Source organism: Sinohyriopsis cumingii, chromosome 16, assembly GCF_028554795.1.
Source record: "Sinohyriopsis cumingii isolate HCF-2022 chromosome 16, ASM2855479v2, whole genome shotgun sequence".
In the NCBI taxonomy this organism is placed as follows: domain Eukaryota; kingdom Metazoa; phylum Mollusca; class Bivalvia; order Unionida; family Unionidae; genus Sinohyriopsis; species Sinohyriopsis cumingii.
Genome location: NC_142976.1, coordinates 80,392,745 through 80,536,923, shown reverse-complemented (window position 1 = coordinate 80,536,923; position 144,179 = coordinate 80,392,745). Strand labels below are relative to the sequence as shown.

At 35.5% G+C, this 144,179-nt stretch overlaps 1 protein-coding gene across 1 annotated transcript; it reads right to left on the bottom strand.

Moving 5' to 3' along the window:
- Nucleotides 1-52,405: 52,405 nt before the first annotated feature.
- Nucleotides 52,406-130,720, bottom strand: LOC149780880 (uncharacterized). Its single transcript, XM_089936432.1, has 5 exons — nucleotides 130,640-130,720; nucleotides 118,192-118,271; nucleotides 94,404-94,472; nucleotides 90,663-90,774; nucleotides 52,406-54,266 (listed from the first exon to the last, which is right to left on the bottom strand). Exon 5 carries the CDS (start codon nucleotides 54,242-54,244, stop codon nucleotides 53,741-53,743), a length of 504 nt encoding a protein of 167 aa, XP_089792558.1. The 5' UTR covers nucleotides 54,245-54,266; nucleotides 90,663-90,774; nucleotides 94,404-94,472; nucleotides 118,192-118,271; nucleotides 130,640-130,720; the 3' UTR covers nucleotides 52,406-53,740.
- Between the last annotated feature and the right edge of the window lie 13,459 nt (nucleotides 130,721-144,179).

Here is a 144,179-nt window from a genome sequence, read left to right as displayed (position 1 = left end):
TAAGGGCAAATAGGTATAAACCGATAAAAAGTTGAAATGTCTTTGCCAGAATGCTTCTAGCCAAGTTATGCTGAGACTGGTCCAGCTGTTTTAGAAACACTGAAAATAGCAATTGTTTACAGACACACAATGGACAAAACACTTATGGCCAGAAGAGCTAAAAAGTAATATGCCCTCAAAACAATTTCCTAATCTTTATCTTGTCAATATATGTGCCATTCATGACTATGAACAGGAAGTTGTTAAATTTATCTTACTGATTAAAGAGCTACTGTATCTCCATATTAAACATTAAAACTGCTGGTTGGCCATAACTTTGGGCAGAAATATGTATCAACACCTTTATAGAGGTTCAAGATAAAGCCATCTTCTTATTGAGTTATATTTGATTATGCCCAGGTCACATTCCTTTCTTTCCAAGACATGTGATTAGAGACTGTTGTGGATTAATGCATGGGTCAGATAAAACTCTAATCAAAATCTCACAAACAGTGCTGGTGTCACATGATCACAAGCCAATTAAGACTGGTTCTCAATTATATCAGCCAGGGCAAAAATTAAGTTTATGAGACAATATTTACAGGTGTACAGAGATGAGTTTAAAAATGAAATTTCTGTGCCGATTCAAGTGTTTGTTTTCAACTGCATGAGGGCCTAATAATTTCAACAATTACAGCCAATCATATCTTTGAGGGTAAATTTCAAATTTTATGACCTCTTCTAAGCAAGGTTAAATTCTTACTAAATGTCATATTTGTTGCAAAGATATAGACCAAGACTTCAATAGGTTTAATGGTTTTCTTCAATTCATTTGCTAAGTCAGGAAAAGTAAAGAAAACATAGAAAGATCTTGATTTCTTACCATAATTTACACATGATATAGACTTTACTGCATTATTGTGTATAATAATAATATACACAGCACTTCTTCATTATAAGGTGCATCATTATAATATGGTTTCTGTTATAAGGCAGGTGTGGTCAATTTAAAGACATTAAAAATTAATAGTTGAAACCCTTATTACTTTGTATATATATATATATATATATATATATATATATATATATATCTGGAAGCCCTTATTACTTTGTATATATATATATATATATATATATATATATATATATATATATATATATAATTTGCATTTATTTATTTATTTATTTATTTACTAATGCTTCTGGCAAGTTTAGAAGGTTCCTAATTAGATCTGCTTTGATTTTGCTTACACCTAAGATTATATAAAAAGTTTCATCTGTATAATCACCATTCCGGTGGCTTAGTGGTTAGAGTGTCCGCCTCAGATGTGGGAGGTCGTGGGTTTGATCCCCGGCCGAGTCATAGGAAAGACTTACAAAAATGGTACTAACAGCTGCCTCACTTGGCACTCAGCATTAAGAGGTTAGTGTTAGGACTAGTCAGCCTGGTGTCAGGATAATGTGACTGGGTGGGACATCATGCTACATGTCTGTGACATGATGCCCCAGTGCTAGACATCACTATAAACTGCCACACTGCAGACATCATAGCAATATGATTGAAAAATTGTTAAAGCTACCTTAAAAAATCCAAATATCACACACACTCATCTGTATAATCAAGCAGTCAAAAAAAACAGTTAATCAGTCCACTCTGCAGGTGAAGCCTAATCTTTGCTGTCACCTGTAGTGCTGATAGGAAGGGGATTAGCTGAGACAATGTACAAATAGGTTATATACACAACAACCAATTAACAATCCTGTAACTATGGCATACCTAGCAAAGCAGAGGATCTACCCCAGTTTGTTTTAAGTACCTGGCAAAATTAGAGTTGTGTCAAACACCTAAATCTAATAGTGCTTCATACAGGTAGCTTGAATAGATTTTAGAGTGAATATTGGAGTACCCGAAATAGATCTTGCAGAAAATACCTGAAATGAGTTTAATTAGTGATCATAAAACAAGCCAACTTTCTATAACCTGTGACTGAAGCTGATAGACCCAGTTTATCACAGGATGGACTCTGATTACAGTCACACTAGAACCTCAAATATCTGATTCAAGTTTACTTTACAGCATTAATGATAAAAATATTCAAACTTTCAATATATAATAATATATTTTACTCAATTGATCTCATGTTATTTTATTAAATAATTCATTTGTTTGTACACAATATAAAGAGAAATCATTGTTTTTAAAACAATTAGCCCCCCCCCCCTTTTTTTTTTAAATAAACACATTGAATACATTTTGCAGACTTTTCTTTCACTGGAATTTTTCTTTCCAATAACACTAATTTCTTTCAATTCTAATCAAAATGTTATTCAACTGTGCAAATTCATCACATATATGATTTATGTGCATTTTCAATACAGGTTGACATCTCTCTAAACTGAACTTGTCTGTGTCAAAATTGAAATTTACCATGCATGATAAACATGTGGAAAAAACCTTCAGTCAGATCTAGTATAGACTCTGAAAGATTTTAAAAAGTGCATGTCAAACAATGCACCTTCCTATTTTGCACCCCCTCCAGCATCCAGGACAAGGAAAAACCTCACCAGTTTTATCAGTGAATTGGTTTGCAAGTTCAGGAACAGTCTTTTAGATAGATTTTAGACTTTTTTACTAACAGTGCCAATTTTTTCTCATGCTTAGGGAAGATATCATGTCAGACTTTCATAAAATAATGTTTAATGCATCTTTTTTTAGCTGCAGTAATAACACTTTTGCCCAAAAATCTGTCATAAATTGGAGCACATAAAAATGTATGACAAACAATTCCTGATGTCAAAAGTGGAACTAGATGAACCCAACTGTTAAAGGCTAAGGCAAATTAATGAAGTTATTTTAAGTTTACATAAAAATAATGCATTTCTTTATTTTATCAAATGGAGTACATTCCTTCCAAAACAAACCATTAAACTAGGTTACATATGCAATATCTGCTTAGTTTGGTATCTCCCTTCTGTTTATGTAATGTGAAAATTAATTTCTGAATTAAGTTTTTAAGATTTTTTCCATAATTTTCACTCAATTGTTAAAAATGTTGGCCTGATTTTATTACAGGTGGAATCTATGTCAGACATAATAACAAAGCTGCTTCAGGAAACTGTTTTGTCTAATAAGTGAGTTTTTAATTTGGGATTCCATTAATACTAAAAGGAATCACTTGGTGTCTCAAAGGTGCCAAATACTGAAGTGTGTAGTGTAGTGTAGTGTAGTGTGGTACAGTGTAGTGTAGAGTTGTGTAGTACAGTGTAGTGGGCTCCAAGATTCACTTCCCTTTCCAATGGCAATCACTGCACACCCACACCTTTCATATAAACATTTACCATACATACTTTCTCTAAAAGAAGAAAGGCAAATACTATCAATTTGATGCAAGAACATTCAATGACATTGTCAAAATTTTTTTTTTAAGAAATCAAAATGTATTCTAAACCTTTATATAAACTAGGATTCTATGTAATTATCCAAGATGACCTCTCTTTCTCGGAGTCATGTTGCAATGTGCTCTTTTTTTCATTAGTTTAGAACATACACCATATATCCAGAGGAACAGGGAGACCTCAATGGGCTGGATTTTTATAGTGGACAACTACAAAAGAATTATTCTCATAAGTGAGCCATTTAATACACAAATTTTCATCATTTTAAATGTTTCCTCTTGGATAAATTATTCATAGAATGTATGCATGTTTTTGCTAGTCTTACCAAAGATGAATAGTAATTTTGCCAAATATAAATATTACAGTCTACAAGCTGCCCAGTAAAGCACCTTTGCCATCTGGCTATCCACTAGATTATTTTGTATATTGTCCCAATGCTGACCAGCACAGTGGACTATATTAAGTGTTCTACTGTATATTAGGGGACCAAAAAATAAATGCACACACCTGACTCCTATAGATTGTTTGTTGTGAATACTTACTCAAATTATTCTGATAAATGTCCTTAATGGAATTTAAAATAGATTAAAAACTCTTTGTAAAAATGTGTCTGATATTTGTAAAACAAAAATTAGATATTTACTGGAACACTTGCATTGCAAAAATTTCAATCATGGAGGTATAAAGTTCATCAATCTAATTAAAAAGATCTCCACTGTCCTACCTGACAATTTGTGAGTTACCGTTTAGTGGTCATGTTCTGGTGACCTTTAAATTAGCCTATGGAAATGCAGCATTCAGAAATCTGAGAGTGAATCAAATTATTAGGCACACATTGATGCTCTTCAGCCATACTGCTCAGCCTCCCTAATGTGAAGATATAAGACTTATCTGGTTAGCTAATAAGATTAGCGATTATAGTACATGTATCACTAGAACATGGCCCTTATGTGGTCATTGTCAGATCTTCTAGTAGGACAGTGAAGATCTGATTTTAATCAGACTGTGTAGTTCCAGCAATTTGTCATTCTTCCTTTTCTTATGTAAGTAGTTCTTGCAAGTAGCCTACAATCCCACAATGCCTAAATGGAAGTGGTTGGTTTTGAAACACTGATACTTTCAAAGTTTGAGGACACCTTACCTTTCACAAGGACATTTAATGTGCCTCATTATACACAGTCAGCTCCACCCCCATTTTCACATGTAAAAAAAGCAGCTTTTAATATGCTTCTCAAAATCCAACTCTAAATAATTTTCAAAACAGATTGAGGCCTCGACACTTGCTGTTGGTGCTTCTTTCGTAATGTCACAAGCTAATACTTTTTGTGTCCATATGAAGGCAGTCTCATCTAATGCAATGATGTAAGAATGGTTTTCATGTGTTAATAAAGAGGAATAAAATGATCAAATTTACAAAAGATATATTTTAGGATTGTGTATCAGTAAATCTGAATGAACCAAATGACCTAGCATACTATGAGCAGTTTAGAAAAAATCTGACCACAGATACATATAACTAGTGATGAACTGAATTATCTGTACCACAGTAAAATATTCATTTTTTTTTCAATTTCAAAAAGGGGCCCTGAGTGGCCAAGTGGTCTAAAGCGCTCTCCGTTACGGATCACTGCCATCTCACCTCTGTCTGCATGGGTTTGAGTATTGGATTCGGTTAATGTGGGTATGTGAGAAAGCTTGCCAGTAGCTTCTCATGGGTCGGTGGTTCTTTCCAGGGTTTTCCCGGGTTCTTCTTCCACTATTAATACTGGCCACCATGAATAGCCTATCGTGTGCTGAAAAATGGCATTAAACCCTACAACAACAACAACAACAATTTCAAAATAATGCCATTTTTTGCTTTCTTTTGTCCATTTTTGTAAAGTCATTTTTTCAATCTATAAGATATCTGGACTAATAACTTCCTCTTTTTCTTGCATGCCTAACATGGTGCTCTGGTGGTCAAGAAGGAAATGATCCAATTTAAAACTGAGAATTCATCCCTGTGTCAGTAGGATATACTGGATCAATGCATCTTGGAATCACTGCCAATGCAGAAATATTGACTTGTGCCAGCAGATATTCAGCATTAATGGATGGGAGTCTTGGGACAGGTAAATATAATGATTAGTTTTTATTTCTGGTGTCTGATATGCATGAAGAAAATAATAAACTACTGTATTATACACCACTGATGTTATTTTAAGTGAATATTTTCTGATTTCACCAACATGAAAAGTATATAGTGTCAAGCTTTCATATCATGTGGCAACTTCAGTCTTCAAAGTCCTTGCATAATGCATTATCATGATTTGTGTCTCTTACAGCATTGTTTATTCTTGCAAAATAATAAGAGTGAATTTTAGCTTATTCAGGATTTTTTTGTTCCTCTTTCTTCCAGACTCGATATTAGCAGTACAGTGTATTTCCATTGCCTTTTTTTAATCAACTTTGTCTACATGATCAAGAGGTGACTGTTATGTTTATTTTTTAAAAAATTAATTCCTTTTAGTGATCTGACAAAGTTCTTTGAAAATCTCTATTGAAAACATGAATGATAAAAAAATTAACAATATCTTAAACACAAAAGTTTAACATATTCATATAACTGTTGTAGATTCATGAAATAATACAATTAGCTAAATTGCTGGATAACGATCTGACCAGGTTGTTATTGTTTCATTTTGCTGCTGTTTTTGTGTTTATTTTACACAAATTGTAATTGCAACATGCAAATAATTCATTGTTAAGTTTGCAAGCTGGTTGTTTCCAGACATTTAAAAAAAAAAACAACATAATTTTGGAATTGCCTTATGGCAAAGTGCTTGATGTTTTATGACAGCAATCATAACAAATTAAAAGCACTGAACACTGAAAATGGCTTGAAAGAAATGCAGATTTTGTCAGGTGGTAATACCCAAATTATTCTACAATACTAACTAAAATCAGTAATGGCTTTAAAATCTGAAGGGCGTTTAGAAGGACAATATACAGTTCATAATTGCTGTACTCTAATTAGCCAACCAAAAATCAATATCAGAGCAACCCATCACAGACTCCAGAAAAATACACTGGTATTCATACTTAATCGGTTGAGTAGAAATTAGCACAATTACTGTAGTTCAGTATTACACACACACACACACAGAGGTATTAATTAAGTTCAGTGCAGTGGTGTCTTTGATTAAACACCAGGAGGTGTATACATTGGTGAAAGCTTCCTTCATTTAGCAGCACGAGTTATACATGTGGTGACATAAACAAGGTAATTTAATCAGCGATGAACTATACCCAGAACTGTGTGTGTGATTTGGACTTTTAACATAGCTTTAACAATTTTTCAGTCATATCGCTACAATGTCTGCAGTGTGGCAGTTTATAGTGATGTCTAGCACTGGGGCATCATGCAGCAAACATATAGCATGATGTACCACCCAGTCACATTATCCTGACACCAGGCCGACCAGTCCTAACACTAACCTCTTAATGCTGAGCACCAAGCGAGGCAGCTATTAGTACCAATTTTGCAAGTCTTTGGTATGTATGACTTGGCCGGGGATCGAACCCAGGACCTCCCACATCCGAGGTGGATGCTGTAACCAGTAGGGCACCAGAGCGGTACACCCAGTACTATTTTCAATTCTGTAATAATGGCAATCCTTTTTAATAAGTATTTAAAGTTTCAAGGTAGAAAACAAAATTACAGGTGACAGGTAGCAGTTTTAATGTAATAATGTGCAAATCTACAATATTAATTATTAATTTGGGCACAGCACTCTGGAAAGGCTTCATGCTTGTTAGTGTCAAGGAAACTTATATACATATTTGAAAAAAGAAATAGAAAACAGATCAAAATGAAATATTGTTATTGACTTTTCAAAGGATTTTAGATAAGTAAGTTTGTAACGATCACATCTATTCAGTAATGTAAGGAGTCCATTGGAAAGTCAGGAACTATAATGTTATGATCAACAGAACAAGTTAATCTGCAATTTGGAAAATAAATAAGATTATTCAAAGATTTACATTAATTATGGATGGTAGGTTGACAATGAGACAGAGCCAGTTTTAAGTTTGTCTGACACATGGTATTTTTTAAAACTTGTATGACCAAAGACAGAACCAGGGCTTTAACGCAAATGAATACATGAAAATGAGTTAGAAATTGGAAAAAGTACAGTCTATCATATAGTCTGTATACCTTACATAAAGTGTGTGCAGTTAAATATATTTTTATATTTTTACAACATGTTAATATATCACTTTATGTGATTATGATTGGTCCAAATAAGCCCACAAAATTCTTGCACAGTATTTTCTTTACTGATTGGCTGCAATTATGGACAATTTTTATTGACCCTGCTTTCTGGAACCTTTGTTTTTGCTAATACTATCAACATTTTGGCAGCCATTTTTTTAACTGAATGCCCAAAGAAAATTGGGAAAAAAGATAACATGGCAAAATTATCCCACATGTGCTCATTACACCACCTATTGCCTAACATGTGCTGACAAATGGTATTAAACCCCAAACAAAAACAACAATAAACAAAACTAAGGGTATTGGTAAATTGAGTGGTTTAAATGTTAACTATAGAAGCTCACCTCTATTAACACATTAACCCCTGGTGATGAGTGTTATGTGGCAGGAGGTAGTAGCCTACTGCAAGCTATGTAGTGTCAAGGTCATGTATGATCACTAAAGTGGGTGGTATTATAGAAAGGTAGACAGATGTCGCTCTACAATGATACCAAATAATCTGGAATTTCTAGTTGCACTACAAAATAAAGAGAGAAAAACCTCATTTTTTGGACCCAATTTTTTTGTACCTAAAATTTGTGTGTGGTCAGAATCCGATTTTGTGTTTGGATTTTAGACTTTTTGGTCTCAGGTTTATAGCAGACTGGTATGAACTGCAAAGAGACAGATGAACCTTTGCAAAAAGTAGGATAAGATGGGCATTTGGAATAAAGAGTGGTCTCAATACGATAAAAATGGGTCTGTCAAGCAAAAAAATAAAATAAAAATATTTAAAAATCATACTTTTACCCTTCTGCTCATGCGCGAGCCAAACAGCCAATGAAAAATGATGTTTCTAACACAACTAGGCAGTATGTTATTAGAAGATCACCTGGAAGTTGGTGTTTTAGGATGTATTCAGAAATAGCTTTCAAAATGTGTTTCCTACTCGAATTTCAGACGAAAATGACAAAAACCTCCAGGGGTAAATGTGTTAATGGGTGCATTTTGATGACGTCACCAAATCTGAATATTCCTTGCACATTTAATCACTTGTGCATCGACATTGCTCATAAGAACTTGGATACAAACCAGTCTCCCAAGTGACAGAATGTTTGGCCTATAAAACCATATTATTTTTACATGGTAAAATAAATAGCTCAAACAAGGTAATGTTTTTCATGTGATGCAATTCCAATTTTCTACTGTTCCAAAACAAATAATAGAAATATCTGGTCACAAAGACATTACATACAGTAAATATGGAATTTCTGCATCCATAGATGAATATCCAACAACTTCCAGAAGTGAAACTTACATACCTTACATGTCAACATTACACTGATCATCTAACTTAATAAATTGAACCATGTGATATCACATGAAACTTTGATGCACATTCTGTGTTAAAAAATGATGTTCTCTGAGCCAAATGTTCCATTTATTCAGAAGGACAGTTGCTCTTTGAAATATATATTGTAAAAGAATATCTGCTTTTAAAAAAAAAACCTGGTTATAAAACTGCACAAGAAATGGACGAGAGTTTGGAACTATTTTTATGCACAAGAAATGGACAAGAGTTCTGGACTATTTTTATGCACAAGAAATGGACAAGAGTTTGGGACTATTTTTATGCACAAGAAATGGACAAGAGTTTGGGACTATTTTTATGCACAAGAAATGGACAAGAGTTTGGGACTATTTTTATGCACAACAAATGAAGGGTGCTGTATCTGAGTAAGAATGAAAAAAAAATATCCTCTTCTTTCTGTCTATTTCCATTAAAATGAAAATACTCAAGGCTCACAAAAGTTGGATATTATTCAACTTGTTCCCTAAATTCAATATTAAATCATTACCCATTTGACATCCTCTATATAAAACACTTCCTAAGAGGTTCCATTCAATTGAACATGTTTATTAATGAAAGTACTGATATCCCAACAACATCAGTTTTTATGTATCCAATAAATAAATAAAACATCCAAATGAATAGTATGCTAGACTTTTAACTTAAATGTGTGTTCACAATCTGGATCACGAAAATCAGAAAGCATGATAGAATCTGTGTAAAAATGCATGCAAAATATAACTGATTAAAAAAAAAACAACCAAGAAAGTCTTGCATACAGTTATCTCTGTAACCATATTAGACTTACCATATATACCAGCTTATAAGTTGAGTCCTACTGCAAACAACAAAGAACCATTATGTGCCAGAAGATTATGGCCGATGTTGTTTATTCCACTTATTACTCTAAACTGTATCGACCCCAATTTGCTAGTGCATTATTTGACAGCAGATCTGGGTGTTTACAATGTGCAGTAGAACTTGACTTATAAGCAATTACATATGGTACACAAATTATGTGCATTTAAAAAAATTCTGCAATGAAAAATTAATATTAAAAGCCATATGATTTCATTCTAATCCTTTACCTTCTATGCTATACATCTTGTAATCTCCAACTAAAAATGTATGAAATAAAATAAGTTTAATGTAAAAGTGAATAAAAACCCAAGTGTACATCTATTCAAAAATGCATCTGACACATTCTGCCTGGTCAATTATTACTGTTTGCATTTCCTTTTTTCAGGTAAATTTGCAGTGATGATTTAAGTTTGTGGTTAAAAAAATCATACTTGTACATATATTTTACCCCACTTCATTGTAAATGGATTCCACATTTCTATGGTAACAAGTCTGAATTTTTAATGGCTTGATAAGCAGTAGATAATGTATTGAAAAATATCTACCCCAGATCTTCCATGACCTAACAGCTACACTGTCCTATCAATCATAATTAAATGCATCAAAGGTTAATGAAATTCTCCAAAAGATACATGCTACTTGTTGTAATATAATGCTAATGAAATCTACATAAAACCAGAAAACCCAATGCCATAGCCTAGAATCTAACCACATGATTTCACTGTAAATTGAGCATGGTAACCACATGGCTACAGATGACCTACACCTGGCCAGCTAATGACCTATGACCCCTTTAGTGCCACACATTTTTAGTCTCACTGGATAGACCCTGACAATATAGTTGTGTGGGATTAATGTAATTTGGGTTAAGTATCTGTACACAGAAGGAAAACAAATCAAAGAAGATGTCTTCCAAAGAACAATTCCAAGAACTTATTAATATTCAGTGGTTATAAAATAAAGGTTGTCGGAACAAACCGTTATTGGAGGAAAGTGTTTATTATAGAAAGCTAAAAAAATACCTTAGACAGGATCATATTTATTCAGTCTAGATTATAATACAACTTCGTACAAATTAAAATTCTGATGCACTATCAACTACAAAACAAACTATAGTAGAAGTAAAACTATCTACTTGCCAAAAGGTTACATTAAAACAATTAAAAAAATATTGTTTGTTCATTTAACTTTTTAGTGCAATAACTTTCATGCAGCTCCCATTTTTAAACAAATTCCAGGGCTAAAATAATTAAAGTTCTCTAAAGAATTTTGAAAATGGAGATATTGGGTCACATCTCCCCCAAACATTTGTGTACTTTCCAGTATATAGAAAACTTGTGACCAAATTTTTGAAAACTAAGTGTTCAGGGCAAGAAACTGCAGGTCATGGAAGCAGTGGGACTGTGATCTCTGAGATAGAAATTTAACATGTATGTATTCTGTCAGTGTGTTTTGATGTCTTGTGGATATTCACCAATGGTTGTTCAATTTTGACCCTTTTCATAGAAAACTGAGACAGTATGATGTGGATGTCAGCAGCATTATTTCATAGTTAAGGTTATTTGTTAAAGCTAATTTTAAAGTTTTTATAAAAGGCAAAATTCCACAAAAGAAACTCTCCAAATCAAGAGTCATTCAAATGGCTGACACTCTAATGACCTAAAAGAATTTCCAGGAATTCAAAAAGACCATTTTTTCTTCTTAATTGCTTGGTGTTGAACCATCTCTGATATCTGTTAGGGTTTCGAAGATTTTCAAATTAGACACTATGCTGGCCATGTTAGATGTAAGACTGGCACCATTTTCATTTAGGACCTGTACTAGAGATCATTAAAAGTCTTCTGGTGAAATCCTATGTGAATACAACCATATTTTCAAGGTTAGTTGTGATAACAAGATTTTCAAGATGGTCACCATCAGGTTAACATCATTTTGAATTAGACCCAACTAGACAACATAAGTGGCCTTCTAATGAAAACCATATGCTGATAAGACTTTCCCTCTAGGGCAACAGCATTAGCAAGATTTTCAAGATGGCTGCCACAGTGGTCATACTGGATGTCAGATTGGCACCATTTCCTTTAGGTCCAAGTTGACATCATAATATGAATAGTAGAGAAAACAAGATTTTCAAGAGCAGCCATATCAGCCACATTGGATGCATGAAACGCACCATTTTTATTAGCGACAAAACAAGACATCACATGAAGTCTTTTGGTGAAAACCCAAGGTCAATATCATAGTTCATCCAGGAGCAGTAATAACAAGATTTTCAAGAAGGCCAAATTGTAGGTCAGATTAGAACCATTTTCATTTGGACCGAATACCAGTAGACATCACAGGAAGTCTTCCACTGAAAACAGCATGCCAATATGGAAAGTAATTTCAAGGTGGCTTATATAACCATCCGTATATGAATAGCAATAACAAGATTTTCAAGATAGCTGATGTCCAAGTAGCACAATTTTCACTTAGGACCAATTAGACATCAAAGAACGTCTTCTGGTAAAATGTCAATATGACTTTTCTGTTCAGAAGGAGTAGCAATAACAAGGTTTTCAAAATAACTGTTGTTGTTGTTGTTATATGGTTTAATGCCATTTTCAGCACAAGATAGGCTATACATGGTGGCCAGTATAAATGGTGGAGGAAGAACCAGGGAGAACCCCAGAAAGAACCAGTGACCCATGAGAAGCCAAAATGACTGTAATGTTGGCCATCTGTCAGATATCAGATTGGTACTATTTTCATTCAGGATCAGGTATAAATCTTAAAAAGTCTTTTAGTGAAATGGTCATGTTGATATGACCATCAATTCAGATGGAATAGTAATAACAAGATTTTCAAGATGGCCACTTTGCCAGTCAAATTTGATGTCTGAGCAACACCATTTGCATTCACAATAGACTAGACCATGGAACAAATATGTGCTAAATGTTGCATGGCAATCCTCCAAGGAGGAGTAACAATAACAAGCTTGTGCCAATGGACAAAGAGATGATGGACCAAAGACAAAAGACAATAGACCATCCCATAAGCTCTTCAAGTGTATGACCATTGGTCAATTCCAGTAACTGATGTACCCTACATCTTTTGGCCTCATTAATGTCAAGTTATCTATATAATTTGTTTAAATTTTAGGATAAAAGTTAAGTGAGATATTGTGCAGAAATGAAAGTTGCTAAATCTGACCATTAAGGACTACAACTCTGTTAAACAATGCAGAATACCAGCAACCAAACTTTGCTAAGGCAGGGGTGCAACGATTGATTGATACATTGATGCATTAATACTTTTTCCATTTTGATACCCATATCAATACAAGAGGTGAAGAATCAATACAAAGTGACACTCACCCTATGCAACATACTTTAATCTTCAGCAGTTGTGAATAATTATTACTTGTGTGCCCCTTAATTATTTAAATAGAAAATTCATCAGAGGCCTGTATAGCAGGCACAAGCACTCTTTCTGTTAGTAGAGAAGAAAAACTGTTAACAACGCCCACTAACCTTCTGCAAATTAACTCAAGGTGACTAACCCATATTGTTTAAAATCTGTCTCCACCCCTACCAATTCCATGCTAATTATTTTATCTTGTCAGCATCTTCAGCCACTAATAACATATATCAATTTAACAAAGACATTCCAGAATAGTTACCCTTGTATTTATGCTACTAATCCTCTAATAGCAACTTTTATGTAAAATTTCTCTGTTGCTTCACATATTGTCTACTTGGATTGAATGTGAAACCTATACTTCCAGTGTCACGCAATGAAATATGTTACATTCAGTTTTGACTGGTGGTTATTGTTTGTTCAAGTCCAGGGTAATACAATAACTACCAATCAGAACTGTAGCTTATTCTCTGAGTGACACACCAGAAGTACTGGCATCCAAACTCAACCCAAATATATACAAAGAAACTTCGCACCAATGTGGCTATTAAATGCTCTCTATAGTACTTTACTTGTAAATGGGGAAACAAGTTTGGAATGACTTTTTTTTATAATGATGTAAGTAATCAGCAACTGACCATGATGATGGGATAAAAAAATTAGCACAGAATTCCCAAAGAGGACAATTCCAAACAGAATGAGTTATAGTCACCTTGTTAATTAGTTGAAGGGGAATAGGTGTTGTCAACAATTTCTTTCATCACTGATAGAAACGAGTGCCTTTGGCCACAGCAGTTGCTTTGCATCTGCAGGAAGTACAAAGTAATGAATCTGGTTGCTGTCATCTCCGATACTAGACTAAAACTTGTTCTGGATAAGATTTTTCTTGCATTATTTCTTCTGTTTTTAACACAACTCCACCATGCTTTCCAGCTTTATGTAAAGACATGCAGAATTTTAGAATACTAAATTTGGTTGAAATCTAATACATGTAACAACTAAGCGTGTTACTATGCAGAAGCTAAAGTGACTGGGTCTGACAATAAGGGGCCACAACCCCACTAAAAGATGATGCAGAAGGCTCGCAGACTAACTAACCTGATGCCTCATTAATATCAAAGCAGCACACCAAACTTGGTCACATGAAATAATAACCATGTACAGTGAAAAGTGGGTCTGACCATCAGGGGAGATAACTTGCTAAATAATGACATCAATGGTTTACAATCCAGCTAGCTAATATCTCAAATATAAGGCTGCTTAGCAAATAAGGTTTAAAACCAATAATAATTATGGGAGTTACCGTATGGAAATAAAAGTGGGAGGGTCTGAAAATCAGGGGCTATAACTCTGCTAAACAAAGATTTTGAAGACTGCCAATAAAACTCAGCTACGGTCTTTCATTATCAGACCACATACCAAATTTGGTTAAAATCCATTAATACTTAACATAGTTATTGTGCATAAACACAAGTGGGTGGATCTGAAAATCTGGGATTAGAGTTCTACTAAATGATGATAGACAATGCTGAAAGTTGAACACTGTCACTGTTTCATTAATATCAAACAGCATACCAAATTGGGCAGAATTCAATAAAGGGATTTATCCTGCAGAAAAGAAAGTGGGTCATTCTCAAAATTTGAGACTATAACTATGCCAAATAATGAACTTAACCATGTTCTAGTCAATATCAAGCTCCATCAGAAATGTGGATGAAATCCAATATTAATTAAGGCAGTCATTGTGTACATACACAAGATGGTAGGTATGATATTCCGTGGTTATAACTCCTCTAAAAAATAATGCAGAATGTTGATGAATGAACTTGGCCAAGGTCTCTTTGTTGTTGTTGTTCTTGGGTTTAATGCCATTTTTCAGCACAAGATAGGCTATACATGGCGGCAAGAACATTTGGTGGAGGAAGAACCCTGGAAAACTCAGGGAAGAACCACCGACCCAAGAGAAGCTACTAGCAGGCTTTCCCATGTACCCACGCTAGCCGAGCCTTGGACTCGAACCCACGCAGACAGAGGTGAGATGGCAGTGATCCTGAACGGTGAGCGCTTTAGACCACTCGGCCACTCGCCTAGGTCTCATAAATTTCTGGCTAAATATTAAAATCCAATAATAATGAAGGTCATTATGGAAGGAAAGATGGATTTAAATGACCAATTTATTGTCACTGCATAAGAACAAAAACTGGTCTTAAAAAAATAAGCTAAATAGATTGTCTCATTTAACTGTGGTTGTTTCCTGGAATCTGTGAGAGAGAGAAAAGTGTTATTACAGTCGCAATGACAATACACAGAGGCCAATGTCTGCTTCAATGTAATGTAAATGCACTTGTACTCATGGGGTACCACTTTCAGACAAGTTTATAGTTGCTACAACCAACTACCCTTGAATGTTTTGTTGTTGTTATGGAGTTTAACGCTATTTTTCTGCAGGAGAGAAGTTATACATGGCAGCCAGTATAAATGGTGGAGAAAGAACATGGGAAAACCCCCGAGAAGACCTAATGACCCACAGGAAACTACTGGCAAGCTTTCTTACATACCCATACTGGCCAAGCCTGAGACTTGAACCCACACAGACAGAGATGAGAAGGCAGTGATCCCTAATGGTGAGTGTTTTAGACTAATCAGCCACTCAGGGCCCCCAACCCTTGAATTTAAAGACCTAGCAAACAACTATCAGTTCATAAGGACAATTAGGGCCACACTCCCCCACCTCAGTGGCATATCCACAGCAGCAATTGGTTTGGTGTTCAGGGACTATTTTACAGCACAGCAACACAAGTAGGTTATTTAGTGCTATAGTAATTGGAGTCAAATGTCTTGCACAAGGTCACGCCACTGTGGCCAACCCAGGCTGATCTGATGGTAGGATGTGAACAAGCAACCTTTCAGTCACATGTACAGAGTGTTAATCATTGAGCCACTGTGGTTGCCACCTCCTTTAGCCACCTTTTATATCATGCAGAAGAATACATCTGGCCTGCAGGGAACATCCAAACTAGGGATGACGATATAATTTGATTTGAAATTGTGACTAAACAGTTCAAATTTAAATAGCTACAGTATTAGTTTCTTACCGATACATCCCAAAGTGTCCGAGTGGTCCAAGGCATTCTTCCTCAACCAAATATACTGGCTACCATGTATAGCCTATCATGTACTCTAAAATGGCCTTAAACTGCACAAAATCAAAGGAATTCTTGTTGACAGATGTATTCCAACAAACAACTACATTACATTAAGCAATTTTAGATAATATATAGCCATTCAAAAAATCTTTGAATAAAAAGAACAAAGAAATTGGATGGGAAAGGCAGCCAAGACTGTAATTAAAATTTAAAAATAAAGTTCTCCAACAGATGTGGATCAAAATAAATTTAATTTTGTGAGATATAGTTTACCTGATGATAAAATAGTGATAAAAATCTAATATTTTCTACCACTGTGCAGTAGTGTGTTTCACGTCTGTAATTAAGAGTTTTAATTCATTCCAACTTTATCTTAATACCTGTCATACGTGACAGGCCTAGCTTTTATCTTCATACCTGAGGATGTAAGAAATTTTCAAAAGCTAATTATTGACGATGTAGTTACCCCTCCGAAACGAAAAGCTTCTGATATGAAAACCATCATAATGATCTTCATGTACCCTTGCTGATAGATAATTATGATAAGGGTTGCTAACCAGAATTCCTTCACGGCAAAATGATAGTACAACCATCTCATTTGAACCCCATCATTCCCATAAACTAACCCCTGTGTCTGACAGTGATAGTATGCAAACAGTGACATTGATCTCAATCAAAAGTTCAAAGTTTACTTGTAAAATATCTAATTAAAGCTTTTTCTTCAGTTTGCACAAAGATTTATGAGAAAATAAAATATTCTGAGAAAAAAAAGTCATAAAAATTTCTTTTAGATTTGCTGCACATGTTAGTCAATGAAGATCAGTAACTAAATAAACTTAATTAGAAAATCTCCATGCCCAAGCATCTGCATGTAAGTGATGAAGTAAAACGACAGTGTTAAATCCTCTATGCATGGTGAAAACACCAAATACAGACAAATCTACAAATTCAAAAAAAAAATTTTTTTTGGGGGGGGGAACCATGGTACTACCAAAATCATGTTTGTTCTACTTATAAATCCTACCAAACTGCATAAACCCTGATCTGCCAATGCATTATGTGATGGCAGATCTGGGTCTATGCAATTTACAGTTGAACTCGACTTACAAGCAAGTACATATATACGTGGTACCATTCAGCCAGATCTTAATTCTATTATATGAACACAATGTTACTGCAGCCCATTTCTCATTTTCAATATGTGTACAAATGTGTACAAGTGAATTATTGTGTCACACTCTCATGAATTCAATGTATAGAATAATTACCCCCACCTCAACATAATGAACTGAATACTGTGTACATACATATCTAACTCAGTCAGTGTACTTGAGACAAGAGCATCATTTAATAAGGTCACAATAATGAAATTTTAATATCAGATGCTTCAGATAAAAATTCATTACATAAATTAACTGAATAGAATATAATTAAATACACACTCCTACAGATATATTTTTTTAGGTCATGTCTGTGTATCCATCCATCCGTCACTGTTTCCCAAGTAACCTGAACTTCATCTACACTGATTGAAGGAGCATGATCACACCTGATGTGATGTTTTAGGAAGATGAATGGATGACAAGGAAGATTTAAAATTTTGTACGCATTCTCTGGGAAGAAGGCATGGGGGTCAGAGGTCACATTTCCATTACTAATATGGACTCTTCCATGTAACCTGAATGCCATTCACACAGATGTAGAGTGGGTGATCACATTTGGTATCATGTGCTTGTAGATGATGACTAGATGACAAGAAGGGTTACATACAAATCCTGTGTGTAGCAAGAGGTAGAGTAGATGAAGGGAAGGGGACAAAAGTATGAAGTGCAGATATTAATTGTGGCTTCCATATAGCTTTTAACATTAAAAAAATTGTCATGTGATAATAGAAACTTACATCTGCACTCAGTTCCAATTAAGTTTATAAATAATTTAAATGCCAAAAATGCTTGCAAGAGATAAAAAAGATATAATTTTCAGCACTCATGTAAGATAATCTTTATACTGGTACCAATATTTCATCTTGAACTGTTTGTTCTGCCAAAACTCTGATGCAGCAGCACAAAGGGGCTCTGGCTGGATGCTGAGTGGTCTAAGGTGCTTGCCTTTACAGATCACTGACATCTCTGTCCGTTTGGGATTGAGCCTCAGCTCAGTCAATGTGGTTATGTGACAACGCTTGCCAGTAGCTTCCTGTGGATTGTTGGTTCTTCCCATTTTTTTCCCCAGATTATTCCTAGCTTCCAATGGGTTGGTGGTTCTTGCTATTATTTTCCCAGGATCTTCCTCCACTAAATATACTGGCCACCATGTACAGCCACCCTAGCATGTGCTGAAAAATGGAGTTAAACCCACAAAACTGAACCTATAGCAGCATGAATCCACAATTTGTGATACATTCAGCCAGTGTCAAAGCCTATCTATAATGTCGTTTTACAATGTTCTCTGACAAGTGAAACCCGTCATGTACCACTGATGTCCTGTATACACAAAATTTATTAAGATTGTTACTCAATAAAGGTTCATGCAAAATTGTACCACTATCTGAATGAGCTAGGCCACCTGAAATGAGATATATTAAAAGCAAGGCTTTTGATAGTGAAGTATGTTGCACACAACACCACATTAATTGGGTATTTAATGATGTTAAGACACATTAGACTGAATCTCATTAACCAACACAACACCACATTAATTGGGTATTTAATGATGTTAAGACACATTAGACTGAATCTCATTAACCAACACAACACCACATTAATTGGGTATTTAATGATGTTAAGACATACTAGAGCTGAATCTCATTAACCAACACAAAACCACATTAATTGGGTATTTAATGATGTTAAGACACACTAGAGCTGAATCTCATTAACCAACTATCGCTTGAAATAAGGAATGATACAGCTAAATTAGCAAATTTAACAAGTATGCTGCATAACATCATTATCCCATAATTTATGCAGTGCTCATTTCCTTCCCCATCCCAAGTTAAACAATCTAAGGATGGATACAAATTCCAAAACTGTTCTGCACATCTGTAGACCACACCTGATCATATCCCATATCTCTGTTTATAATGGTGCATGATGAGTTGTGCAACAAGTGCATGCATGGGCAGGATAACATGATCTCCACCTTCTCTTTGAATAATGAGATCCATGGCCCTACCGTCATTTTATGAAGTGTCTGCTTTGAGGGGCTTTATAGTGAGGGCAAATATGGACAAAGACCAAGTTAGCAGACTCTATGGATTAATGAAACTAGATCATGTGAAAAGACAACTTCATTCACTTTTCTTCCCTAATTTAAACTTCTCAAAGATTTTGCATGGCTATATTTTTATCATATACTGAAGGCTGGGAGTGTGAGACATTTCATGATGTCAAATACAGTCTAATGTCATTACTGTAACATTTTATCCTAGTATGGTCTACTACTGTCTTCATAAGTGAAAACAGTCTGGTAGAAATGAACTGAAATCAGTCTCATTTTCATGTGACAAACTAAACATGAAAATTGGAAACATTTCAAATTGACTGAACTTGCATGACCTATTGCAATGTGTATCTTATACGAATTTGACAAAATGTACAATTTGAAGCACAAGTGAAATATTTCTGTACATCTACTTAAAAATTTATTTGTACAAGAAGAAGACATTTTTATTTTTTTACCACATTTTGTGCACACATGAAGTGATGCTGGTGGGGTGGGGTAACTAAAAACATAACAGAGTGGTTGTATCTGACAGACTTCATAGTATAACATCTTTAAATAAATGATTTTAATGACTGAGTTTACTTCGTTGTAAGGATTCTGGATACATTAAAACTGGAATTCTTGAATGGCCTTGGCGAGTTTACACTATAGTACAGTAGCAGATGCTGTATCCAATTTTTGATTGTCACTTAAGATTGGTTTGCACTCAACATAAATCAACACCTGATTTATTCATCATTTTCAAACACAAGTGTGATAAGAATTAAAATTGATGTTATGGTCTATATTGCTTGTAAGCTGAGTCCAAATGCAAACAACAATCCTGATCTGCCGTCATACAATGCAATTGTGTGTGTGTGATTTGGATTTTTAACATGCCCTAAAAAAAAATTCGGTCATATCACTTTGATGTCTGCATTGTGGAGTCTCTAGTGATGTCTAGCACTGGGCATCATGCCGCCAACATGTAGCATGATGTCCCACCCAGTCACATTGTCCTGACACTAGGGTGGCTAGTTCTAACACTAACCTAACCTCTTATTGCTGAGCACCTAGCAAAGCAGCTATTAGTGATATTTTTATAAGTCTTTGGTATGACCTGACTGGGGTTCGAACCTGCGACCTCCTTTATCTGAAGCGGGCACTCTAACTACTATGTCACAAGAGCAGTCCCATCATACAATGCACCTGCAGATCAGGGTATATGTTGTTCTACTGATTACTCCAAAAAGTTGTACAGAACCTGATCAGATGATGCTATATGTGATGGCAGGTCTGGGTCTGTGTGCAGTTTGCAGCTGCACGTCTTATAAGTGAGGATATATCGTAAATAACTGTATTACAGTATTTATTCACAAGCTGTTATCTTCTAAAAAAGATATGTACCACTGTAACAGAGTATTACATGTATACAATATTGCATGGGTGACACATGGCAACAAGTCATGTAAATTCATTCACAGACAGTTTCCATGATTCATGTATAAAAAAAAACTAATTATTTTAAAAAAGGCAATATGTGAAGTCTACTTGTTGCTGTTTGGAGTACTATTTTTGCAAAGAGAGAAGGAACAAAAAGATGAAAAATTAAATAGTTCTAAATATGGAAATACTGATCTGAATAACACACATCTGGGCTGATGGAAAAAGAAAGCAGTTCCACTGTGGCAATAAAAGTGGTAATCACCACTGTTGTGACATAATTTTTCTCCCATTGATATGTATTTCAATAACTCTGCATAAAGTATACAATAAACTGTAATCTCTTATTCCTGGAAGTAAAAATATCACTTCTAATCAGAAATATGTGAAATCAACAGTGGTACAGTGTTCCCCCTTTGTAACAGTGTTCATTGTAGCCATGAAAATGATCTGTATTATAAAGAGGACATTATAATGAGGTATGTTCCAACAGGGCTGTGTCCTAAACATAAATTAAACCATACAAAAAATACAGTATTTAATACACTGAAACAGCATTATAATTGGTTCTCATAAGCCAGTGGTTCCCTACCCTTTTAAGGCTGTGACCCAAAAAAAGTTTTTATAAGCCTCACGATCCTGTTTCTACATTTTTATATGTTTTGCCACCTAACAAATGACTCTGGCAACCCTCCAGAATGTCCTCATGACCCTTGATTTGGTTCAAGATTTGGGATTTGAGGACCTCTGTCATAAGCTATGAATTAAAAATAAAGTGAACAAAAATCAAACAGCAATTATGAGAAAAAATTTGACAAATTTAGTGAGATACAAAACCATGCATATGCTACAAGATGGGCAACACTATAATGATGGGTGTTATAGAAAAACCACTGCATAAATAACACATTATCAAGATTTGAAAAAATACATCTTTAAAATCAGGTCATAAAAGTGACACTAATAAGGCCAACATCAAAGGTAAAATTATTGATAGCTTTGCAGATGGTCAGCACTTAACAAAGTACATGATTTTTTAATAACAAAGAGATTTACTCTTCTTAACACCTGGGTAGCTTAGGAATGACAGGGTTTATTAGAGGATTTCTAATAAGAATCTTTTCTTAAACTGTACCCATCAGGTGTTCAAAAGGGCTCTGATTTGTATGCCAGAGACATCGCTACTGAAACTTATTAGCATATTAACACTGTAACCACCCAGTGCTACACAAAATTACTTTGCATCTTAACCATTTCAAACAGGTTTTTAATTGCATGTCATTTCCTTCATTTAAATTTGATTATCGACCTATAACAATGGAAACAGTAATAAACTGGTGCATTTTTTTTATATTAAAAGAATCTTTCGAGTCCCACATTATTTTACATTAAACACAATGTCCTATGGTATTTAATTTGAAAAACAGGAAGGAAATAGTTCATCCATTAGCTGCTCTTTTTCATTTTTCACACGCCTGATGAACTTTTGGGCTTGTCCTTCAGACTATTCATCATTAACATTCCTTATCCATTCTATTTCCTCTCACAGTTAGCATCTAGGGACACCACCACAAGCTTAGAGATGCTAAATTAAGAACGTCCTTTATCTGTTAAGAAAGTGAAAAAAAATTTCACATATTTGGCAAGTAAATTTTAAAAAAATATCATTCATGTTCAAATAAATATTTTAACACACACACACACACACACACACACACAAAGTTTACTCATATTTACTGGTAATTCATGAAAACTGTATGATGTGAATACATGTTCTGCCTGGGACCTAGATAGGGTGGCCACTGGTGGAACTCGTGCATTCGGGACATTCCCCTGCCAATCCCATGCACACATGTAAAAATGGCCACATCAAGGCCAGGTGGAGTTTAGATTGCTAAGAGTGACATCATCTCAACTCAAGCTATGTAAAGGTATCATAAGGATGCTAACACAAGCGAAAATGGTAGTTTTGTTGAAAACTAAGTTTCATATAAAAGTTCCTTTTACGCACATCTGAATATAACCCACCTGGTTCAATCTTCTAGTAGCTCAAAGGGATAAAACTCTTTGTATCGTGATGAGCCATGTTATACTGCTGTTAAAGATATGAAGTGGTACCACTATGAATGACCATTACCAAACCTAAATGGTTGTACTGAACTGGTTTATCAAATGTACAACAATATCAAGAAAACAACATTGACAAATTTTGTAATTATTGCAATACCACAATTTGATACATATGCAGTTCTCTTAATACTGCAACCAAGATGGGCACGTGAGAAATCTTGCCAGTATCCTCCCGAGGGTTGGTAGTTCTTCCTCTACCAAATATATTCGTTGTAATGAATAACCTATCATGTGTTTAAAAATGGTGTTAACTCATTAGGCCCCACTGCTACCTTTAGGTGTGATGAAGTTGTACCCTACTTCCGAGCTTTATAACATCAAAGTCGTTTAGGATACACCAAAGTGTGTGGTATTACAGACAAGCAAACAGATGCAGTTCTACATTGACACCAAATAATCTGTAGTTTTTACTTGCATTACAAAATATAGAGAGAAAAATGTATATTTTGAGACCCAATTTTTTTTATACAAAAAATTCACCAGTTGATGCAACTGGATTTTCTGTTCCGATTTTAGACTTTCTGGCTTGAGACCTGAGACAGATGGACTGAACTGCACATGGACAGGAGAACCTTTGCAAAAAAAGTAGGATAACTTTGAGATCTAGGGTAAAATGTGCCCAGGACACAAAAATGATGGGTCCAATACGGAAATCCAACTCTGACCCTTCTTCAGATGTGCAAGCGAAACAGCCAGTAAAAAAATATTGTTTCTAACACAAAACAAGGCATCTGGTTAAATGAAAATCTCTTGCAATCAGATGTATCTGGATGTATTCAGAATTAACCACCAAAATGCATTTCCTACCCCATTTAAATTTTCTTTTACAAAAATCTCCGGGACTGTTTGAGTTGTGAGTGTATTTTTGATTTTTAATGTAGCTTTAACAAGTTTTCAGTCGTATCGCTACAAAGTGTGCAGTGTGGCATTTTATAGTGATGCATTGGGGCATCATGTCAGGGACATGTAGCATGATGTCCCACCCAGTCTCATTATCCTGACAACAGGCTGACCAGTCTTAACACTAACCTCTTAATGCTGAGCACCAAGCAAGGCAGTTGTTAGTACCATTTTGTTATAATTCTTTGGTATGATTCGGCTGGGATTTGAAGCCATGACCTCCTGCATCTGAGGCAGACGCTCTGATCACTAGGCCACTGGAGCAGTCGCTGAATGAGTTAAACCCCACCAAACCAAATCAAAAGCATCATAATACTGTTTGGTTCAAACACAGGTCTCATTATACCACAGTTTTATTAGATTAAATGGACTAAGGTTATGGACCCAACACTTACATTATGATGAGGGAGAACTGTACTAATTATGAAATGTGTTAAGATTTTAAGATCGACTAGTAGACTCTTAAAACTTCAACCTGATTATGCATTTTGGATTGAGCTGTATAGAAATATTATTGATTGGGAATTATTAGATGCTTTTACAAAAATTGAAAAGGGCATAAAAACTTGAACCATATTGCAGTATGAATGGCAAAACTTTATTTAACATTACAAACTTGTAGTGAAAGAACAAATAAGCAGAATTGTTGATATATGTGCTTGGATATATATATATATATATATATATATATATATATATATATATATATATATATATATATATATATATATATATATATAAGGATATCTAATACATTCGCTTTCTCCAATATTCTTTGTTAACCATCACTGCTTGATAAATGTCCCATAATTAAAAAGCAATTTCTTCTCAACACCTGTGTTCAACCCAAAGCATCTAGTCATAAATGCCATTTACACTGGGTGATATGTATACCTTATCTACCCGTGTATGTACACCCTGATTTAAACAGTACAGACCCAGATCTGTTGTCACATGATAGATCAGTAGATAATTAAAGGCTACTGAATGTATGCTATCTAATACCTAAAGTGAGTTGATTTGGCAGTGGCTGATGAACTTATATTTTGACTATACCAAAACAAGTCTACCCAAGGCACGGGACAGTACATGAACAGTAACATAATTGTTATATATCCAAACTGATAATTGGCATCAGTAGCCAGATCTTTTAACATAACTCAAGGGAAGAAATGACACATTATTAAAAATAAATATACTTGTTTTATTCTTTACTCTGCTTCATTTATAATTTAAATAATGAAACACATGTCAGGCAAGTTGAATGATGTCTTGTAAAACATTTAGGACAAGGCACTGCTCTATTAATGAAATACACTGCTTTACTATGACGTATATAGGTAAATATTGCTCACCTGCTTCTAATGTAAAGTCTGTGTGACAAAGTATACTTGCTTGCTACAATATTGCAGTTTCTATGGTACCATCTTGGTATTCTAGGTTTTCAGAATTTTTCTGCACAGTGCCACTTATCATGTGCTTATCGATCTACACTACATGTGTATAAGTAATTCGTTTTGCATCACCAGTTGATTTCATGAAACTGTTGTTGGTGAATATACTAATTTAAAATTGCATCCATGAAGATCGTTTCCAAACATGGCTGTACCCCATGCACTCAATCAATAGAATTTATTATCTTCTTAAAATTGACATCACTGTTAACAAATCGGTTAACCAGCTAAACGTCTGATAATGTCCAGTGATGTTATACAAGAATCTGACCACATGATTACTGTTTTCATAAAGAAGCAATAAATTGAATTTGTGGTAGCATTTAAGAGTCAAAATGTGAAGCACGTTGTTGTTTTCTGGTGGCTTTAGTAATTGAAAGGTGTTGACTTTAAAACTTTGTTGTACATAATTTATTACTTTTCGTTGGTACACCTGAGTTGTTTAAATGTTCTGTGGTCGACATGTACTTTCATGCTCATGATGAAGGGCACCATCTCACTGACAATCCCAGTGCCACTCTTCCATCATAGGTGGCTACAGATGCATAGTTTTTATCCTCTCAGAAAAGTTTCTATTGTTGGAAGGGCACAAGTCCAGAATGTGGGCCATGGAAGTAGCATCCATTATCAAGCTTTGTGCAGCATATACATCAAGTTCCCAGCATTAGGACAAGTATACACCATCATAAAAATATTTTTTCAGTATTACTGTGATACCAGAGTAACTCCCCTTGCATAATCTGTAATCTACATGGCACCTGTTTATCTATCGTTTCGGGCAATCATCTGATTTAAACTGTAAATTAAATGCATTTTAATACAGAGCAAAGAAAAACAAATCTTGAAGGTCAGTGTCTTTATTTACTTATTTGCAGATCAGTAACTTTAAGACCCATGATACCATAGCACTTCAGGCTATATATAATAATAATTCTTTTCTTCCTGTCTGCATGAAATCAGAACCAGAAATGCATTTTTTTTAAAAACTGAGCTGCAGCCATGTTAAGCAATGGCAGATTTGGGTCTATGGATGGTGTGGGCAAAATAATCATCTACAGGCCAGATCCCTGGTTTTATCCATCATAGGGTGTGGCATTAAAAGAAATCACTTATCCAGCTTTCACCTGGAAGAAGTTGCCCATGCCCGGCTTATGTTGTTCACAAGGAACCATAGAAGTTCAAATGGAAGACTGTTAAACTTGTAATAGAATGGTCACATGTTCAATATTTGCAGAGGTCAACCCATGGCAGCATGTCCTTGTAAAATGCACTTAGTTTCAATCATAGCCAATACAAGTTTTTTATTCAAACTTTCATTAAAATCCAACCAACCAACCAAACATCCTACTAACCACAGTGTTCACAGCTGAAGACACATCATGCACAAACAATTCATAGTCCTTAAAAAGAGGAGACTTTGGTGGTTTGGCATGACTATATTAATGTGACAGCAAAGTTTGGGCTACTAAAATGGAAAAGAAGTTTGTTTAAAACAGCATTTTCAATGCTAAGTGAATGTATCATGTTTCATTATGATTATCTGAGCTACTCCATGTCATTTTCATTATAAAAGAACATCCTAAAAAGAAAAGCTGTTTTTGTAATTCTTACATCTGGTGATCAAAATGAAGCCATACATATGAGAATGAAATTCATTAAAAAAATACATTGAAAACAAAAATATTTAAGTACTCTAATGTTCAAGTTCATACAACTAAGACAGGTCAATCCTTTGTTCATTAAGTATATGTAGATTATATTAAAAGGTAATTAAAACATGATATATTTTCATGAAGCTACTGTGTAGATGGCAGTGATAAGAGATATTTAGAGGCCGCTCCGGTGGCCTAATGGTTAGGGTGTCTGCCTCAGATGCGGGAGGTCATGGGTTCAAACCCTGGCTGAGTCATACCAAAGACTTATAAAAAATGGTATTAGTAGCTGCCTCACTTGGCACTCAGTTTCAAGAGGTTAGTGTTGGGACTAGTTGACCTGGTGTCAGGATAATGTGTCTGGGTGGGACATCATGCTAAATGTCTGCAGCATGATGCCCAAGTGCTAGACATCACTATAAGCTGCCACATTGCAGACAAAGCAGTATGACTGAAAAATTGTTAAACTACTTTAAAAATCCAACTGCAAGTAACATAGACCCTGATCTGCCATTACATAAGGCAGAGACATATAAGGGTTCAAGATGTTTGTTCTACTCATTACTCCTAGTAAAGTGCATAGACCCAGATCTGAAGAAGCATTATGTGACGGATGACATGAGTCTGTGCAGTTTGCATCTGAACTTAAATTATAAGCGAGTATATATCATATTTATAAACAAAAGAAATAAATTAAATTTTATTGAATCTTCTGTAGATGTACAAAGAAATTACACTTACAATCATGCTTTCTTTTTGCAGGAAGAAAATATCCAGAATATGTACAAATTTAACTTTTCCATCTTTTACCCTGCACCCCTCCCCACAGTCTTATTTCAACCAATGAAATAAAGTAGATGACACTATTCATATTATGGCTAATTACACATTTACAATTTCATTGTGCATACAAAAACATGTTATTGTCAAAATATCACAGCTGTCTACTTCTGCAAGGATTTTATATAGCAGAACATCTCAGTATAAAAAACCTTGGGATCAAATTAAATTCTGTTTTGGGGGATGATTATGTAATTCAGTTAATTTTATTGAAGGAAAGGAAACCTCAGGACAAGAAATTATTTCAGTTTCCTGGAGAAATAACTGAATTCAATGAAATTTTAAAAGCATTCTGCAATCTTAGACAGAACAGTGAGAAAAAAATATCATTAAATCATCACCAACTGATTACAATTTTTCTGTCAGTCAGCTTACAACGTACAATGTAATAGTTACAGCAGACAAGAAATGACTATTTAAGTGCACTAATGTGTTTAGTGTCGTCTTTCTATCTATTGAACAAGTGCAAGTCTCTGTGAGCTTCTGATACATGTGATCCACTGGAAAACATTATCTTATTGTCCTTTTGAAACCTAAACACCTTTGTGTGGACCTCTAACATAAAGGCAAGTTGGAGGTGGTAATACAAACAGTGTCAAATAGGTCTGATCGCAGACAACGATTACTTTTATCGATCCATGGAATCACATAAAAACTGTTGCATTACAGTACAGGAGTATTGAAGCAATTAAAGAAAACTTGTAACAGAAGAGTAAAGATAGGCCTAATGTAGAGAATGGTCACTAAAGATAATAAATATTTATATACAAACTTGTAATTGATTTTCACCAGGCAAGTTGTCTCATCCTCAAAATGCAACTTGAATTAAATTATACATTTTTAAACTGAATGTACAAAAAATATGAAAAATTGTATGTTGTATGTTACTCCAAAAAAATAATTAAATACTGAAATACATGTATGCAACTTTGATACATTATCTGACAGACTGGAAAACCAAATTCTTAATCAGTTAGGGCTAATGTCATAACTGTACAAATTCTATGACTGGCAGCAAGAAATAAGTTTAAAATCTGCTGGGCAAATATATAAATTGTTGATGTCTTAATTACCCACAATTGTTGTTTTTTTTCTCTCCATCTTTCCATGAAAAGACCCCTTAAGATACTTTGATTGAATTTATAAGGCTCTTTTCACTTACAAGGGGCCATGTCTGATATTTCATCCTATTCTATGAATGGATTACATCATTATTGTTACCAAAAGTTACATTCAGTTTTTTTAAATTACTGATCTGTATTCATACCATTAATTCTCATTGATAATGTATTTATTTTAATATGTTCTTATGCAATATAAAAATGTCCACATATAAGAATTTAAATAACGCAATGCCTAGAAATAACTCAATCATAGACGTTTCTCTTACACTGCTGCAAAATAAAAAAATAGAAATCTTATATTCATACTGGTCATTTTAAGGTCATTCTATTGATTATACATACTTTTTGTGTATTCTTTACACTTGATTGGCTAACTGAAGGAGTTGCTGTTGTGGCCCTAATACCATTTTTCAGCTCATGGCAGCCAGAATTACTGACGGGGGGAGAACCCAGGAAAGCCCCGGGGAAAAAGCACCAACCCACAGGAAACTAATGATGAACATCTCACACACCCATACTGGCCGAGCCCAAGACATGAACCTATGTGGACAGTGTTGAGATGTCAGTGATCTGTAGATGTGACCACCTTAGACCACTCAGCCACTTGGGGCCCATTAGCTTAACTATCTCTCCAAGTACTAGTGTTGGATCCTGTTGCCATGCCCTTTTTGTCAACATCGTTAATATTACAGTATTACAATATTTCTTATTAATTATGCAGAAGCAGCTCTGTTTATGAAAGTTGGGTTTAATCTATAGTTTAAATTTCTAAACGAGTAGAAACAAAATATACAGCAGAACTTCAAAAACTCAAAGCACTTCAGAATTCATATTGCTACAAGAATGTTTGATTGGAGTCCTTGAGATTGCTGGTAACATTAGGCTTTGCTTCATTACTCATTAAGTTACTCAAGATATGCCAAGTATGCAAGTACATGTAATTGATTTATTAAGTTTTCATGTACTCAATATGCATTTTTGTGCATGTGCTTATCTGATCTATTATTAACAAATTTGGGTTAAATTTTTTTTTAAAAGCTGGTTCAAATATTTTTATACGCTCACTTATCTGTACCTATTATCAGGATCTATACAGTATGAAATCACTGTACACCACAATATTTGCATCCACAGTTGACAAAATACATCATTTTAGTGAATATTAACTACAAAGAGATATACTATGCTTAAATCATTTGCGAAAGTAAGGAACCAGTACACCTATAAAATTTAATCTGCTGAAGTGACAAGGGGAGACAACTCAACAAAAGATAAGAGCTCTTCAGGTGGCACTTGGTACACAAGTAAAACATTTGACCTAATGTCCAGGCAGGCAAACTTCATGTACACAGTCATATCAGTCTTATCACCTACACCCATATAAATAGTTAAGTTGTAAATTTAATATGCTCCAGCTGTGCGAGAGAATGGCTTTACTCAATATTAAATGTAGATCAATATGTACTTGAGTGCCATCATGTCCTCTATTGGTCTATGTGGTATGTACAATTTTACTGAGGAAGGAAGCTTATTTAAAATATGTAGTGAATACTTTTGTGAGAAATTAAGACTACAAAACTAACCACAGGAAGAAATAGAAATACAGTGAAGCAATGTATATTCAGTCTTCATTTATCTTTATTATCATGACATATGAATGTCATTTTCTGGGAACAGATTAATTTTGCTTACTCTCTGAAGCCATTCTTTAATTCAAATTAATCATTAATCCCTAACAAAGCCATGGAATCAAAGCTTCTAGATGAATGGGATTCCAGACTACACTAATTGAGCCAAGTCGCTAAGAAATTACTTTGTCACATTTGCTGGGTGATGAAGAATGTTATTTTCATTCAAAACAGAAAGCAGCATTAAAATGTAAACAAAAACTAAAATGTTATTAGAGTTATGTTTCTTTCCTTTCCAAAGAATCACAAAACAGGTGTGATCTGGTCAGTTAATAAAATACCACTTCAACTAAATATTCCAGTCATTACATTCAAATGCATTTTGTTGCAGAAATGCAACAAAACTTGTTCTGATTTTTGTCATATGCTGCATCCAAGTTGTTGTCCAACTTAATTAAGATGGTACAGGTACATGACAACTTATAGTTAATGCACTGGGATTTTTAAAAGAAATGCAGGAAAATCATGGATATGTATAAAGAACTTAATTAATGAAGTGATACCTTCTGCTACATTTCAGAAGTGAGCTTGTCCCACAGTTTGTGAAAATTAATCATCCAAAGATCTAATATTTTACATCATATTCAATAACTGTCTTTTTTTCAGACCATTTAACTTTTATTACTGTTGAAAAGAATCTACAACTGAAACTTGGCACTGCTGAACATTAGGTCTATATTTATATATCATAGATGTGATACTAATTCTAATCTTCAAAAGTAGAAAATGCTTGATAATAATCCCATCCCAGGCTTACAAATTCAAAAATATTTTAATAACAGAATAATATATCAGTTTCAGACCACCACCAACATTTCAAAGAAATTTTTTGAGAAGGCTACAAGGGCTAATTATTGTAGAATAATATTACTAAAAATACAGTATCAAACTACTTCATTTAAAACAGGCATGCACATCTTCCTCTGGATGCAGGCCAGATAGTTATTTTTCAAACCACAACGTATGATGTAAATGTAATAAGATAAAAACATACTGCAGGCCAGTTGTGATCCAAGAGCCACAGTTTGCACATGCTATTTAAAAATACAATTAACACATTAACCCCTGGTGATGAGTTTAAGTGGCAGGAGGTAGTAGCCTACTGCCAAGCTCTGTAGCGTCAAGGTCATGTAAGATACACTAAAGTGGGTGGTATTATAGAAAGGTAGACAGATGTCGCTCTACAATGATACCAAATAATCTGGAATTTCTAGTTGCACTACAAAATACAGAGGGAAAAACCTCATTTTTTGCACCTGATTTTTTTCTACCCAAAATTCGCACGTGGTCAGAATCTGATTTTGTGTTTGGATTTGAGACTTTTTGGTCTCAGATCTAAGCCAAACCAGTATGAACTGCAAACAGACAGATCAACCTTTGGAAAAAGTAGGATAAGATGGGCATTTGGAATAAAGAGGGGTCTCGATACGAAAAAAATGGGTCCGTTAAGCAAAAAAAATAAAAATAAAAATAAATAAAAATTTTTTTTACTCATGCGCAAGCCAAATAGTCAATAAAAAACAATGTTTCTAACACAATTAGGCAGTATGTTATTGGAACATCACCTGGAAGTTGGTGTTTTCAGATGTATTCAGAAATAGCTTTCAAAATGTGTTTCCTACTCGAATTTCAGACGAAAACAACAAAAACCTCCTGGGGTTAATGTGTTAAAGAGCCGTTTCCAAAATTACTAACTTGTTCAAAGTGAATTAAACAAGTGTACCTTGAAATTTTACACTGAACCCATGTTTAATAGTCCTTTATGTGGACACTAGTAGGTGATGATTGACTCTGTAGACTAACGACCAACGGACATTGATGACCCTGAACTTTGGTCATGGTATGAAGTCTTGACCTAAATTTACTGTGCATTTTTATTTAACTTTGACCTTTAGACCCTATGATCAATTGGTTTTTATTCCTATTATGAGTGCAAACCATCCACAGAGTATGGCCAAGGAACTTGCTCTAGAAGAAAACAATTGCCCTGTCCTTTGATCTTTAGGCGCCCCCAATCAATAAGCCACTTTCATATCTCAAGTGCAAGTCCTCGAGGCAAAGTATGTGATTCGCAAATGATGTTATTATGCTAATACCATATTTCTTATCTCAATCAAGTGGCCTTAACCTTTCATATTTTCATATCTTCATCCCAAATTCAACCGACTTCTTTCTAACCCAAAGAGTAAGCATGCCATAGAATTTGGTGAAGGTACATGGTCAAGATCTGAAAGTTTCTGCGCAGAAAAACATTTTTCATTTTTTCATCCAGAAACCTTGACCTTTTACCTACTGGACCCAAAACTGATAAGTGTCTTCTTCATCTTAATTCAAGCCATCCAGAAAGTTTGAATAGGACTGCAATCATTCTACTTAAACCATTTTCTTGCCTGGTGTCCCTTTCACCTTGACCTCTTACCTTCCAGGTCTTCTTGGACTTCTTAAGTGCAAGCCATTTACAAAGATTGCTGGTCAAGGCTTGAGGTTCAGAACTAGGTAGTTTTGTGAAAATCAATTTTCCTTCTTTCAGTTTCAGTGACCCTTTCCCTGGACCATTTGACCCAGAATGAATAGGTCTTTTTCCTGTCTCAAATGTAAGCCATGTACAAAGTTTGTCAATTCAAGATATCATGCAATAATTATATTTCTTCTTTAAGATACTGACCTTGACTTTTGTCCCCAAAATGAATAGGTAATTTTCTTTTTTTAACTGTCAAATGGAAGTTATTTACAGAGTTTGGTTAAGATACCTGGCAAGTTCTTGTGTGGATACAGTCTTCCTTCTTTCACTCACAATGACATTTTTTCTTCTAGCCCCAAATCAATAAATTTCTTCCCTGCTCCAAATGTAAGTTATGTGCAATGTTTGGTAATGGTACATGGTAGAAAACATGAGTTACTGTGCAGAAGTGAAATAGGGAACAGACATACAGATGGATAGATGGATAAATGGTTAACAACACATCATATTCTCCACTTTTGTGCTTAAATATAAATAGATACTAAATACTTCACTGGCAAGTACTGAATGTATATCAGATAAACATGGTCTTTGATTAATTTTTAACATACAGCTATATCATTATTAGATTATGCATTCTGCTGTATCCGATTTTATTCAAGTCTAAGTCTCACACTGAATGACTTATCGTACAAAAGTAACCTTGACCTTCATGTTGAGGTTTGGCTGTGATATTTAACAAGGATGAAATTGCTGTTAAGCCCATTACATGATATTGTTTTTCAGTATGTACATAAGAAAACTGGAACCTGTAAAATCAACCACTTGCAGCTATTTGCAAACAAAGGCAATCAGCATTACGTTCCTTCAATTCAATTATACTTATTTAAAAAGCATCTGTTTATAAAAACTGTAGTTTTCATCTCAGATGTGTGAATAAGCTTGATACTCTATGTAATCACTTATACGTTGAATCCAACTGCAAATAACATAGATCCTGCTATGCCATTGCATAAAGTGCCTGCATATCATATTCAATAGTTTTTTTCTAGTGATTACTCAAAACAAATTAGAGATCCAAATCTGCCAGCACATTATGTGATAGCATATCTGAGTACATGCAGTTTGCAGTTGGCCTCAACCTATACACCAGTATATATGGTACTTCTGTCTTTTCTGCAACAATAAAAAAAAATTCCAACAAAACAATTCCTGAAAATATATAAATAAAAAACATTTTTTCAACAAACAGTTAAATGCCAATTAGTCTAGACTGCACAAATTACAGTTGAGTGCCAATTGTCCATACTACAATTCTGTACCATTTCTATCTCAAATGTAAATCCCCAAATGATTAAAATTATCTCAATGACCTATTTTCTGTACAATGACTTCAATAACTAGGCTTTTTATAGTAAAACTGAATTGGATTCCTGCATGCAAAACTCTGTCATGCTTAATAATACTGGGTTCAAACAGGACTGAGAAAAAATCCCATGTCTCCCATGCATGCAGGGCCGGCGCCAGACTATCTGGCGCCCTAGGCAAAGTTAGATTCTGGCACACACACACCCCTGGAAAATATCAATTTCAAAATTTATAAACAATAAAAATAATTAAATAATTTTCAACATTTCAGCACAGACCAAGGGTAAGTTTTAAAAAAAATTACCCCTCTGTGCTCAACTAAAACTGAAATTTATTTATTTATTTTTCAAAACTGTTGTTGATTTGGAGAAATGCGCCCCCTGCAAAATCAGCACCCTAGGCGGCTGCCTAGTTTGCCTATATGGTAGCGCTGGCCCTGCATGTATGCACACAGTAGCGAAATTTGCTTTTCATATACAATTTGTTTTCCTTGCCCATAATTTTATATACGACATATGAAGGAAACATTAAGGCGGTAGAAAATAAATTCTTACAAATCCTCCTTCTGGAAAACTGGAACATTTACAAGGACTTTTCACCTTCAAAATCTGACAAAGGGAATTACAATTTTAAAAGAATATTTATCCAAATCAATCAATAAAAAAATTACCTGTGTCTGAGATGCATAAAAGACATCCCCATTTAATCCTAAGAATGATCTGAGGAAAAATGGATGCACTCTAAGATCTGCACTTGCCAGTGTAGTTTTCCATCAGACAATGGAAACCAGTGCAGGCCTATAACACCTTATTTCAAGTCTCAAACTTCAATTAGATTGTCTTTTGCCTTGATTTAGAATAATTTAAATACTGTTTTTCAAGTTCCACTTTAAACTTGGAGACTTGTTTTACAATTATTGCTAATCTGGAATTTCAATCCAACACATAGCACTTCTAAATTAAAGACATTCATCACTGGCATGTTTACACCTTAAATCCATTAAAACTGTATCTCTGCAAATTTATCTTCATTTAGGATTTATCTGTTTAAAATTAAACAATTTAGATCTTTTGAGGTCGCGTCTTGGCTGATTTAACAATTTATCATCAATTATCGTGGCCTGTTAATGCTTGGTCTAAGTTGGTCGACAAGGGATGGTCTTATGCAGGCACTAACAAAACAGGCAGGAAATTAAACCTTTGATAAGCCTGGACAGCCTACTTTAGCTTGTTAATCCTCTAACTGATTGTAAGGTAAGAGCCCCATTAAGGTGTAAAATGGCCGCCAGTTTTATCTTAGTTTGACTACTGGGCTAGATTATAGTGGCTGTGATCCCACTGCTTCTATGGCTTACAATTTTTAACATTATTTCCTTATGACACATAAAGAGAATATTACACATTTCTAAAGAGAAAATATTATGCATTATATTTGTACAGTACTCTCTCATTACAATACTGTCAATGGGAGCCATATGATGAGACCAACATTTCAGTACTCCCTGATTATAACATTGTCAATCGAAGCCATACAGTATACTTCTGTATAATGAAACCACTGTTACAGTACTCCCTCATTATAATACTGTCAATAAGAGTCATATAGTATACCACTGTATAGTAAAACCAATGTTACAGTACTTCCTCATTATAATGCTGTCAATAGGAGTCATATAGTATACCACTGTATAGTAAAACCAATGCTACAGAACTCCCTCATTATAACAGTCAATATGAGTCATATAATATACCACTATCAAGTGAGATCAATGTTACAGTACTCCCTCATTATAATGATGTCAATAGGAACCATATAATATACAGTAAGTCCAACATTACAATACTCTCTCATTATAATGCTGTCTATGGAAGCAACCAAACCTTATAGTGAGCACTTTACATTAGTCCTTCTTTATAATGTTATCAGTGGCAGTCAGACTTTACAATGAGATTAACTTTACAGTATGCACTCATTATAATGCAGACATAATTTAATTTCCACTTTATGAAATTGGGTCCATGACCATACTTGGCTTATAACAGGAAAAATGTTACAGTGAGTGATATATTTCTTTATGTTAACCTTCCTTCTACATTAGCTGTACACAATTCAAGTGAAAATTGCAAAATAAATAATATTCAATTGACAGTAATATAAACAAGTGTACATAATGTGTCCTCCAGAAATAAAGATGGCAGCCAAGATAGACATCATACGGTGCTCTGATATGGCTATCATCCATAGTAGTTCTTATTCTGGATTTCTTTTTCAAGCTTTAATGCATCAACATACATATATGACCAATTTAATATAGACAACTATGATGTGAAAGAAAGATGGATAGTGCCAACTGAGTTAGGAAGAGCAATTACAAGATCTTGTACATCTGGTGACTATTAGGTACAAATGAAAAAACTAGAGTTGCAAGGAAAAGTTACACAAACATTCAGCGATTCAGCAGTTTTTTTTAAAGATCAACCATTTCATTTGTGGGTTTGGGAAGAACATTGGAATCTATCAATCACATTAGTGGTCAAATAAAATTATCTTGGCATAAATGAAAAGGTAAGAAAATTCCAAACTCTCCCCCCTCTGAGAAGGAAAAGTAGCCCATCCTGTAAGGAAATGGGGCCTAAACTGCACAGAGATAACACACTTTACATCCTTGCAGTTGGAGATGCACTCTCCATTATGGCACATGCATCGCATGACAGGTAAATCCAAGAATTCAGCTTTAGCCAGGTTCTTATGTTTTCTACCACACCCATACCCCACTTCTCTTTCAAACGACTACCTTCTGCCAAAATCTAAGCTGTTCAAACTACTTTGTACAGTATATACGCATCAGAACATGGGTACGTGTCTAAACATTTTTTTTTCATCTGTGTGCCCGATTTTGCTTTATTTCAGTATCCAGAGTGCCTGCTTGGTCTTGTTTCCATTAAATCTGTCTGATTTTTAAAAGTTTTTCTACAGATTATCATTAAAGCCATAAAATCATCAATCAGAAATAAGAGTACTGTTAAATGTACAATACAAACCTGCCCCAAGTTTAATTGTTCTCTATGCAGGCACTAATACAGGAGGGTTGGCTTTTGTGATTGTTGACCAACCAGTCTCAATGACCTTGAAATTTGGTCCAAGTATGCAGTCTTAAAGTAATACTATTATGCAGAACCTCCGACCTTCAGATCCCAAAATGTACAGGTTTCTCTATTATTCTAAGCACAAGTTGTCCGACCTTCAGATCCCAAAATGTACAGGTTTCTCTATTACTCTAAGCACAAGTTGTCCGACCTTCAGATCCCCAAATGGTTTCTCTATTATTCTAAGCACAAGTTGTCCGACCTTCAGATCCCAAAATGTACAGGTTTCTCTATTACTCTAAGTACAAGTTGTCCAACCTTCAGATCCCAAAATGTACAGGTTTCTCTATTACTCTAAGCACAAGCTGTCCGACCTTCAGATCCCAAAATGTACAGGTTTCTCTATTACTCTAAGCACAAGCTGTCTGACCTTCAGATCCCAAAATGTACAGGTTTCTCTATTACTCAAAGCACAAGCAAAGTAATACTGGATCAATACAAAAACTTCAAAAATGGGCAGCAAGAATTAGCCTAAATTTACCACTTGAAACATCATCCCAGATTCCATTCTTGAAATTGAAATGGCTGAAATCTGAATATAGATTAGACTACCAAAAGTCCATATTAATTTTGAAAGTCAAGAATGAACTTTGCCCATACTATTTGCATAGTACATTTCATTTGAAGTCAGAAGAACAACGCCAAGGACCTAAACTGAGACTAATGATCCTTACAAAATACCATTTCCAAAAAAAAAAAATACTTAAATTTGATTTGCTTTCTCTGGTTCTATTCTATGACCTCCCCAAAATCATTTGATCAGAAACAAACCTAAATCTGTTCAAAACAAAATCATGCGTCTATTATCTTGAAAGATAGTTTTCAATGTAAATATTGAAAAATATGCACTCCAATTTATTCTGTTAATGCATTTCAAAGACACTTCATGCTTTTATACTTAATGACTTTAATAATGCTTTACTACTTTTTACTGTTCTTGTACTTACAATACTTTGTTTATCATGAAGGCCTCAGGGAGTAATAGTATCTTATAACCCACTCTAAAAAAAATAACCCAGTATTTATTGTTATTATTATTATACAAAGTTATAATTATTTTATATACACACACAGACACGTGAAAGAAAAAATTATTTTTTACCTAAAATAAAAAGAAACTTCTGATATTCCAGTTTGAAAATTACTTTGTGACAATGTCAATGAAACAATATTTGAGAAAAAAATAGAAATAAATAAGTTCTACGTGACTGAAAAATTGTTAAAGCTACATTAAAATCCAAATCACACAAACACACACACAACAAACACACACAATTCTACAACCTGTATTTTGCTTATATACAGCTCTGCATAACAAGTGATAATAAATTCACCATAGTAAATGCTAAAAATGTACATGGTGACAACGATGATGATGATGTTTATAATGATGACAGTTACAATGATATTATTATTATTATTAAAAAAGGACCCTCATTATAAATTATAACTATCATCACTAGGAGCATCACGAAAAACAATAATGGTATAATTTGTAACTACCATAATCTTCATAATCACCATCACAGTTTTAGTCATTATTATTATTATCATTATTATTATTATCATTATTATTATTATCATTATTATTTTGTATCAAGAATAATAGGAAAAATTCAAAAAAAAAGAAAAAAGAATCATTTGGTGTCAATCACATCATAAAGGTATAAACTGATCTGATTAATTTTATTGGAATGATAGAGGGTAAGAATAAGTACACCAAAAGTGGTCTACCATACATAATTACAATATCAATTTCACAGTGTATACTTAGAATACTCCACAAAGCAATATCAATGATCCCAAATAAAACTGGCATTGATGTCCAGCTTGCTAAATAATCGAGTTATTGTGATAAATTCCTTAGCTGATGTTTTTTTAACAAAATAAAAGCAGCATGGATATATAAGCAATGAAACAATGGAATTTTCATATAGAGTCCCTTCTCTGACATCACTGCATCATGTGACCAGGTGCTTAATTAATGCTGGGCAAGTTGATTGACTACATAAAGTAAAGTCGCTATTTATCACATTTACACTGGATTCAGATGCAAGCAGGCATGAGAGGGGTTTTGAAATAAATAATTACATAACCTGTAATGTAATACATTATGATTTAAAAACATTCATAGAAGCCTTTTATAACAATGGTATATATATATATATATATATATATATATATATATATATATATATATATATATATATATATATATATATATATATATATATATATATATATATATCCTTTACAATTTCTTTGTTTAACCACTCTCGGGTGGCCTAGTGGTTAGAGCATCTGCCTCAGACGTGGGAGGTCATGGGTTCGATCCCTGGCCGAGTCATACCAAAGACTTATAAAAATGGTACTTAGCTGCCTCGCTTGGTGCTCAGCATTAAGAGGTTAGTGTTAGGACTGGTTGGCCTGGTGTCAGGGCAATGTGACTGGGTGGGACATTATGCTACATGTCTGCGGCATGATGCCCCAGCACTAGACATCACTATAAACTGCAACACTGCAGACATCGTATTGATATGACTGAAACATTGTTAAAGCTACATTAAAACTCCAAGTCACACACACTCACACAATTTGTTTACCTTCATTCATACAAAATCTCTATCCAAATACAACTCTTCTCAGCCAGGTGTTCTACTTTGTCTATTGGTCATTTCTTAAGCTACGTCTGAGTAAAACAATAATGGTATTGGCACTAGACAAAATGAAAGCAAAGGCATTGACTTTCCAGACTAGCCCAGATAAAAGAATATCATGCAATGGTCAACAACAATAGCTGATCACAACTGGGGATCAAGACTGGATTACAAAGACTTGTTAGCCAAGGGCATTTCATTCTAATTAAACAGAAGAACACAAGGGATAATTTCATCAGGTCTAATGACTGGCTTTTAACCAACAGATATGAACAATTTTACACCTCCATGCCAGGTACATGCAGAAGAAGTGGTTAACGTATATGCAGTGTTAAAACTAATATATTCTGCTCAGCCGATCTGGACTTCAAACTATAACTGGTTTTAGGTTTCTTATAATGACACTGCAAAGCAATCTAATATGAATCTAATCATACTTAATATGAATCTAATCGTACTTTCATTCAGTTAAATGATCTTACATAATCCCTACATATAGGCCTAAATTTTCAATTAATTCAACCACCCACCCCATTCCCATCCCATGCTTAAACACTACAGAATTCTAGATGAGTGCTAATCTTTTAATCTGAGTGAACAGGGTGCTACCCTTAAATGTAACTCTTTAATGTCACTTGAATCCAAGCCATCATTGCTCTATACCTTTTTGAATAATGTTACCTGAGGCACATATTTTCATAACCCTATTTTTTTTCTAATGTGTTAGTGATTTTGTCTAGTTTCAGATAACCAGGGTTAAGTCATAGTCATAATATTTTATGGTGGTTATTGGAGTTAATTTCTTTTTTGACTTTACAGTATAGTAGTAAAGTTACATGTTTAACTGGTGTTCATCTCATAGACAAATCACCATCATGGACAGCTTGGTTGATAAAACTTTTCTTTTACAACTTTATGCTCTCTCTCTCTCTCTTTCTCTCTTACTCTGCCACCACCACCAACAGTAATCTTGAGAAACTGGTGCAAGTTTTAAGTCTAAATTATTTTTAAAGTTCATATTGTTTGTCACTCAATCCTGTTGAACCATGTCATCTCATAGGACCACATGGCACTTATGGGGGAAATTAAATTTTGTACAGTCACTAGATGCTGTATGCAGTATTAGATACTTCTGAAGAATATTTCGAAATGAGTGATAAATAATAATGATGGATTTAGCAGATGAAAACACACATGGATAATTCTTCAAAGCATGCATCACTATTTGGTGAAATTTCAGGTATTGTCCATTAAATTAGTAAGTGTCCTCCAGGTTGAATCAAAACATGGCTAACAAGAAAGTAGCTATTTATTTGGAACATTTCATCCGAAGCAGTCAGAAGAAATATGTCATGATGTCCTGATAATCCACATCATAAATCAAGTGTCAGTCAACTCTTCTGCAACAGGAATATTGGTCAATATCTTGTATGATCTGGTTGATCTCAAACCAGATTGATAAAGAATTCCAAATGGGGGTAGGTGGAGTGGTGACTTCATATTTTTACATTTCTCTAGATTTATTTCCTTCATTTATTTTGACAGTATTAAGCATAAGGAGCAAATTTAAATGTTCAAAAAGACAACAACCTGACTTTAGAATAAGACAATTTTCTGACAAGATGACAGGTTATTTGAGAGGAGAAACAAATATACTCTACACAAACATCTTATTGTATTCCTTCCACTTTGACAGAAACTGAGGACAGAATGACTATTTATAAATAATTTCTACTCATAGCAGACAGAGGATCTGAGCAAGTCACAAAACTAACCTTTAATATATTGGTCTCTCCTTTAAACTTTTCTCTCGACTGTAACATGAAATCCAAAACAGGTATCCAACTAGGTATTAAGCACTCCTGTTTAGAAGTTCTCACAAGCCAACATGACAGTTTTCTTTCAATTTCTGCCCACAATCCTTTTCTAGTTATCTTTAATCATCAATAAAGATGATTTACTGGAGTGCTACCTGTCCCTCTCATTGCCTAATTTCCTTGTATCAAACATCTTTTCTTGCTTATTTCACACTACTAATTTCATGAACAAAGGACTTCTTGTATATTATCTGTGCTTCTAAATGTTCTCATTTTTTTAGTAATATATATATTTGATCAAAATAATCCTAATAATCATATAGTTTCCAACAATGTTATAGGCACCCATAACAGTCCTGGAACAACAAAGAAGTTAGTATCACAGTGGGGTATGGCCTGAGGGTCCATGACTGGCCATAGCAATTAGGTAAGAACTGATTCTATCAAAACCTTTAAATGGGTTCCAGCTACATGTATACAAAATTCTTTTGTCCAATACCTACCTGCCCTCAAAGACTGTTAATTATTTTCACCAATCCACTGATTAATTAAATGGTTGATTAATTTATGACCGAGTTTATCTACCAACCTACTCATTAAAAATCTTAGGAATTTTTTTATGCTAAATAATAAGCTAGCCATTAAAGACATTTGTCACAAGTTTCACATTTTCTCTTTCTTCTCATGTCATATAGTCAGGTGGTTCGAAGTACATACAACACTGCATTAAAAAAAATCCAGTTGCACCACTACATTAAAACAAGAGTCCCTCAATGGGACCAACACTCTTCTGTCCAATTTTCATAAATTCAGGACAAAACCATTTCTTCTTTTGACTGCTAAGTGTTGAGATCATCTCTGATCTTCTTGAGCAAAAGATTTTATTGAAAAATTAGCCACTGTGGAAGCCATATTGGCAGTAAGACCAGCAGTATTTTCATTTAAATACTGACCACAAGTAGTTTTCTGATGAAAACCCCTTGCTAATATGACTTTCCATTTTGGGGAGTAGCAGTGGTGGCCATATTGGAAGTCAGATTAGCACAATTTTGATTTAGAACCAACCAGACATTGTTAGAAGCCTTTTAGTTCAAACACCATGCTGATAAGACTATCCATTTTGGAGGAACAGCAATAACAAAATTTTCAATATAGATGCTATAGCTGATATACTGAATAACCAAGTAGTTTATGAGGGGGAAACATCTGGACTGCCAAATGTCAGATGATGGACAATAAATAACGGATGATGGACAACATGCCATCCCATAAGCTCTTTTGGTTTATGACCAGTAAAGCTAATTAACCAAAATGACAATGGCAAATTCATTTTAATTGTTCAATATATGGTATATTAAAATATTTCTTATGACTTAATTAAAAATGTATTAACATATTAGACAAGATTCCTTTTTTCTGCAACTCAATTTTATCTTGATAGTCTGGCCATGAAAGAGGATATCAGTATGTGCTGCATGAGCATTTATATCCATAAGTATGTGCTGCATGAACATCGATATTCATCAGTACAGGCTGCATGAGCATTGATAAACATCAGTACGGGCTGCATGAGCATTGATATCCATCAGTACATGCTGCATGAGTATTGATATCCATCAATATGTGCTGCATGAGCATTTATATCCATCAGTACGTGCTGCATGAGCATTTATATCCATCAGTACGGGCTGCATGAGCATTGATATCCATCAGTATGGGCTGCATGAGCATTGATATCCATCAGTACAGGCTGCATGAGCATTTATATCCATCAGTACGTGCTGCATGAGCAATGATATCCATCAGTATGTGCTGCATGAGCATTGATATCTATCAGTATGTGCTGCATGAGCATTGATATCCATCATTACGTGCTACATGAACATTGATATCCATCAGTACAGGCTGCATGAGCATTGATATCCAAGCCTTCTGTGACTGTCCATGTTTCATAGCTGTATCTGTGTACTGTGTCCACATTTCATGGAGTGGATGTTTCAGTACCATGGCTTCCTTCAGAGATAAAGAAGGTGTACTGATTTGTCTTTGGTGGATCTATGGTTTCATGACTACAGGCAAACATGGTCAAAGCACTGATAGAAATGGTTGGTGTAAACCACAGATAGTCACCAAGATCAGGGACATTCATAGCAGTTCATGGTCAACCATGGTTTAGCATAGTAAAATGGAGAAAAAAAAGACATTGGACTGATCCTGTATTCAGTCAAATTTAAGAGCACCAGTTTATGTGACTTTGCAGTATAAATATGAAATGATCTGAAATATGCAAGGGATCTGATTAGGAAGACTGCTGCATCACAAAACTCTTTCACAGTGAACACTTAATTTATACAAGTCCATCATGGCTCAGCGTTCATTATGTATAGGCAGCAAGTGACTCCCTTTTAGTCAAGGCCATCTTTTATATAATAAAGTAAAACTTTAACACTGAGCTCACCCTAAAATGAAATGCAAGACAGCTGCATCAAAAGATTATGGTCATACACATGGATGCCAATGTAATCAATAAAATGAGCTTCCACCATGGTGGGCTTGCCAGACAATTCTATAAATGAGCACGTGTCCTTTATAAAGGTGTCAATTCATGCAGGTATCAGTGTATTGGGTAAAAGATTATTACAACCATAAAGTCATGTATTGAAAGTTAAAGACATATAATCTTAAAATACTATACAGACTATGCAACAAGCAACAAACTATTACATTACAGCAAACAGAGTTCATGTCAAACAGCTAAAATGGCTCAAAGCACCCATCCAGATTAAGAAAAAATTCAGGTCAGTTCCAGTCTGGAACTTCTCTATGACATATGGTGGCAACAGCAGAATCACAGAGTTCAAGATATCTAAGGTGTGATAATCTTTCACTCTGAGATTCAAAAGGGTCATTACAGTTGATTGTGGCATGGGGATGTTCATCCAAAAGGCAGATACAGTGTATATAGTGTCATAGGTGCATCAAAAGGGCATTGGCTTAGATAGTCTTGGTGGTAAACACCCAGCTACTGTTCAGGAGATCCGAGTTCAGTCATGTGATCATAGTTGTTAATGAGTCATTATATATATATATATATATATATATATATATATATATATATATATATATATATATATATATATATATACCATATGCACTGTAGTAACTGTACAGTCATCCAAAAAACTCCAAAACCTAAGGCAGAATGGCTACACTATTAGCCTACAAATGTATTTGTCTAGCTTTCCTGGCTTCATTAACACTCTAAACTGATGCAATATTTAGCCGCTGCTTCAATCTCCATTTTATCAGTGTTGGTAATTTATCATTAACAGTCCAATAAATTCTCCATCAACAGATCCAAATCTAAAATATTGATTTCATATTATTGAAATTTTCATGTGGAATTAAACACATCCAACTGCAATGACATACAATGCATCCTCCTAAACAATAATATCTGCAGTTGCTATATTTTCAGACCCATCCTAAACTTCCAAGCAATGTCTAATGACGATTAATTCTTGGAAACATAAAGCAGTTACATCCAAACCTGAAATGGTTGGCCATTCAAACAACTTCCTCCCATTAACCCTCTTGTCTTTGTGTCTTTAAGGATGTTCCTTGTCTCCTAAATGCAAAAACTTGAGCAAACAATGATTTTGCAGAACACACTGTGAATGGTGCTAGGCAGGTGCCCCACACAAATCTATGTGTATCAATTACAATTTGCAGTTGCACAATATTATTGTTACATAGACTGATGTAAAAGTGACATGACTTTTAAACACTTCAATGCAAAATCTTCAACATGTTGACAACAGTATGCTTGCTGATAGAAAAGTGATATCTATGTCCCACCAGTTAGGGGCTGTAACAAAAATTTTCTAAATATGCATTATTTCATTCCTTTTCTTATATTTATCACAGGCAATACAAAAAAAAACAAAACTGATTCCTAATGATGGTAAACATACAAGTTTATAGACTCCATTAGAAGATGCTATAAATTTTGACTGTGTTGTCTGATTCATGTTGTTGCTGCTTACTGACATGAATTGTGACTGGTGGTGATAGCTGCATCAGCACAGCAAGTGTCAGTAGCCAATGCAATCTTCCTGTAACCTATTTATAACATCACTGCCAAAGGTGTTTAATGCATATGATCTTGTGAGCATGACTTCTAACTTGCTTTTTTTTATGTCTATGAGTGTGAAGAATCTCGATCAGCTTATGCTTATGAGTGTGTGTTACAGAAAGAAATGAGTGTGTGTTATGTGCATGTGTGTTACTGAATGGGAATGAGTGTGTGTGTGTGTGTGTGTGTGTGTGTGTGTGTGTGTGTGTGTGTGTGTGTGTGTGTGTGTACATGTGTGGTGTTACAGAAAGGGAATGAGTGTGTGTTATGTGCATGTGTGCTACAGAATGGGAATGAGTGTGTGTGTGTGTGTGTGTGTGTGTGCATGTGTGTTACAGAAAGGGAATGAGTGTGTGTGTGTGCATGTGTGTTACAGAAAGGGAATGAGGGTGTGTCCATGTGTGTTACAAAAAGGGATTGAGTGTGTGTTATGTGCATGTGTGTTACAGAAAGGGAATGAGTGTAAGTGTGTGTGTGCATGTGTGGTGTTAAAGAAAGGGAATGTGTGTGTGTTATGTGCATGTGTGCTACAGAATGGGAATGAGTGTGTGTGTGCATGTGCATGTGTATTACAGAAAGGGAATGAGTGTGTGTGTGCATGTGTGTTACAGAAAGGGAATGAGTGTGTGTGTGTGCATGTGTGTTATAGAAAGGGAATGAGTGTGTGTGCATGTGTGTTACAGAAAGAGAATGAGTGTGTGCATGCATGTTACTGAAAGAGAATGAGTGTGTGTATGTGTGCATGTGTGTTACAGAAAGAGAATGTTATTACTCTCCTAATTTTTCATCCACACCCTAAGAAAACGAATAAATGCAGCTTTTGACATATGCAATATCTGTAACATATTTAAAATTTCAGTATCTCTTAAGATAGGAACTACAATTCTCTGTCATAGCACTAATCAAATATGTCAATACAGTCATGTAGATGCCTTATCTAATCTGAAATTAAATATTAATTGTTTAAAAAAATTAATACTCGTAAATCGTGTCAAGAAAAATGGATGTCATATCTAATCATTACAGGTGTAAGGAATAGTATGATTTTTCCACTATATGGTACTTTCATTGTGACACTACAGTGTATGGCCCATACTTCAGACATGTAAGGCAAGTTTGTAGACATGCTCATAACATGACCTGCTACAAACACCTTGACTATGATATTATAAACAGATTATAAGAAAATTGCATTGGCTACTGGGATATGCTGTATGGCCTCTGGTTACCAGCTAGCAGGACAGGGCATCATCAGACACAATTCATAACAATAGGTGACAAGTGAGTAAATCAGACAATGCAGGTGGCCACACTGATCTAAATTTTGTAACACAAATAGACGTTTCTCTATTAATGGAATAGTACAAAGTGGTGTGAAATAGAGACAAGTGAATGAAACAAGAGTACCCTGAATGGCACATTATACATGTACCACATGCTTTTAAAAGTCTTCTTTGTAAATAACTGAAACTTTTGTGCAGAAACCATGTTTTTCCATTCAGTAAGAATGACCTTAACAATTGCCTTTTGACCCCAAAATCAATAGGTTTCTTCACTATCCTATGTGTAAGCCATCTCCAAAGTTTGGGTCAGGTCATAGATGTCTGACCCCAAAATCAATAGCCTTCTTCCATACCCTAAGTGCAAGCCATCTCCAAAGTTTGCGTCAGGTCAGAGATGTCTGACCCCAAAATCAATAGCCGTCTTCCATACCCTAAGTGCAAGCCATCTCCAAGGTTTAGGTCAGGTCGGAGATGTCTGACCTCAAAATCAATAGCTTTCTTCCATACCCTAAGTGCAAGCCATCCACAAAGTTTGGTTGTAGGATGTCATACAGAATAAATGTCATTGTGCAAAATGCAGTCTGTTTCTTTCAGTCAGTGACCCAGACATTTGACCTTTTGACTCCAAAATCAATAGGGTTTTTTCTTAATTACTTGTAAAACAAAGACAAAATTAGAAACACTATTGTTGTGCAGAAACCATTTGACTTCATTCAGTTGCAACATTTGGTAAACTGTTGATACTGGAGAACTCATGTTATTGTTCTGTCAACATCACTGACCTTGACCCTTTCACTATTAAACTAAAATCAAAAAGGTTCTTATTTACCCCCAGTAGAAGTCATCCTTAACAACTGATATATGTAGACATTGGGCAAGTGAAATTATTATGCAGAAACCAAATCTGAAACAGACAGATGGACAGACAAACAGCATTGTATTATAAGACACTCTGCCTTATGGTTGTCATGTAAGAAAAGTACTCACTGAACTTCATTCAAATATTACAACTGTTCTTAGAAAGATTAACAAAATTTATTGCATGACTTCATTTTGCAAAAAACAGTAACTTCAAAAAAGGGTGACATATATTGGGATACTAGCCCACTCTTCCTACTTTTACATCATTAGATAAAGTTATTTACCTTTATTAGAAATCTGTCTATAAACGTCCACAGAGTAATGCTTTGCATGTGATTAGACTTCAGAATAAAAGTATGGAATTTCTCTAACTTCTTCAAGCTTTGTGTGTGATGTTTGGCAGGAATCTTGGAGACTGAAATATAATTGCAGACACACATACACATTAAACTCGTACAAATGTAGTTAAAGAATCCATGAAAATATATAAATTTTATTACATTGTCTTTATGAAAGAGAAAAGACACAAGAGTTGAAAATATACTCAGAATATTAAATCATTCTATGGTCAAAAAAAGACGGGGGTAAGACACTGACCTGAAAAAGACAAATTTGACTTTGTTTTCTTTGCATATTTGGGCCAAATAACAGACAATAGAGCTACTATTTCAACTGAATCACTCCCTAGCACTGACCACATGTATGAAGGTGGTCATACTGGATTACATTGCTGGCCATACTGGATTACATTGGTGGCCATTTCAGATTACATTGCTGGCCATACTAGATTACATTTGTGGCCATACTGGATTGCATTGATAGCAATACCAAATTACATTGGTGGCCATTTCAGATTACATTTATAGTCATACTGGATTATATTTGTGGCCATACTGGATTGCATTGATATCCATACCAAATTAGATTAGTGGCCATACTGGATTATACTGGTGGCTGTACTGGATGGATTACATTGATGGCTATGTGGGATTTAAATTTGTGGCCATACTAGATTACATTTACTAATGGTCCTGCTGGATTACATTTGTGGTTATACTAGACTACATTTATAGCTGTACTAGGTTACATTTGTGACCATGCTGGACCACAATGATGGCCATACTGGATTATATTGGTAGCCATAGGTGATTACTTTGTGGCCCTACTGGATTACACTGGTGTCACAATGAATTACATTGATGACCATACTGTATTATATTGTTAGCATTACTGGATTACATTTGTGGCCTTACTGGATTAACTTTGTGGATATACTGGATAACACTGGCATTCATGCTGGACTGCATTGGCCATACTGGGTTAAACTGGTGTCCATACTGAATTACACTGGTGTTCGTACAGGATTACATTCGTAGCTATAGTGGATTACATTTATGGCCCTACTGGAGTACACTGGTGTCCATAATGAATTACCGTATATACTCGCATATAACCCCATTTGCGTATAAGCCGATCCCCAAACTGAACAGGTATAAAAAATGAAAAGTGCATAAGCCAACCTACAACTCTAAGACATCTCAAGATGCACAAGGTAAGTTCTAAATGCATTTATTAAGGCAGAGTTATATTTCAAAAAATTACATGTACACTTATCGAGGGTGACGTGCATGATTATTAAAAAGAAAAGGTACAAATTTGTTTGAAAAGTAATTTATATAATTTTCTGTTTTATTGTTTCTGCCTAATTTAGAATTGTGTATAATATGATTGAATGATGACAAGAATTTAGCAATCGCAAGTTGCTGTAACACTGTCTCTTTTGACTCGATTATTGTTTGTTTATGCATTATTGCATTGAACATTTATATCAGTGCACCGGTAATTATGTTTTTACTTTGCTTTGAAATTGCAAATACCTGACTCATTAAAATGTATTCCCAGTATGACAACACAATGAACAAACAATACGGTTTGATGCTAACACTGTAAAAGCTGAGTCATAGTTTGCTTTGATGTAAGCGACCTTACACCATACCTGTCAACTTTCATGCCAGGAGGAAAAAAACTCCTGAATTTTGGGGTCGCTCCATGCCTACCTCCCAATTTCATAATATCTTCTGATTTTTGCAAATAACTCTCGATTATTACATTATGTCTTCGATTTTCATTTCTTCTAAACAAAAGTCATACATATTCTGTTGTATCACCTGTGAATTATTGTTGTGACGAAATACTATAAAGAATTTGCTTCTTCATTAAATAGAATGTAAAGTTTAAACATAATTTTTGTAAATTAATGATTTTGTTTTACCTTTACAATAATACAAAAATAAAAAATAAACCAGAACAAAAAAGTAAACCACAACAATAAAATCGTCCACAATTAATTTCAATCCCAAGAATGATCACTATGAATGCTCTAACTCCATCTGCTATAGCGCCATTCCCATGAAAGAAACTTACACAAGTGAACAACTGGCATTTTTATACCCTATATACCAATAATAACTACCATTGTTAAATTAAAAGAAGGAATGAAAATACATACCATGCAGCAAATGAGTCCTCAAAAAACTAATTCAGAATACATATTTTATTATAAACAATACTAAATGCTTTACGCATTAACAATAAGGGAATAAGGTCGGATATAGAATGAGGGGAGAATAGTTGCCATATGTAAGGTACCATGAGGCTGGCTATTTTGATACCTTTAGTTCAACAAATTGAGAATCCTTTATTTGCCAATCAGTTGCTGGTGCTTGCGTAACACACAATAATGTATAACGTGGTTTTTTTTTAAAATTACAGCGGAGGGCCAATCAATTTCATAAAACAGTTGCATGGATACAGATTAACTTTTAATTAGTCACTCTGCAATCCTTGCTTGTTTATTTAAGACTAATCTGTAGCTACTGTGCAGTCTGACCACAGCTGACCAGAATATGAAAACATCCTGGGGGAAAATAGGGCACGTCAAAGTGAGAAACAGCGAGTTTTTTTTGCAAATTTCACACATACTGGACCAGGAAGATCGATCAATATTTAATGAAAACAAGGCTTTAAAAATGCCAAGAGAAACCTTCCGATTTTTGGTCCCAATCTCTACTTTTTTTTTATTCAGTCTCCCTACTTGGCATTTGAAAAGTTCATAGGTATGCCTATAAACCCAGCTTTATAAAAGTACGGTAATCGTGTGAATATTAAGGAATGAACAGCAATTACACATCAATGTACTTGTATAGTTACCGGTCAAAATTCCCTCTTATCACAAGCAAGTTTCAGGGTTTTAATGTTTATCTGGCCTGTACTTGTGTCGCAAAATGAAAGAAATTTGCCGACTATCAATTTAGGAGATAATGAAACATCAAGCTTTCCATTGTGTGCGGAAAGTTATGTTTGTTCAGCTAAAACACAAAACGAAAATTGATTGATGTTGATCTTAGTTGAACTATATGATAATTTTAGCCTTTATTATTACCACTCTTTGTGAACATGTACATTATGATGGTAATGTGCCTTGTACAATTAAACGTGCATACCTTTTTAAAAATTATTACCTCAGTTTGTAGGATAGCTTATATCACTGAAATTGAGAAACTCGTAAGTGCGTGATTCAACGTAAATGAAACAGTTACTAAGGACTAGCTGAAATGTTATCTGGAAGAATGCAATTTGGTCAGAACAATGAATAAAGCAAAATCTGCATCTAATATGTTTGGGAATAAGTAAGGATTTAAGTGACACTATGCATGCTTTGCACTGTGTAAGTACTGTATATTATAGTTCAGTATGGTCTTCCTGGTAAACTCAACCAGCCTGCGAATTATGAAGTCTGTATTTATCTTTATTTAACTTTGTGTTGGAGAAATCAGAAAATATGCACATGCAAAATAATAACAAAATCAATCATAGTACTTTAAAACAGTTTAATAATTGTTGTGTCACAGAAAGTTAGTCATTTTTTACATGCTTATGTCTTAGGACATGGAAAAAATTATTGTTTTTGCATGTCCCAAGATTTACAGCCATTACAGTAGTCAACAAAAAGACCTAAAAACTGTCAAGTTTAGACACTGGCCAGAAGATAACCCGACACCCCCCCCCCTTCTTCCAGGCCTTTATTTTTTCCTAAATTATTTGGCTTATACGTGAGCATATACAGTACACTGGTGGCCATATTGGATTACTTTGGCCATATTGGATTACATATGTAGCTATAGTGGATTACATTTGTGGCCTTACGGAGTACACTGGTGTCCATACTGAATTACACTGGTGGCCATATTGGATTATGTTTGTAGCTATAGTGGATTATATTTGTGGCCTTATTGGAGTATACTGGTGTCCATGCTGAATAACACTGGTGGCCATATTGGATTACATTTGTGACCATACTGGACTACACTGTTGTCCATACTGTATTTCATTGGAAGCCATATTGGATTACATTGGGGTCTCTATACTGGATTACACTGGAACCCATACTGCTTTATTCTGGAATCCATATTGGGTTAAAATGGAAGACATACTGTGTTACATTGGTTGCCTTATATGGATTACAGTTGACACATTAGACTATTAATTACACCTATGGTGTATTTTGTGACCAACATGTACAATTTTTAACAGCATTGCTTGCCCTGCTATAATCCACCAGTAAGACTGAAAGTGCCTCTGTCTCCTTTAATCAGTGTGTTATGTTTTTCTCCTCTTGATAAGAATGATAAAAAAACTACAGCAGAGATGGATAATGTTATCTTTTGCACAGTAAATGCCCCTTCCTTGAATTACAATTAATGTGAAGGTGGTAATTTGATAAAAGAATATAATCCCTGAAGTATACAAAATCCACAAGGTGTCATGCATATAGTCCTCAGGAAAGAATCACAGAATATTCCTTCAAGCGCATTGAGATTGAGTTCAAAGTCTGATTCCTGATTGATGTTCTAATTCAATATCAGAATAAAAAATGTGGACTATTATATGACCTGTCTATTGTGCAAAATCCATGCTGTCATCTAAATGTAAGTAAGTGTATGAAGCAAAAAACTCTGTACTGAGGAATGTAGAAAGCTGTGGCTAATAATCTACATGTATTTGATTCTCATGATGTGTTAGCCATTCATCAACAATTCAACCCTACCTCACTGAGCAATATTAGCATGAACAAGCACTTCAGTCGAGCCACTTCATTTAACCCAATTACCAAAAAAGGCTTCATTGTTGCTATTTCTATATGTAAGCCTAAAACAAAACCAAATTTGTCTTCTTCATGTGTAGCTCAACTGAACGCACAATCGCAACAGGCTGGTATACGGTAATGACAGGACCTTGTCCAGGATTTAATTTCACCACTGTCTGTTTCATAACTTCAACTGGATGCACAATAGCAACAGGCTGGTATACGGTAATGACATGACTTTGTCCAGGATTTAATTTCACCACTGTCTGTTTCATAACTTCAACTGGATGCACAATAGCAACAGGCTGGTATACGGTAATGACAGGACTTTGTCCAGGATTTAATTTCACCACTGTCTGTTTCACAACTTCAACTGAATGCACAACAGCAACAGGCTGGTATAAGGCAATGACAGAACCTTGTCCAGGATTTAATTTCACCACTGTCTGTTTCATAACTTCAACTGGATGCACAATAGCAATGGGCTGGTATACGGTAATGACAGGACCTTGTCCAGGATTTAATTTCACCACTGTCTGTTTCACAACTTCGAATGGATGCTTCATCCTAGTTGCGGAGTAGGATTCTCTGTAAATAAAGGCAGCAACTTTGGACCTTTCCAGTGGCCTAAGTGGTTAGAGCATCTGCTGCTTTGCTTGGCACTCAGTATTAAGAGGTTAGCTTTGCTTGGCACTCAGCACTGAGAGGTTAATGTTAGGACTGGTCACCTTGGTGTCAGGATAACATGACTGGGTGGGACATGATGCTACATATCTTTGGCATGATGCCCCAGTGTAAGACATCACTGTAAACAGCTAGATCAAAATAAAAAGAAGAAAAAATACACAGAACATGGCTGCACCTGCTTTACATGACTGACAGATCATGAACTTCTTGTTTTGTTTTGTTAGAAAGAGATATATGAAGAAGTGAGTTGAACATTCTCAAGCGAGTTGTTTTCTTGTGCAAATGCATTTTATACCATTTTTACTGACACCATTTCAAAGTCACATTCTGGCAAAGATGGTTGCTTGACATTCAGCATAACAGGATGCATCTCTGTGTATAATAAGTGTGGAGAACTTGTTTCAAAACTGATGCTCCTTCAAAGGTCAACCAATCCATTTCTTGCCATTCATGGTCTCCTTTCAGACACTGCTTGTGTGATACTTCTGCTCCACAAAAAGAGTCAGATGTGGTTTTTGTACTAGGATTGTGGTCTATGCTGCTTACAGCAGCAGTGTTTAAATTTGTCAACCTGGGTGGAAATCATGTCACATACACCTAATCTAATTCTGATAAAAAGTACAAAACATGATAGTATGAAAAGGAGAGACTAAGATAATACAATCATCTTCAAGATCTCTTCATACAGTTCAACCAAAAATACATGGTACTGGAGTCTTCAAACACTTATTCTGGCATACAGTGTTTGATATTAAGAAAGATCTCTTGTTTCATTCAGTGTATTGCATGCAATCATCTCTGTTAGAGCATTTTGTCTCATAGCTGGCTATGTCCCTTTTAACTAATGCCAAGAGAGATTCTAGAACAGATTGTTCCTGACACCCAAGAAGGTATGTGTAACTTGGACTTTTTTTACGCAGCTTTAACAATTTTTCAGCCATATCGCTACGATGTCTGCAGTGTGGCAGTTTATAGTGATGTCTAGCACTGGGGCATCATGCCGCAGACATGTAGCACGATGTCCCACCCAGTCACATTATCCTGACACCAGGCCGACCAGTCCTAACACTAACCTCTTAATGCTGAGCGCCAAGCGAGGCAGCTGTTAGTACCATTTTTGTAAGTCTCTGGTATGACTCGGCCAGGGATCGAACCCACGACCTACCGCATCCGAGGCGGATGCTCTAACCACTAGGCCACTGGAGCGGTTTACACCCAAGAAGGAAATGATCCATCAAACAAATTTTCCTGTCTCTCTCTCAAATAATTTTCTACATTCTATTTGAAAAAGCTTTTCATCTTCCTGGCATATCATATTGTTTCTCCAATCAATAGAGGGTGTTAATCCTTTTGGATTCACCTGACTTGGAAAGGTCAGCCAATCCAATGGTTTTGACATTTCTGCAAATTACTTGTATTATAATTGTAAAATGTAACTCGGGGTGGATAGGTGAGGAGTGAAATTAATTTCAATGTAAATTTTAACAGCTACAAGTGCAATGCTACCCTATTCAAAGTGGTGGAGGGTTCATGACTTCAACCCCCCCCCAAAAAAAAACTGCTTTAAGAAACTTGCACTTACACTCACTATAGGAGTGTTTCCTAATATAAGCTGGTAGATGTCCTGACAACATGCTGTGCTGTAGTGATTGGATCCAACAAGTAAATGCCTTTGCTCTTGTGTGCCAACTATCAAAGGTAAAAGAATGAAGAGGTAGAATGAGACCCTGGCAAGGCAGTTATCCTGACATCATCCAAAGGAGTGATTCAAGCAGGCCTAAGATGCAGCAATAACCTTAACCTTACTGGCTATAATGCTCATGAAAGATCCCTCTTAGTGAGGGAATGATAATCTCTCTTAATAGTAAGAACACTCATCTGGACATGGTGGCTACCTAAATCTCAGAGGAACCGTTAAGAGGGAGAATAAAGCAGTTTTAACACTTCCTTCTCTTTTTAGAGGCAGCAAAATAAAAACTGGACAAAACATCTCATCTTGATCATCCCCAGCACAGATCATACTCAGACTGGGGATCTCAATAGGAACAGAAGCTAATGAATGCAGCTGATTCTAAGAGAGAAACCTAGGCTGGCAAAGATGAGAAACTGAATCACAGTTACCCATGAACCCTGAAAAACCCTTTTCCTTCAACAAGGCATGAATTTTCTTCTCACCAAAGCAAAGGTGAGCAGGAAGACTTTGAAAGGTAGTGTCTCCAAGGAAGCTTCACCCAAAAGTTCATATAATGCCCAAAGAATACAAACGGTATCATCTTGGCATTCATAATTGAGATACTGATCTCTGATGGTGAAAGTAACTGATGACATCACAAAAATGAGAAAACAACACAGAGGGTGAAGCCACTAGTGAACCACACCCATCTCAAACTGGATTTGTCTATGTACAGAAAGGAGCATGGTTCTGGGTTGTGAATCAGTCTCCAGTAGAAACCAGTCCTGATCTAGGCACCAACTCAAGCGATGATAAAAACTGGATCCCAGAGGTATCTGAGTCCTTGTGCAGCCTTCAGTTTGCAAAGAGCATGAACTGGAGAGGATGCAAATGAAGTCTTCCTTTGGTAAGCAATTCTTCAGCATTCCTAGGAGACTGAGGTAAAGGTGAGCTGACAACAAAGCCTTAACTGAAAGACTCACTATGATAGACATAATCTGGTTGATCCTATTCACAAAAGTCCTGAGATAGGAAAAGATCTGACTTTTCTAAGTTGGAGATTAGACCCAGTTGAGTCATCATCAACCAAACATAAGGACAGGTCCTTCACAAGAATATCTATGATAATGTTGTGCATCAACCATTAATTAAAATAACGAAGGATGAGGACCCATTAAGACCTCAAGTGGGCCATTATTACTTCCATCACCCTGTTAAAAGTGCTTGGGTGGGGTCGGGTGGGGTGGAGGCAAGGCTGAATGGAAGAGCCCAAAACTTCAATACTTCCTGGGCTTCACAAAACCAGAGGAAATTCCTGCAGACTGGGAAGATGGGGATATGAAAGAATGCATCCTGAGGATCTAATGAGACACCCAGTCATTGGGCCTTATGGCACTTCTGACTAAGGAGGTTATCTGCACTTTTAAATATTCTCCTCAAAGAAATCTGTTCAAAGTGGATTATGAGTTCCATTATTTTACAACACCAAATATATCCAGAAATAGAAACTTCAACTTTGGTTGTTTTCCACTGCGTCATTCTAGAGAAAAGTGTACACCTCTTCCCCTAGACCCGTTTTGTCTGGCGAAAAGAAATAAATTGTATTAAAAGGGAACGTGTAGCCAAAATGAGGACAAAAGACAAAAATAAAGACGAATTTCATTGAGGGTCCTGACACATAATTATGAGCACGAGTTCAAGGGAAAAGAAGATGATATTCCACACACTGGATATGACTAAGACATCACACTAGGATCATACATTTTATTCTTGCCTGGATTTCCAATTATTAATTGAAAGAGGGAATACTGGACTGAGTACTTAACAGCCTGACAAAAGGGTAACACTGTATCAGTAGCAGAATATTTATTATTGCTATCAAACATACATTTAAGCAAGAGAAAAGATATAATAAACACAAAAAATCGTTGAACAATTTTTGACAGGAAAAAACCCACAGCAATGAAATAATATTATAATAAGAAGTACAATTTATAAGTATGCCAGCCCCACCCCCATTTACAGTGAGAAACAAATTTGAATCCAATTCAATAAAGATGAACCATTTCAAATAAAAGCTCATTGTTTTTCAATGTTTGCAATTTTATGCTTTCATTAATCACATGAGCCAAAATATAAAAGTAAATATTATTGTTAATGAGGAGATCTTGAGATAAGCTTGTTTCTTGCTGAATCATCTATATATCTTGTCTCATTTTATGTAACTTTCATGATGAGTTTTGTAGAAAAAAAGACTGTTTAAACCACTTATGCAAGGTTAAATCTTTGTAGCTGGCAATGATGTCTTATTGGTCAATCAGCCATTTAAAGCACTCCTTTATATCACCCCCTTTTTAACATGTAGTGAAGATATTGTACCAAATATGATCACTTGTAAATTTAACTACAAACAACATATACTCTGACCTGCCATCACATAATGCGCCAGGCAAATCTCAGTCTATGCTTTCGATTACACATAAGAAACTGCCTAGACCAATATTTGCCGGCATGTTATGCAACAAAAAACTGTTGTACAGTTAGCAGTCCGATTGAGCATTTTAGTGAGTACAAGTGGTTGTCGTTAAAGGTTATTGGGATTATTTTGACTCAAATGTACTTAAGCAGACACTTTCAAGGACTTCATAATTATGAAAAATATTACTTTCTGAGTATAGACTCAAATTAAATATGCTGCATGAAATTTTGATCACTTTTCCAAAGTTGAAACTCTTGTTTTATATGTATGATTGTATCCTATAGTAAATATGAAATATTTTGGGCATATAGAGAGGCTGATTTTTAAATGACACAATATCAGAAAATGTCACTCATTACCTAACCTAAGTGTAACAATTTTCACACTTTAGTCAATTTTTAAGTAATTCTCTCCTACTGGGCCACTATGCCATAGAACTGCACCCCTAATAACAGTAATAGGGCTTTTACGATTGACAAAGTACCATGATGGGTGGCAAAAGATATGGATCCAGAAAAGGGCAGTGACATAATAAAGCTGAAACTTTTTAAAAAATAGGCAAACTTTCAGATATCTTTCATGTTTCAGCCTATTTCAACCCAAATGAGAATTTGAAAATGTTTTTAATTTTGCAAAATCAGAACAAATATTGTACACATCAAGTCTCTGTATGACTGGTTGCCTGACTGTGTGACACGTTACATGAAAGACCCAATTATAACTAAACATTAGAACCAATACAGCAGTTACCTGGAATGGGTATTTCTTTTGGGTGGATGGGTAGTTAATCATCCATTGTTCTGGAAACTGCTAGAAATGACATAATCTCAGTCCACTTCAGATATCCTCATTACATGCTAGATTGTATAATGTTTAGCAATTACCCAGGTCAAGGAAAAAGTGTTAAATTAAAATAGGTTTCATCTATTGTCACTGCTGTCACTGGGAAATTACTTTGTAGTAATTAACAACAATCTGACAATAGCAAGAATTAATTGCATAATCATGGAATAGCTAAAAAAAGACAAGGTGTGGAACAACACAATTGAGCTTTATGTGAGACGGATGTCCAAGCTAAACTTAAACACCTATTCATTCCTCTTTTAAACACAATACCACCACCAGTGACCAATTTATCTGCATATATATAGTATTTTGGTCTGCTTCAGTTGTAAATAATACATAAACTGTACATGAAATGTGCAAACTACCCATTCTTGGTAAAAAGGGTGGCTAACCTGTTCAAAAATACAAATTCCATCAAGTATATCTTTCACATTGTTCTTTGAATCTGAAATTTCTGGATTGTCAGGACCAATTATTTTGGTGCAATAACATGCAATAGGCAACATTAGGAACCCCAATCATTTCTCTTACAGTTAAATGGGAGAGGTTTATCATGTGACAATGCTGGGGTTTGACTTGTAAAGGACTCAACATAGAAGTGATAGCTGTGAATGGGGATCTCTTTAAGCATGCTTGACTTCAACTCAAAACTGAAAAAAATCTTGTTAATTAAACATATATTAACTCCTAAGGAAAACAAAAATTGCTGGGACACTAGATATTATGTGACTATTACAAGGAGGGGGGTTGGGTGGGGGTGGCATCAGTTAATTAATCAATGAAAAGAAAAAATTCCCAGCAAAAACTGTATTGACATAGAAAAACATTCATATAAACCAAATAGACTCGCTTAGAAGTTGGGCCCAGATACAATATGCAATGACACATAATGCATCGGCAGATCTGGGTTTATACTGTCTGTTAGGAGTGATCAGTAGAATAAAAACACTGACTATGATCTGCTAGTGTATTATGCAACAGCAGATCAGGCTCTATACTGTTCGCAGTCTGACTCAATTTATGAACAAACATATAAGGAGCCTGTCATTATTGCAGAATTAACAGAAAATATCTTGACTGCTCTGATGGCCTAAATAGAGCATCCATCTCAGATGCAGGAGGATGCAGGTTTGATCCTCTGCCAAGTCACACCAAAGACAAATATCAATGGTAGTTGCAGCTGCCTCGCTTGACATTCATCGTTAATAGGTTAGTGTTAGGACTGGTTGGCCTGGTGTCAGGATAATGTGACTTGGACATGATGCTATAGGTCTGTGGCATGATGCCCCAGTGCTAGACATCACTATAAACTGCCACCACAGACATCGTAGTGATATGACTAAAATTGTTAAAGAAACATTACAAATCCAAATGACACACTTACAGAAAACATCTTATAAGAATGTTCTAATGGTATATCAATCAAACTGTATTACAAAACTTGGCTTGCACACACAGACATAAACACATACAAGCACAGACGAAAACATAAATTGGAACTATTACAAAACTGCACATGTTCAGGTATGATTTAAAGGACCAATTTATGCCAATTCTGATACATAGTATCCTTGTGAAATTAACTTTTTCCATAATACAGATATTGAAATCTGAATGCAGAAAATTTGAGAAAACTTGCAAATTACTTTAGCTAAACTTCTTTATAAGTACTGTGGTCAGACATTAATAGAAAAGTTATAAAGTATGATTTGTGAATGCGTTAGTTTTCCCCGAAAATGACTAAATAAGACAACTTACTAATTAAATTCTGGTCAAATAATTTTTTATATTTTTATTGTTTACAGTAACAAACTGGAAGTTTGCAATCTGACAAAAATCTAACTCCATCTCCACTGATATATTTATGGTATGCAAAAATATTTCAATGCCCACAAAAGGTATTTCTCCAAATAACTGACACATACAGCCACATCCAGTGTTGTCCTGTTATTTGTATTGAATGTACAGGTTTCTTAAAAGTGGAGACTCCTGAACAAGTAATTCCTATTTTAAATTCTGTAAAACTGTAACTATGGCATAACAATAAGCTTGAAGTTTAACCCTTCTGCATCTGTGTCACCAGGATATAACACATAATAAAGTATCTTGCATGATAACTTGTATCACATTCTGTTAGTTGACACAACGGATAAAGCATCATCTTCTAAACCTAAATCAATTATTCTCCCCCGCAATGACCTCTGGCTTTCCTCTACACCATTATCTTGGAATCTTCAACATCCAAAAGTTGATATGTTTGTGAAGTTTAAAGTAATATTTCATGGAAAAAGAGGAATATAATAATCATAAAAATATCTACTGGATTTGTCATTTTAATAAGGTAACCATGAACTGGAATCCTTTGGCACAATAATCCATTGGGCTATTATATTTTATTCTGAATTACTTCATAAGAACATGATGTGTTTTTCAAGAACACACTTTTCCATGGTATACAGACATAAAGGCAGCTAAACAAACAAACAATGTTTCGCTACAGTGAAAAGTGTGATAGGGGGCACAACTGTGTCTAAACGAAATAATGGCAAGAAAAAAGAACCCATAAATTGTCAGTCATGTCATGGTACATTAAGTCACTCTGCAATTACCACATATGCCTCAGTTATATGACTTGTAAAGTAAAATAAAATGTATGCCACTGAAAAAGCTACTTCATAAACATTTTATTCAAATTATTGTTAATGTAAGATCTGAGAAAATAGTATCTTCTGATCACTATGTATAGTAATACAAGAGTCCCTTGAAGGGACCCATGTTCTAATGTATGAAAAGAATTTCCAGTAATTCAACATAAAACCATTTCTTCTCTTCAACTGCTGAATGTTGAAACTATCTCATATTCTTGAGTAACAAGATTTTCATATCAGCCATATCTGATTTAAGATCAGCACTATGTTCATTTAGGACAAACTAGACACCCCATGTTAATTAATATTACCAGTTTCCATTCAGGAGAATGTGTGACAGAATTTTCAAAATGTTCTTTGTGAAAAACCATATTTGAGGTCAGATTAGTACCATTTTCATTCAGGACCAACTAGATATTATAACTGTTCGTCTGGTGAAACCCCCATTCTTGATATGTCTTTCCATTTATTAGGAGTAGCAATAACAAGACTTGTAAGATGGCTGCCACTGTGAGCATACTGGATGTCTGGTTGGTACGGTCTTTATTCAGGACTAATTAGACATCACAATAGGTGTTCTGTTGAAAATCTAATATTAATATGACTTTCCATCTAGTAGAAGTGACAATATTTTCAAGATGGCAGCTCAGGTGACCATACTGATCTCTGAGCAGCACCATTTTCATTTAGGAACAACTAGACCTTGTGATGAGTGTTTGTAAAGTTTCAAGGTAATCCTCCAAGTAGTTTAGAAGGAGTAGTGATGGCAAACTTGTGCCAAATGAGAGATGAATATTGGACAACAGATGACATCCCTTAAGCTCTTTTGGTTTATGACCAGTAGAGCTAAACACGATATTATTTCATAACTGTGATTCAATCATGAAGTGAGATATGTAGGCTCCCATTGTCTCTCAAATATGAGTGATGGTAACAATTACATTTATTGCGCATCATCTGATACACAACGGTAAAAATTTAAATCAGGAATATCTAAAACAAATTAATCACATTATATACCACCTTATACGTCATGACCAACTGCACAGAGTATAGACCCAGATCTGCCAGGGCATAATGTGCAGACAAACTGGAGTCTACCACATATACTTGCTTATGAGTCTAACTGCATTCTGCTCAGACCCAGATCTACCATCATATAATGCAATGGTAGATCTGGGTCTGTGCAGTTTCCTAGGAGTAATCAGAAGAACAAACAACACAGACCATGATCTGCAGATACATTATACTATGGCAGATCAGGATCATTGTTGTTTGGAATTGTATGTTGTATTTTCTACTGATTACTTCCAATAAACTGCAGATACCCAGATCCCATGGTGTATTATGTAATGGTGTAATCTTAATGTAAAGCCTGGTACCAATTATTTTTCAATCAATTAAGTCCTTCAAAGGTTAATGAGTAGAAACAAAATTGGAAAGCTAAGCCAAAACAAAAGCCAAGCAAAGCCAAACATGGACCATAACTCGAAAATTCTGCTGGAAAATGGAGATAATCAAAATTGACCAAGGTAATCTTAACATAAAGCCATACACCAAACCTGATTTCAATCCATGAAGTTCCTCAAAACATACTGTTCGGAATTGAGATTTGTGATGGCATGAGACAGGATGGATCAACATGGGCAACAATTTTGCCCCCTCCATAGACATAGTGGGAGCAGAACAAAATCAATGCAAGTTTTCATGTGTTTATTATTAATCATAAACTTGTGCTATTAGAACTGTTGGGTTAACCTAGCCCTTACAAAACTTGATAAAGTTTGAAAGACCTGCAATAAAATGCCCTCATTAGCATATCATACAGTAAATTAGATAAAATGAAGTCATATTAACATTACTTCAAAAGCAAAATTCACTTTTAGTAATAACAATAATATCATAAATCAATACTAAGAAGCACACAGTTTCAATATTAAAAACAGACACACAGTTTCAATACTAAAAACAGTCTAGCATTTAAACATAGAGAACTACATTTAAAGTCAGCTCATGTCTAATTTATCCATGTGGCCCCAGGTATACTTTACCGCAGCTGAAGTGCTTAATTGAACAGTGATCATGAGAGATATCTCACCTGGCTGAAATCCATGAAAGATATGGCCCACCTTTAATTACCAAACAGGTGAAACTCAGGTAGAAATTCCTGCATATCAAGTTGAAATGTCTCTCTTGCCCCTGGGTACATGTAAACACCACAATTTCCTGAGGGGTGAGGATGAACTGTCGTTCTTAGAGTTGTCACAGTTGCCCAACCTATGTTTCAATGTTGTTCCGTGTTAACTGGCTAACATCTCCAGCTATAATGAAATGATTAATTATACTGTAGTAAGAACTAGCCAGAGATAAACCCATCTAATACCTGGGCCCACAGATAAAACCTCCCCATTCAGAGGACAAACAATGCCAGATAATTACTGGCCAACCCGAACTGGGCAATCAAAGCACCCTGATAATAGACAAGTAAACACCTTTTGATTGGAGAGAGTTACAGTGAAAATGATGTGAAATTTCCTTATTTATTAAGGCTGCCTGGATCAGCATAATGAGATATTTATCAGATTTATTTAAATTAGACTTCTGCCAGGCAACCCCCCTGGTAATTATCTTTCTTATCAAACATTTACCTTTGAACTTTTTTGTTTTAACAGGACAACCAGAACTGCAGATAAGAATGAAGGTAACTCCAATTATAATTAATGTTTTCATTTTGTGATAAAAAAAACTCCAAGTAATTTCATAACATCAGCTGTATAAAATATGCATAAATTGTTTCTTCTTTTTCTGCCAAAAATGAACAAAACAAAATCTGCATGCATTAGTTGAGTTTATCAAAACAAATATTTGATTATTGATTGTATGCATGAATATGCAAATAAATGTATAAAACTTGAACAACAAAATAGGAAGATGCCCAAGGTACATAAAGTATGAAAGACAAGTAACTGGCAAAATGTATATATAAAAAAGATAAACAGGAGGCTTTTGGGGCCTGATTAAATCACTAGATGAGATTTTGGGGCCTGATTAAAACAACAGATGGGGTTTTGGGGCCTGATTAATTCAACAGATGGGTTTTTGGACCTGATTAAAACAACAGATGGGTTTTGGGGCCTGATTAAAACCATAGGTGGGGTTTTGGGCCGGATTAGAACAATACTTGGGTTTTAGGGTCTGATTAAAACAACAGATTGGTTGTGGGGCCTGATTTAAACAATCCAAAACAAACTATATACATCTGACCTCATTACTGAACAACAAAAGCATGCTCTATAGCCCTTGATAGTAGAAACTGAATATGGTCTCTCTTCAGAAAGGAAGAGAAAACATTCAATCAATGTGCTCAGAAAGGGGCAACTAGTACTATTATGTTCCCTACAGCAACAATTACAAATGATTCTCCACTTGACATTATAGACCTTGAAAACAGATCGTCTCCTGGATAAACTGATGCACTTGCAACTTTGTTAAACAAATTTGTCCTGCTAGAGAGATCATTGAGATGAGCGAAGTTTGAAGATGGAGAATCTGCAGATTGTTGTGGAGGAGACCTCATGTGCTGTGACAGAAGGTCTCTCCTCTTGAGTACTATCCTTGGCTGGTCTACCAGCAGGTTGAGAAGATTAATGAACCACAATCATTGGGGACATGGAGTGCCTACCAAAATGAGCTGAGCAGTGGAGATCCTTACTTTCTGAGGTACATGTGGAACATCTTGGAGGGTGGGTAGACATAAGTAAACAGGATCCCAATTCAGGCTTAAAGCATCCACTGCTCATTTTTTCTGGTCTAAGTCTGGGGAAATGCAAATGGGGAGCTTGTTGTTTAGCACTGTCACAAAAAGTCCACTTAAGGTCTGTCCCAAAGTCTGAACAGGAAATCTATATTGGTGCAGAGACCATTACACAAGGACTATCTTGCCCATCTTGGACAGAAGGGTTGCCAAAATATTATTGTGCCAGGAATGAGGGTAATCCATTCCAAGGCTGCTCAGTGAAGGAGATTTCAAACCTCCATGCAGACAGATGGCACATGTGTGCCTCCTTGTTGCTTGAGGTATGATATCATCGACATATTGCAGGGGGAGACCATCACACAATAACTTATTTTGTACATGCACCCCTGAAGGGATATAAACACTGCCCTCATTTCCAAATAGTTGATATTTAGAGCAGATTCTCACTGGGACCATTAACCCTGAAGAATTAGCCCCTCTGGTTCCAGATGAGAACCCCACCCAGAATCTTGCTCATCTTCAAACTCCCAGAACCTCCAACAGGGTCAGGATATTGACGATCCTGTCCACGGGACATGTACTTATCTTCTGTTCATTAGAAAATTAATTCAGGACAAAATCTGATTTCTCTATGTCTGGTACAAGATCAAGCCAAGTCACTACAGACAAAATGTGAGATAGGTCTAGTCTGAAGGACACTAACCAGCTGTCGTGGATCAACCAATCTTCAGAAGTTTGGAGGATAGGGATCCCCAGTGAACCTCAAATAGATGGCAGCTATTCTCATGACCCTGGTAAAAGCTCCAAGTGTGGAGGACTACGCAGAATGGCAGAGCATGAAACATCCTCATCCAAGCAAAGCCAGAGGTACTTCATGTGAGGAGGAATGAGATATGAAGTATGTGTAGAGAAGGTCAATGTACACTGCCCAGTAACAAGGTTTTGTTGCATTCCTGAATGTGTTTGTGGTCTTTGTACTGAAAGGTTTCTCTTTTAAAAGCTTGCTTAAGCAAGAAAGGTCAATAATTAAATAAAATTTTCCCAAATTGATTGGTATGAGGAAAATCCAGAAGTAAGGCTGGAGGCAGCAAACTGAACTCCCTCTCTACTGCACTCTTCTGGAGAAACATGTACTACTTTTAATCACAACAGATTCAACTGGTGGAAACACATTTCAACTGGCGGAAACATTTGAGTGTGTGTCTAATTTGGATTTTTAACGTAGCTTGAGCAATTTTTTAGCTACGATGTCTGCAGTGTGGCAGTTTATAGTGATGTCCAGCACTGAGGCATCATGCCGCAGACATGTAGCATGATGTCCCACCCAGTCACATTATCCTGACACCAGGCTGACCAGTCCTAATACTAACCTCTTAATGCTGAGCAGCAAGTGAGGCAGCTGTTAGTACCATTTTTATAAGTCTTTGGTAGAGGAAGATGTCAAAATTGAAGTTGGTATTGCCTTTTAATGACAGAGAGGACATACCCATCATTTGTGATATCTGATCAAAGCTCTGAAAAAAGATTTAGCCTGGCACCGACAGTAATCAATGGCAAAAGAAAACACTGCAGGAAAAAGAGTTGTTGTTGCTACATTTGTTTCAGCACATGGTAGGCTATACATGTCAGACAGCATAACTTGGAGGAATAACCCAGAAAAACCTCAGTAAGAACCACGAACCCAAGGGAAGCCAATGGCAAGATACAAACATTGGCCAAGCCTGAAACTCGAACCCACATGGACAGAGATGAGATAGCACCGATCTGTAAAGGTAAGCACTGTAGAGCACTCAGCCACTCAAAGCCCCACAGGAGAGAGAGAGAGTGAATCCCTAAGGCTACCTTTGCCCCTTTCCTTAGGAAAAGGGGAAGTGCCACCAAGCTTCCTTCCTGGTCCATTGCAGTATACCCTTCTAGTGCCTGACTCCCAAGGAGGAGCTCTGATTTGCAGTTGTTGTCCTGAGACAGTGAGGCTTTGAAGAACATTAATAAAAGACCCTGTGGTAAGTCTGGATGATATTGCTTTTTGGCTGGTTTCAATAGGCCAGGAATAGGTGTGAGCAACAGGTGTTGCTGGGCTCAGAAGTCACATAGTGGATGAGTCCTCCTATAAGGGTCTCTATACATCCAGAGCAGTAGATGTCAGAATATTCTTACTGTTTCCCAGCAAGACCTTGGATGTGTCCAAGACAACATATCTGTGGAGGCAGAGAAGCTCCCTTCATATAGCCAAGTTCATGGATAATGCATGAATTGATGTTCTAGCCACTACTTTTAACAAATGACAAAAGGCAGCTTGCAACAGATTCATTCTTCAGCAGGCTAAAAGAAGCTGCAGAAAAAAGTTGGCATGTGAGGCTGTATAGCGAGAGAATCAAGCCACAGATCAAACTGGCAAGGATAGGGATAACAAAGTACCTATGCAAGCAAGAAAAGAAATCTCAATCATAATCTATGTTACCTAAAACAACTGTGTGACTGGGGTCACCTAAAAGCAAGGTCATGAAAAATGTGAACAAAAAATGGCAATTACTCAAGAGAGAGCCAATTCTGAGCCAGGATAAAAACCGACCTGAGGGCATTTTCACACTGCAAAAATAATGCACATAATGAAAATGCTCAATTCATGATGTATGACTCAATGCTAAGGCAAACAAAAATGAAATGAGACCTAGTGCATATAGGCCTGTGTCATGGGCTAGGGTGTTAGGTCTTTCCAGAAATCACCCAATGGGAGGATCAATTCTCATATGGTCAAGGGTATTTTCTGGAAAAGAGTAAGCTATGCAACAGCAACAGGTTATGTATCACAGATATTAAAAAGACGAGCTGCATGGGCTAAACATTAATCATCTTAGCTTGGCTACCAGCTGCTACCAGGATGTTCGATGTCAAAGTTGCTCAAGACAGTCAGACTTGGAAAGTCCCTTTAAAGAATGTCCAGTTTTACTAACAGTGCTTACAAAGCATGCTGGATCTTTTTATATAAAACTGGAAAGCCTTGACAGCTGGGATACTCTCAATATAATATAAAAAATTTCATTGAGTATAATTTGTTCAGAAGTTGTTGAAAGTTTTTTAAAATCATTATTTCAGTGACAGCACTAATATCTGACAGCAGGTTTGGCATGAATGCATAACATTGATGCCTAGATGCCAACATTGGTGGAGTTGTGAGGATGATAAAATGAAAACTGAACAATACAGATGGCTGCACAATGGATGACAGGGGTTTACTCCTTCTTCAACAAAAGTCAGAAATGGATGAAACTTCAGATAAAGTTGAACAAACACAATCAGATATGTCTAGAAAGTTGCATTTATATGAGTGTGAGCAAAGAGCTTCTGTGATGTATGTTACAGCAACAAAGGTCACTTACTACCACAGAAAGTGAATTTATTTACTGCCATGGCAAGTGGAACTGACTCTTTGCCATCTGCTAATGTATATATGAGATGCTAAATATTGCCTTGTATTCCCAGAGATGCATATAATAGTTGCTAACTACACTCTCTCTGTCCCTGTTGACTCATGCATGCATTTCCGGCCAAGGATTTGGGAAACCCCTGAGATGCATATAAACATTTCACACTAAAGCTTTGCATTGGAACAAATTGCAAAGATCGGGGAATTTTTTAACAATATTTAGCCAATGAGAATAGTCCTTACACAAAATGATGAAAGTGTTCTATTTGTAGTTTTACAGCATATAAGTGGGAAGTTCAACTGAAAATGAGGTTAGTTGCAAAAGTGAAACAAAATGGCAACATTTATGTATTCAGATAATTTGGACTAAAATTTTGAAGGATTTGAAGGTGATGACATTGCAAATTACATTGAGTTTAATGATGATGAGATTCAAGTCAAAGGATCAGACATTAGTACAAGTCCTGTTTTGACACCTGATATTTCAGATATATCTGAATCTCAGGATGAAACACGTGACGATCTTGGATGGCTGGAACACACTGGCCAGTACATGTGGATGATTTTACAGCAGATTCAGGGCCAATATTTCACTTCAATGAAAATACAAGTGAGAAGAAATATTCCAGCCACTTATAGTTGAAATGAACAGATATGTCTAAAATATGTGAGAAGCCTGATCGATGGTGGTCACCTACTTTGGTTGCAGAAATGATGGAATTTCGGGGAGCACTTGGTAAGTGTTTAAAATTTTATTTTCTCATTAAATTATATAGTTTGTATGGGACAAGACTGAACTAGAAAATGTAGACAGTGTGTGAACACTAACTCAAGTAGCTCTCAAGACAGGTTGCCATTATGACGCTCTCGGGTTTAGCCTACAAAACAGCTGTTAGAAGACAGGCAGCTTAGCAAGTTTCATTGGGAGAGCACTTAGTACTTGCAGAAGATAAAGAGTTAAGTGCCTTGTTCAAAGACACACCACAGTAACCAACACAGGCTGATCCAATGGTAGGATTCAAACCTGCACCCTTATGGTCACCAATCCAGCATGCTATCTAGTAAATGTAAAATTTGTTTCCAGTTTATCCATAGGTTTCCCCGTCACATTATTAACAGAATGTTTTCAAGATATAAAAGAAAGAATCCAAATTTAATTATTCTCACTTTTCTGGAACTGATGAGGAATCCTGAATCTCACCATTTCTTTATGAAAGCTCTAATATAAAAGGATAACCCAGTCTCATTCAACATGAAGAATGATTAAAGCATGAAACTAAATTCCCATTCATTTAGAGGATTAATTCTTCTTGTTCTGAAATTTTACCGTACTTATCAAGGACTATTAATGCCCCTGCTTCCACAACCTTGTAGCATGCAACATATATAAGATAACTAGGGAATACACTAGAAACAGGATTTTGCGTAAAAGGGGTACAAAATTACATAATCTGGCAAATTTGCTTTAAATGAATCATAAAGTTCAAGCCATAGTATTTATTACACAATTTGCAACAGCTTAATTATTACTCGACAACTACAGTGTATTTCATTCCATTATAAACTCTTGATCAATACATGGTGAAATTTAGACTGCATGGGCCTGCACGGTAAAGTGATAAAACTCAATCAATTTTTATATGCTCTGTTACTTTAATCACATAATTAATAAGCTTTGGACTCAAAAGGCTTTGTTTTCTCCCGTCATTTTCTGATTGGGGATTTACTGCTTGAGAAGATTAACTTCAGTTCTTGGTCCAAGTTTTTGTAGATTAAGAAACTGTCAATTAAGTGGTGATTTAATGAGATATTTTTGCCCTGAAGACTTTGTTATAAAAATCAGGCTTCGATCTTATTGATTTATGAAAACAATGGCCAACTTGTATAAATCCTTTGCATACACTGAGCATGCCACAGCCGTGTTATTATGAGCTACAGAGTTCTAATAACTATATCTGACTAACAAGCAAAGTGATTCATTTTTCACCATTCCTTTTCATCTTGGTTCAAAAATGTAAAGTGAAAGATATGCATTATTTCCTATTAGAAAATATGACAATTCATGACAACAGAGCTTACATAACCTTTGAATTTGGATCCAATGATAACCTATGATGGCATTTCCAAGACCAATTTCTATCATATTTGACTAAGGAAGACATTATTTTAAGGTTAAAGTAGGGTAATCTCAAACATCAGGTAGGTATGGACATTTCATGTGTGACTGACAAATGCTTACTATTTCCTGTAACCCACATACCATAATGCAACTGATTATCAAGAATCTCAATAATATCCTCAAGGCCATATGAGCAATATGTCAGAACAGAGGTTTTTTTAAAATGCAGTTCAAGCTTGTCTAAATTTTCCATTCTCCAATCTTTCAGTGAAGTCTAAATTTGGGCAGGCTACTAAAAGATATATTTACATAACTATTTACAATACTAACTACACTTTAAACTCTTCAAGATTTGGCAAAGAATAATGAAATGTTTTATCAATATTGCTATAACTGTATTTAGGGTAATTCATATTATGGGGCAAATCATCTGACTCGATTAAAAAATTAGGGAAATTTTTTCAGAATACTGCTGAGACTGAATGAAGAAATTAAGGCCTGACAATGTCTAGTGAGTTTTTGAGCATTCGATTGAGTTTTCAACATGACTGAGATATTTATAAGCTCTTTTAATAGTCTGAACAATCCACCTTGAGATGGTGGCTGCGGAAATATTATAAGTACCTTTCAAAGTGAGAAAAATATGGTTATGACCCTTTGGTTTTTTTTCCTTTTGATATAGACAAAGAGAACCGTCCTCCGCACCTGGGACTGGGATTTCAACATGAACAAGAGCTGCTGAAGATAATAATAATAATAATAATGAGGACTTTGTATAGCGCCTAATCTTTAGAAGCTCTAAGCACTTTACAACATTAGACAACACCTGTAAGGTAAGAAACATAATAATATCATTACAAAAACAAACAAATGAAATTAGAAAAACATTAAAAAATAAAAAACATGCTGAGAATATTTCAGGTAGGAAACATTATTAGGTCTTTAAGTTTGTTCTTGCAGTCAAAATAAGTGAGTTTTGAGAGCTCTCTTGAATGTGATCACTGTGTCTTTGTGTCTAAGTTCAGTGGGCAATTCATTCCACGTTGCTGGGCCCTGGTATGCAAAAGAACGCTGTCCAAATGACATTTTTTTCATAGTGGGACTAATGAGTATACGATTGTCAGAAGAGGAGCATAAGTATCTTGCTGGTGTGTACACATGGGTGAGATCGGATAGGTATGTTGGACTAGAGTCCAACAGTGCAACGTAGCACAAAAAACAAATTTTGTATTTGATTCTGGATCAAATGGATAGCCAGTGTAGGGTACAAAGCAGTGAGGAGGTGTGCTCTGATCGTGGTACTCTAAGTATGATCCGAGCAGCTGTGTTTTGAACTTTTTGAAGTTTCTGGAGTAGATATTGAGATGAACCAGACATAATTGAGTTACAATAGTCCAGTCTTGAAAGTACTAACGAATACACAGGTGTTTTAGTGGCATCAGCTGAAAGATATTTGTGAACTGAGCTGATGCGTCTCAGCTCAAGATATGCAACCTTGCATATGTTCATGACATGTTGGTGCAATGTGAGAGTACTGTCCAGAGTAACACCTAGGTTTCGTACTGATTGTGTGAATTTAATGTTGGCATTGCTGATATTTATTGTTTGAGGTAAAGGATGTGAATGAGAAAGTCTTTTTGTTGTGATCAGAATGGCCTCAGTTTTATCATCATTCAGATAGCTGATTCTTCATCCAAAGGAAGAGAGACAGAATCATAGTTACCTCTGAAACATAAAGAACTATTTTCCATTGACAAAGCTTGAATTTCACTTTATCTCCTTTAGAGGAGAAAGACTTTTTAATGTTCTATAAGGAAGATTCACTCAAAGGTTTATAAGGAGGTTTCAATAGCCATTAAACACAAGAGGTTACGCCTTGGCATAAGGAAGGAAAAGACTCATCTCTGGAGCTGAAAGTACTTGATCATTACCAAAAGTCATGGGCCTGACTGTATAGTGGAGCCCATACAGAATTTAAGACTATTAGAAAGGGCTGCTCTATTGCTATTAATGGTGGATATATACTGAGTAATCCTTTTCTTCAAGGAAAATAAGAAGAAAAATCTGCAAATACAGTTAAGGTGGGAAGGCAGATATGATCCATGCATTTCTTACTGCACAAATCATAGAAAGGGCTCCACTTGTAATCCTATATCTTTGGTAGATTGTTCATCTGATTTTAATATGATCCAGATGTGATGGAGGAGGTTCTGAGGAGTTCTCAGCATTGGGGATCCTCTGTGCTGTGACAGTATATCTTTTACTGGTGGTAATTCCCTGGGATCATCAACCAAATGAATGAGGAGATCACTGTGAACCACAACTGCTGCAACCAAAGAGAAACTATCAGGATGAGCCATAACATGATATGTGGAAACCTGAGGGATTATTCTGAAAGGTATTTAGAAACTAATGAGAATGCATTTCGAAGATTCTGTTGAGAGGTACACAGACAGTTTCTTGGCAGGTGAGAAAATCCATCCCTACATAAACAAAATTCTAAGAAGGGACAAGATCCCAATTCTCTTGATTTTCCTGATTAGGGATTAAGCCTAGTCCTTGGAGATTAAGCCTAGTTGAGTCCTTTTCTTCCAAAAGACAGGCAGATACCTCAGAAGGGCATGTCCAAGGATGTTGTGCATCAACCAGTCAACTCTATGGACATTAAATGAGTCAGTATTACACCCATCACCATGGTAAAGGCTCTGGAGTGGAAGCTAGCCAAATGGAACAGCCCAACACTGTAAGCTCTATTGTACCAGACAAAACTGCAGCCATTTTATGTGGGCAATAAAGATGGAGATCTATGGAGATTGTCCAAGTGTTTGGCCAGGTAGCATTCCTGACTAAGGTGGTTGCATTCTTCTTGAACTGATTCCCCAAAATAAATTTATTTAAATGAAAAAGATGAGGTGAAATTTCCTTCTCTCTTTCAAACTAAGAAAATCCACAAATAAAGTCATTGAGTTCTTATGTCATCCTAATATGATCTTCAGATGAGTAATCACCTCTTCCCATGGTGGTACAAGCTGGAACTGATGAACAAATGGGGGGGGGGGTGTCCTTGAAAAAGGACTTGTAATAAAAGCCAGAAACACTCCTTTATTGTGGGAGAAATGCTAACATCATTTGAGAGGTCCTGCCAAATTGCAATTAAAAAAAGCTCTAGCATCTACTGGAATGTTATAAAGAGGATGACTCTGCAGGCGAGGGTGTGACTCTCAAGGGTAACTGCCTGCCTCCTTAGAAAAGAGGGAATGTTCCCTAATCTTCTTCCCCATGACCCTCTGGCCACCTCATCAGAGAATGACAAGCAAAAAGAATGTAAACTGACTTCTATGATAATTGCTTCCCTGTTAAAAATGCTTAGGATAGACAAGTATGGACCTTATGGATGGGAGCATTTCTTCACCAGTTCTGCGAGCAGCCTTCCTGAGGGTTTTGGTTTAATCAAATAGAACCTTTGATGAATCCAAGACTGCATCTCTGTGGAGGTGCAGAGGATCTGCAGAGACTGCCATATCCATCAACAGTCTGTGTCCCAATATCTCAACCATGACCTCAAATAGTCTCTGCATGGCAGATGGAGGCAAACATTCCTCCTTCAACAGACAGAAGAAGAAGCTGGAAAAAGATCATCATATAAGTCTATCATATCTAATGTCCATGTCTTCAGTTCCAAAGCCTTGAGGGCCCTGATAGGAAGATGAGCCCATGTACCCATTAAAATCTCTGCCTGAGAGGCACCAAAGTCCAAGGGGTGGTGGGTGGGGGTTAAGAGGCCAAGCATGTGAATGAACTTTACAGCTATTGGTCAAGACAAGGGGATAATGCATTAAATAGTGGTGAATCTGCATGTCCAACATTGGCTGTACATGGAAATACCTTTTGAAACAAGAGAGGATTCAAGTCTCTGATGATTCCAAAAGTTTGGAATAGACACCTGGAGGAAGCAGGCAGTAAACCTCATTTATCACCATATCAGAAGTAGTAAATGGAAATAAAGTAAGAACTGGGAAGAAAATAAATACACCACAAAAAAGGATACAATTGACAGTAGAATTGCCAAAAGACAACTTTAATGATGAAGTGTGTAGCACCCAAGAGGCAAATGCATAAATGCAAGAGTACAAGAACCATCTATCACATCTAGCAAAAAGCAACAATTCTAAAGCATTTATCCATCTACCATGGCCTGCCCAAAACAGTGTTTTTAAATTGTCTATCCATCTAGTATATCCACCCAAAAGCAATTCTAAGGTGTCTATCCATCTACCATCTCCCACCAATAAAAATTATTCTAAAATACCTATCCATCTATTTTGTCCAATCAAATGATTATAATGTCTATCTATCTGCCACGTCCAACCAATAACAGTTTTTAAAAATACCGTTAGAACATCTGACCCGGATGTGGGAGGTCATGGGTTTGATCTCGGGCCAAGTCGTACCAAAGACTTACAAAAATGGTACTTACAGCTGCCTCGCTGGGCATTCAGCATTAAGAAGTTGGTGTTAGGACTGGTCGGCCTGGTGTCAGGATAATGTGACTGGGTGGGACATCATGCTACATGTCTGTGGCATGATGCCCCAGTGCTAGACATCATTATAAACTGCCACATTGCAGACATCATAGTGATATGACTGAAAAATTGTTAAAGCTATGTTAAAAATCCAAATCACATCACAACTCCTAAAATACCTATCCATCTATTATGTCCAATCAAAAGCTGTGATCAAAATGTCTATCTACCATGCCTGCTAAAAGCAGTGATTCTGAAGTGCCTACCTATTCATGATGTCATGCCAAAAACAGTGATTCTAAAATACCTATATATCTACCATGTCCAATCAAAAGCTGTGATTAAAATGTGTATCCATCTACCATGTCCAGATAAAAGCAGTGATTCTGAAGTGCCTATCTGTTCACCATGTCATGCCAAAAACAGTGATTCTAAAATACCTATATATCTACCATATCATGCCAAAAACAGAGATTTTGAAGATGTCTTAGCAGAAGTAGGATACTTGAGATTTAAGTAACAACTGTCTTCATTCATTAAATACATTTTTGTCAATTTATTTTCTATAACGCAGTTCCCCATGACATTACATCACAAGGAGGGTCAAAATGTCCAAATGTCTAGTAGCATGTCATTTATGTTTATGTTTGCAGGTCAGTGCTGCTGAACCTGAATCTCACATAGCTAACAAGATCTCTGACATATGACTAAATGTTAAAAAATAACAAGTTTTTCTTGTGAAACCGAAATGTGGCTTTCACAAAAATTGGAAAAGTGATTTCATTGGCTGATACGATGATGTTATGTCTCACGTGGAAACAGGGAGCAGTGAAACATTTTACCAGACCCATATATGGTGAAGCTCTTACAAAGTTATGCAGGAGTTTGGCTAATGAGACTAGCTTACAGGTGTTATAATTTTGGACTCATCACAAGCCACAGGCTAAAATTAGCTACATTCTGTTTTTATTAAAGCTACTTGCAAGGTTTCCATCTTTTTTATGAATGGGTAAGCATATATCAGCTTAACCCAGTCTTGTAAGCCCAAATACAATTTTCTCCCAGTGTTGACCCAACATGAACTTTCATGCTCACTGAATGAGCTTAAAAAAGCTTCTCTTCCAAAGGACATTTACTTTTGTTGCTGTGCATGGGCTTGTTTCAGTGTGTTGTTGCTGTGCATGAGCTTGTTTCAGTGTGTTGCTGTGCATGGGCTTGTTTCAGTGTGTTGTTGCTGTGCATGAGCTTGTTTCAGTGTGTTGCTGTGCATGGGCTTGTTTCAGTGTGTTGCATTTTTGTCCATGAGAAAAGATGGCATCTTGTCACAGGCGGCCTCAGGAGAAAAAAAGAGTGTAGATTTGTTTGCCTTTAGCTTATGATGACGAAATTCTGGATGACATAAATCCTGAGGCATATTTTACAATATTAACCTTTGTCTAGGTGGTGGTTGTTGTTGTTGTTGTAGGGTTTAACGCCATTTTTCAGCACACGATAGGCTATACATGGCAGCCAGTATTAATGGTGGAGGAAGAACCCGGGAAAACCCCGGAAAGAACCACCGACCCACGAGAAGCTACTGGCAAGCTTTCTCACATACCCACATTGGCTGAATCCGAGACTCGAACCCACGCAGACAGAGGTGAGATGGCAGTGATCCATAATGGAGAGTGCTTTAGACTACTCAGCCACTACGTCTAGGTGGTGGTAATGGGAGACAAAAATATAAATTATTATATGTTCATCAAAGACAAATTAAGTCTCTCTTATTTTATATATATATATATATATATATATATATATATATATATATATATATATATATATATATATAACACATATCTTTGCCTTTAACTTTAAATGAAATGACCTATAAAAAAGAGCAACTTAGTATAAATAAATGGCAAAATTCCACAATAAGCTGAAAAATTGCATGGACAAATTTTGTCCCAAAATTCATAAATCACTAGCAAAGACATATAAATAAGGAGTGCACATCACTGGATAATACTTTTGTCTTAATCTTTATGGATACACACCTTATGTCCACATTATTCCTATTCTAATTGATCTGAGCATGGAAACAAAACCCAAGGCAAATGCTGCAAAACAGCATAATCTAATTGCAATATTACAGGCTGGTTTACAACCAAAGTCCTGGACAAATAATTGGTAACCCAGTCAGTCTCTCATTTTTACTTAACAACTGCGTGTCAGTGCAGGGAATTAATTTGTCTAATTGTGCTTTGATTCAATGCCTGACTTCCTGTTTTAAGCCAATTACAAAAACTAATTTTGAAAAATCATTAGTTTTTCTCCCTGTTTGACTTTTAATGACATTTATTTTCAGGAATATTTTCCCCCTTGTTGGCTGAAATACCTATCAGTACTGCTCATTAAAATCATTATTTAAGACAATCAAAAATGATTGATGCAATTTAGATACACATTTCCTGTCCTACGTAGTCTTATGACAAATTTACAGAGATGGCACAGCCCAATGATGCATGAGAAATGTCAAGCCTTATACAAAAATTATTACATAATAGAATACCCTATACACCTGTGTAAAATATACACTCAGCTACGAATATCACTAATCCATATCTGCTGGAACATAATCGCCTCAAGATCCAAATTGTTAACCTTAAACCAAATGTAGAACAAACAACATAACCCTGATCTGTAGGATGAATCATACAGCAGCAGACCAAGGTCTATGGTGTCTGCAGTTAGGTGCACATCGCACATAAGAAAAAACTGTATAGCATAGTTCCTAAATCATACAAAAGCTATTAAAAGAAGACAGAAATTTCCTTAAGACTTTTTAAAATCCTAATTTATTGCAAGAAGTTCTATTTGACAAATGTCTTTGAATAAATTCAAGGTGTATGTAAAACAATAGGAGCAATAACTATTCTCTGAGTGCAGCATTAATTAATGCTTATAAAAAGAATGATCTATTGTACTATGCATTTTCATGCTTTCACTGCAGCTGCAGAATTTCTCATGTGTGCATGTGCATGGGTGTTTGTTTGTGTGTATCAGACCTTCAAAAATGACAATTTTTGCTGGATATGTCCATCTGACAAAACGAAATGACCAGTTGCTAACACAGCATGTCATACATTTGTCACAAGAAGCCAATTACATACAATTATTCAGTCCTTATGTTTTCCTCAACATTTCAACATTTTGCTGTCCCAAATAATAAGAAAGAGCTGGTGTGAAAAGCCATCTCTTTCTTGATCAATGAACATCATTATATCTTACATCTCAGTGATTGCCCTGGGCTTTTAACTTTGGTAACAATAGCCCTTACATTATGTGGTGTGTGGCCATGTAAGACCTTGATACCACATTTGAATGAAAGAAAATTATTGTTGTTATTGTTACATTCTAACACTATTTTTCAAGACATGATAAGCTATACATGGGGGCCAGTATAACGGATGGAGGAAGAACCTAGGAAACCCCTTGGTAAGAATCACCACTGAACCCAAAGCTACTGGCAAGCTTTGTCACATACCCACACTGGCTGAGTCCAAGACTGGAACCCACGTGGACAGAGCTGAGATGGCAGTGCTTGGTAACAGTAAGAGCTTTTGAGTGTACTTGGTCCCCCCCACCAAAGCCCCAGGCAACTTTCAGAAGTTGAAAATTGCAAATACTTACGGCTACATGCTGGACAATGTGTGACAAATCATGTAGAGCCATATCATAAATTCACTCGGCCTAGCTTTAATAGCCAGGTGAGCTGAAATCTTTTGGACCAAAGAATGTATGGAAAGAATAAGAATTATGCTGTCTCCAATGAATATTGTGGTTTCATTAAAAAAGTCTCATTTAAACACATCCAAGTATCATTCATACAAGAAGACCAGATTTTGTTAAAGCTGCAAGCAATCAGCTGTGGGAGATAAAGAGTTTGGTGACTTGCGTATTGCAAAAATGGTCATGTGCATAATAGCATATTTTGAAGACTGTTTATGTTAATCATCTCTTTTATGAGCCATTGAAATTGGCTTCCACTCTCCTGAAATGGTCTGAATTGTAGAGTATATACTGTTATGCAGACTGATATACATTTGCATCTTGATCATATTGGAGATTATGTGAAATTCAAAATGGGCAACTATTTCTTACAAACTGAAGTAATACATTAAACGGTGTGTCCTTGCAAGTGTAATGCTGCCCAAAAATTAGGGCATACTTTTCTGTTTCACATTCTTCAGAACAAACAAAAAAAGAGCAAAACACAAATATGGTGAGCCAACAGAATTAAAAACATCCAGACTACTATTTTCTTCAGGTAAAAAACATAAAACCTACTTTAATTTTAACTGAATATAATGTGTATCCAATTAGAACCAATTAGCAAGAACTTTTAATTCCAGACTGACACCCAAATGTGCAGATACATTTAACTCGCACATTTTCTGTTGACAATTATCAGACATATTAAAGCTCAACAATTTGTATCTATATAATGGCCCCCTCAACTCTTCTCAAAAGATAGTTATCCCAAAATTTGGTTTTACCAAAGATATCCATTTGAAAGATTGTTAATTTTAGATAATTTATGAGTTATCAAAAGAGAAGTGCATAACAAAAAGAATGGACATAGTATTTAAGCTCAATTATATTTGAGGGGAATAAGCAATTATCAAATTAGAATGGATTCCAACATTTAATGATATCTGAGTAGTCTGTGGTAATTGTTCCTAAGTCATACATGTGAACAATATCATAATTTTTACATCTTAAAAAATAATCTTGTCTTGTCTTTTATCTTTGTACACTGTAAAATGGAATTTATTTTAATATAATCTGGATAATAAACAAGCTATTATTTAATATTTTTAAAATTGAGATAAGAGACTATATTTAGATATTTAATGTAGTCAGCAAAGATTTTTTATTTATCCAGGTCATTTACTTTTGGTCCTTCATAGAAACAAATGAAAAGAAAAATCAAAATGAACACTACTCAAAGAAACAGATGATCATCTGCAACATGTGCTACCTTCAAACTCAGTTTTAGTACCAGAATGTATAATGGCTCAAAGAAAGACTGAAAATTAAAAAATGTATATACTCTCTTCTAAGTATAATCCAACTGCAAACAGCACAGACCCCGATCTGTCATAACATAATACACCATCAGATCATGGTATGTGTTGTTTGTTCTACTGATTACCCATTAAAAAACAGCACAGACCCTGATCTGCCTGTGTATTACATGATGGCAGATATGGATCTGTGTAGTTTGTAGCTATAAGCAATTGTATACAGTATCATATTCAATATAATGCCCCTAAATGCCTTATGAAGTACTGTCTATATGCGCTTGTAAGTAGAGTCAAACAGCAAATATTAGAGACCGAGATCTGTCATCACATAATGCACCAGCAGATCTGGGTCTGCGCAGTTTGTTAAGAGTAATCAGTAGAATAAACAACATATACACTGGTCTGCAGGCTAATTATGCTATGGCAGATCAGGATCTTTGTTTGCAGTCTGACAACTTATACATGAGTATATATGATCCATATACCCTCTTTAATTAAACTCGATTAAAATATACATTACTTTGGCATATCATGTGAGAGGGAATCAGCCACTAAATCAGACTAAAACATGTTACTGTTCTGGGAACTTACTACAATGCAAACCTGGTGTCTACTCAATGTCAAAAACAGATAATGCAAGTCTTTTATTCAGCATGTCCATGATGCAGAAGAGATCTGTTTTACAGCATGGCAACACATGTGTGTGATTTGGATTTTTAATGTAGCTTTAAAAATTTTTAAGTCATATCGCTATGATGTCTGCAGTGTGTAATTTATAATGATGTCCAGCACTGAGGCATCATGTTCCACCCAGTCACATTATCCTGTCACCAGGCCAACAAGTCCTAACCTAACCTCTTAATGCTGAGCACCAAGCATGGCAGCTGCAGGTCCCATTTTTGTCTTTGGTATGACGCAGCTGGGGTTCAAATCGACAACCTCCTGCATCTGAGGCAGATGCTCTAACCATTTAGGCCACCGGATCAGGCCAAAGCAACACATGGAAGTTATATAGGACCAAGGAAACTGGAGCAAAGTGTGATGTCCAAGTATACAAGTACACATCATGCCAGCCAGCTTGGACTGATTCAATGGCAGGATTCAAAACTGCACCCTTTCGATCACAAGTCCATGGTGTCCTTTTGGAAGGAGAATGCAATCCCAAAGTGAAAGTGCACAACATACAAAGGGAGCTTCTTCTTCTAGCATGTACAGGAACATATTTTGACACTGATGGTGTGCTTATTACAATGTTTGACTTCACAAAATTTACCCAGAAATAATATTTTGGGGTTGATTACAGTATAAATATTACATCAATTATGGTAATTACAACAACCTTTAATATAGCAACAACAACAAACTAAACACCAAGACTGTATTTCTGGCTGGACAAATTGCAAAAAATCTGAAGAGCATCATTGCTTCACTTAATCTGGATAACTACATGGAATCATTTGTCATGAGGTTCTATATAGCAGGTCATTTTTACTCTGTGCTGTGACATTCGATTATTAACTTATCTTTAACAAGTTTTCAGTCGTACTGCTACAATGTCTGCAGTGTGGCAGTTTATAATGATGTCTAGCACTGGGGCATCATTTTGCAGACATGTAGCATCATGTCCCACCCAGTCACATTATCCTGACACCAGGCCATTTCCAGGTGAAATTTTTTTTTTCTTTCCAGGTGCATTTATGACCATACTGAACAGAATCTAAAAATATTGTGGCTCAGAAAAAATTCACTTAAAAAAAAATATTTCTATATTGAGACTCTACCAAAATATCTATAAAAAAACATGTACTAAACAAAAATGTATATCATTACTAACAAGTCTAATAATTGAAATTCATATCAATCTACATTTAAGTCATTTCATTTTATAGAATAAAAATGTTAACTTTACTTTGCTTTACTGCTAATGTTCATTTGATAAAAAGTAGTTTAGAAAAGGATTGTTTTAAATTTTGAAAAGAAACCCTTAAAATTAAATACCTTTATATGAAAAGAGGGACTGACTTTTTCTTACAAAACCATTTATGTGTATCTCATTAAAAAGTGACTTGTAACACATACTCATCCTTGTAATCATTTGATTCAACACACTAAACTTCTCGCAACAATATCTATGCTCTTACTAAAAGTGAGCAGAACTGGTTGCCTGCTTTATGTTTTGCAATAAATTTAGTTTCAGGGTAGCAGATGCACACAGATATTCTCACCTGAACCTTGCTTATGTCTGGTTAATGATCTCATCTAGAGTTAATTAAAATTAATCTTTTTTAATGTAATGTAGGACTGTACATTTAATTTTGCAGTTAATGTAAAGGACGCCAAAAATATGGGAGCCTGCATTGTAAAATTCACCACAATGGGAAGGTTCCTACTGACACTTAGATGCTTAACATTCTGTTCCCAGTATAAACTACCCAAATAATAAGAAAATATATATCACAATACATTTTCATTTAAGTTACATATCAAAAGGGGAACTGGAGAAGATAAGCTTTTCATTTTTCTCTTAACATTTCCCAAGATAACATATCACAGACGTGTTGGTAGAGTGTCATACTTGGTAGGTCTTAGAGAAGATGAAAGGATAACCAGCCTACATGACCACTCTGATCACATGAGCACTTGGATTGACTATATATGTTTAGAACGAGCAACTGAATGATCCATACAAAAACTGTTTCTAAACTGCCAGAATAACTTGCGATAAGTTCAATTATGATACAATTATGTATACTGTCTGTCATCAAGTGGCAGCTGAAAATTGCCCATTTTCATTGACTTTCATCAATATTTGCAAAATGTAAGGGCTTTTCCTGCCTGGGAAGAAAACTATATTCTTTCTTCTAACATTTCTCAGCGTCCCAGTAGTATGGGAACCCTGTTGAATGCTTTCTGCCAATTCTGATTGAAATCTGCAGACCATTTTTAAAAATTACTTGGCATATTTACTGGGGGATTAGCATCATTGTAAAAAGAATTTAAAGATCTTTATGCCTGGAAGCTTTATGTTAAACTTCGTAAAATTCTGTAAAGCAGCTTTTGATAAGAAGTCATTTAAAGGATTTTCTATTTTTAGTACCAGCAGCCATATTTGATCCAAGATCGGCATCACTGATAGAAAGTTGAAAGCACTCTGTACCATTGGTTAAATTCTGATCAGCAACACTTGTGACATCTATCATAATTTTCATAATGGTGTTTAATTGATGACTGACATCATTGGTGTAAACCTAAAAGCCCTCAATACCAGATATTTTCTGAACATTTTGGTAAAATTCTGTCTAGTGATTTCTGAAAAGAAGTATTTCAAGGTTTTCCTATTGTTAGCAATGGTGGCCCTATTTGATGGCAGAGAGGCAATCATTCGTAAAACATTAAGCCATCTTATATCTGATCCATTCCAGGATGCTCTGTCAACTTCTTTCAAGTTCTCTTGAGCAGTTATGAAGAAGAAGTCATTTAAAGTTTTTTTACTAATTGTAGTCAGACTGATGGCAGACAGAAATTATTTGTAAAAAAAAAAATGTATGCCATCTATGCCAGAATATTTTCTATCCACTGGGGTCAAATTGTTTTGAACAGTTTTTCAAAATAGTCACCTGAAGGTTTTTCTGTTTTAGTGATGGTAGTGACATAAATGATGGATTGGCATCCACTGAACTAATCCAAAAGGTCTAGAGGCCAGAATTCTCCCAGAAAAATCATGTGCAAATTGGCTAATTTGTCATTCATAAGGAGCTGTATGTACTGGCTGTGAAAGAATGATGCTTGATGGATGACAAATAAAGGAAAATACCATAAACTCACTTAGTTGTTGTTGTTGTTATAGGGTTTAACGCCATTTTTCAGCACAAGATAGGCTATACATGGCGGCCAGTATTAATGGTGGAGGAAGAACCGGAAAAACCCCGGAAAGAACCACCGACCCACATGGAGGAAGAAACAGGAAAACCCCGGAAAGAACCACCGACCCACAAGAAGCTACCGGCAAAACTCACTTAGTGACCTAAAGACAACTAGTACTAAATAAAATTATGCAAATTAATATTATCTCAGCAACATCTGACACAATTTCAGGTCAATTTCTTGGCAATAATATCATAGTGACCCTGACCTTTGACCTGTTGACATAAAAATAGATAGGTTTCTTCCATACTCAAGTGCAAGCCATCCACAAAGATTTCAATGAGTATGTGATGAAGAACTAATGCTAATGTGCAGAAATCAGTTTTCTTCAGTCACTATAAATTGTATCCTTGACCTCAAAATTAATGGGGTTTATACTTACCCCAATTTAACCTATCTGCAAAGCTTGATCCAAGTATGCAATGTGGAAATAATGTTATTGTGAAGAAAAAAAAAGTTTTATTCTTTTAGTCACAGTGACCTGTTTGACACAAAGACTGATAGGGTTATTCCTTACCTCAAGTGCAAGCCATCAACGTTTGGTAACTGTAAATGGTGGAAACTAGATTTATTGTGCCGAAACCATTGATTTCCCTTCAGCCATTGTGACCAAGACTTTGGACCGTTGGACCTCAAAATCAATAGGCTTCTTCTATAATCTAAGTGCAGGCCATCCAAAAAGGTTGGCAACTGAAGATAGTGGAGAACCCAAGTTAATGTATACACCAGTTTTCTTCTTACAGTGACCTTGACCTTTGAGGTTTTGACTATGTAAATGTTAGTTTTCCTTAGACCATTCACAAAGTTTGGTAGCTGTAGATGATGAACACAGCAAATTATGATGTAGAATCAAAATTAATTTTGGACTGATGGATGGATAACATTATATATGCTCTATGAAGCATTTTAATGCAATAGTATTGATAAATAAAGTATCAGTTTCAAGCAAGCAGCACAATAATGATGCAAAACTGGAGACATATCAGGAAGATTGATTGATATACACCTTCTCTCACTGACATGCCTAACACCTAAACAGTGTGAACACATCCAGAGTCACTTCCCCTACATCAGTGACCAAAGATCTACAGTAGTTACACAAACCAAAAGTGGAAAAGATTGTGATCTTTAAGTTGTGATAATAGTATCACTATCCATAGGACCATGTGCTGATAAACTTATCTTGATCAAGCAGTAGGGTCATTACAGGCTGGGCAACAATGCCTGGTGGCACCAGTTTTTGTTTGTGAATTTTCATGCTTGGTCAACCCAAAAGGTGTAATGTTTAATTTACCTGCATATTCCACATGGGATCTACTGTTTCTTGTTATGAAATATGTGTATTTATTGAAATGCTCACATTATCAATTTTAGATTTACAGATAAGTAGCATTCCACTGACTCCGATAATGGTTTAAAAACTTAAAAATGTTAGTGTTCTGGTGTTTTGTCCCAAAACTTCAATAGACTTACACTAGAATACATACGTTATACCTGGCAAGGGGAAAATACTTAATTGCTTCTCACTGATGGTAGATTATCATTATCAGCCAGGTGATTTTGAGGTCCTTAGGGGTAAAATCCAAAACATCTTTGCCTTTGCCAAGATGAATAAAATAAAAAGGCATCACATGTATTTATCTGCAGTGGTACTTGAATGATATTTGATTTTAAATTAAGTGGTGCAGGACAGATGTAAAATGATTGAAACACCTCAATCTGTAAAAGATTTTGAGAGCTGAAGTAGCTCATTTGGGATGGTGTTGAACACATAATCAAAAGTTCTGGGTTTGATATGTAACTCCGCCAGCCCTAGCTGGCTTCCACCATTGGTCCTTTAGAAAATGACTTAGCTTTGAAGACATTGCTAATACATTCTCAAAGTCTCATTTAAACCAACCCACCAACCATGAAAGGTATCTTGGTCAATGTAACGGAATATTATCACAGGGTAGGCTAGTACTTAATAAGCTGATTATCAGGGTTTGTGCCCATCATTCTATTTATACTTTTAGACAAAAACAGCCTAAATCCCAATCTACTGGTGCATTGTGAACTTGCATATCAGGGTCTGTGCAATTTACAGTTGGGTACATGTTATAAACAGCTAAGCAGTATTAGTCCTGCAGAATACCTTTGTTGGGCCTTCCATGTGTCAATATGGAGCCCTGTAAACAGCAAGCATGTCAAATTTAAGAAGATTTATGGCCAGTCTCTCCTAGAATGCAAGGAAGTATGTACTTTGTCTAAGACCAATTGGTCATAAAGTGATCATATTTCAAGCAAAGCAACAAGCTGGGGTGACTAATGAATTATGCTCTATACAAATGTATTTACTTGATGAAAATTAAAACCAGAAATGAAGCTGTCAAAAGACAGTAAAGTTCACCTGCACATACTTATTGAGATTCACATGTAATGTATTTGTCAATACTCCAGATAATCAATACTGTGTGATGATGATGACAAACTAAGTGGTTAATGTAGGTCACAATTTCTCATCTTTGATATGATGATACAGTACTTCGCAGGGTGTATCCTCATATCCATTTTGACTGTGCACAGAACTGGGTCAAAATAACTCACCAAAACATCAAAGGTGTACCCAATAAGTGTTAAAAATATGTCATCATAACCTAGTTTTGATATCATGGTGTTGTACTCCTCAGAATGCATGCACAGACTGTAATTTCTCACCCATGCGACAAAGAAATCTACATGATTTACTAATCATACTTTTCTTACCTTCGTCTGGTTGCCTCAGTCATGTTGTCTCAGTCATGTCGTCTCAGTCATGTCATCTCAGTCTCCACACATTATTAGCATATGTGTTTTGATTTTTAATGTAGCTTTAACAATTGCAGTCATATCGTTATGATGTCTGCAGTGGCAGCATATAGTGATGTCAGCACTGGGACATCATGCCGCAGACATACAGCACCATGTCCCATCCAGTTACATTATCCTGACACCAGGCTGACCAGCCCTAACACGACTCTCTAAATGCTGAGCATAAAGCAAGGCAGCTGCTAGTAGCATTTTTGTAAGTCTTTGGTATGACTCGGCCGGGGTTCAAACCCATGGCCTCCCACATCTGAGGCAGATGCTTTAACTACTCAGACCACCGGAGTAGTCTCCACATGCTAGGAACTAATTTTAAAAACAAAAAACCTGTGTTGTCTTCTGCTTTGCCTCACATAGTTGTTATACAATCAAACAACAACAATAAACATATATATATATATAAAAAAAAAGAACTTTACTCATAAAGCAACTTAAGGTCTCTTCAACTTTTGATAATACACCATAACAATTTTTTTTTGAAAGAGACAGGCACACACTTGCACATGAAGTCAAGCTACATGACATTATGCTCTAGTTCATTCCACACATCATCATGATTTTTTCCTATCAGCCTCATAAGGAGACAAATAATGTAACACCTTAACTGGGATTTCCTTGTCTCTGTACAAACCCCAACAGATTGTATTAATCTCAATAAATATACACATCAGATCCAACTCCAAAGTGTCTTTGTGGTCTGTCAAGATTACTAGGTAGAACAAGCAACAAAGACACTGATCTGCTAGTGCATTGTGCATTGGTAGATCAGAGTCTACAATATTTGCAGCTGGACAGGACTTAAAAGGTGAATATATATGGACAAAAGTTAGCATAGATTTTCCAGCGATTTTTAAAAAAGATTTTTCCCTTCTTGCAACTTAGTAAGGACGAGATTTTACCTATTTAATGTGGGGTTTATCTGAGAGCTATAACTATCATTAGATCTTTCAAAATAGGTTGCAACAAAGTTATGTGTGATAAATAACTTTTAATGAATAAATATAAAACTTAAGTTTCCTTCTGTTTATTACTGGTACAGTGGCTGAAATCATGTTATAACAATGGCACAACATTGTACATATTAGAACTACATAAAACAGCCAGGACATTATAAAAGAATCCTTAAAAACAGTATGTAACAGCCAGGGCATTACAAAATAATCCTGAAAAACAGCATGTAACAGCATGGGCATTACAAAAAAATACTGAAAACTACATGTAACAGCCAGGACATTTTACAAAAGAATCCTGAAAAACAGCATGTAACAGCCCGGGCATTACAAAAGAATCTTGAAAAACAGCATGTAACAGCCCAGGCATTAAAAAAGAATCCTGGTAAAACAGCATGCAACAGCCAGGACATCACAAAAGAATCCTGAAAAAACAGCATGCAACAGCCAGGGCATCACAAAAGAATCCTGAAAAACAGCTTGTAACAGCCATGGTATTTTTAAAAAATCCTGAAAAACAGCAAGGTAACAGCCAGGGCATTACAAAAGAATCCTAAAAAAAGCAGCATGTAACAGCCTGGATATTACAAAAGAATTATGGAGAAACAGCATGCAACAGCCAGGACATCACAAAAGAATCCTGGAAAAACAGCATGCAACAGCCAGGGTATCACAAAATAACCCTGGAAAAACAGCATGTAACAGCCATAGTATTACAAAAGAATCCTGAAAAACAGCAAGGTAACAGCCAGGGCATTACAAAAGAATCCTAAAAAAGCAGCATGTAACAGCCTGGATATTACAAAAGAATTATGGAAAAACAGCATGCAACAGCCAGGACATCACAAAAGAATCCTGGAAAAACAGCATGCAACAGCCAGGGTATCACAAAATAACCCTGGAAAAACAGAATGCAACAGCCAGGGTATCACAAAAGAATCCTGAAAAACAGCATGTAACAGCCATAGTATTACAAAAAATCCTGAAAAAAACAACATGTAACAGCCAGGGCATTACCAAAGAATCCTGAAAAGCAGCATGCAACAGCCAGGTCATTATAAAATATTCCTGAAAAACAGCATGTAACAGCGAGGCATTACAAAAGAAACCCCAAAACTGCATTTAACTGCCATTACAAATGGAAACTGCATGTCCACTATAGTACAACTTCTCCAAGTGAAATCAGTAAAGCCCTTTGAACAACTAGATAATGAATGGAGACATCTCAGTAATCAATACCAAAATGTCACTAAGTAAGCATCTGATTATGGCAGCTGGTCTATAAGTCAAGTGCTTACATAATCCGACTGAGCTTTTGTTAATATTGACAAATTGTATAGGTTTCATTAAGTTCATGGCGAATGAACTGCAAGAAAAGTCACTTAGTAACGACTTGATTATTAAGCAGTTTGTCTACAAAATCAATCGCTTAAACATATAATAATACTGAGTTTTGTTAATATCAATAAATATCACAGGTTTTATTAAGCTCACAGAAAGTAAATTTTACACAGGTAATAATTTTATGGTCAATAAAGTTTTACCATGTATTAGTATCAAATTAATGCTTTAATTTAAAAGGAATTTAATAAATGTATGCAAGATCTGGATGATATAAGCCCATATTTCAAGTCTGATCAAAATCAAATCAGAAATATGGCTTCTAGAGACATACCAAGCTCAGCCAATCAAATGCAAGATCATCTAATCAGCATGCATGTATTTTGTTCATTATCAAACTCATCCAAGATTTTTGTGATATAGGCATATGTTCCATGCATCATCAAAATCAGTTCAGAAATGCAGCCTCTAGAGTTGTAACAAGCTCAGATCTCTGATCACCTCATTGGTATGCATGGATCTTGCTCATTACTGAACTCATTCTCGACATTAAGAACATAAGCTGGGCATACAAGTTAAAAATTGAATCATAAATATGGCCTCCAAAGTGATAACAAATTAAACTATCCTCACTAATATGCATGGACCCCAGTAAGTAAAAAATCGGTTTTGTTTATGCCATATAAAATTGCTCCTACCTTTCTGTTCTCTAGACAATTGACAGTATACTACAGAAGAACAGCTAGCTTGCACAGTTGTAAGAGTCCAAAAATCCAGAGATTTAACATGTCCAGGATTCTCTTGAAACAACTGAAAACAAAAAAGAGCACAATGAGAAAGCACACAGACCAGCTGCAAGTTTACATCAGGGGCAAAGTACGGTAATAATTTATAAATGAGGAACCAATTTTGAGAAGGGAAGTAGTTTGACCTAATGCAAGTTAGTATACTCAGTAAATTACCATTAATTAAATTGTTCACAGGTGACTAATATTTTTGGCTCATTCTTATATCAACATATTGATCTACTGCCATATAATAGTGTCTAAGAAGACAACGATACTTTGGCACACTTGGATCCATCCACTTAAAATTAATTAGGGGTTTCTTGGTCATCATACTTCTCACCAATTATGACACTTTCTGTGTAGAGTAATTATATAATATACTGAACAAAGTACATAACTTATGTGTGCCATTTTTTGGTGTACATATGCCTTGTATATTTTAACTTACGGCAGCTTACACATATAAACTGTTTATAAATGTGAGCGATGATATCACTGACCCTAGTAAAACTTGTGTGATGTAATACATGTACATACAGGCTAAATCACATATTTTATTAACTTAACTTCAAATGTTGGGAGATGAACATGAAATTGCAAGTTCTAATGCCATGCAGCAGCAATTTCTGCTATTTTTAATTATTAAATGTTGGAAAATATTTATAGATTTATAAAAAATAAATTTTGTCTTCTATTCCCCAAGCATATCAACAACTGATACATCATGCAGCCATGTAGGAGATCATCTTTTATCTTAAAATAATAAAAGACCAAAAGAGAGTCAATGAAACCCATTTTTGTCAAGTTGTAATGATGATTAAAATATACTCTGTTACTTTGGATTCCTATCTGTCACACATTTACTGCTGTCATTGTCAAATTTCATACCAAATTTTCTGCAATTCTCGTATCCTCTCATTTCTGGCAACCATCAATGTATGTATGATGTCATCTGAATGCCTGCACAACAGTGGCTATATGGTGTCAATTAAATTAAAGTTCTAAAAATGTAACTATCAAGGATTGCAAAAAACATTAGGAAAATAAACCCATCCAGCTAAAGGTAAACATGAAATACTACAAAAATAAAAGGCAATGATGTCATAATTCTGTAGCACACACACACACACACATATATAATCATTTGTTTGGGAAGAAAACAAATTAAACTATATCAAAGAGACAAAAGATTTTACATCCTCTCTACTGCTGTTCTTGAATAAAATAAAGATTATTACAGCAAAGTATGGCTCCAAATGGGTCCCAAAGTTGACTCGAGTATTGAAAGTGTTTTGTTGGTTTTAATACATTGAGTTAAACTGAGAAAATGGGAGTAACGTGCTTTTCCCAAGAACACACAAAAGCAGTGTAAACAGGCTGCCCTGGTTGGGTATCAAATCTACAACCCTTGGATTATGAACCCAATGCTCTACGAACTGAACTACCGTGCCTCCCATCAAAGTGACAGACTTGACTCAGCTTGAGTAATCAAAATTGTAGCCTTCAACAGCACTATTTCTAGATAATTCAAATAATATGCATAAATCCCACCATTTTCAGGAATGTTCAAAGGTTTAAATACAAAATATTACAACATTTTTTGTTCCATAAATTATGTCTATAAAGTTATTATATGCACATTAATCTCTGCACTGCCATAAAATGATTAAGACTATGACTACAAGCCATTTTATTTGACCACTGCACTGTCATGGCCAGTCAGTATGATCATCGCCATTGGGTGGTGAAATGTAAGGAAACCAAGCAGAAATAATCAACTGATAAAAACTGAAGCATGCAACATCAGATATTTCAGGTACATATTAGTACAGCTTTTATTAGGTTATATCTAGAATAGCTTGCATACAATTTTTTTTTTAAAAAAGTGATTTTAATATAAACAAATACATGATACACCACCAAGTGGTTCCCATAAGGCAAATTTAAGTGCGAAGTAACAGGTCGTCAAAATTGTCAGTAAGAGTTGTCTGCTCTTTTTGTTCAGTACTAAAGTCCCAAATTCAAACTGAAGTCTAAGATATAACCAATTTGTACATTTGTAACCAAGTACACACTGGAGCATTATATCATAAATCAACATAGATACCTTATTTTAATATATGGTTTTTATGTTCCACAACATTTTCCAAAATTGTATTATACAACATTTACCAAATCATGGTTAACAACATTTTTTCAAACTTGGATTCACCATTGATTTATCCATATTTATACCAGTGTCACCATTAGCACTGAACTAATAAAAAGCTTATGTATGACTCAGTGAAAATGTTGATTTACCAATTTATCCACTGTTCACCATAAATACATACAATTTCATGGGTGTAGGTTTAGTGTTTTTTTGTCAATGACATCTTTTACACACATCAAACTTTAGCAAATCATTCTCGATCATATTATCATGTTGGAAACATCAGTGTTCCCAATAACTTTTCAAATAAAGGTACATGTGGAAGAATCCAAAAATGTGGGGATAGATGACAGGATCCAGGTATGAATTACCACCGATCTGAGGTTTTCTGGGCACACTATAAAACTCATGCCTTTGTCATATCACTGGGAATATGGTCATCTTACAACTGTCATTCCCAATATTCCTTGACAGCAAATGTTTCTAACAACTTCCAATAGTTCTAGTAGCAAACAGAAAAATTAAGTATGTGTCACAGATAATTTTAAGTCCTGCTCTAAGCAACCAAATTTGGCTCTTTATCTCTTGTGCAACTCTGTTGGCATCATGAAAATCAGTAGTTAATGTGCCAAGTTCATGAATATAACAGCACAGATTCAAATCCTACCATCCAAACAGCCTGTCAGCAGCTGTGGTTTGTCCATGGGCAAGGCACTTTTTCATAATTGCCTTGGCATGATGTAACCTGTAAGTGTTACTGTGTCATAAATCACGAAATCAAACCAACCCATGTTATATATAGTATGTCACTGCTTCAACCATTACAATGCAACCTCTGGTTCGTAAGACTGTCAAACATTGTCAGAAAATGGCAAAAACCAAATCGGGGTTGTCCTCATATTCAGCTCAAACCACTGTATGTTTTCAATCAATGAATTTCTTCAAAAGTTAGGATGGGAAATGAAAATTGCTAAATGTGACAGGACAGTTGGATATTCAATAATTGAAAATTTACCGAGGATGGAGTAAAGAACTAATAGCTGGGCTTGAAAATGTAATGCTAAATATTTGCTCATTCGGTTGATTTTTCAGTTAATTTGTGAGACATTATCATGAATCCCACAGAATGAGGTACAGATGCCTCACTAAGAAGCTGAACTACTTTCACATTGGCTAGTATCCTAGAACAGACTGATACAGAGGGTATAAAAATAATATTTCAGATTTACAGTCAAATCTGCCTTAAAGATCAACTCTATTAAAAACACACATCTTGAATAACTAATACTTTAAAGTCCCTTGTTATTGCAGAAATAAAATTTGATTAAATAACCACTTTGTTGTAGAAGGCCACTTTTCTCCCTGTTGTTCTCCATTAACCACCTCTTATGACATATGAGAGGGTGTATTATGCCTATCCTACATCCCCAAGTGTGCATCAACATACACAATGTGCATCAGTGCATCTCCTTGCTGTCAATAGTGGGCAAAATTATTACCAGAATTCTGCTGAATTGCCTTGTGCATCACACTGATCAAGGGCTCCTCTCTGACAGTCAGTGTAATTTCTGGAAAGGATAAGGAAACAAAAATATGTCTGCATCTTATCAACTCCAAGAAAATGCAAGGAACAGATCTACAACCTGTACACAACATTCATGAATCTGACAAAGTCTTTCACACTTTCAATCATGGCAGCCTGTGACAGCCTTATGTAGAGCCGCCTACCATCACAGTAAACAGATAAACCCTTATCTCAGATGTGTCAAGTGTAGTCATCATTAATGATCATAATTGCTAAGGCATGTGTGGCCTTTGGCAGGCTACATGCAAATGTGTGGGAGCTCAGAGTCATCAAACAAAACTGAAGATCTACAAAGTCATCATGTTGCTGACCCTGCTTTTGCATGCAAAAACTGAATGGGGTACAGATGTCTCACTAAGAAGCTGAACTACTTTCACATTGGCTGCCTGAGGAAATTGCCAAGATAAGATGGCAGGACAGGGTCCCAGACAATGAGGTTCTCACATTGATAGGCATTCCAAGCATCCACTCTGCTGGTGAAATCAGAGGCAATTTGAGCAAAATGGCTTGCCCAAAGACACACCACAGTTGCCGATCCAGGCTGAACCTGCACTCTTTGGTTATAAGTCATGCAACCACTGATCCAGTGTGTCTCCTTCTCCATTAACCACCTCGTATGACACATGAGAGTGTGTATTATGCCTATCCTACATCCGCCAAGTCTGCATCAACATACATAACGTGCATCAGTGCATCTCCTTGCTGTCAATAGTGGGCAAAATGAGCAGGCCATGCCACAAAGATGTAAGAAGAGCGACTACCAAATAAGATCTTCTTTGGCAAACTGACGAAGAGAAATCTGAAGGACAGAAAACAATCTCGGGGTGGTCAGAAGAAATGTTTTACGATGCCCCTAAGTCATCTCTTAACAACTTCAATAATGACCCAGAGTCTTTGGAAGATCTCACACATGACTGCTCCACCTGGTGCAGTCTCAACAATAATGGAGCTACAAACTTTGAACTGAGAAAAGTGCAGAAGCAGTGCGGAAGTGTGATCAGCATAAATCTCAGAACTGCATCATGTCCTCTTCTGACCAAGCAACCCCAAGTGGCATCTCCTATTCAGTGTGTCACAGACAATTCAGAGCACAAATTAGCATCCACAGCCACTCTGTACTCACAGACATCAAACTAGCTGGTGATGTCATGGTCATCTTCAAACTAAAAGGATGAACAACAACTGTGCACAACTGAGTGAGCTACCACTTCAGACTTCAAGAGTAAAATTTCAAGAATAGATTGAATTGTTTTAAAAATCTTATTTAATATTAATCCAATATATAATTTGAAGATTTAAAATCTGAATTAACATTATAAGGTAATTGGATGAAAATCCTTTAAGATCAGAAAAATATAAAACTGCAAAAGAGAATATAAAAATGCAGAAATTCTTTAGCAATGGCCTCATAAAAGATAATTTATATCCTTTGGTATTTTTGTATTAAGGCGTATTCAAATATTTTAGCTCTCTGCACATGAAAGCTGACACGGCTACTGCATCTAAGACAAACAATATGGTTCACTTAACAGCTGTGTCCATAGCAAATAACTGTCATGGAATCTGGCAAGGCTACTGCCACAACCATATTCAAAAAGACTGCAAAGTTAAACTTTACATGGAATCAGTATCTTTTTTAATTACAGCTTGCTGTGTGAGTAAAAAATAGCTGACCACTCACCCAGCATGCTTTAACTTAGAAAGATTTCAGAAACAAAATTACATTCTGAATTGAAGAAGCCAAATTTATTTCAGATCTTAAAATAAAATTGCTCAAATTTACAGAAACGTGAAAAATAAAAGGAATTTCATCAAATAAACTTTATCAAAATAATAAAGTAGTGCCCTACAATTTCATATCACTTTGATAACGATTATTGTGTCTTTTAAATTGTTCAAGCATTTTAATAATTTACAAGAGGGAAAATTGCAAAGATTGAATAGAATGTCATATCAATATGACATCCTTTATTTTAATATATATGATAAAAGAAGATGATTGTAATTGACCTATTTAAAGTACTTTAAACTTGTATGAAAAATACTGCTTACAACAATGAAAAGTTGGAGTTCACTTTAATTCTTTCCATTTATATTTAAACAATTTTATCTTATGTTACACAAAACAACCACTATTGTGCTGATGTGCCATTAAACCTTAATAATCCATACGTATCAAAAGTCACTGTAAGTAACAATATCCTAATGTTTTCACCTCCTGTATGACAAATACCCAATTGGGAATGGTTTAAACCCAAATCTACTGATAAATGATTACCAGATCAGGTTCTACCCTGCTTGGGAGATGCAGTTGCTCATTTTCATAATCAAGTGGTCAAAGGTCTGATACCAACCTAGGTCAGCCCAGGTCAGCTGTCTATGTGTATTCTTGGAAAAGGCACATACCCCTCCATTTTCTCTACATTATATAACCAGCAGAGTGTCAAACAGAAAGTATAGTTATAACCAACAAAAATAAAACAAATCTATCATTTATTAGAACTGTAGGTACAATAAACAGCACAGATCCTGATCTCACAACAAAACACAGTGTTCTTCACTATAACACTGTTCATGGGAGTCATAAAAGTGTACAGTGATAAGGAGATGCCACCTTACACTGAGTGCATTATATGGAAATTATATTTCAACAAGTATAATGGAATCTAGGACCATATCTGTGTTATATCAGAGGCCATGTTCAGTGGTGCAACAAGAAATTCTGGGTCACCGCCAAACTTAATTTTGGGGCACTCCTCCAACCCCCCAACCCTGATTTAAGGGGTTTACCTGGATGGTTACTTTGCCACTGATCATGTTATATTGAAGTGTATTATAGTGAGGGTGCACTGTATATGAACATATCTGGTGGTGATACATATTAGGCTGAGATGCTTTTCAAAAGAGTTAAATTCTTATATCTTGACATTTCTAAGTATTTACAAGAACTGATAAGGTGGACTGCATCCTCATCACAATGCAAGATATATAACTACTTGTACAGTACAGAAAAAATATACGTGTTAAAAGGAATGAACGAAAAAAAGCAAATTAGTGACAAGGATACAGAAAGATACACAAGTATGATGATTATTTGTTATTTGTGCCTTGGATGAGAAAAGGTATCAGGATGGTTTCAATTTGGAAAAAAATGTATACAGATTTTCCAAAAACAGTGCACATACTGTACACATGATAAGCAAAAGGTCTTTCATTTTTAAGAGATAAATAATGAAACAAGTCAATGATATGTTACAATGCAATTCAACAAAGACAAAAAGCTCCCCATAAAGAGCCCCTCTGTGAAATTGATCTAAAATTATCATTCTGACTTGTCAATGATACTGAGGAATCACATGAGTTTACTAATTGGAAAATGGTGTGAAGAATGAATTTCCTACACATTTCCAAAGACATACTTTCTGCATGAATTCAGATGGGTGTAGTTAATATGTTGTTAGACAAATGAAATAAGCTTCCATGCATTTTTTTTTAAGAGTTAATTTCTGTTTAAATAATGGAACTTTAAAAAAATCCTTACCTTACATCAGAAAACTCCAGCAGTGTTCAATAGATGTATTCATTTCAATGTAAGTTCAAGTTACAAAAGGTAGAATAAAGTCAATTTCTGAATTTTCATTGAAAAAAAAATAATCAGCAATTATGTGTCTTCCGTTCTAGTGAGCAGTGAAGATGGTACGATCTTATTGTATGACTGGATCGCCTGGCTAATGAACAAGCTTGTATATGCTGCTGCCTGTTAATATCCACAGCTTTTATTAATATCTGGCTGTGAGTGATAGAGGGGACAATTAGATGACATGGGAATTTTGCATTATTGGGTCAGCCTTCTAAAAATGCTGTGTATACTATTAGAAGAATTCCATGCAATAGTGTTTCCAGCATTTACCAATGCTGTGTGGAACTGAAACTAGGTCAAAACACCCTAGTTTAAAAATTTGGAGTTATTTATTATCCAGTCAGCCATGTTAATCTGCTATGCATGCAAAAGCAAGAATTATGAATTATATGAAACTGTGTTAAAAAAATTTCAACATATTAATCAAAGGTCACAATGCTCAATTTTTTTACAGTGTCGATCAAAGATCAATCAAAGGACAAAGGTATTTTGCATCACTGTGCTAGCCTAATAAAGCACTCCTGTGGGTTGTGGCCAGTAACAACCAAGAACTTAAAGACCCCAAAATGATTTATCTGTTGAAACAACAGGGCAATGATCTCCATCTACATAAAAGAAATCACATTTTAAGGACTTTGCATGCATAACCTGTATCTTCAATTTTATATACATTTAACAGAAATTTAACATTTTTATGTTTAATATTTTATCTTGTACTTCATGTTTACATTCATTTAGAATGATTTATATTCTTAAATTATTTGCAATACATTTTAGCTTTAACTGACACCCATGACTACAAATGCATTCATATACTAAGTAAACCCTAACCATAAACATAAAAAAGGTTATATAATGTTGAAGTGACTGAAGTCATGTGCTTTGCCCAAGGACACAACATGGAACTTACCTAGGCTGACTTAATAACAAGATTCAAACCTGCAACATTTAATCACAAGCCCAGTGAGTTAACCAATGATCCATCATGGCTCCCAACTGGAGTAAAGTGCCTTTCTAAGGTCATAACACAGTAGACAACCCAGGCTGATCTGATGGTAGGATTCAAACCTACATTCTTCTGGTCACAAGTCCAGCACATAAACCACTCAGTTATCATGATTCCTTGGCTTAAAGGACTTAACAGATATTTTATAGATAAATTAAAACAACATTCACTGGTTGGATAAAGTAAGTGGTCACTATATGCAGGTGATGACAAAGCCTGGTTTGACTATACATTTGGTTCCACTCATATAAGGACCCTCTCAATACAAGTCACTCCCCGATGTGAGGCCACTCACTCACAGCATCCAAGATAGTTAATTTTGTGGTTTCTTATATGGCCTTCTTTAGAAGTAAAGAAAGGGTTATCTCATATGAGTGGGGAACACTGTAATACAGCCAAGTTCAATAGTGAAGTCTATTGTGTTCCCATAGATATGTTAAAATCATGGGCACATGCATTTATATTAAAAATTACTTATGTATTATTCCTGGATTCTAAGCATATTAATTAGCGTGCAACGATACTCAAAACTGCATGGAAAACCCTCCCACCAGATTGCAAACTATGGAAATAAAATAACTAATAAGTAACTTTTTACTGCTTTGTCTATCTCTTCAGTTGATGTATTACATATCATAACCATCCATGTACAATGCATTAAATACACTGTAATGTGCACACTGTATCCACTGTAGTATATAACCATCAATGTATAATGCACTATACACACCATAATGTGCACATTACATACACTGTAATATATAATCATCAATGTATAATGTACTATATGCACCATAATATGTACACTATATACACTGTAATATATAATCATCAATCTACAATGTACTATATACACCATAATGTGCACATTACATACACTGTAATATATAATCATCACTGTACAATGCACTATACACACCATAATGTGTACACTGTATACATTGTAATATATAATCATCAATCTACAATGTACTATATACACCATAATGTGCACATTACATACACTGTAATATATAATCATCACTGTACAATGCACTATATACACCATAATGTGTACACTGTATACACTGTAATATTTAATCATCACTGTACAATGCACTATACACACCATAAAACAATGTGTACACTATATACACTATAAAATATAATCATCAATCTACAATGTACTATATACACAATAATGTGCACATTACATACTGTAATATATAATCATCAATGTACAATGCACTATACACACAATAATGTGCACATTATAAACCCTGTAATATATAATCATCAATGTATAATGTGCTATATACAATGTTATGTGCACACTATATACACTGTAATATATAATCATCAATGTACGATGCACTATATCATCCATGCATAATGCACTATATACACTAAGATGTACACAAAATTGGGACAAATAATCTCTGATATGCCATCACACAATGTGCTAGCAGATCAGGGCCGACATAGTTTGCTCACAATTAGAATATGGTAGCTCAATGAGTAACATGCAGGACTCATGACCTAAAGGGTGAAAATTCACATTCATATCAAATCAGCCTGTGTTGGCTACCATGGCATGTCATTGGGCAAGGCACTTAATTCCAAATGCTCCATCACTAAATAATCTGCACTATAAAACACAAACTAAGACAATAATTCAAAATCAGAGACTGATTGAATGAAAAAGCATAGACCCTGTTCTGGGACTATAATGCCTGCAGTCTGATTTACATTATATATTGAATAAACAAGGTGTATATCTTATTGATCTATCTCTCTTTCTCTACAATATCCATCATATTATCTTGACTATTCATAACGAACATCGATAACACAACAGATTTTTGAATTCCAATACTTTTAATAAGTCATAGAACATCAGGTGAAATAAAAATCAATGTTGCACATGGATCCCAAGGGCAGATGACCCATCAAATTCGGGTGGACATACACTCACAACATTTTAGAGGGCCAAAAGAAAATAAGAGTACATGTACATATTGCAGTAACAGTGCTATAAAAATGAGACAATCTTATTTTATTCAACGTTTGTCACCTCAACATCGTTGTCTGCATTGTACAACTGGACACAGTAAAATCATGCACTCAGATAGCTCCTGAAAATATTAACATGCTGGAATATCTGATCAACCTGAGATTAACTACGCTATGGAATGTTCCGTTCTGGATCTTGTTCTCTTTGAACTTCATTACATTCCAGCAGTTATAATAATATATACCACATTTTCTAATTTACTTTTCTTTCCAAAGAAATAAATCATTTAATGAAATAATAAATTGTTTCATTGCATAAATTTGAGGTTTTTTAAAAATTATTTCAACTCAAAATAAATAAATATGTCAAACTGCAGGTGTGACTTGAACCTTGAAAATATGTTGTGAAACACTACAATGCAGCATTTTAAATGCTTGAATCATCATATACATTGTTCTAAAATAGATACTCTTTGCCATTTTGCAGCTTTTATCAACTTTCAAGAATTTGGCCATTGCTAGTGCCAACAGAGACATGGATGGACATATTGTTCTGATGAAAAAGGGTGCCCAGGGGGAACAGTGAATCAAGATTTATTGGGCACTGGACACAACCCATGAGCAAGCTCTCAATGTGAAGCACTAGCTCTGGAAATGGAGATCAGTCTGAATTTTAAAAAAAAACTGTAGGTTGCACTATAATGCTTACCAAAGAATTATTCTAAAACAAATTTCACCTACAATTATTCCCTATAGCTATAATCAATCATCAAAAGCTTTACACATATTCAAATTCAACAAAACATGATTCAATTCCATTGATATGTATGTGTGTGTTTTTATTTTTAACATAGCTTTAACAATTTTCCAGTCATGTCGCTACGATGTCTGCAGTGTAGCAGTTTATAGTGATGCTGAGCACTGGGGCATCATGTTGCAGACATGTAGCAAGATGTCCCACCCAGACACATTATCCTGACACCAGGCTGACCAGTCCTAACACTAACCTCTTCATCTTGAGTGCCAAGCAATGCAGCTGTTAGTACCATTTTTCTAAGTCTTTGGTATGACTCAGCTGGGGATCGAACCCTTGACTACCTGCATCCGAGGCAGATGTTCTAACGACTAGGCCACCAGAGCGGTCCATTGATAAGTGTGAGAATTTCTGATGCAATAGTTTACAGATACAAGGAGCAATAATATGAAGCCATTAAATTAAGAATTTATTTTTCTTCAGTTAGTCAAATATAAGTATAAAATGCAGTCTTCCAGCGAGATGTATGTCATTTTATTCATTAAAACTGTTATAGACATGGTCAATTAAAATACAGTACCACTCAGCCATTTTCATCAAACCCAAAAATATATTTGGGCAATGCATGTCTGCTTATTCAGAACTATTAGTAGCAAAGATAACTCTACAATACCTCCTGCTATGGTAAATAAATTGACCACTCCTTTTGCGGAAAGCAATGTTACTTCTGGCAAATATTTTACATCGATTTGATGCAAATTACTGAACTGAACACTCTCAGAATTTCTTTCTGGTTTACAGAAAGGGATGAACAATGTTCCAATTGACATATAGTCTATAAACCATCACAAACAATGAACTGCAAATATAGATCACAACTTGTGAGCTAGAGATAAAAAAAAATAGTCTACCATATGTACTCATTTATAAGTAGAGACCAAATACAAACTGTACCATTACATAATGCACTGGCAAACCTGTTTCTTAAGAATAATCAGTAAAACAAACATAAACCCTGATTTGCCTGCACATTATGCACTAACATATCAAGGTCCATATATATATAGAGAGAGAGAGAGAGAGAGAGAGAGAGAGAGAGAGAGAGCAAAACAACAAGAACAAAAAGCAGCAAAGAAAAGAAAGAAAGGTAACCTAATTGTTTATGATTAGATCTGCCTTAAGCTTGTTTGATATATATTTTGCAATTATTGGAACATGACTGTCATTTTCTTTGTTCGTGTTGCAATATGATGAAAAATGTCTAAACAACAATGCATGTCTTGTTATTAACTCAGTGTATTTTACCTCCCCATACACATTTACCCAATATTTAAAAAAATTCCAACCAAAAGGATGCTTAGTACAGAGTGGTTGCAATGAATATATATCGTGTAACTTCTATAAATAGATCTATTCCACCAATGATAGTGGCAAAATGAATGTACATTTTTGTCATAAAAGTTCTCACAATAATTACCTTACGATACTTTTTCTTTCTTGCATTCATTCTTTGTTGACTCTTGTAGTTATAACTTTAGTGTTGAGTGCTGTCAACAATATTTCTTACACTACCAAAATGTGAATCTCATGGTTCTTACTACAAAGTAAGGACATGAAGGGGTTAAAACAAATTCTAATGATGTAATATTTAACTGACGATGCTGCATACCTGGTACTTTTCCTGGTGGAAAATACCTCGACCATATGATGAGAATTTATCCTCCCAGAGCTGTGAACCAAAATGTTCTAGAAAACAAGATTGCCCTGGTCCAATGCACAGATTATCCTGCCAATGCACACTGTCCTTCCTTCTTTATAAGTTGCTGCCAACACTAGACGGACATCAGTACAGGGCAAGAGTAGGGAATCTGGCCATTTACAATGGCAACAGGTAATCATTACATCATTAAAATTAATTTACCACCCCACCTCAAGTACATTTTAATTGCAGCAATACAAAACCTGTTACTACTGTGTAGCTGAATGTGTCAGTTTGGCAGCAGGCCAATGATTCCACAACTGATGAGAGGACTGCCAGAAGGTATCCACATGGGTCGCCTTATGAACGATGACAATCAGACCAAAATAAAATATATCTTCACTTTGGTGAGCCCATGAGCAAAATTAAAAGTAGGAGGAGGTAAAGTGAGATTCTGATTTTATCTTATCTTCCAAACACTAATGAGTTAGACTGGCTCAAACCTCAAGCGCTTAACTGCATGAATGAAAGACCCATTGCCAGAAGGGACTCAAAAGCTCTCCTGATCGGAAGTGCAATCCACCTCCAACAGTGGAAAATGACAGATCAGCCAAACTCATAAGAGGGAGGAAAGGATACTTCCTACCCTTTCTTTTCCAAAATAAAAGCATAAAGCTCTAACTGGACATAAAAGTCTACCTGAATCATCCCCATCATAGATATGAATGAGACTGGGAAGCTCCATCAAAGTGAAGCAACAGATGTTAGCTGGTGTTTGCAGAAAACTTGGCTGGGGAAGGTGAAAAAGCTTGCTCATAATTCCAGTGATACAGCCTGACTCTGACAATAGGCCGTGAGCTTGCCCCTTCATGATGCTGACACAGATATTCTAAATGAGAGTTCATCCCTATAGTTGAGCCTTTTAAAAAAAAACTGAGTGTGCTAGACAGCATGACCCTATACCCTTTATAGGATAAACCAAGAACTGTTTCTCTTTTGAAGGGAAGAAAATCAGCCACTGTGCTCATTGAAGGACAACTAGGATTGACAAATTTCCTACTTCATCAGTCACCAAATATTCTCCACTTGGCATCATAGACCATCAACAAGGATTGTCTCCTGGACCAGATAATGAACTTGATGATAAAAGGTGGATAATTTGTGGGTCATAGTGTTGGGGTAGAGCCCCTATTTCATGGCAGGAGGTCCCTTCTCTGGGGTAATGCCCTAGGATGATACACCAACAGAACAAGAAGATCATTGTACCCTGATTGTTGGGGACATGGAGGGGCTGACAAAATAAACTGAATAGTGGAGTTCCTTAATTGTGAAGTACCAGAATGATGATCCTAAAACAATGCCAGGCATAAGCAGACAGATGATCCCACTTTGGGCTGAAAGAATCCACTGCCAAAGTCCTCTGGATGGTTACTGGAGAAGTAAAATATGGGAGCTTGTTGATCAACTTTGAAACAAGTCCACCAATGGTGTCCCCCCAAAGCTAGAATGGAATCCACTATGGATTGGTGTTGAGACCATTCCATGAGAACTATCTTCACTTTCTTTGACAAACTGTCCTCCAAAATATTTTCTGACTCAGAATGTGGCTAGCTTGGAAGGGTAATCACTTCCAATGCACACATCAAAGGATGTTTCTAACATCTATGCTGAGAGAAGGGTCATATAATACTCCTTGTCTCCTGAGATAGGGTAAAATTTGTATGTTGTCAGAGGAAACCATCATGCAGCAAACTCTTATTTTATTTGTACAGCCCTTGTGGGCCAAGAACATTGTACTCATTTCCAAATTGTTGAGGAGCAGAACAGAGTCCTTTCAGAAAAAAACCTAAGATCATTCCTATCAACGCCAGATGAGTGCCACACCCTGAATCTGACACAAACACATAGGAGTCATATTCAGTGGCATGTAAGGAGACTTAGATATATATAAAAAAACTGGCCATGATTTGCCCACAACATCATATGAATGTAAAAATCCACACCTAAAAAATCTGAGTATTAAGAGTGTCCCTGTTCAGTTTCCAGTTCACCAAATGAAAATGGAGATGGCACAAGTGCAGTCTTCCAAAAGGAACCACATCCTTTGTGGAGTACAAGATCCAGAGAGAAAGAAATGACAAGCTGACAATGTAACCATTGCTCTAAGCACATGTAACAGCTATAGGATCTTCACTACATTGTCTCAAAGGACACAGACTATCTTGATTGTGATGAAACTAATCCCCATGGAGATGAAATCTTGAAATGGAGTAAGCTATATTTTATCAGGTTGGGTAGAAGATGCAGCTTGACCACCAACAAGAAAAAATCAAGTGTGTGCAGGTCTCTAGCCAGCCATTGTGGAACAGCCAATCATCAAAAAAGGAGGATTGGGATACCCAGTGACTAGAAATAGTCTGAATAACGTCTCTACTGTGCCCTTTTGAAGAAGGGAGTGCACTTTTTCCTTTGCTTTAACCCAATTAAACTGGTGGAAGAACATGCAGGACTGAATTAGAGAAGGGAGATCATGAAACTGAAGCCAGTATCCTCCACATTAAGCCTATGAAAAGAGGTCTAGCCTGGTACCTATGTGAACCAAAGCATAAGAACACTGCAGAAGAGGAAGCAAGTCTCTAAGGCTGCCTACCCTTAATCTTAGGACCTGGAAAAAAGCCTGCAAACTTCCTCCCTTGGATTTCTGGCATGCCTTTCTGGGGCCCAGCTTCCAATGTGGAGTTCTAAAATGGGGTTGTTACTTCACTATGGCTGCATGGCATTAAAAAACTTTGCCGATAGACTTTGTTACCAGTCAGGATGATTTTGCTTCTTGGCTGGTTAGATGGATCAAAAGTGGATGCAAAAGATCACTTTTGCTGGTCTCTGAATATTGACAGCCCAAGGATAGGATAAGCTCTCTGAAAAGTCATTGCTTCTAGGGAGCAACCCTCCGAAGGTTCTTGCTGTGCTTTAGTAAGACCCTGGATGTGTCCAATGTAATATACCTTCAGAGGTGGAGAAGCTTCAATGACAAAGCCATGGACAAGGATAACACACCAAGATTTGTTCACCACTGCTTCCACCAAATGATGAAGGGCAATTTGGTAAGAGAGATTCCACCCTCAGCAGGTTGAACAACACTGCTTAAAAGTGGTCAGCATATAAGGATATGGTTACTAGTGACCAAGTATTTTGTCTTAATGTTTCCAGTATTTCACTGTGAGACTGACCATGGTATCAATATAAATACTCATTAAATTAACTCTGGTATCCAAATTCTAAGGTTCAACTGGCCAGGAATGGGTATGAATCATACAGCTTAATGCAGGGACCAAGGCTCTCAAAAAGTTGGGGAGGAGGGACAGACATCCCTTTGCATTATTGAGCAAAGTCCTGGCCCTTACTAAACCTTTGGGAAAGCATCTTAATCATTACAGAGTAAGGGTCAATAAGTGATCTTGTTGAGAGTTAACCCAACAATGTTTCTCTAAGCTGGAAAGAATTTAGTGTCACAAAAGTCTGAAGGCTTGGGAAACAGATCCCTGGGCAAGGGGTAGTAAACCTCATTTACCATTTAGTCAAATGACCAGATCTCATCCTCCTCTGCCACCTTTATCAATGGATGGAAGAACGCAGGGGACCTGACAGAAGGGCATGCCTGGTCTGTCTCAAACTCATGTGAAACAACAAGGACATAATGGATGTCTTTATCCCATTCTTGCTCCTGAAAGGCAGGACTATGCAACCCAATATCCCTCTGTTGTGAGGAGACCTCGGGTAAGAGGGAACTAAATCCTTTGCTCCTGACATGGAGCTAATGGACTGACTCTAGCAGCTGGTTAAGCAGGTGGGGAAGAGTGACTCATTTGGAGAAGGGAGTGAAGCATTTGGAGAAGGGAGAATGTCCCATTCCTCTTTTCTGACCCAAAATCATAAGAGAAAAATGTAGGTGATTCTTGTAAAACTCTTACCCAGATCTGATAGACTAAGATTTACATTCTCCCCTTAGCAAGTAGCCCATTACGACCACTGAAAGGCAGCTTCTCTCCCCTTGGGGAGAGGCATGACTCACTTCAGCCCACCCCAAGGTATGGATGAAAGAGGTTGCTGATCCTCTCTGAGGGGATGGCATGGCTTGCTCTCTGTCCTAGAGGTAAAGCAAGAACATTGCTCTTCCTACATGGGAGGGCATGAATCACGGTATTCTACTCTTCCCAAATGATTGAGTACAATTCACTCTTCATTTGTTAATAACCTCCATTGTGAAGAGGGCTTTCCTCAAACCCCAGTGACCAAATAAGGACAACTTGACAGTAGCTTCATGTATTAGAGTGGTATGAATTCTCTTTCCACCAGAAGTGGCCGCCATGTATATAGCCTATCTTGTGCTGAAAAATGGCATTCAGTCCACAAAACAGCAATGGAAGGTTGTTGTAGTTGTTGTAGGGTTTAATGCCATTTTTCAGTACACAATAGGCTATACATGGCGGTCAGTATTAATGGTGGAGGAAGAACCTGGGAAAACCCCAGAAAGAACCACTGACCCATGAGAAGCTTCTGACAAGCTTTCTCACACACTCACATTGACTGAATCCAAGACTCGAATGCAATGGAAGGTACTCCCTTCCTTAAGTATGTCTACATTTAGCAAGGTTCCAGATACAAAAAATTTATTAGAAACTTTGGTATAAATAAATATATAAATGTATAAATGTATTTGTATGAAATAAGTCTATGCTAATAAAAAATTAAAACAATCACTGTTTGAATGCAAAAAAGAAGTAATGTTAGGCTAAGAATAAAATTATGTTCCATAACAAAACAAAGAAAAGGGAAAAGCTGGTATGCAACCTGCCCTTCCAAGATAAAAAACCCCCAGAAGTCACATTAAAGGAAAATGAGAAATAATATGATTAGTTACTGTGATAAACAATAAAGAGAATCAACACAAGTCTGCGGACCAAAGTTACCTAAGATAAGGCAATAAAACCACAAATTAATATTGAATATAATTAAAAACTGACATTTTCAAGCCTCATCCATGAACTTGAATTTAGCAAAAACCAGTTTTTTAAGATTGCTTATAAAAAGGATAATAAAAGAAAATTTATCCAATGCTATTGCGAGACCAAGCAGGTGTTTGATAAATAAACACACAAGATAAAAAGGAAAGATTGGTGTCCAACCTGTTTTTCCAAGATAATAAGATTCTTTTCAAGGGATTGAAGCTTGACTGTGTGAAAGAATTTTCAGCACTGCAAGAGAAGACCATTTCTTCATTTTTAATTGCCAAGAACTGACACCATCTCAGCTTAGCAACATTTTAACTTCAGACAAAAATGTCTTTTGGGGAAAATCATGTCACAAGATCATTCAATCAGAGGGAGTAGTGACAAAAAGATTTTTATGAAGTCATCATAGCAGCCATACTACCGTATTTTCCGGCATATAAGTCGATACTTTTTTACTTGAAAGTTCGGTCTTAGTCTTATACTCTGAATCGACTTATATATGGATTGTGTCATTGAAATTGCATCGACTTATATATGGATTACAGTATCCGGTATGCTATTGACATTGCTCTATAATCAGCATAATCGAAAACAGGTCACATAGAAGTACAAATTCATGTTAAATTACTATGTCAATAAATTGTCATAAACTAATATGACTGCGTTTATATTTGTAAGTTTTGTCATTATTTATTTTGCATTCTGCGTGTTTTTTCTTATTTCTCAAACATAAAATAAAAGAAAACAATTTACCGTACCGGTAAAAACTTCACCGGGCCGCATAGCACACTTACGGTCTATACTCTATAGTGTACTGTACTAATTCAAAGCATATTGTTTGTTCCTAAAAAAAAAGATATGAAATAACTGGTCCATTAATATCTGATTTTCCAGTATAATGTTGGACACACGTGAGCAATTACCGGCATAGCTTTTTGATTGATCCAATTGATCCTACAAAGGGATGTAATCCATATTAACTCGAGCGTTCTATGATTATTTATAAAATAATGTAGATCATGCATTCTACTGAATCCCCCAAATCATATGTTTCTAATTGTATTTGACAAAGTTTCTCAAATAAATTAGGTTTAAACTACACTAAAATCAGATATATAGATGGACTACCAGTACTCATAGATCATCAGTGATCCATGATTTTTAGTTTCGCAATTCAGTTTAAAGCAAATTGTATTGTCAACACTTCACCTATATTCATTCTTAACCAGCTGACGATTCGGTGTCTCTCTTTGATTATACCGGTTGTTGATAAATTGGTATTTTGAGTTACCTGATGATTGTGATAATCCTCATGTATTACGAGCCTACTATATTCCATTATCAATAAACACCTCTAAATCAACAATTCATTCTTGTTTTAATTACGATGTACATTGTCACAACAACCACATGGCTATGCAGTGTTGTTTACACGGTAATTAAACATGCTTAGCGCATTGGCTATAACTGAAACCAGATTGAGGGCAAGAATCGACAGAATAGGTCAAATCAGCGAGGCTGCCAGTAGGGAAATGAGGCTTTTTTTAGGGAAATGAACATCTGTCAACATTTTATTGAAGTCATTGTCCATACAAAATTTGTTATAAGGACAAGAGATCATACCCATTACTTTGTATTCGAACTCGCCGATAAAGATAATAGTGGGGTATATCATTGAATAGATTAGTAATAAAATGTTAATTATATCCAAGTCCAAACAGAACAAACACTTAAAAAATAGTATATGTATATATATATATATATACGAATCGATTTAACGGAGTCCGTGACTTTCAAACTTACGATAGAAAATGACAAGTTTGTATAAGTTACGTTCGTAACTACAGGTAATAAAATGAACTACAACATGGATGTGCTTTCAATTATAATAAAACAAGCATGGACTGTTTATTTAGCTGACAAAATATAGCAGTTCAGAAGTAAAATCAGAAGCATGTTAGCATCGGTAACGCAATTTCACGATTGCCGGTAATATGGAATATCATACAACGATACCATCAATACTCATGCAACCGGAAGTTACTAGTATAAAATACAAAGCCAAGTTATTGACCTGGCCTCGTCTTATACTCCGAATCGACTTATATATGGACGAAGAATGGAAAATTTACAAAATTGGTCAATTCGACTTATACTCCGCATCGACTTGTAGGCCGGAAAATACGGTAGATGAATGACTGGCACCATTTTGGCTGTGGTGGCAATGTTGGAAATCAGATCAGAACCATGTTCATGAAGGACCAAGCATACATCACAGAAAGTCAAACCCATGTTGATATGGCCATTCATTCCTGAGAAGTAGTAATAACAAGTTTCAAGATGGCTGCAAAGTGGCCATATTGAAAGTCAGATCGACACAAATTTCATTGAGGATCACCTACACATCATAATAAGTCTTTTAGTGAAAGACCCATGTTTGATTTGACCATCCATTCAGGAGGAATAGTGATATGATTTTAGAGATGGTCACTGTGGCAGCCCTATTGGTCAGGGTATTTTCCACCTGGAAATGCACTAGCCATGCAGAAACAACAGGATTTGTATTACTGATATTAAACCATGAATTTGAAGACCACACAAACAATGATCCTTCATCAAAACAATAGTATGTATTCCCCATCCACAAATATGAGAAGTGAAATTTTCTTGTATCTTTGTAAAACAACAATACTGATGCCCACCATGAAAACTAAAAAGTAACTTAAACATTTTTACCATGTTTCATTTTCATCCATGCAGGTTGAAAAGACCATAAAAGGCTTTGTACAAAAAACCTTCTTAAAAAATAAACTTTCTCTTTGAAAATCTAGGTTTTTGTTAAGTATATTCAGCACTGCTATCAATTTGTCTCCATAATTCAAAGCACAGGAACCTGTCAAAACCTGAGTGGAATTTCAATGCTAATATCTACCGTCAATAACTGCTAATATCACTTAATGTAACATTTTGATTTAGAAGAAGTTTTTAACGTTTTTTTCTTGATACCATTATTTAACCTGTCACCTATTATCTTTTGCTAAGAAAGAATAAGTATGGCCTCTTAAAAACCATTATTTTGAATGATTCACTGCAACTTGAACAATAATTTAGCAGATTATTGCCCACCTGGGGCCCCAGTATGTATGTATGTATGTATGTTGTTGTTGTTGTAGGGTTTAACGCCATTTTTCAGCACACGATAGGCTATACATGGCGGCCAGTATTAATGGTGGAGGAAGAACCTGGGAAATCCCCGGAAAGAACCACCGACCCTTGAGAAGCTACTGGCAAGCTTTCTCACATACCCACATTGGCCGAATCCGAGACTCGAACCCACGCAGACAGAGGTGAGATGGCAGTGATCCTTAACGGAGTGCGCTTTAGACCACTCGGCCACTCGGGGCCCCATGTATGTATGTATGTATGTATGTTATGCTATGTTATGTTATGTTATGTTATGTTATGTTATGTTATGCTATGTATGTTATGTATGTTATGTTATGTAATGTTATGTTATGTTATGTTATGTATGTATGTATGTATGTATGTATGTATGTATGTATGCATGTATGTATGTATGTATGTATGTATGCATGAGCGTTTGATGGCATCCTGGCACAAATATGGCTATATGGTGCCAACTAAAAAGTAAAGTTTGAAAACTGTAGATGGAAGGCTACAGTCTGGTGCAGTTAAAAATCACCAAATAGTTGCCTTTTGTTTACACATGATTATGCTCTACTTTAAAGCTGAATTATTTTCTACTAATTTAACAGTATGCATATATGGGTCAAAATCAGGTACAATCATGACTGTATCTGTCATACCACCTGCAATAGCCTAGTATAAAGACAAAATGACAAAATTCACAACAGTTTCATCACCAGTGAAGCTGATGTAGGCTAGACATTAGTAGCACTGCAAAATATTTTTGAGCTTAATTAAATATAGTATACAATATATTTCAGCTTGGAAAAATTGACAGCTTTTATCTACACACTCTAGACAGATGAATGGGAAATATATTGATTTTCACTACAGTCTTAACAGTGTATGCAATCTTTGCCAAACAATGTTTAGACAGTGAGACCATTAACTGAGCTAAGAACACAAAATTACACATTTACTAATGTTATGGGGTCAAGTTCATGTACATTATTAGTAAGACTGTCAAAGACCTGTTGTTTACATCAACTTAAAAATAAGTATTTAACAACAGTAGCATGAATGGCACATTAAATGTCTGCATCATGTTTATCAGTCCCTATGTAGATAATTTACAATTTTGTGCAGAAACTACTCTTCTTCTTTCGTCAGTGACAATGACCTTTGACCTCATAATCAATAAACTCCTTCCTTATGCTAAGTGTAAACCATTCACAAAGATTTGGTTCAGGTCAGTGGAGAACTAATAATTCTGTGCAGAAACCTTTTTCTTATTTCAGTCAGTTACCTTGACCTTTGACTTTTTTTTTAGCCCAAAAGTAATATGCTGCCAACCATGTAGTTGGGTAGCTATAGATGATGGGAAGTTACCGTGCAGAAGCTTTTGTCTTCTTTCAGTCAGTCATATGAGTTGACTCAAGCATCCATGAATCTCTCATTTGATTGACATATGCACTTAGGAAACAAGCATCCATACATAATAGGTAAGATTACTTCAACTTGACAACTGTAGTGGATTTCTTGCTCAGTTCATATACACATGATTTGACCAACAACAAAAAACTCAGTGGTTAACTGTAGTTATGGTACACAAACAAAAAGACTAATGGACAGATGGACATCATAATACAACAGCCTCAACCTTATGAAAGGCATATAAAAAATGTTTATTTTTTCACATTAAATCCATTACTACTCAGTATTTAAAAAATAAGAAAACTGATAACTACAAAAGCTTTAAAATCAGTTCTCTTTCTTACATTGCAAATACCCATTTATTGGTGTGCATAAGGTACATCAATTACAATTGTCTTAAAGTTAACACAAGATTCTGAACAAGTCTGTAAAGAAATGAGAATAAATCGATAGTAATTGCTCACATGTAGACCCAAGCCATGTTCATAAAACATGCTCTCAGATTTCAATGTCTAAATTATGACAAAAGAACCAGACAGTTCCTTTGCTGAATACCCAAAAAAAATTCAATTATATACTTTTAACCTATCTTTCGCGCCCAGATGTCTCTGGGGATTATTCTTGTTATCACCAGTCTCTTAAAAGCCTTAATGAATTCAATATAATTCTCTGGAAGTGGCTTTTCAAAGCAGACCTACAATGTTCATTAAACCCCTTTCCATGGCATCTGATTACATATACAAATGATTTTTGCTTTCTGGATTAACAAAAAGAATGACCAGTGTAAAGTGATACACACTACCCCTTCCCCCTCTCTTGTTGCAAACATTTTCCCCCTGCAGACCGCCAAGAAGTCAAAAGACATGGACAAGTAATTAGACTTTGCTTGTCAGTCAGTATTTAAGGCTAATCCATGTCAGAGAAGTCAGACAATATCCTGGGACTTCCATGCAAAATGTGAAATTGTACTATTATCTTCAAATTCCCTGAAGTGCTAGACATGACTGTAATAATGAGCAGGGCTTCCTCCAGCTTTTATAGTCAGGTCTTGCTTCTTCACTTCAAATAATTTCTGTTAATAATACTATATGATAAGGATTTAATTTTAACAACTATTAATACAATAAACTATAGATCAGGGGTCCTAAACACAAGCTACTCTGAGGGCCACATCAGGGCATTTTTGACAGACCAAGGGCCACGCCAACATTGTTATATCTCATGACACCATGTGATGCCAATCATTCTGCAGGACACAGGATACAGCTTGGTGGACCGCATGTGGCCTGCAGGCCGTGTGTTTGAGACAATTGCTATAGATCATGTTTAAGCTATTTGTGTATAAAAAGTACATCATGCTTGCACTCTGTGCATCAGGTTTGCTCATATTTATAGTAACAATATTTTGACTGGTGTGTCGTGTCACCTCCCAAAGCTTCACTCCATTGGCCTAAGTAGTTAGAGAGTCTGCCTCAGATGCAGGAGGTCATGGCTTTCGAATCTCAGCTAAATCAAATCAAAGACTTATAAAAATGGTACTGGCAGCAGCCTCACTTGGTGCTCAGCATTAAGAGGCTAGAGTTAGGACTGGTTGGCTTGGTGTCAGGATAATATGGCTGGGTGGGACATGATGCTACATATCTGCGGCATGATGCCTCAGTGCTAGACATTACCATAAACTGCCAGACATTGTAGTGATATGATTGGAAAATTGTTAAAGCTACATTAAAAATACAAAACACAAGCAGATGCCTCCCAAAGCAGTAGTCTAGAGTGTTTGTTTCTGAAACCTGAAGATGTGGGATCTAAGTGACACAATGACAATGCTGGTTTCTCACAAGAACCTTTAAAAACTTGGTAACACCAACAACTGATTCTCATGGGTGTGAATGGAGACTGGTACAACTTCCTTCCAATACATAACTTCCTTTCAATTTCCATAAAAAGTCAATATATAGTACCAAAATGGAACATTCCAATAATTGTGAAATTAGTGTAAATAAAAGAATATTTAACTAGAAGAAAGATTGCAAGATGTTTTAAAAGTGCTGCTCAGGTCTTTGATGAGGTACAATTGTCAAATACATTGTTGTGATTATTTGATGATAACATTGAACAAGGGAAAATGAACATCAAGAACAAAGTGCTGGTACATAAAAACTGTTACACAAAATATATATTACAGTTTTACTTCCCTAAACCTAACACTTTTGAGACAAAATGTTTGGCTGGTTTGGGGAGATAACATATACAAAGAGGTGACCACTAAATTAGGATGACCTTGTTGTGACCAAAATGTATATATATGACCAGTCTGAAAAACTGCTGGATTACAGAAGGGTTCCTTTAGGAAAGTTTGACTACACTATTTAACATTTGATAAGGAATATATGGAAAACAAAACATTCAGACAAATCTGTATGGATAGATCATTATAATGATGGGATACTAAATGCATGTGTATGTGACTCTACCACACTAAATGCATGTGTATGTCATGCATCTGTGACTTCCACACTAAATGCATGTGCATGTCATGCATCTGTGATCACCACACTAAATGCATGTGCATGTCATACATCTGTGACTTCCACACTAAATGCATGTGCATGTCATGCATCTGTGACCACCACACTAAATGCATGTGCATGTCATGCATCTGTGACTGCCACACTAAATGCAAGTGCATGTCATGCATCTGTGACCGCCACACTAAATGCAAGTGCATGTCATGCATCTGTGACTGCCACACTAAATGCAAGTGCATGTCATGCATCTGTGACTCTACCACACTAAATGCATGTGCATGTCATGCATCTGTGACTGCCACACTAAATGCATGTGCATGCCATGCATCTGTGACTCTACTACACTAAATGCATGTGCATGCCATGCATCTGTGACTCTACCACACTAAATGCATGTGCATGCCATGCATCTGTGACTCTACCACACTAAATGCATGTGCATGTCATGCATCTGTGGCTGCCACACTAAATGCATGTGCATGTCATGTATCTGTGACTGCCACACTAAATGTATGTGCATGTCATGCATCTGTGACTGCCACACTAAATGCATGTGCATGTCATGTATCTGTGACTGCCACACTAAATGTATGTGCATGTCATGCATCTGTAACTCTACCACACTAAATGCATGTGCATGCCATGCATCTGACTCTACCACACTAAATGCATGTGCATGTCATGCATCTGTGACTCTACCATACTAAATGCATGTGCATGCCATGCATCTGTGACTGCTACACTAAATGCATGTGCATGCCATGCATCTGTAACTCTACCACACTAAATGCATGTGCATGCCATGCATCTGTGACTCTACCACACTAATTGCATGTGCATGTCATGCATATGCGACTACCACACTAAATGCATGTGCATGTCTATCTATGTGACACACATGTACATGATACTACCACACTAAATGCATTTGGCTCTCATACGTATGTGATATTACTACACTAAATGCATATGGATGTCATGTACGTGGGACACTACCACATTACGCACATGTGGATGTGTGTCATGTACATGTGACACTACCACATCAAATGCATGTTAATATTGTGTATCTGTGACACTACCAGAGTAACTGCATGTGGATGTATGTCATGTACCTGTGACACTACCACACTAAATGCATGTGAATGTATGTCATGTACTTGTGACACTACCACAGTAACTGCATGTGGATGTGTCATGTACCTGTGACACTACCACACTAAATGCATGAGGATGTATGTCATGTATGAGTGACTACATATTAAACACAAGTGGATGTGTGTCATGTACCTGTGACACTACCACATTAAATCCATATATTTATGTCATGTACCTGTGACACTACCACATTAAATCATATATATATGTCATGTACCTGTGATACTACCACATTAAATCCATATATTTATGTCATGTACCTGTGATACTACCAGTCCTATGAGGGGCCCAAGTGGCCAAGTGGTCTAAAGCGCTCTCCATTACAGATCACTGCCATCTCACCTCTGTCTGTGCCGGTTCAAGTCTCAGATTCAGCCAATGTGGGTATGTGAGAAAGCTAGCCAGTAGCTTCTCGTGGGTCAGTGGTTCTTTCCGGGGGGTTTCCCCTGGTTCTTCCTCCACCATTAATACTGGCCACCATGTATAGCCTATCGTGTGCTGAAAAATGGCATTAAACCCCACAACAACAACAACAACAACAACCAGTCCTATGCACACTGTCTATACTTTTCAGGCATTTAAGCCAGATTATGTGATGATACTAGCTCAGACATTCAGTGAACAGAAAATTAGTTTGTATCCTTATAATGTTGAGCAATATATTAACAACTGACAGAAACTCCTAGACACAGGGCCCCGAGTGGCCGAGTGGTCTAAAGTGCTCACCGTTCTGGATCACTGCCATCTCACCTCTGTCTGGGTGGGTTCGAGTCCAAGGCTCGGTTAGCCTGGGTACGTGGGAAAGCCTGCCAGTAGCTTCTCATGGGTCGGTGGTTCTTCCCTGGGTTTTCCAGGGTTCTTCCTCCACCAGTTATACTGACCGCCATGTATAGCCTATCTTGTGCTGAAAAATGGTGTTAAACCCTAGAACAACAACAACAACAACAAAACTCCTGGACACTATGACTATCTCATTTCCAAGAATTGACCCATTTTCTTGTCTTGTAAATTTGAAATAATAAAACTTTGAATATTTAACTTCTGGACCACATAAATACATTTTTTTAATCTGAATTTTTTAAAATAAATTTTCTTGCCATTTATAGCATTTTGGGATGAAATTTACATCAGCAATAAAATATAAGCTATACACAAACAAATAATAAATATATGTTGGTAATTATTTGATTAAGATTACTGAGAAACCTTTGACATAATACATGGATTTAAGTCGATGACCCAAATGTAACACTGAAAAATCTTTCTGCTCTGAAAACATAAAAATGAATACGGACCACAAAAACTAAAAATCAATTTGTATTTATTACTTACACTTTCTTGTGACATGCACACCAAGCTGCAAATTGGGTAGATCTTTGTCTACTGTTGTGTAATGAACAGGCAAATCAAACCTGAAAATCACACAACAAACTTGACTTTTATAATATCACCTCTGACATTTCTAAAAATGAAAACTCTCAAACTTGAGCTGATCATTAAGCATGGGCCAATGCTATTGATTTTCTAACAATGTAAACCCTGATCTGCTGACACATTATGTTATATATGATCGGTGTCTATGTTGTTTGCATGTGGGTGCATGCTGCATATAAGAAAATAAAGTACCATACTTGCCAGATGTCCAACTGCAAACGACAAAGATCCTGACCTGCCATTGCATGGTGCACCTGTAGATCAAGATCTAATTTGTTTGTTCTACTAATTAATGCTAACAATCTGCATTGAACCCTGACCTGCTGGCATATTATGCAACATAAGATCTGGATCTATGAATTATTCAACTTTATCTGACTTGCATATGAAATTATACCATATATACTCACTAATAGGTTGAGTCAAACTGCAAACAACAAAGATCCTGATCTGCCATAGCATCATGTGCCTGCACATCAGAGTCTATGTTGTTTGTTTTACTAGTTACTCCAAACAAACAGACCCTGATTTGCCAGCGACTTATGTGACAGCAGATCTGGGTCTGTGCAGTTAGCAGTTGGACTCATAAGCAAGTATAGACGGTACATTAATCATCCATCATGGTGAGATCAGCCAAACTAATCTGAGTACCCTTTTGCAAATGTTCTAGTTTGCAAAACAGTATTACAATTACACTACCAATTGACAGTCATAAAATATTCATCTGATTGCATGGGCAATTCAATTAACTGGCAGTCATAAAGCATATTTTGAATGGGAAAACATGCAAAATATCTGCTCTTTTGTAAAATGCATCTTTGCACTAATACACTATATACTTACTATACAGCTCCATTTTCCAGACAAAAGACTGTTTATAGCTATTACTTAAAAAACAAATGAGTGTAGTACAAGTTCTCCATCATTTTTATTATTCAAGGAGGTCAGACCAATAAGTTCTCAAATAAAAGGAATGGGAAGTTGTATAGCCACCAGGGACCAAAAATTAAATGGTTAATATTATGAAATTATTTTGAGCTGAGGAATCATAACTTGCCTCTTTCCATCATGCATTTCACAAAACATGAACTCCAGATAACATCAGCTGATGGACCAAAGTCCAATGTGATGGGTGTTTGGGGTATGTGTTTATTAAGGCTCAATTAGTTGGTTGGTTACTTCCTCTATACTGATATTAATGGACATCCTAGCCAACTGGATACATTTTGCAAGACCTGCAGTACATAAATTAATGTTCTTTCAATAAATTCCTGGTACACAAATGGATTGTCTCTAATTCTCAGTACATGAACAAGATCTTAATTAGACATTTCAGGTTTATTACTTTGAAGCAGACAAAAGATAAGAGACTTTGTACAGCCACTTTACCATGAGTATGTTTGCATAACAATTCACTGTACAGTCATAGCAAGTAAGGAACATCCATAACTTGTTTGCTGTACATGTATAGGTATATGAATTTAAATTTACTGTCATACATGACTGATAAAAAAATCTGGAACCCTAGGCCACACATACCAACAAAAATCTGGAGCTAACCTCTCGGGAACACAGTTATTACCTTGGAACCCCAAAGCAATAGAATCCGCCCTTGTCCCAAGGTGAAAACAACCATGACAATCAATGAATGAAAATTATGTGGAAAAAAAGTCATCCAGCTAAAACCATGTTTGCTTCTAGAAGTAGCTATGACCTTGAACTCTGACCCTTCAATCCCAACATCTAAATCTTACTTCCTTCCCATAAAAAGCAAGCATTTCACAAAGACTAATACAAATAAGTGGTTTGAAATTCATGTCACTTCACATACATTTCTTCCCTTCCTTCTGTAGGAGTGACCTCAAACTTTACTTAAAATCAATACCTAACTTGTTACCAAAATCTGCATATCAAGTGCATGCCTAAAGAATAGTCCCTCTAAGGAAATGATGCCATAATGCCTGAAAGAATTTCCAGGAATTCAAGACAAGACCATTTCTTCTTTAAAACTGCTGAATATTGAAATCATCTCTGATACTCTATTATCACAAATATTTGTGGGGTACCAATTTTCATGGATTTCCTAGTTGCCTCAGACCACAAATTTGAAGACCCAACACAATATTAGCCACCTATGGAAAAAAAGCAAACCCTCCACTTCCCCAAGCTTTTACAGTTTTCGTTTCTTAACAAGACTTGGGCTTGGCCAATGTAGGCATGTGAGAAAGCTCACCATAGCTTCCTGTGAGTTGGTAGTTCTTTCTGAAGGTTTTCCTGGGTTCTTCCTCTTCCACCAGTTATACTAGTCATCATGTGCTTAAAAATGGCATTAAACCCACAACAACTGTCATGTCCATTCACTGTTAGAAAATGGATATAATATAAGCAAGGATAGTGAGAAATGAGAAAAAACATAAGGTATTAAAACACTTGTATTACTGAAAAATGAAAGTAAGAATAAAAAATCATACTTGTATGTGAAAATTAGATTTAAGTCTTATTCAAGTCAATTTTTCGTTCAAGGAAAACTGGTTTATAGAAATTTAAATCCTCATGAAAGCATATCACGTTTTATCCCTTTATGCTTAATCCCACTGAACCAAATGACTGTAAAATACTAGAACTCCTGCCTTACTGTAAAGTACTGATGCTCACACTTCAATGACTTTTTGACAAAACCACTGAATCTAGATCATGTCCATCAAGTCTGATGATACACACAATTGTTTGTCAGGTAAATAATCCTGAAATTGTTTAACTAAACTTGTCCAGCAGTATCATAGCCACAAATAATTAGGTCTGATCTTTCATCCATTTTACGTAAACTTGAGTTATCCAGTCTGCATGAATCAGCTTGCTTGATAAAGTTTTAAGTAAAATTCTATTGGTAGAAGTTTGTTTGTACATGCAGCAGACTAAAAATAAGAACAGATTCAATTGTTTTTCAATTTAGTTGGCAACTTCATACTTTGATCAGCTCCGAACACATCAAATGTTGACATCACTTATAATTACGTCAAGCAAGGGGCAGCTGGTCATATGTTTTGCTCACATGTGAAATGATGACATTATCCAAAAAACTGATGGGGACCTAAGCTGAATTTTAACACTCTTAAGCCACTCAGAAAATAATTGATGGTGCAAATTTAAGGACAGTGTTTTAAGGAAGAGATCATGGAAATGTCCTTTAATAACTGATAAGTTTAGTGTTCTTGGCTGAGTTGACTCCCTCTGATGCTGAGTGTAAGTGATTGATCTTGACAGGTTTTCGATTTGTGCTCATACTAGCATACTAGTGGTAGTACTGTTTTAACAATTGAAGAGAACACTGTTTGTTGTTGGTATGGTTTTGTTTCTTTATTTGGGGTAACTGCAGAGGTTAATCCATGAAATTAAATGCATTCAAATATGCAAACTTTCACAGGCGAAACCACAAATTTAAGTACCCATGAAAATGTCTTGTTTTATAAAACCACAAATATTTTGACCACATGTAAGATCAGCACTAATTTTATTTACAGCTGTAAGGATGCAAATTTATGTCGATCCATGAAGAGCGCATTAACTTGGGGCCAGAGAACAATTAATTAGATTTATGGGGACAGGTGCTTGTTAAATCTCTATAATGCAATGATTTCTAATGTCTGTGTTGGGAGAGGAAGTGATTCTTAATTAAGCCTTCGTTTACTTAACCTTTAGACGACTTGAAAAGGGAAGAGGTACTTTGATTTTATATCGGAACTGTCAGAAGCTGAGTTTTTTCAGATCTGTTGTTTGGAATTCTATAAGTCATGCTGACTGCAATTTTGGTACCTAGTTATAAAAGGCAGTAAATATATTTAATCCTGATTGGTTACGCTAAATAAGTGGCATGGTCCCCACACAAAAATTCCTTGGGCTTTAAACATTGCCCCCCATAAAAAAGTCTAATCAATTTTCCTGCAAGACTGAAAATATAAGGGACTCTGAGACTGAATTTGGAAGCAATTCTCTTGTAAAACAGTGGTCAAAGGGACCAGATGTCTGGAAGTCAACGACACAATTTTGGCAGTAAAAGAGAATAAATCTTGAAAGCACAAGGTATTTGCTTCAATTTCATGTAATTCGTTGATACCAATATGATTTGCTTGAATTTAATTGTTTATATTTGCATGAATTTATTTGTTTAAATCCGTAGATAAATTCTCTTGAAATGAGTGTAACTGTGTTTGAGTTAATCTATCTGAATCCTTACAATGATTTTCTTTATATAAGTTTGACAAATTGTTTGAATTTGTTGTCTTGATTGTTATAGGAATCTAAGAGTTTCATGCATTACCATTAGCTGATATGAGTTACGAAAATCCGTATGAATTCACCATCTTAGATGATTTCGTGTATGATAAAGACTTATGATATGATATGTATGATAATGTGCGTATTCGCTGAAAATAATGTAAAGACGTAATGAATTTCATACATTTATTTGTGTAATTGAGATGAGAATGGAACTGTTATGTCTCATGTAATGTTAATGGGAATCAGTTATAAAATAGCCATTAGGAAGTAAATTAATCTTGTGAAACTAGTTTATTATGGTCTGCCATGTTTAGCTTGACCAGACATCCTTTGGTCTGTTTGAATTCTGATAGAACGATATCTGACATAACAAGAAGGGAGTAATGATCTGTTCCCAACAGGACAACTGACAGAATATTTAGGCTGTCTCTGTTTATTTTGTAAGTGGGAAATAGCTCCATGGACATATTCACTGATGTATCCATGTACCCACTTATCCAAGAATCTACATACTTACGTATCCACCTATCCACACAAAGTTTGAGGGCCGAAAAGAGGTGAAACAGTAGGGAGGTCGGAAAAAGGGAAAAGCGAAAGGACATAGAGGAACCACCATAGTGAAGTTGGAGTGGACTGGAATAAGCAGGTTATTAAGTTGTACAAGGCAACGACTTCGATCGTTCACTCGATAATATGATAAACTAATTCTATCATTTAAAACAGATCGGCTATTTATATAAATTGTATTTGTGTTTGAAATTCGGTGAAAGATTTATTCCAAAAAGAAATGTATCTTCCTAATGTAATGTATTATCGCAGTTGTTTATGTAATTGATTAAATTTTTGTTTTTCCATGTACAGGGGTACGTGTCATTCTGTTCTATATATCTGCTCAGATCTCTATTTATTCCATCTATAACCTGCACACTTCATTTTAATATTTACTCAATCAAGGGCAACAATACCGAGGGCAATCACCCTCTAGATAATGATAGCCAAATAAAGCAGACACCTTGTAAGAAGGTACAACCTCATAATACCACACCACCAGTAGCAACCGCTACAAGAACAAACTAAACATCTGAAGTCTTCTGGTGAAAACCCTGCATTGATATGGCCATCAATTTTGGATAAGTCAAGAAAACATGCCAAAACAAAAATCACATTTTCAGCTACAGCGATCTTGACCATGGACCTAGCAGCACCGAAATTGATAGGATTCTGCCGCTATCAATGGGTAAGCCATTTTTAGATGTTTAGAAAGAAAGACTGTAGCAATCTGAAGTTATGCCTTGTAAACCTCCTTGTCCAAAGACCAAAATATGGAAACATGGATGGACAGACATAAAAATGAACACTTCTACTGCTTTATGCCCCATCCTCCAACATTCACACACCATCAGCCTGGTGGATGAAGAAAGACAGATACTCTCACAAATGACATAAGTACATGGGTACAAGATGAAACCCTTAGTACTGCTATTAAAATTATCCTAAAATTTACCTGTAATGTTGTTTTATTATTGTTGTTTTCCTGTGCACCTGTTTTGTGTCTTCTGTGTGTGCAGGTTAGTTGATCCAAAATAACAATAATACATGTACTTTCATAATTTCGTGAAAAAGAAGAATGCAAATTTAAATTGCAATTTAATTTTAACTTAAATTTAATTGCAGTACAGCTTTTCATTTCCTGCACAATTTGAATCTTTCTGCCTTTCCAACATCTTTGTAATTTTTCATTAAATGCATGGAAATCTGGCCTTTGGTAAAATTTCCACACAGTTCAATTGCCTTTCATTCTGGCCTATAACAAGTAAAAAGAATGAGTGGGCAAAGAACAAGCCTAGAGAAGGGACAGAAGGCAAATTAAAACACTTGTCAGAGCCTCTTATAATCAGAACCAGATGCATTCAAAGCCAATAGCATTTAAAATGAATCTGAATAACAAATATGGATTTATCGCTGATGGGGACGATGCTTTTTAATCAAAAGGATTGGAATGCCATCACCAGAAATGAATCAGCACCAAAATGAATGGCCAAATTCCAATACATTATTAAAAACTGGAAACAAAATTCTGGGCCTTGATTAGATGAAATTAAGGGTAGCCCCATTTTAGGAAGAAATAATGATAACTGCAAGGTTTTTCAACAGTGGAGATTGTATATCCTAATGAAAACCAAGCAGGGAGGGCAGATATTCTGATATTCAGGCCCAACAATAATGATTAGTATGCAGAATCTTAAGTCTCTGAACTGATATGTCAAGGTATAAATGATATTCAACAAACTGAAAGGTCTCAATAAACAAAAACAGAAAGAAGAATAAAAGGCTAGAAATGTGTTCTGAATGAACACAGATGTCTCACTGAAAGACCTGAAAACTGACCAAAACACAAATCATCACCAGAGTGTTAAAGATAGGACAGAACAACTGTAACAAACTGTTCATGAAGCACAAATGCCCACCTCCTAGCCTGGACAACTGACCTTAAAACATGACGAGCAGATGGATGGATGGACTGACTGATGAAGGAACTGAAAGACAAGGGTAAAACTTTATGCACCAACCACAAAGTGAGATATAAATGCATTAACAGATATGCCACATACATTACAATCAGTTTGATAATTGTACAATATTTTAAGCTTGCAAATAAGTCCCCATTTGAGTCTCAGCTCAGCCACTGTGTGTATCAAGAAAGCTTTCCAGTAGTTTCCTGCAGGTCGTTGGTTCTTCACAGTGTCTACCTCTAACCAGATATTCTGGGTGCCATGCATAGTCTATCATGTGATGAAAAATGGCATTAAAACCACAATACAAAATATTCAAATGGTAAACAGCTACATGAAGTGGAGTTTGCCAACAAAAGTTCCCATAAACTGGTACCGAAATGCTGTTAGTGAAAATTCCTCATGCCCCTTCTGACCAAAGCTGTAGAAGCTAAAAAGATACATCTTTATTCTGCTGTAAACTAGGCATATCAATAATCTGAGGCATAATATTTTAGTAAGTAACTCTCAGTATGGTTATGCTTTGTTGGATAGCCAGTGTGCATGTGTTTAGTTTGGATGGAAGAAAGGATGCTTTTCCACTATGGTCTGTGACAGTGTCTGACTGAGATGACTGCTTATGAATGAAATACATTATTCCAGTAGCAGTAGCCATAATGCCTGTTATTTCAAGGTAACTCAACAAAAACGTTAAGACAATCACTGGACTGTGAAATATAGGTCATGGTGACACATTTTTCAATAAATGATGTAGTATTTGACTGAACATATACTGTCTTATGTGACCCTACAAGCATATCTTATCCTAGAAAATGCATACCCTAACCTAGCAAAACTGAACTCAATGCAAAGGTAAGCACTAACTAAACCATGAAATACAGGTTACAGTGCTCACATTTTCAATGATGGATGTATTATTTTTCATAATACAATTACATGCAAAGTTATGTGACTCCAGAGGCAATAATGTATTCAAGCATGTTGGGGCCCCGAGTGGCCGAGTGGTCTAAATCGCTTTCCGTTACGGATCACTGCCATCTCACCTCTGTCTGCATGGGTTCAAGTCTCGGATTCGGCTAATGTGGGTATGTGAGAAAGCTTGCCAGTAGCTTCTCGTGGTTCGGTGGTTCTTTCCAGGTTTTTTCCGGGTTCTTCCTCCACCATTAATACTGGCCGCAATGTATAGCCTATCATGTGCTGAAAAATGGCGTTAAACCCTACAACAACAACAACAATATCAAGCATGTGTGTGTATGATTTGGATTTTTAATGTAGCTTTAATAACTTTTCAGTCATATTGCTACCCTGTCTGCAGTGTGGCAGTTTACAGTGATGCCTAGCACTTGGGCATCATGCCACAGACATGTAGTATCATATCCCACCCAGTCACATTATCCTGACACCAGGCCAAAAGTCCTAGCACTAATCTCTTAATGCTGCATGCCAAGAAAGACAGCTGCTAGTACCATTTTATATGATTTTGGTACAACTCGCACAGGGTTCAAACACATGACCTCCCAAATCTGAGGCAGGTGCTCTAACCACTTAGGCCACTAGAGTGGTGGCTCTATTCAAGGGTTGCTATTGCAGAATTTAAGCTAATGTCTCAAAATTCATGCAGAAGATTCAACAAAATGTACCAAAATCACGCATTTGCCAGGCCTATATTTATTCTGCCATTATAATGATTCATCCCAAGTATGAAGAAAATCCATCAAGGGGTTTTGCAAACATAAGCAAATGAAAAAACTTTTACCACAATCTTACACAAAATTCCTGTCACTGTAACAATGACTACAGGTCAAAGTGGCAAGTGATGCTGTAACCACATTGCTTATCCCAAGTACAAACAAAATCTGTCAAGAGATTTGGGAAACATAAGCCAATGTAAACTTTTTTACCAAAATATCTTAAAGTGCCAATGCCACGGTTTTTAATAAATTTCACCATTTTTCCAATCTAACTCAAGTCTGGAAAGAAGAAAATGAGTTATTAAAAAACTATCTGACATAAACTGTTTTTTGAAATAACCAAAGATGTTAGGTTTAAACAATGTTCAAATATTCAGTTTTCAATTTAAGTGCCACCCCTTAATTCAGTCTCCTAATTCACTCCTGATTCCATTCTTTCTGTGAGTGCTCCAAAAGAAGTGATGTGATACTGTACATTCAATAAATTCCATCAGTGACTAATCTAATAACAACAACATTCATATGTGGCAGACAAAATGATTCAGGAGGGAATGAAGAGAGGCAGGCCTATAGTTTTTAACTGGATCAGAGAAGAATGAGTGTGCATTACATAAAAAAAGACTGGGGTGAATATTGCTAATCAGCTGGTGAGCTGGAATACTTTTAAGGGCAAACTTGGGCTGAAGACAAACCCAGGTGTTACAGATTTCCATGTAATTTGGTAAGGATATGACACAGACTAAAAAAGTAATGTATGTTAGTTGTGTCTTTATAGAAAACACTCAAAAATGCAAGGCCATGTACTGCATCATATCAAATGCAAAATGAGAATTGTGTGTTACAAAGGATCACTTACCACATCCAATGTAGCATGGTGTTGGCTTCTTATCTTTACAATGTGATGTCATCAAATCTTATGTTCAGGCTTTTGTCTAAAATTGCTGATAAATGTGAAAAATTGGTGGGTTTCTCAGTTTGAGGGAGAAATTACATGGCTCATAATGTGATAAAATGTCAATATTATCTGGTTCTAATGGAACCCAACAAAGTTTAGGACCAATATCTTTCAATATTCAGTATTATTCTGATGATTTGGTAGATATGATTTTTGCATGAAACAGTAGCACTGGGGCTTTAACATAAACTGTGACCTTGACCACATGGTCAAAGAACTGAACTTAACTCCATATTGATTCATCCCAAGTATGAACAAAATCTATCTAAGGGTTCGTGAATATAAGAAAATGAAACACAATTCCCATGTGAGCCTGAGATTACTCCCATGGCTGATGTCTGCCAAATAGCCATATACAAAAGCAATTGCCAATAAATCTGGGTCAGTAGGTACCAGCTTATAAACTTGAAAGCCTTCTATGCCCCAAAGCAAAAAATTTGATAATATTCTGCTGAATAGTTTTTGAGAAGAAATCATCCAAAATATTTTTGTAAAAATCTTGAAATAATTCATGCTCCCTCTTAAGTCTGGTCAAACTTCATTCAATAGTTTTGGAGAAGGAGTCACTTAAAGATTTATCTATTTATAGTAACAGCTGCCATTTTTTTATGGCAGTTTAAAATCATTTGTTTTAATTTGAAAGGTCTTCATGCAAGGAAGTTTAAAAAAATATGAACAAACTCCACTTAGAGGTTCAAAGAAAGAAGTAATTTAAAGATTTTTATAATTTTAGTATCAGCAGCAAATGTTTCAGCAGACTGGCAGCATTTGCACAAAACTGAAAGTCCTTTATGCTAGGATGCTATGTGCCATATTTGGCTGAAACTGGCCAGGCAGTTTTTGAGAAGAAAATTGAAAATAGCAATTATGGACAAAAGATGGATGGGTGTTTTTATTTTAGTATAGGTGGCAATACTTGAAAGCATAATTAGTACAAACTTCAAAAATCTTCCTGCAATTTTGATTTAGGACCAACTAAACATCATAAAATTTCATTCAGTAAAAAGTCCATGTCAATGCATCTCTTCATTCACAATGAGTAGTGACAACATTTTCAATATGACTTCCATGGTGGCCATACTGGATGACAGATTAGCACCATTTTCATTCAAGACCAAGCTGACATGTTAACAAGTCTTTCAGTAAGAATCACATGTGGATATGACTATCCATCAGAATAAGTACCACTAGCAAAATTTGCAAGATGGTTGTTGTGGTGGCCATAGTGGTCACAATTATTGCTTCTGGGTCAGTACACAGAAACTGTTTCTGAGTCAGTACCACAAATGTTGTCCCAGTTGGTTATTAGAACATTGATTTAAGTATTCTTGGTATTGATACAAAAGAAACCATTTAATCTATAGAATAATAGCTTTATAGTGGTGTTTGAGTGTGTAATTGGTCACAGTGCTCACTGAGTAACGAGGCACTGATGTGCTTGGAAAAGAAATGAAATGTGTTTACAGTCTGGCCATTCCAAAAAATGCTGGCTAATCTATAATAAGAACTTCATCATAAATTCATCTTTGAAGATAATTTTGATTAACTTAATTTATTATGATATTTTGCACATGGAAAGTACATTACTGACTTACAAATGTAGTGACTATAAAGGGAAAATAATTAAAATCTGAGTCCATATTGGATGTTTGAGCACCTACATTTTTATTTAGGACCAATTAAACTATATGATGAATAAGCGTATATAGATTCATGTCAATCCTTCAGGTAGTTTGCGAGCTGTAGCGATAACATTTGTGTACTTAAAGATGGAGTGGCAGACATCAAACATGTCAGACAATAAACGAAAGACGACAGGCCAGTATGATGACCAGTTGAGCTACAAATACTGATATGAAAATGACTTATTCCAACTTGTACATAATATATGCTTCACTTATACAGGATTTACTGGTCACTTGAAACATCAGTCTGTACAAGTCTATGTACAGTATAAGCAAACACAATACTGATCCATACTTTACCTACAGTTCACTTATAAGTAATACAAGTTATTTATAGTTTGTATAAGCCTTTATCAGTTGAGTGTAAGTGAACTATAAGTTCCAAAACATTATTTCATCACATTTCTCAAAAAGAAATATTTTAAGATTTTAGAAAAGAAAAACACTGAAATATAAAAACTTCTAAACTTGTTGGATCTTATTTATCAAACCAGAGTAAGGCACATGGTCAGCATACACAAAACCACTTTTTGCAGACATGCCTTGTAAACAAGGACTTGTTCAGGATCCAACAATAAATTATTTTTTTTAATTTCATTTAAAGCAATATTATTCAGAATGATTATTCAACTGTGTATATTCTAATGAAATCATCAAAACAAATTTAATGTTGATCACTGAAAACTTGTTTGACAAATATATGTTTCAACTGCAAAAATCTGGAGTTGAAAAGATTCATGCTATCATAATTTAGACTTGGCAAAACTTTTTTTCCCATAATTTAACCATTTTCAGTCTACATCAATGTAATTATGTTATGAGAACTTGTTCCCTATAGTGGTTTTGTTTTGTTCAATCTTTGTGCTTTCTAGCATCTTGCAGTATACAAATATCCTAGAGTTAACATTCTGACAATTCGGTTTGTGTAAGCCTTTAATTTTCTAGCTAAAGTAGCAAGCAGAATGGATATCATCTGATTCTAGAAAGCTGATGCCTGTGAGTGAAGCCTACTTCTGAATTCAGTTGTTGGGGCCTACTATAAGGGAGCATAACCTTTCTGATATAAGGTAATGCTCTGTAAAAATGACATTTTTGTATTAACTGTTCACAAGTCTGATTTTACTGATGAAGCAACACAAATGGGAAGTGAGACATACCAGTTATTTTTTAATGTGAAATGTTAAGTCCAACCCTTCAATCACTGATGACCATTAAAAAACCTACCAAAGGATGCAAGTCTTGGCAATTCAGACCCCTTATACAACTGACTGCATCAATATCATGTGTGCTCTCAAGATCTGTAAAGAAAATGGAAAATGTTCTTCAATAATCACTTATAATTAATGACTCAAATTAGACTAAATGAAAAAATATGTGTGGTTCTGGTTACATGAAAAAAATTAAGGTAGATAGGTTGTTAAAAACTTTATTTGTTGTTTTTTGGGTGGGTTTTTGTCCATACAGATTTAAATGAAGCATTAATTAGAAAAAAAGTGTCATTTGCATCCTGAATTCAACTTTGATCATAGTTACATCCCTTTGTTCATTTTTTTCCTTCAAATTTCTCCAAATTTTGGTGCTTTTGTTTTGTAAACAAGAAATGGGTCAACATTTAAAACTAGGGTTGGTTGCATTGGGTAACCGGAACCACAGATGTTTTATTTTTTATTCAGCTTTATAATTTACGATCACTGAGTGATTTTAGTCAATTGTTAGTGACAAAATTAAGAGTGAATATTACCAATTCAGCATCTTTGAGACTTACAGTCAATAAAAATAAAAAATGTTAGTGACAAGTTTTCGTAAATAAAATCAGTTCAGCAGGTTTTAATTAGTAGCCAATTAAGCAAGTTAGTGACAAGTTTTAGTGTATATCATGAATTCAGCTTGTTTGCATCAAGTTTTAGTGAATACAATCAATTCAGCATGTTAGCGACAGATTTAACAAATAGTCAATTAAGAATGTTAGTAAACCCAATCAATTAAGCATGTTAGTAAACATAATCAATGAAGCATGTTAGTAAACACAATCAATGAAGCATGTTACTGAAGAGTCATTTAAGTCATCTTTGCTAGCCAAGGTTCATATACCCTATCTACACCTTGATATATCAAGCAGAAATTTCTGAGCCTTGGGTCTGTGAATTTCATTGGATGTGGCAGCAAGCCACTTCATCCAACCAAAATTAAGTTGTTCAAATTTGAACACTGTCCAAACACGATCGAGACAAAGGAAGCACTCAATTTGACTAGACTGATAAATAACTTCTTATAAGCAATTTTCAACTGCCGTTCCAAGTTTGTACAAATACCTGACACTCAAATATACCTGTAATGACTTCCCTCTGGTACGTAGTCATATTTTTATGTTAAACTTACAAAGTTTCCTTTTTAAATTAATTGCCTCCACCATTTTCAGCTGATGTACAATGCACTGCTGTTGCATGCTATTGGTTAGTTGGCATTACATACTAAGGGAGGCAACTCATGAAATCCAATAGATGTCACTAGGGCAAAGCACTAAAATATGTTTGGTCTGCCAAGGCATAGATAGGGTTGTCGTATTGTAACCATGGCTAGCAAAGATGCAATTAAGTATGTAAGTTACAACAAAGTTAATACCATCAATTCAGCATTTAGTGAATAGGCAATTAAACATGGAAGTGACAAATTTAATGAATAGTCAATTAAGCATGTTATTGACAAGTTTCTAGTGAATATCATCAATTCAGCTAGTGACTAGTTTTAGAGAATACAGTAAATTCAGCATTTTGGAGACAAATTTTAGTGCATACTGTCAATTCAGCATATTAGTGATAAGTTTAGAGAATATCATCAATTCTGCATGTTAATGATAAGTTTTAGAGAATATCGTCAATTCTGCATGTTAGTGAATAGTCAATTCAGCATGTCAGTTACATGTTCGAGTTAGTAACATTCATTCTGCATGCATGTGACAAGTTTTAGTGAATAGATGTACATTCAATTCAGCAACTTGACTACAGTCAATTCAGCATGATAGTGTTAAGTTTTAGTGTCTAGTCAAATAAGCATGTTAGTGACAAGATTTAATGAATAGTCAAGTCAGCACATTAGTGAGAAGTTTTATGGAACAGTCAACTGAGCATGTTAGTGACAAGTTTTAGGAAATAGTCAATTAGCATATTTATGACAAGATTTCATGATCAGGCAATTCAGAAAGTTAGTGTCTAGTTTTAGCGAATAGTCAATTCAGCACATTAGTGAGAAGTTTTAGGGACTAGTTAATTCAGCATGTTATTGACAAGATTTCATGAATAGTCAATTCAGAACATTGTTGTCTCATCACATTAGTGACAAGTTTTAGTGAATAGTCAAATATGCTTACTCACCAAATTCAGTAACAGTTGATGCCTGTTTAAACTTATTTACAGTAATTCAAAAAATTACAGCATAACAATACTTTGGATGAAACTATGTGCATCACATGGATATTGTGCAAACAAAATCTTACAAACAAACAAATCCATGACTCTGGACAATTTCCATATTATTCTCCTTACAAGAAATATTTAATTTCATTAAGTCAGCTCTCACTCTAATGCTTGCCTGGCCTGTCAAGACATGTTAATTTCTTATCAAACAAAAATGATATATGTTTGCTCATCCCAGTTATGAATGGCTGCCTAAGACAAGTTAATAAGGTCCCTGCAGAGTTTATGGTGGTTGCTCTTTGAGATTGAAAATGAATAGAATGACTAATGTATTAAACCCTAGGATCTTCTGTCAATCATGGATACAGTCTAATAGGACAAATTAATAACTGATCAGGACCTCCTGGCTTTAGCCAAGTAGACTGGACTGGTCCCCTCTTGTATTGGCACACTAATTGCACATCACACTTCCATGGTAACCAGTCTAATGAGATATGACTTTACACCAACTGATCATCAGAAGTAAGCAAACCAAGTTAAATGGAAAATGTATAAAAAGAATTAATAACAACCAAGCTGAAACATTTTGGGATCATAACATAATGACTACTTTTGAAAAATGCATAAAGATCAGTTTGTTGACCTCTGGACAGAAATTATTTAGGGAAAACTTTCTTATCCCCAATTTTTTTCCAAAGTAAACTAGTAGTTGACAAACATGGTCATATTAAAAAATAATATTAACTATTTTAGTTCTCACATCCAGTTCTAAACTAATATGCACAGTAGCAGCACACTCACTTTGCACCACTATTACTTGAGGCTTAATCTCTGCTACTAGCTATTTGCCATGATAAATGGATTTAGGTCTATTTATATTTTCCTCCAGACACTCCAGGCTCCTTGATTACAGACACATTCTCACACTCAAACTCTGATTCATACAAAAATTATTATGTCCAATTGGTCAGCAATTGGAAATTAGTCAATCAGATATCAATATTTTGAGCAGGGTCTCAAAAGAAAAGTCAGATATAAATTTTGATGTCTGATTGGTGTTTTGAAATTGGTCTGACTTTTTACTATTTTGAGATGAGTAAAAATCTGAACATGTTTTTAATGAAAAAAAGGTTAATTGTCTCCACTTCTTTTGAGCGCCTTAACAAAATGAAGAGCACATTAAAAACGCCTGACACAACAGTTACCAATATAAAATAATTAAAGTTGTAAAATAAATATATTGCACATCAAGAAAATAATAACTGATAGAGAGATAATGCAAATATAAAATCTGAGTGATACATGTCACATTTACTCCTTGTAGCTGCATTATAGAATTCCTTAAAGATAGCTGTTTTCCTTAAAAACTGATATGTTGGCTTCACAATGTTATATTTTTTTCTATAAATACATTTATTTTGTCTCCAATTTGAGATCCAGTCTCTCATTATACAGCACATTCTTGATTTTCAATAGTTTAATTCAACTAAACTCTTTATAATTACTTGTTTTGCACTCATGTGAATAACTGCACATAAAACTAACCTTCAAAATCCACTCTGAAAACTGCAGCCATCCTAATAGCATGCAAATATTTTTTTCAATCAATGCACTGACTGTGCATAATATACAGCATTGCCTAGCAGACAATAATATAAAAAATAAGTATTAGAAATGATGATTACACATCTTTTTTTTTAAATTTAAGCGATGAAATGATTGTAAACCAAACAGAGAGAGAGCAATTCCATCTGTAACTATCTGTTATTAAACCAGTAGATTTAAGTTACAAGCTATACCATGTACACTGCCTATCAGGTACAGCATTTATATAAAGATTTACTGCTTTAATTATAACCAACTGTCATAGTTATTGCTTACTGACTAGATCTTCAAATGGCTGTGGTTCATCTAGCTACAGCATTTATAAGACAATTTGCTGCTTTAATTAATAACCAACTGTCATAAGCATTACTTACTGATTGTCACTTTGAATTGCAGTGTTATTATCTTTGCTGCTATTAATTACTTGTTCTTTTCGTAGTCGCTTATTGATTGTCATTTATAAGACAAGTCCATAATGATACTCTCTGTCCTCACTATTATGAAGTATGCACTCTTTTTGAGGTCAGTTTTGTGATGCTGCCTTTTAAAGTCTCAGTTTTGTGTACGCAGTTGTTACATGTTCAGCATTAGTGGTTAATGGATGTTGTACAATAACGTTTTTCCAAATATCTAGTCTGCAGCTTACATCATCAATCAAAGCAATAAACTGAACTAGTCCAAGTCACTACGAAAACAAATCATCTTTGTAATCTGAGAAAGTTCACATTTTTAGACAATTCACTGAAATGTGATTCTGTCAAGGCAACCATCCATATATCATGACCTACTGCCATGCAAATATTTATCCCAAACCAGAATATCTTCTCAAAACACTTTTTGTACTTAAATTGGGGTGCTCAACTCAAATTTTAACATGGGTCATAATCAACCTTGACTGGAACTCGTTGGCCACACTGTGCAAGTTTTGTGCTGAAAATAAAAGTCCTACGAATGCACATGCATAAAAAGTATGGATATGAGCCGAAAAAATTGTGTCAGCAGGCAGAATTTTCTGCACCCCTGATCTAAACTACGTGTAAATTTGTACTCTTATTTCAAAACCTGTGATATTATATCGTGAACCTTATTGATCAATACCTCTGTCCTGAGAGATTGTATATTGACAATACAACAGAATTTTACAATATTGCAATTTCATAATTTCAAAGCAAGAATAGCTTTGATACAAATACATTCAAATCCTTTGGTGACTTCATCAAAAGTCACCATTTTGATCAAATTCAAATGTGCAAAAGCCACAAGAACTTGTGTGTGTGTGTGTGTGTGTGTGTGTGTCTGATTTTGATTTTTAACATAGCTTTAACAATTGTTCAGTCATATTGCTATGCTGTCTGCAGTGTGGCAGTTTATAGTGATGTCTAGCACTGGGGCATCATGCCACAGACATGTAGCATCAGTAGCATCATGCCCCACCTAGTTACATTATCATGACACCTGGCTGACCAGTCCTAACACTAACCTCATATTGCTGAATGCCAAGCAAGGCAGCTGCTAGAACCATTTTTGTCTTTGGTATAACTTGGCCAGGAACTTGTATGACAAGAGTCATCTAAAGTTTTCACTTAACTAGTCTAGCAATTTAAAAGCTAAAAACATCAACAATATAAACAAAAATGAACAAACCAGTCATTTCTTTCATCAATTTATAATTTCTAACCTGATCATTGCCAGGGGGGTCTCTAACACTGTCATCTTGTTAACATTGTTTAAAAAAAGTTATAGGTGTTTTACTACCAACACAGTTGTCATATTTGCATGGGCAAATCTATTTTTTCATGCAACTGATGTGATGCAATTCACCAACTTTGATAATCTCTGAATAATACCATCAATTTTTGTAACTTTGTGAGTCACATCCCTTTAACTCGTGTATATAAGAGTTACACCTTTGTATCTTATTCATTTGTTTTTATAAATATTAGCACAATACATTGCAAATATTGAATGCAGATGACACAGTTCTTATTAAAAATGACTTGTTCGAGGAACCAGAAAAGCACACTGAACAGTCCATCAGGTTGTCAACATTTACAGCTTTTTGGTCTGACCACAAACATCAAGTTAGAAATTATAAACTGATGAATGATGTGACAAAATTACCTTGTTGCTTTTTATTTTTAAACTCAAAACAGGGGTACAAATAGCTGGGATTGTAGGTCAATATTATAAACACATATCACCCAGTCACACCCCCCCCCCCCGCTTAAATGAAGACTCCTAATAATAAGTAGTGCCCTATAGTCCATCACTCTCAATTTCTGAACAACTGCTGGTACCCTACAGTCCATCACTCACAATTATATATACTACTTATACTGGTACCTTATAGTTCATCACTCTCACTTTTTATACTACTTATGCTAGTACCCAATGGTCCATCACTCTCAATTTTCATACTACTTATACTGGTACCCTATAGTCCATCACTCACAATTATATGTACTACTTATACTGGTACCCTATAGTACATCACACTCAATATTTGTACTGCTTATACTGGTACCCTATAGTACATCACTCACAATTATATGTACTACTTATACTGGTACCCTATAATCCATCACTCTCAATATTTGTACTACTTATGATGTTACCAAGTTCACTCTCAAGTTCTGCACTGCTTTTGCTAGTACCCTATGATAAAGAACTCTCAATTTTTGCACTACTTTGCTAGCACCATATGGACCATCACTCTAAATTTTCTCACTACGTTTGCTAGTACCCTTTGGTCCATCACCCGAAACTTCTGCACTACTGATGCAAATACCCTATGATCCATCACTCAACTTTATGCTAGCACCCTATGGTCCATCACTCTCAACTATACTTGTACCTATAATACAGAACTCAATTTCGGCAATATGATCCAGATGTCTTTTTATATACTACCTATGTATCATTTTTTTCCATTATAACAAGTGTTCCAAATATCACAGTGTCAGAAATGCATACTTGTCACAGGTCTTTGAAACTCTATTACTGTAGTAAGAAATTTCTGAATATTGAAAATCAGCAGAAGACGGTATCTGACTTTTTACAGACTTTCACACAAAACTTGAACATTGCTAACCCTAATGTCTAAGTGGGATAGAAAGACAAGATGGGAACTCCTCACATACCAGCATAGAAACTTTACACCTATTATCCTAAAGTTTCTTTTGAATACAACATTGTTTACTATGATGAAAGATGTCTTTCTCCATAAGCAGGCTAACAGTCAAAAGAGAAAGCAAATCCTAGCATAACAGTGTATAAACATTAGATCTAAGCTAATATTTTAATAGTTTCAGTTGAAAGCAGCAACAAATGTAGAAGACATGTGACTTTTCAAAAACTTTACAGTTACAAAAATAGTCCTGTTTTAGCAGATGAAACAGGCATGATGGAACTCCTTGTGTATGCAAAATAAACTTTATACCTGTCAAGATATTATCAGAGTTTAAGTTGAATGCAGCCACTGATGAAGAAAATATGTTACTTTCAAAAACTGTTAATGCATAACATTATTATTTTAGACACTACTCATGGTGGAGAAGTAAGTACTGTATCTCACCATATTTATGCAGGTACAAAATAGTAAATACAGAAAGTCCTAAGTATTAAAATTACCTCTACTTGATTAGTCTGACATGTATGACAAGCAAGAAAGGTATGCAGTTAAGCTCCAGAAACAAAAATCATAAACAGAAAACAAATGGTCATCACCGTACTACTGTACATTTCACCCCACAAACACCCCTCTATGTGATACAAATGAGCTGGAAGTGATAAAACTTGGGAATTATAAACCAACTAATGTACTTTCAGATGTTCCATAACATCAGGAAAAAGTAATTTCATACTGATTAACATTTGTTACACCTGAGAAAGCACAGTCTTTATGATCAAATAACCTTTTCATACAAAAAGTATATATTTGAAAAAAGCAATCTTATCTATTAAAAAATAACAAGAACACATAACAGAACTTTGAACTCATTTATTTCAGAGCAGTTTCCGGTTATCATTATAATGCCAAGATTTAAAGGATTCTGCAGAGAGATTTAAAACACAAGTGATAAAGGGAGAAAATGGATTTTCCAATCTGTGATAATGTTAATGAATTTACCTTGGTTGAACTGTTTGATTACAGACCATATCTACATATGGTTTATGTTGAGCCAGAAGTGTCTAAATAAAGTTCCCAATCTTTACACCATGATACCAGTCTATTTGATTGAATTAAAATATTCTGAGCAAGAAATCAGTAAACAAAGTTACAGTTTTTCTCTCTGTAATTATGTTTTTTTAAATTTATTTTGGTTTATACTGACTATTTCCTTTGAAATGTGCAAGGCAAAATCAAAACTAGGCACCATTAATGTTCAATGAAAGCTGACCCCCAAACACAACAGTATGGTACAAGACAACCTTTTAACCCAATCCACAATGGGTGGTGGACTGAGTTGGAATGATAGACATTCAGTAGCTAAGATCTGGATGATAAGATTATGGTAAAACACACAAAACTTTTCTATTAATGAAAATAACAGGACACCATTAAGACTGAGGGGGTTTATGGCCTGTAATTATTTCTACTCTCTGTCAAATCTCTGACATGTAAAAGTAATCTTCAGTACTGTCAAAATCAGGTTTATGAGCATTACTCTATCCTGCATTTATTGCAACTTTCACAACTTAGGCCTGCTTACAATACATGTATGTACAAAAGGGGGGATGGGGAAGAGTTAAAGACACATTAGGACTCACTGTACTAATTCAGTTCCCATAGTAAATATATGCAAACACCACGATTTTAAAAATTCAATAACTTAAAATTTCTGAGTGTTCATGATCAAACCTATGTTTATCAGTATAGATGATACCTGGATGTCAGCTTCTGTGTAGAGGAAAGGATATAAGCCATGACATTTTCTGGACCTGCATGTGTTTGAAACATGTGCTTTCAATTCCGCACCAAAGAGCCATGTGCTAATTTTAGTAATGAGTGTTCCAAACTCAAGACTGTTAAAGGACTGAAATTCCATCAATAAAACCATGTCTCTATATTTTTTTTCACTTACAACTAGGATAAGCTCTCAAAAGATTCTTTTTCTTAAAACATAACTTACATTATTAAACCAATCCTGGTCAGCCAAACCCATATGTACTCTACTTTATATTCACCCATTTCCAGGCTGGTTCCCATTTTTCCATATGATTAGTACATTGTGTCCTATATAACACATTATGGGCTATAACATGTTGAGGAAATGGGAGCTAAGTGCCCTCCAAGACTCAACCTGGTCTGGTTTGGGCAAGTATCAAACCCATGAACCTAAGATTACAATTCCAACACTGTATCAACTGAAGAACCACAGCTTCCCTGAACAAAATGAAGTAAAAGAGGAATTTTCTTCTCATTTAGAAGTGAGTCAACCACTACTTAAACCACAGTTCAAAAATTCTAGATAACATATACATTTTCACTTTCATCAATGTTATTTTTTATTTCTCTAAGTACTAAAATGTACATGATAACTTGCAATATCACAATCAAACTATACTTTAATACATACTGATTTTTTTATAGTTCAGAGATATTATTCAGGCTAATATAATTTAATGTCATGAGTCCAGCAAAGGTACTAACACTCTACTGTCAAAAAAGAATCTCCAGAACTTCAAGATAAGACCATTTCTTCTTTGAAACTGTGGAGTGTTGAAACCATCTCTGAAATTCTTGAGCAATAAGATTTTCAAATCAGACACTATGGTAGTCATACTGGATGTAATATCAGCACCATTTTCTTTAGAGTGAAGGATGCATTATTAGAAGACGTTTGTTGTAAAACCCATACCAAGATGACCAGCCATTCAGAAGAATTAGTAACAAGACTTTTTAATATGTTCATTATGGCAGCCATACTGAATTTCTGTAGGTACCATATCCATTTAGATTAGCAGTTCTTAACTAATTTGGGTGGTGACCCCCGATCAGGTTTGTGGTTTTAGCCTAGCAAACCAAGCTGACACATCTTCAAAAAAGAGCATTTGGGCTAATATCAATTCAGAAAGAAAGCAAGGGAAATTTAGCTGGTAAGTTAAAATATTACCTGTTAAAGACCGAATCCATTTGAGAAAAGCCAAATCAATGTACAGGATATCCAATAATAGTACTCCTGAATATTTACAGTTAATATTCCAGTATAGGCTACCTGGCAATACTCCCCACCTGTGATCCATGTCTACCAAACAGTATAAAATTCCCAAACCAAATAAGGAATTATTTTTAAAAAACATTTCCAATACCTTGGAACTTTGCTCTGGAATAGTTGTGATTAGAAATGCACACTATTTCCTTCTTCCAAACACAATATATCCAGTGGCTTCAGAGATGCAGCTAAAATAAATAAATTCCTTTGTATGAGGGCCTCAAGGTAGATTAGTATGCTAACTGTGTTACCCTCTTTAAATAAAGTCATTATTATTATTATTATTATTATTATTATTATTATTATTATTATTATCAAATGCTAAAAAAACACCAATGGGTAAGAAATTTCAAATTATTAACTGATCTCGGTGTCCCACTCTTAACAGAATGGCAACACCATCTTTGGGTCATGACCCATTGGTTAAGAACTGCTTTTTTAGACCAGCTAGATATAATATGAAGTCTTCTGGTAAAAACCTAATGCTGATGTGATTTTCTGTTTAGGATGGTTGTCATAATGACCATACTGGACATCATATCAGCAACATTTTCAGTTAGAACCACCTACACTTAATAGTCTTTTAACGAAAACCCATTGTTAACATGACCATCCATTCAGAGGAGTAGAAAAAAAAAAGGATTTCAAGATGGATGCTGTTGTGGCCATAATGGATCTCTGAGCAGCACCATTTTCATTTGTGATCAAATTTAACATAGAATTAATGTGTGTGTTAAGTTTCATGGAAATCTGCCAATCAGCTGAGGAGAAAAAGCATTAACAAAATAGTCTTAATGGTTGGATCTGCATGGGATGGTGGACACTGGGTAAGGAACAACGGACCATCCTATAACCTCTTCTGGTTAACTACTAGCAAAGCTAAAAACTTGGAGTGTGTGGATATTAAATATTTAATATCTAATGATGCAAAATAAACAGATAACCAGCTAATTAAAATACAACTATTCCAAAACTGTAAGGCTGCATTCACCAAAACAAATGGCAACCAAACTAAAGACAAAATGAAAAGGTTTTATTTCAATACAATATTCTATATGCAACACTGTACTGATCAGTATCAGTTGTAAGGGAGACAGAACTGTGCTAAGCCCCATCAGATTAGAGCCTACAAATTGATGCAATCAAATGTTGTTTAATCAACAACATGTGATGCCGGTGCTTTTTACCAGCAGTCCTGCTAAATTAGAAACTAATAAGAGCTAGAAACTAAAGAGTTACATTTTAAGATGGCAATTAATTTTCAGTTTGGATTTAATACCCATCATTCTTGCCACATCATCAATTAGATGAACTTTTCTATGGAAATTTTACCCTTATGACAAAACTGTCACAAAATGAGTTACTTGACTTGCACAACTCCATCACATTAATTAAAAATGAACTCCTTTTTTCCCAAAAAAACTTCATGAGGTGCAGACTCAAAAATATAAAAAATACAATAATTGCTGCTGGACAGTGACTTGGACCTGGCATAACTGTAATACAAACGAATATGGCTGCAACATTTACCAAAAATGTGTTAACATTGACATGGTATACAATAACCAAAATGACGTGATTTAATTGAAATGATTCCAAACTCAAACATTCATCTACTATTCAGGTTTAATATATCGGACAAGATTTTTCTGTATGAGATTAACAATGTGCATAATGTACCTCACTCAAGATCCAAGCCATCTGCAAAGTCAGGTAACTGTACCTGACTTTTTGTGCACGACTTGTAAAAAAAAACAAAGAACATGCTCTGCTGATATTTAAAAATGAGGGAATTCTTCAAGACAAAGGGGAGATATAATAAAGTAAATAAGGCAGGGTTTGTAAATATTATGCATGATTTCTTTCACATTTAACATGCTTTGGTGCAATTTCTTTTAAAAATTAGTGTGAATTCCATAATTTACACAACTTTAGAATAGCGCCAAGTAACTTGCTATTTTTACACAAATGAACCTATTACTGAATGCATATTTTAATATACATGTATGCCAAGCTGATGAATATACCAATACCATACCTGGAAAGGTGTGAAATGTATGCCAGTACAGATCTGATGAATCTACCAATACCATTAATAGAAGGTGTGAAATATTATGTAATCACATGTTGATTACTTCTACATCAAAGCAACTGCCACTATTTATCATAAGTTTTAAATTTGAATTAAAATGATCATACAATCAATATTTATCAGTCAATTATCATGAAATTTTCAAAATACATAACACAAGTGTATCTTAATGAAATATTGAGTATTATAAATGCAAATGTTATATTCTAATTAGTTGATGAATACTCTTGCCATAGGATAATTAAATTCACAGTAATATTCTCTGTTCCAAGATTGAAGGAACACAAAAAAAAATGAAACCATCAGATTTACTTCAATGAAGAAATTTATCATTTCTGTACAAACAGTTTACACAGAATAATAACTTAAACTGTATTGCATGACAAGGAATCATAAAGGCATATTTGGCACCAAATATAATGTATCTTTCAAAATCAATAAGTCTGTCTGAAACATGCCTGCTGCCTTAATCCCTACTTCCTTTTGTTTCATTTCCAGACTCAATTAAACTGTCCACTTTAATATAAGAATGGAAGTAATAATGACATTCATCACAGTGGGGTCATACCATGTACATGAAAGGTCACTGCACTTGAGGCAAACACCCAGTCCATTTTGCAACATAATCTTTTCAGTAGTTGATCTGAATTATTCAAGTTGCAATGGTGAAGGTTTAGAATGACTAGAGCATTTCCCCTTCCATTAACACTGATGTCTTAGTGAAATGAACAGAATGATGAGTTATTTTAACATGCTCCAAGCTCATCTGTTACAAGAAAAGAAATAACTTATAGCATAAAGACAATTCTATTCAAATAAAAATGAAAATAAAGATGGATGTTTATCAATGCCTTTGTAAATGTTTATACATTTTATGAAACAGAATGACCCACTTTACCAAGCCAGAATGAGACCAAAATTGTAGATCAGACAAGTCAGCAATACAGAGCACTCATCTACAGCTAAGACCTACAGTCAAGTTAAATCACATCTGATCATCACCAGCCAATTCCTACAGTCAAGTTTAATCAAATTTGGTCATCAATAGCTAATGTCTACAGTCAAGTTAAATCACATCTGGTCATCAAAAGATATGACTAGTTAAGTCAAAAAAAACATCTAATCAATAGCCAATTCCTACAGTCAAGTTTCATAACTGGTCATTAATAGGTATGACCTACAGTCAAATTTCATCATATCTTGTCATCAATAGCCAATTGCTACATGTAGTCAAGTTTCATATATGGTCATCAATACCCATCACCTACAGTCAAATTTCATCATATCTTGTCATCAATAGCCAATTGCTACATGTAGTCAAGTTTCATATATGGTCATCAATACCCATCACCTACAGTCAAGTTTAATTATATCAAGCCATCAATAGCTAATTCCTAGATTCAAGTTGAGTCATATTTTGGCATCAATAGCTATGAACT

What these genes read in the sequence shown, in the direction of transcription:
- LOC149780880 (XM_089936432.1), bottom strand. Translation starts at nt 54,244, where the DNA reads ATGAAGCATCCATTCGAAGTTGTGAAACAGACAGTGGTGAAATTAAAT.